The 124,052-nt window shown below is 40.5% G+C and overlaps 1 protein-coding gene and 1 pseudogene across 2 annotated transcripts; one reads left to right on the top strand and one right to left on the bottom strand.

Moving 5' to 3' along the window:
• Window positions 1-8,972: 8,972 nt before the first annotated feature.
• LOC108712405 lies at window positions 8,973-43,197 on the bottom strand (annotated as a pseudogene).
• A 59-nt stretch (window positions 43,198-43,256) lies between these two features.
• rbm27.S (RNA binding motif protein 27 S homeolog) lies at window positions 43,257-100,471 on the top strand. Of its 2 annotated transcripts, none has more exons than XM_018256167.2 (21): window positions 43,257-43,577; window positions 53,615-53,733; window positions 56,475-56,626; window positions 59,312-59,394; window positions 60,387-60,604; window positions 66,280-66,558; window positions 67,354-67,581; window positions 69,302-69,439; window positions 70,608-70,757; window positions 73,907-74,048; window positions 78,754-78,907; window positions 80,423-80,653; window positions 83,912-83,995; window positions 85,755-85,877; window positions 91,080-91,154; window positions 91,974-92,129; window positions 94,084-94,188; window positions 94,685-94,876; window positions 96,010-96,096; window positions 98,082-98,192; window positions 99,655-100,471. In XM_018256167.2, the coding sequence occupies exons 1-21, from the start codon at window positions 43,519-43,521 to the stop codon at window positions 99,739-99,741; spliced, it is 2,973 nt and encodes a 990-aa protein (XP_018111656.1). In that variant the 5' UTR covers window positions 43,257-43,518; the 3' UTR covers window positions 99,742-100,471. The 2 variants fall into 2 exon arrangements, with proteins under 2 accessions (XP_018111656.1, XP_018111657.1); XM_018256168.2 differs by having other exon boundaries at window positions 43,259-43,577; window positions 66,295-66,558.
• Window positions 100,472-124,052: the final 23,581 nt, after the last annotated feature.

Raw genomic sequence — 124,052 nt, 5'->3', positions numbered from 1 at the left:
CGGCAATTCCGGCAAAAAAGTGACTGGCAATACCGAATAAAAAGGACGCAATTCCGAACAAAAAGATGATGTCACTTTATGGCGCGGACTTCCGGTTTGGCGCCCGCAAGAGTGGAGGCGCAGAGTTAGGGCTCCCGCTAGCCAAGTGTACAGAATCTGCATATCAATTTCTGTTCCCTCCCCAATTTGTCCCTACCGGATCGTTGGACTGGCTGAGTTGATCTGGTGTAGAGACTGTCTTGCTGCCTGCGCTGACACGGCACGGAGTAAAGCTGCGGCTTTCTATAATTCACCTCAAGCACCTGCCATTTTAGAACCCTGGCCGCGGGACATATTTCGCGTCTCAGCTACTGGGGAGCAGTTCGGCTAAAAGAAACAAGCCTCTCGGATTGTGATTTCTGTGATGGCTGTCACAGAGGGTGTTCTTACTGAACTCCGAAGTGGGTAGTAAATTTGCCCGGCCCCACATAGACTCTGCTGTGGTACCTGAAATATTTACCTCAGCACCTGCCATTTTAGTAACCAAGCATTCATATTCATTATAGCTCAAAGAGCAGCTTGACTCCCTTTATCTGGCTGTCAGGGAACTGGGAGTTCCCTCTGGGGAGGTTGTCTGGATCTAGGAGGAAGCCCCTCAGGAGGGATCAGGAACGTGGTATCCAGGGATTAAGCAGAAGGGGTAGTCAAGTTCGGGCAACTGGTCAAAAGGCAGGCAGAATACAAACAGAGTCCAAAGTCCAGGCAGGTAGTCAACAACAAGAGATCAATCAAGAATATCCTCAGGGGATAACAGGAATAGCAACAGGGAACCCAGGAATCTACTCAGGAACAAGATCCTATTTTCGGGCGCCATCTTGGCGCCTCAGGCGTCCTTTTAAAGGGGTTTTTTGGCGCCCTTGCGTCGGCGTCAGCACGTCTGCGACCGACGCGCTGCGCCTGCGTCCGTCGCGCCGTTGTGACGTCTTCGCGCCTGCGCACTTGCGCGCAGGCGTCTCTGCGCCGGCGCCGCTACCCCACGTGGCGGCCATGGGCGCCGCCATTTTGGGAGCGGCGTCGGAAGAGGTAGTTGCGCCGCCCGGAGCTCCTGGTCCTGCTCCGGGCGGCGATCGTGACAGTCCCCCCCCCCTCACGGGGGGCCTCAGGACCACCGGGACAAGGCTTCTGGGGAAACTTGGCGTGAAAATCCCTCACCAGACGAGGAGCGTGAACATCACGGTGTCCTTCCCAGGAGCATTCTTCAGGGCCAAAGCCCCTCCACTGAATGAGGTACTGAAGGGACCCTCTGGAGATCCTGGAGTCTAGGATTTTCTTCACCTCGTACTCGAGTTGACCCTCCACAGAGATGGCAGGAGGAGGAGACTGACCGCCAGAGAACCGGTTGGTGATGGCGGGTTTCACCAGAGACACGTGGAACACGTTGGGGATTCTCATCTCTGGTGGAAGCTGGAGTCTGACAGCCACAGGGTTGATTATCTCCAAGATGGGAAATGGACCCACGAATTTTGGACCCAACTTGGGAGATGGTATCTTCAACCGGATATTCCTGGAAGAGAGTCAGACATTATCACCCACCTTGTAGGGAGGAGAGGATCTTCGACGACGATCCGCGAAAGTCTTATGAACAAGAGCCCTCTTCTCTAGGTTCAACTTGGTAGCAGCCCAAATAGCAGACATATGGGCTGCAGAATCGTCAGCAGCCGGGACGTCAGATAACACAAAGTCTTGGGGAAAAGCTTGAGGATGCTGACCATACACCGACATGAACGGAGACCTTCCTGTAGAGGAATGACAAGCATTATTATGAGCGAATTCCGCCCATGGGAGGAGATCAGACCAGTCATCCTGGCAGAGGGATACGTGGTTCCTCAGGAACTGTTCCAGGGCTTGGTTGACACGTTCAGCTGCCCCATTCGTCTGCGGATGGTATGCAGAAGAAAACTGAAGAACAATTCCCAAGTCTTTGCATAGTGAACGCCAGAATTTGGCAGTAAACTGGGTGCCTCTATCGGGAGACGATCTCCACCGGGAAACCATGCAGGCGGAAGATGTACTGGATAAATAGCTGGGACAACTCCACCGCAGAGGGCAACTTCTTCAAAGGGATGAAATGGGCCATTTTGGAGAATCGATCAATGACAACCCAGATCACAGTGTTCCCACAAGAGGGAGGAAGTTCGACAATGAAGTCCATGGACAGGTGGGTCCAGGGACGGGAAGGAACCGGCAAAGGCTGTAGTAACCCACTGGGGCGAGAGTGGCTTGACTTAGATGTGGCACAAACATTACAAGCAGCAACAAAGTCCTTCACATCTTTGCGGATATCAGGCCACCAAACCAGGCGTCGTAAGAGTTCAAGAGTCTTAGCTGGGCCTGGGTGTCCGGCTTGCCTGGAGCAATGGGTCTGTTGCAGGATAGGCAGACGCAGCTCAGGAGGAACAAATGCCATTCCAATGGGTGTATCTGAAGGAGCAGAAGACTGACCAGCCAGGATTTGGTCAGCAAACTGTGGATACAGGGAGGCAATAATCTTGATTGGAAGGATGATTGGCTCTTGTCTCTCAGGAGAGCGGTCCACCGGAGTGAAGCTACGAGACAAGGCATCGGCCTTCTGATTCTTGGAGCCTGGGCGATAAGACAAGATAAATTAAATCGAGAGAAGAAGAGAGCCCACCTTGCTTGTCTGGGGTTTAGCCTCTTGAGGGACTGGATGAACTCGAGATTCTTATGATCGGTGTAAAATCTGAACAGGAATCAGAGAACCCTCCAGGAGGTGACGCCACTCTTCAAGGGCAAGTTTAACAGCCAAGAGTTCTCGGTTCCCGACATCGTAGTTCTGCTCCGCGGACGAGAACTTCTTGGAGAAATAAGCACAGGGATGCAACTTCCCATCAGTGGGGTGTCTCTGAGACAGGATGGCTCCGGCTCCGACTTCAGAAGCATCAACTTCGATGCAGAGGGGTAGTTCGGGATTGGGGTGTCGGAGGACAGAAGCGGACTTGAAGGCCTCTTTCAAGGACTGAAAAGCTTCAATGGCAGATGGAGGCCACAAGCTGGGTTTACCCCCTTTCCGGATGAGGGCCAGGATAGGTGCAATGCGGGAAGAGAACCCCCGGATGAACTGCTGATAGTAGTTAGCAAATCCGATAAATCTCTGGATTGCCTTGGTACTCAGCGGGAGAGGCCACTCCTGGATGGCAGACACTTTCACGGGATCCATCTCAAATCCCTCAGGAGAGATAATGTATCCTAGGAAGGGGATCTTGGACACCTCGAAGACGCACTTCTCCAACTTGGCGAAGAGAGAGTTCATTCTCAGACGAGAGAGTACCTCCTTCACCTGGGAGCGATGGCTTTCTAGGTCTTTAGAAAAGATCAGGATGTCGTCCAGGTACACGACTACGAACCTTCCTAGGAGATCCCGGAACACATCGTTAACAAACTCCTGGAAGACGGCAGGGGCATTGCAGAGGCCGAAGGGCATAACGAGATATTCATAGTGCCCGTCACGAGTGTTGAAAGCCGTCTTCCATTCATCACCCTCACGGATGCGAATGAGGTTGTACGCCCCCCGGAGATCCAACTTAGAGAATATCTTCGCTCCCTTCAGCTGGTCGAAGAGCTCTACGATCAAGGGCAGAGGGTACCTGTTCTTTACAGTGATTTTATTCAGGCCCCGGTAGTCTATGCATGGCCGAAGGCCTCCGTCCTTCTTCTCCACGAAGAAGAACCCAGCCCCTGCAGGAGAGGTGGAAGGGCGGATAAACCCCCGCTGGAGATTTTCTTGGATGTATTCCTTCATTGCGGTAGTCTCAGCAGGAGAGAGAGGGTAAGTGCGGCCTCTGGGGGGCATGGCTCCTGGCAGGAGTTCGACAGGACAGTCGTAGGAGCGATGTGGAGGAAGGAATTCCGCAGACTTCTTACAGAACACATCGGAGAATTCTTTATAAAAGGAGGGAAGAGACTTTAACTCGGTTGAGGAGATAGTTACATTCTTGAGGGCTTTAGCAGGAAGGCAATGCTGTAGGCAGAATGGGCTCCAATGAGAAACCTGCCCTGTGGACCAGTCTATGGTGGGATTGTGCAGGCGCAGCCAGGGGAGACCCAAAACAACTGGAACAGCGGGACAAGGAATAATAAGAAACGAAAGTCTCTCTTTATGCAGGGTCCCAACCTGCACAAGTAGTTCGCCAGTGGTCATCGTGATTACAGACTCCAGGGGTTTATCATCTATGGCGACGATCCTCATGGGAGAAGGCAAAGGAAATAAGGGAATTCCCATGTACTTAGCAAAGAGAGCGTCCATGAAGTTACCCCCGGCTCCGGAATCGATGAAAGCATTCCCGAAGATGGTCTTTTCAGTCAGACGAATCTGGAAGGGAAGGAGAAACCTGTGTGAGTTTCCTTGAGTCTTCCCCTGAGACCTATCTCGAGACTTTTGAGTAGTGCCCCCTACATGAGTTACCATAGACATACCTCGGGGTACAAAACTCTTAGCCTTTGCAGGACAGGCATTGGCGAAGTGGGAATGTCCGCCACAATACAGACACAGGCCTGACATCCGTCTGCGGAGTCTCTCTTGTTCAGTGAGGCGAGTTCTTCCCACTTGCATGGGTTCCTCCTGGAGAGAAATGGATGCTTGAGCAGGTGGGGTGACAGGAGCCTGCAGGAAAGGCCTTTTGAAGCGGGGTGCCAACATGGGTTGAAACCTCCTGACACGATCTCTCAGGGTTTGATGCTCTCTCAGAAGAGTGTCCACCTTGACAGCCAAGGCGATGAGGTCTTCAACTTGCGTGGGTAATTCACGGGAGACCAGGTCATCTTTGATGCGGAGAGAGAGACCATTATAAAATGCAGTATGGTATGCGTCGTTGTTCCAACGAGTCTCAGCAGCAAGTGTACGGAATTCGATAGCATACTCCGCTACGCTGCGACTCCCTTGGAGGATTTGGAACAAACGGGAAGCAGCGGATGTCACCCGGCCGGGAGCATCGAAGACGACCCGGAATTCTTTGAGAAATGCTTCTGCGTCATCCATCAGTGGGGACTGCTTCTCCCAGTGTGGAGATGCCCACTCGAGAGCTTTCCCTGCCAGACGAGTAATCACGAACCCCACCTTGGCACGTTCAGAGTCAAATTCAGTGGGGTGTAGGGCAAATCGAATCTGGCACTGATTCACGAATCCTCGACAGGCTTGAGGATCGCCATCGTAGAGAGGCGGAGCAGGAGTATGTGCACCAGAAGTGGAGGACTGGGTAGCCTTGGCAGCAGCCGCTTGCGGAGGAGGTGCCGGCAGGGGGGTCGCTGGTGTCAACAAGGAGAGCTTTTCCAGGATCGCCTCCAGCGTGTGTCCCACGTAATTCTGCCGGGCTTCATACGCCTCCATGCGGGAATGCAGGCCCCGAAAGGCCCTGCCGAAATCAGGCTGAGCTTCCTCAGTGGGATCCATGGCCCGAAAATAATGTCAGGGAACTGGGAGTTCCCTCTGGGGAGGTTGTCTGGATCTAGGAGGAAGCCCCTCAGGAGGGATCAGGAACGTGGTATCCAGGGATTAAGCAGAAGGGGTAGTCAAGTTCGGGCAACTGGTCAAAAGGCAGGCAGAATACAAACAGAGTCCAAAGTCCAGGCAGGTAGTCAACAACAAGAGATCAATCAAGAATATCCTCAGGGATAACAGGTATAGCAACAGGGAACCCAGGAATCTACTCAGGAACAAGATCCTATTTTCGGGCGCCATCTTGGCGCCCTTTTAAAGGGGTTTTTTGGCGCCCTTGCGTCGGCACGTCTGCGACCGACGCGCCTGCGTCCGTCGCGACGTCTTCGCACAGGCATCTCTGCGCCGCTACCCACGTGGCGGCCATGGGCGCGGCGTCGGAAGAGGTAGTTGCGCCGCCCGGAGCTCCTGGTCCTGCTCCGGGCGGCGATCGTGACACTGGCCATATCATCTAAGTGTGACGGTTCATTTTCCAAAGGGGCTGATATATGCAAGGTGCTTCTGTCATTGTAGAATCCCTCACAAATCTGCTTCATTTAAATCATCTTTATCTGATGACTACTCTCTTATTGCGGCTGAAGTAGCCAGACTCATTAATCCAGTCATTGAGTCTACAATTGGCAAAGCCATCGACAAACTACTGTCAGGATAAGCCCAGGATCGATCCCTGGTTTCCTGGGTTCTGGACACGGCACCTTGCCAGATGAGCCACCAGGGGCTCTTGGGGCTCATCATGAACTCTTGTTGTTACTTATGCTATCTGCCTGTTCACAGTTTGTTCTTCTGTTCCTCCCTATTCTCCACCCACCTCGTTTACCCTCATGTGTTCCCCATTCCCAATTACCTGCCCTTTATTAACCCCGCCCTGAGCTTTGCTCAGGGCTGAGTCATAAATGTTTCTGTGCTGTTGTATCCTGGATCCTGTGCCCTAAACGCTTTGGACTTTGATTACCTTGTTCCTGAAATCCTTGTTTCCTGTGTGAGTACCCCATTACCTCGTATCCCGTGAACCCGTTTTGACTTTGGCCTGACCCTATCTTCACCTTGCCCTTCTTGCCTTTGTTTACCCTTTTGTTGCTATTAAATCATCGTTTCAACCCTGCCCATGCCTCCTACCATCTTTGGCTACACCCCAGGGCTTCCCCCATATCCGCTCCCCAGGGAGTGGCTCTCCTCGATCACCCTGGTTCCCAGCGGTGATCATTACAGTATGACTCAGCCAAACAGGAAGACCTTGGAAAAGCCCTCCATGCTTTCCTTTACCGGTGTGGAACTACAACTCCCTTGGGGTGGGGAGAATGAGGCAAAAGTCAGCTCCCATTTCTCTGATGATGTTTGGCAGGATTTTGTATCTGATGATGACTGGGAGGATTCTGTCTTTGATGAGGATTGGGAGGATTTAGACTTGGATGTAGCTGAACTTCAAACTGCTATCAGGCCTGTGTCTGTTAAATCGCTTCCAGTCCTTTGGCCCTTGTCTCCTCCACAACCTTCTATTCCCGGGCCTGCTACCCCTCAGCAACTGCTTCCCCAGCAGCGTCGGCTGCCCACTGTACCTGAGGGGGTTTCCCAGCAGCCTCAGCTGCCCGAGGCTCCAACTAAGCTTCCCCATCGACTGGCTCCCCAGAGTCTGCCTCCTGTACTTGTGCCGGCTTATGTGACCCTAGAAGAGGGGCTTCTGCCTTGTCCTGTGCCTCCAGACGTGGGGCTTCTGTCTTGTTCTGTGCCTCCAAAAATGGGGCTTCTGCCATGCCTTGTACCCCCAAGAGAGGAGGCTTCGCAGCAGCATCGGCTGCCCACGGCTCCTGAGGTTTCCCAGCAGCCTCGGCTACCCAAGTGTCCAGCTAGACCTTCCCGACGACTGGCTCCCAACTGGCTGTCTGCTGTGCCGGCTTCCCAGCCTGTCCTGTCTGCTGTGCCGGCTTCCCAGCCTGTCCTGTCTGCTGTGCCGGCTTCCCAGCCTGTCCTGTCTGCTGTGCCGGCTTCCCAGCCTGTCCTGTCTGCTGTGCCGGCTTCCCAGCCTGTCCTGTCTGCTGTGCCGGCTTCCCAGCCTGTCCTGTCTGCTGTGCCGGCTTCCCAGCCTGTCCTGTCTGCTGTGCCGGCTTCCCAGCCTGTCCTGTCTGCTGTGCCGGCTTCCCAGCCTGTCCTGTCTGCTGTGCCGGCTTCCCAGCCTGTCCTGTCTGCTGTGCGGCTTCCCAGCCTGTCCTGTCTGCTGTGCCGGCTTCCCAGCCTGTCCTGTCTGCTGTGCCGGCTTCCCAGCCTGTCCTGTCTGCTGTGCCGGCTTCCCAGCCTGTCCTGTCTGCTGTGCCGGCTTCCCAGCCTGTCCTGTCTGCTGTGCCGACTTCTCAGCAGCTGCCTCTTGTTCCAGTGCCGGTCCTCCAGCAGCTGCCTCCTGTTCCAGTGTTGGTCCTCCAGCAGCTGCCTCCTGCTCCAGTGCCGGCTCCCCGAAAGCAGTCTCTTGCTCCAGTGCCGGTCCCCCGAAAGCAGTCTCTTGCTCCAGTGCCGGTCCCCCAGCAGCTGCCTCTTGTTCCAGTGCCAGGCCCCCAGCAGCTGCCTCCTGTGCCGGCTCCCCGAAAGCTGCCTCCTGCTCCAGTGCCGGTTCCCGAGCAGCTGCCTCCTGTTCCAGTGCCGGTCCCTCAGCAGCTGCCTCCTGTTCCAGTGCCGGTTCCCCAGCAGCTGCCTCCTGTTCCAGTGCCGGTCCCCCAGCCGCTTCCAGCCTGTGTGCCAGCAGCCCAGCCGCTTCCAGCCTGTGTGCCAGCAGCCCAGCCGCTTCCAGCCTGTGTGCCAGTGGTCCCGTCTGCAGTTCCTGTGCCAGTGGTCCCGTCTGCAGTTCCTGTGCCAGTGGTCCCGTCTGCAGTTCCTGTGCCAGTGGTCCCGTCTGCAGTTCCTGTGCCAGTGGTCCCGTCTGCAGTTCCTGTGCCAGTGGTCCCGTCTGCAGTTCCTGTGCCAGTGGTCCCGTCTGCAGTTCCTGTGCCAGTGGTCCCGTCTGCAGTTCCTGTCCCGTCTGCAGTTCCTGTCCCAGTGGTCCCGTCTGCAGTTCCTGTCCCAGTGGTCTCGTCTGCATCTCCTGTGCCAGTGGTCCTGTCTGCATCTCCTGTGCCAGCAGCCTTCCCGGTCCCAGACGTGGCTCCAGGTGGTCCTCCGGTCCCAGACGTGGCTCCAGGTGGTCCTCCAGTCCCAGACGTGGCTCCAGGTGGTCCTCCGGTCCCAGACGTGGCTCCAGGTGGTCCTCCGGTCCCAGACGTCCAGGTGGTCCTCCGGTCCCAGACGTGGCTCCAGGTGGTCCTCCGGTCCCAGACGTGGCTCCAGGTGGTCCTCCGGTCCCAGACGTGGCTCCAGGTGGTCCTCCGGTCCCAGGCGGCTCTCCAGCCTTTGACCCTGGCGGCTCTCCAGCCTTGGACCCTGGCGGCTCTCCAGCCTTGGACCCTGGCGGCTCTCCAGCCTTGGACCCTGGCGGCTCTCCAGCCTTGGACCCTGGCGGCTCTCCAGCCTTGGACCCTGGCGGCTCTCCAGCCTTGGATCCTGATGGTCCTTCTGCCTCTGATCCTAGCAAGACTTTTTGTCCCCCATCTCCAGTCATTGGACTAAAAAGGATGGGGGTCTTTCGTTTGGGTCGCCCAGAGGTCGACCATTAAGGGGGGGTACTGTCAGGATAAGCCCAGGATCGATCCCTGGTTTCCTGGGTTCTGGACACGGCACCTTGCCAGATGAGCCACCAGGGGCTCTTGGGGCTCATCATGAACTCTTGTTGTTACTTATGCTATCTGCCTGTTCACAGTTTGTTCTTCTGTTCCTCCCTATTCTCCACCCACCTCGTTTACCCTCATGTGTTCCCCATTCCCAATTACCTGCCCTTTATTAACCCCGCCCTGAGCTTTGCTCAGGGCTGAGTCATAAATGTTTCTGTGCTGTTGTATCCTGGATCCTGTGCCCTAAACGCTTTGGACTTTGATTACCTTGTTCCTGAAATCCTTGTTTCCTGTGTGAGTACCCCATTACCTCGTATCCCGTGAACCCGGTTTGACTTTGGCCTGACCCTATCTTCACCTTGCCCTTCTTGCCTTTGTTTACCCTTTTGTTGCTATTAAATCATCGTTTCAACCCTGCCCATGCCTCCTACCATCTTTGGCTACACCCCAGGGCTTCCCCCATATCCGCTCCCCAGGGAGTGGCTCTCCTCGATCACCCTGGTTCCCAGCGGTGATCATTACAACTACAGATCAAAATAAATAACATCTCAGAGAAACTCTCTACACATGATAAACGATTTGGAGACATCGAGGAGGTGGTTTCTCAAATACAAGACGATATGATTGATTCTTCATCCAGGTTGGACTCTTTAGAGAAACAAACTCAAGAACTTAAGATGAAAGTGGTTGACCTGGAAAATAGATCTAGGAGAAACAATCTCAGATTCATAAACATACCTGAATCTTTTCAAAATGACTCATTAAACACCTTGATTTCTAAAACAAATCCCCTCAAACGTGGTCTCCCTCAAGAATGCCAAAGCTTCAAAATAGAGAGAAACCACCAGATTGGACCCCTTAAGGATTTCCAACCCATGAGACCAAGAGCTGTAATTGTCAAATACCTGGACTATTCAGACAAAAATAGACTATTTCAAGCCTACAAAAAATTGAGAGCACTTGATGTGGAAGGGAATAAAATCTTGATATTTCAGGACTACTCACTGCTTTTGTCCCAAAAATGAAAGGAATTTTCTAAATCTTGCCAATCTCTGGCTAACCTACATATCAATTTTCCTTGTTGTATCCTGCTAAACTAAAGATCTTTTTGCCTTCTGGAGTAAGAGTTTTCAATGATCCTGGTGAGGCACATACATTTACTTCACATCTAGAAAAGAATAAGAGTGGAAATCTTGCTTCAGTTGCAACATCCAAATCGAAACTTGGCTCTCCCCCAAAGGATCAAAGATGGAAAAGATATGATACATCTCGACAATCTAGACTTATAATCGATGCAAAACTTCTCAAGTGCAGGCCAAATCTAGGTCTAGATCTCCGCTTCCTCCCAGGTTGGGAAGCCTTCCACACTCCAGTGAAGATGACATGATTCCTGACACTTGACTCTTAAAGGGATTCAACTTTTTATTTTAAAAAAACCCTGTAGCGGGCGTTATCCTCTCTGTTTAACTCATCTCATAGAGAGAGAGTTTTTAGTTTTTCCATCCTTAGGGAAAAAAGGAAGTGTCCTATTACTCGATATTTCTGTTTTGTTATTCAGTTAAAAAGTTATTGACTTTAGTTCCTTATGCTATTACTGATTACTACTGTACTCATTAATGATGTTGTGTGGCACTTGTGTTCCGTGTATGCTCCAAATAGTTCTAAATCTGATTATTTTAATTGGCTTAAAAAACAAATTTCTTTGCTTCCTGCTAATAATATAATTCTGGCAGGGGACTTGAATGAGCCCTTTCTTAGTTCTTTAGATAGATCTGATTGGAAATTAAATAATCCTGATAAGAAATTGAATCTCCTACATAACTATTGCAGAGACACCAACCTTAATGATATTTGGAGGCTTTTTCACCCCGCTGAAAACAATTTGACCTTTTTCTCATCTGTTCATCATATAGGTACAAGAATTTATTATTTTCTAATTTCCAATAATCTGATACATAGAACTATTGAAGCAACTATAGGAAATATTAATATCTCAGACCATGCACCAATTTCATTTTTGGTCTCCATTTCACCTGCTCCTAGAAACTATGTCTCTTGTTCCTTTCCTGATTCGCTAAAAGATAATCCAGACTTTTTAAAGATGCTTCATAGTAGATGGGATTTATTTATTAATGAAAAAAAATACACTCGAATGACCCATCCTTATTATGGGAAACTTGGAAGGCGGTGGCTTGAGGGGAAATATCTTCTTTTAAATCTCACTTCTTTAGAAAAGTTCACAAAAATTTTCTTGAATTGAGTAAAAGACAAACTTTTACCTTCGATTTAAACAGCATCCCTTGTTTGAAAATGCTCAAAAATATAAGAATATTTTAGAAGAACTTAAGATCTGGATCAAATTGAGGCAAATTTTTTTTACATCTTTTTCGCAGGCTAGGATTAATAATTTAAGTAACAAAGCAAACAATTTGCTTTTTAATCTTACTAGAAATAAGAAGGCTAATCTTATTAGGATTAAAGATACTCAGAACCAGTTAACAAATGATCCAAATAAAATTGTCAGCATTTTCAAAGATTATTATAAAGATTTGTACTCTAATCCAAATATAAATTCTGAGAAAATGGAAATATTCTTTGAAAATTGTAAAATTCCTCAGATTCAGTTCAGTTCAGTTGGAAAAACTAAATAGTCCAATTTCTACAGAGGAAGTGTTCAATGTTTTTAATAATTTGAAAACTGCAAAAGCAGGTGGCCCTGATGGATTAACTCCTTCCTTTTACAAAATGATGAAAGATAAAATCTCACCTTTTTTAACAAACCTATTTAATGAAATTTTATTTTTGGGGAAAAGTCTACCTTCTAATGAAATATATCAAGATATTATCCAAGGTCCTTGCTGATTTCTTTAATTCTTCCCTTTATAATCTCCGAGGCCCAAAATGGTTTTATTAAGAAAAGATCAGGAGTTAAGAATATTAGGGCTTTGATCCATACTTTATATTTTGCCAAAAAACATAAAATCCCTAGTTCTATTCTTAATATTGATGCTGAGAAGGCATTTGATAATATTACTTGGGAACATCTATTTATTTGCCTTAAAAAAATTGGTATCACGGGCCCTTTTTTTCAATATATCAAATATCTTTATAAGAATAAGAGAAACTTATTTGTTTTAGTAAAAGACATTTTTGACCCACTTACAAAAACCCTAATGTCTTGGTCAAAGCTCAAGGAAGAGTATAAGCTTCATGATTATGATAGATACTATTATTTAGCTTGTCAATGTGGTCTTTCTCTGCTCCATAACAACAAAAATCTGGTTTTAGCTGACCACAAACTAGCAGATGAATTGGCAGAATTTATGGAACTCCCCTGTTCAATTTCTATTGGCTCTTTATCTAAAAAATGTTGGAATATTTATAGTACAGACTCACACCCATTATCAAATTCTTCCATCAAATGGTCTGAGTTCTTGGTGAAATCTATTTATAATCATAATAAATTAATTCTAGCAGAGAGTTGGAGAGTTCAGCATTTTAAAGCTTATCCATTTAGGCTATGGGGAAATGTTTTCTAAAAGTATTTCTAATACTCCCCTATCATTTTGCCCTAAATGCGATGAGACTAATGTTTCACTTTTCCATTACTTATGGTCCTGCCCAAAGATTTATTTATTTTGGAAGGAAGTCACTAGTTTTTTGAATTCAAGATTGAAGATAAAAATTAAATTGTCTCTGGGTTTTACATTACTGCATCTAGATAATACTATGCTTTCTTTAATTTCTAAGTTAATGTTTATCTCCCATGAAAGTGAATTACTTACTACTTATTTTCTAGCTGCTTCCAGGAAAGCTTTACTTAATTTTTGGCTACAAAAGGAACCCCCCTCGTTATCGGACACTATTTCTTATATGAATCAGCTTAGCTGGCAAGAAGCCTTAATTATTAAATCTCAAGAAAGTGATTCTAAAGATTTTTTTAGGCAGATTTGGTGTCCTTATTTTGAAATATGCAACTCTAAAACTGGTGATCATATAATGCGGTTTCTTCAACTGTAAAAGATCTATCTGACATTCCAGATTATTAATGAGCTTTTTCTTTTTTTCTTTTATTTTATTTGCATCCACTGGCTTAGTTCATTTTTGTTAGTTCTTGTTAATTTTCTAGTATGGTATACTTTTTGACAATAACATACTATTTAGTCGACTGTACCGTTTTTTTTCTTTCTCTTCTTCTGCATAATGTTTGCTGTCTATTGATTTTATTTGTTTAATGTGAAAATCAAATAAAATATTTAAACATAAAGTGACGGCGCTTCCGGCTAATACGTAACGGCGCTTCCGGCTAAACGTGACGAGAATGCCGGATAAAAAGTGACGGCAATTCCGGCAAAAAGAGGATGGCAATTATAACTAAGAGGTGATGGCACTTCCGGCTAAAAAGTGACGGCACGTCCAGCTAAAAGTTGACGCCAATTCCAGCTAAAAGTGACACCAATTCTCGCAAACAAAAGTGGCGGCACTTCCGGCTAAAAAGTGGCGGCACTTCCGGCTAAAAAGTGACGGCACTTCTGGCTAAAAAGTGCTGCCACTTCCGAATAAAAAGTGACGCCACTTCCAGATAAAAAATAATGGCAATTTAGACAAAAAATATGACGGCAATTCCGGCTAAAAGGTGACGGCACTTCTGGCTAAAAAGTGACAGCAATTCTGGATAAAAAGTGATGGCAATACCGGCTAAAAAGTGATGGCGCTTCCCGCTAAAAAGTAACGGTAATTCCAGCTAAAAAGTGACGGCAATTATGGCTAAAAAGTGACGGCAATTCCGGCAAAAAGTGCCGCCAATTCCAGGGAAAAAGTGACGGCAATACCCGTTAAAAAGTGAGCATTTCTGGCAAAAAAGTGGCAGCACTTACGGTTAAAAAGTGACGGCAATTCCGGGCAAAAATTGACGGCAATACCGGATAAAAAGTGACAGCAATTACGGCAAAAATATGACGGCAAATAGGGCTAATAAAGTGATGGCAATTCCGGCAAAAAGATGACGGCAATTCCGGCTAAAGGTGATGGCATGTCCGGCTAAAAAGTGACGGCACTTCCAGGAAAAAAGTGAAACTACTTCCGGCTAAAAAATGGTTGCACTACCGGCAAAAAAGTAACGGCACTTCCGGCTAAAAAGTGGCGGCACTTCTGGCTAAAAAGTGATGCCAATTCCGGCTAAAAAGTGACAGCAATTCTGGCTAAAAAGTGATGGCAATTCCGGCTAAAAAGTGACGGCATTTCTGGCAAAAAAGTGACGGCAATTCCGTCTAAAAAGTTACGGCAATTCCGGCTAAAAAGTGATGGCACCTTTGGGTAAAAAGTGAAGGCGCTTCCAGCAAAAAAGTGAAGGCAATTCTGGGTAAAAAGTGACGGCAATTCCGGCAAAAAAAGTGACGACACTTCTGGCTAAAATGTGGCAGCAATTCCGGGGAAAAGTGACGGCATTTCCGGCAAAAAAGTGGCGTCACTTTCCGCTAAAAAGTGACGCCACTTCCGGATAAAAAGTGACAGGACATACGGCTAAAAAGTGACGGCAATTCCGGCTAAAAAGTGACGGCAATACCGGATAAAAAGTGCCGTCAATTTTGGCAAAAAGATGAAGCCAATTCTGGCTAAAAAGTGACGGCAATTCATGCAAAAAAAGTAAGAACACTTCTGGAAAAAAGTGACGGCATTTCCGGCAAAAAAGTGGCGGTACTTCCTGCTATAAAGTGGCGGCACTTCTGGGTAAAAAGTGACAGCAAACACGGCTAAAAAGTGACAGCAATTCCGGCTAAAAAGTGACGGCAATACAGGATAAAAAGTAAAGCCAATTTAGGTAAAAAGTGACGGCAATACCGGATAAAATGTGGCAGCAATTCCGGGGAAAACCTGACGGCACTTCAGGCAAAAAAAGTGACACCATTTCCGGCTAAAAAGTGACGGCAATACCAGATAAAATGTGACGGAAAGCCCAGCAAATAGTGACGGCAATTTTGGCTAAAAGGTGACAGCATTTCTGGCTAAAAAAGTGGCGGCACTACTGGCAAAAACAGTGATGCCACTTCCGGCTAAAAAGTGAATGCAATTCCGGCAAAAAGGTGACACCACTTCCGGCTAAAAAAGTGACGCCACTTCCGGCTTAAAAGTGATGGCAATTCCGCCAAAAAAAAAAAGTGACGGCAATACCGGATAAAAAGTGACGGCAATTCTGGCAAAAAAATGGTGGCTGCAATAACGGATAAAAAGTGACAGCAATTCCGGCAAAAAGATGACGGAAATTCCGGCAAAAATGCGACAGCACTAAAGGCTAAAAAGTGACGGCAATTATGGCTAAAAAGTGATGGTGCTTCCCGTTAAAAAGTGATGGTAATTCTGCCTAAAAAGTGACGGCAATCCCGGCAAAAAAGTGACGGCAATTCCGGATAAAAAGTGACGACAATTCCAGCAAAAAAAATTACGCCAATACCGGATAAAAAGTGATGGCATTTCTGGCAAAAAGGCAACACCACTTCCGGCTAAAAAGTGACGGCGATACCGGCTAAAAAGTGATGCCATTCCGGCAAAAAGTGACGGCAATACCGGATAAAAAGTGATGGCATTTCTGGCAAAAAGGTGACACCACTTCCAGCTAAAAAGTGACGGCAATACCGGATAAAAAGTGACGGCAATACTGGCTAAAAAGTGGCGGCAATTCCTGCTAAAAAGTGGCGGCAACTCCGGCAAAAAATATTGTGGTGGCAATACCGGCTAAAAAGTGATGCCAATTCCGGGTAAAAAGTGACGGCAATTTAGGCAAAAAGGTGACAGCAATACCGGCTAAAAAGATGACGGCAATTCCGGCAAAAAAAAGTGCCGGCAATACCGGATAAAAAGATGACGGCAATTCCGGCAAAAAGGTGACGGCATTTCAGGCTACTAAGTGATAGCAATATTGGATAAAACGTGACGGCGACAAGTGACAGCGCTAACGGCTAAAAAGTGATGGCAATTCCGGCTTAAAAGTGATGGCGCTTCCCGCTAAAAAGTGACGGCAATTATGGCTAAAAAGTGATGGCAATTCCGAAAAAAGTGACGCCAATTCCGGCAAAAAAACTTGCCGGCAATACCGGATAAAAAGTGACGGCAATACAGGATAAAAAGTGGCTGCAATTCCGGCTAAAAGGTGACGGCAATTCTGGCAAAAAGTGACAGCACTTCCAGGGAAAAAGTGACGGCAATTCCTGCTAAAAAGTGGTGGCAATTCCGGCTAAAAAGTGATGCCAATTCCGGCTAAAAAGTGACGGCAATTTAGGCAAAAAGGTGACAGCAATACCGGCTAAAAAGATGACGGCAATTCCGGCAAAAAAAGTGCCGGCAATACTGGATAAAAAGATGACGGCAATTCCGGCAAAAAGGTGACGGCATTTCAGGCTACTAAGTGACAGCAATATCGGATAAAACGTGATGGCGACAAGTGACAGCGCTAACGGCTAAAAAGTGATGGCAATTCCGGCTTAAAAGAGATGGCGCTTCCCGCTAAAAAGTGACGGCAATTATGGCTAAAAAGTGATGGCAATTCCGAAAAAAGTGACGCCAATTCCGGCAAAAAAATTGCCGGCAATACCGGATAAAAAGTGACGGCAATACAGGATAAAAAGTGGCTGCAATTCCGGCTAAAAGGTGACGGCAATTCTGGCAAAAAGTGACAGCACTTCCAGGGAAAAAGTGACGGCAATTTCTGCTAAAAAGTGGTGGCAATTCCGGCAAAAGAATTTGTGGCGGCAATACTGGAAAAAAAAGTGACGGCAATTCCGGCTAAAAAGTGATGGCAATTTTGAAAAAAGTGACGCCAATTCCTCCAAAAAAAATTTACGGCAATACTGGATAAAAAGTGACGGCATTTCTGGCAAAAAGGCGACACCACTTCCGGCTAAAAAGTGGCGGCAATACCGGCTAAAAAGTGGCGGCAATTCCGGCTAAAAAGTGACAGCGATTCCGGCAAAAAGTGACAGCACTTCCGGGGGAAAAAGTGACGTCAACTCTGGCAAAAAAAATTATTATGGCAATACCGGATAAAAAGTGACGTCAATTCCGGCAAAAAGTTATGGCACTACTGGATAATAAGTGACGGCATTTCTGGCAAAAAGGTGACGACACTTCCGGCTAAAAAGTGACACCACTTCCGGCTAAAAAGTGATGGCAATTCCGGCATAAAACTTGACGGCAATACCGGATAAAAACGCGATGGCACTTGCGGCTATAAAAAGTGACACCACTTCCAGCTAAAAAGTGACGGCAATACCGGATAAAAAGTGGCGGCAATGCCGGCTAAAAAGTGGCAGCAATTTCGGCTAAAAAGTGACTGCAATTCCGGCAAAAAGTGACAGCACTTCCGGATAAAAAGTGACGGCAATTCCGGCACAAAGTGATGGCAATACCGGATAATAAGTGACGGCATTTCTGGCAAAAAGGTGACACCACTTCCGGCTAAAAAAGGGACACCACTTCCGGCTAAAAAGTGACGGCAATTCCGGCAAAAACCGTGACGGCAATTATGGCTAGACGGTGACGGCACTTATGGCTAGACGGTGACGGCACTTCTGGCTAAAAAGTGATGGCAATACCAGATAAAAAGTGACGGGAATTCCGTCTAAAAAGTGACAACAATTCCGGCAAAAGTGACAGCAATACTGGATAAAAAGTGACGGCATTTCTGCCAAAAAGGTGACACCACTTCCGGCTAAAAAGTGACACCACTTCCGGCTAAAACGTGACACCACTTCCGGCTAAAAAGTGACGGCAATTCCGGCAAAAAAATTACGGCAATACCGGATAAAAATGTGACGGCACTTGCGGCTAAAAAAGTGATGGCAATACCGGATAAAAAGTGACTACATTTCTGGCAAAAAAGTGACGGCACTTACGGTTAAAAAGTTACGGCAATTCCACTCAAAAAGTGACGGCGATTCCGGCAAAACAAGTGACGGCAATACCGGTTAAAAAGTGACGGCAATTCCGGCAAAAAGATGATGGCATTTACGGCTAAAAATTTACAGTGCGGACTTCCGGTTTGGCGCCCGCAAGGATGGAGGCGCAGAGTTAGGGCTCCCGCTAGCCAGGGTACAGAATCTGCATATCATTTCTGTTTCTCTCCCCAAATTTGTCATTACCGGATCGTGGACTGGCTGATTGATCTGGGTAGAGACTGTCTTGCTGGTGCGCTGACACGCACGGAGTAAGCTGTGGCTTTCTATAAATTCACCTCAGCAAAAAAAGAGATGCCATTTCCGGCTAAAAAGTGACACCACTTCCGGCTAAAAAGTGACACCACTTTGTCTAAAAAGTGACGGCAATACAGGATAAAAAGTGGCGGCAATTCCGGCAAAAAGTGACAGCACTTCCGGGGAAAAAGTGACCGCAATTCCTGCTAAAAAGTGGCGGCAATTCCGGCAAAACAATTTGTGGCGGCAATACTGGATAAAAAGTGACGGCAATTCCGGCTAAAAAGTGACGGCATTTCTGGCAAAAAGGCGACACCACTTCCAGCTAAAAAGTGACGGCAATACCGGCTAAAAAGTGGCGGCAATACTGGCTAATAAGTGATAATTTCTGGCAAAAAGGTGACAGTGCGGACTTCCGGTTTGGCGCCCGCAAGGATGGAGGCGCAGAGTTAGGGCTCCCACTAGCCAGGGTACAGAATCTGCATATCATTTCTGTTTCCCTCCCCAAATTTGTCATTACCGGATTGTGGACTGGCTGATTGATCTGGGTAGAGACTGTCTTGCTGGTGCGCTGACACGCACGGAGTAAGCTGTGGCTAAAAAGTGACGGCAATTCCGGCTAAAAAGTGACGGCATTTCTGGAAAAAAGGCGACACCACTTCCGGCTAAAAAGTGACACCACTTCCAGCTAAAAAGTGACGGCAATACCGGATAAAACGTGGCGGCAATACCGGCTAAAAAGTGGCAGCAATTCCGGCTAAAAAGTGACGGCAATTTCGAAAAAAGTGACACCAATTCCTCCAAAAAAATTGACGGCAATACTGGATAAAAAGTGACGGCATTTCTGGCAAAAAGGCGACACCACTTCCGGCTAAAAAGTGACACCACTTCCAGCTAAAAAGTGACGGCAATACCGGCTAAAAAGTGGCGGCATTACCGGCTAAAAAGTGGCGGCAATTCCGGCTAAAAAGTGACGGCAATTCTGGCAAAAGGTGACAACTTCCGGGGGAAAAGTGACGGCAACTCCGGCAAAAAAAAAATTATGGCAATACCGGATAAAAAGTGACGTCAATTCCGGCAAAAAGTGACGGCAATACTGGATAATAAGTGACGGCATTTCTGGCAAAAAGGTGACAGCACTTCCGGCTAAACAGTGACACCACTTCCGGCTAAAAAGTGATGGCAATTCCGGCAAAAAACTTGACGGCAATACCGGATAAAAACGAGATGGCACTTGCGGCTAAAAAAGTGACGGCAATTCCGGCTAAAAAGTGACAGCAATTCCGGCTAAAAAGTGATGGCAATACCGGATAAAAAGTGACGGCAAATCCGGCTAAAAAGTGACGGCATTTCTGGCAAAAAGGTGACGGCACTTCCAGCTAAAAAGTGACACCACTTCCGGCTAAAACGTGATGGCAATTCCGGCAAAAACCGTGACGGCAATTATGGCTAGACGTGACGGCACTTCTGGCTAAAAAGTGATAGCAATACCAGATAAAAAGTGACGGGAATTCCGTCTAAAAAGTGGCGGCAATTCCGGCAAAAAGTGATGGCAATACTGGATAAAAAGTGACGGCATTTCTGGCAAAAAGTTGACACCACTTCCAGCTAAAAAGTGACACCACTTCCGGCTAAAAAGTGACAGCGATTCCGGCAAAAAATGTTACGGCAATACCGGATAAAAATGTGACGGCACTTGCGGCTAAAAAAGTGACGGCAATTCCGGGGGAAAAGTGACGGCAATTCCGGCAAAAAGTGACGCCAATTCTGGCAAAAAAAGTGACGGCAATACTGGATAAAAAGTGACGTCATTTCTGGCAAAAAAGTGACGGCACTTACGGTTAAAAAGTGACGCAATTCCACCAAAAAGTAACGGCAATTTGAGCATAAAAGTGACGGCAATACCAGATAAAAAGTGACGCCAATTCCGGCAAAAAGATGACGGCAATTCCGGCTAAAAAGTGATGGCGCTTCCGGCTAAAACGTGATGGCAATGCTGGATAAAAAGTGACGGCAATTCCGGCAAAAAGATGACGGCAATTACGACTAAAAGGTGACGGCACTTCCGGCTAAAAGGTGGCAGCACTTCCAGCTAAAAATTACGGCAATTCCAGCTAAAAAGTGACAGCAATTGCGGCTAAAAAGTGACGGCACCTTCGGGTAAAAAGTGACAGCACTTCCAGGAAAAAAGTGACAGCAATTCCGGCTAAAAAGTGATGGCAATTCCGGGAAAAAAGTGATGGCACTTCCGGCTAAAAAGTGGTGGCACTTCCGGCTAAAAAGTGCGGCATTTCTCGTAAAAAGGTGATGGCACTTCCCCGGCTAAAAAGTGGTGGCACTTCTGGCTAAAAGGTGACGGCACTTCCGGGTAAAAAGTGATGGCATTTCTGGGTAAAAAGTGATGGCACTTCCGGTTTGCAGGCTGGGTCGGGAAGTGGGTCTTGGTGGCGGGGCATAGTGGGTTGCGGGTCGGCTTGATGGTCTGCTAGTCCGGGTCTGCCCGATTGGACCAACGCACGACACTATCTCTGGGTTCTCTGGTTTAATCCCACAATGCATAAACCTATTGGCAGGTTATCTGGCGTGTGAAAGAATTGGCTAGTGTGTTTATGAATGTAATAGGGTCTTAATGGTGTTGTGTACTAAAAGGCATTATGTTTAGCCAGGTGCAGTAATCCACAGAAACCAATAATTAGTTACCATTTCCTAATAAAAGCAAACATCTTGTTGGCTGCTATGAGTTAGTGCTCCTACCGATGCATTTGTGTAAGCAACTCAGACTATTATCTGCTGCAGTTGAAAACCTACCAGGCACAACTAGATCATTATCTAATGCAAGATAAGAAATGGACTGTGCTTCACAGCTACATTTACTTACCTGTCACTGGTTGCTTTTAAATAAAATAATCGAAATGTTTAATAATTTGGCTGTATGACTGACTTCTGTCAGTGGGTGAGACAGACTACAATGGAAGTTTCATTTGGGCATTGGGTTCGCATTTGATAGTAAGTTTGATAATCCTAGTTATTTGCTGTTCTAGCTCGTTCCTCCCACGCCACCAAGGTTCTGAGTGACATAAAGCAGCAGGTTACAAAGGCAATTAACAGATCCAAACAGTCAGTTTGCTGTAAGAATAAAAACAAATATTAAAGGCATTGTTCCATTTCTTTTTCAACCAGTCACTAGTAGGCGGTGCTGTACCAACTTATTATTCTTGACAGGCCATTCTCAGAAGTCAGTCTAATATTTTCTATATATGTATGAGCTGTTGCCGGCAATTGACTTTTAACTACCTTGCAAAAACACGATCGTTAAAAGTGTGGGATGTTCCGCTTCTCAGACTGTCACAATTTGCAAGCATTTCTTTAACCCACTCCACCCAGGTGTGTAGTCTCAAAATCCCTGCATCAGCCATGTCTTCCAAAAAGTTTGAATCTTCCACTGTGTCACCAGCATCAGCTAAAGCCAGACGCATACCTAGAGCCAAAACAATAATTATTCTGGGTGTCAGTATAAGATCTGGGTTACACCAGGTTGTACAAATCAGGATAAAGAATGTAATAGGAACTAAACAAGCAGTTAGATTTTTTTTTTCCCATGCCCTAAGGGAAGTCATTTTATATACTAAAAATAAATGCTAACAGTAGAATCCATGCATGAATCATAACTCAGTTCCTGCGTATGATTTTGAATGAAAATCTTACCATCGGCTGAAAACTTTTCAACTGCCTGATTTAAAGTGAGGAAGTTTCCTGTAGACTTGGACATCTGAGCAACAAAAATAAAATTAGATTTTAGGCCTAGAGCAATCGTTTTCTCTAATAGCTGGAATTAAAGGGAAGTTCAAGTTTTATTATAGGTTGGCCTATTAGTCATTTTTAACTGGTCTTTAATTTTTCTTTTTAATTATTTGCCTTCTTATTCTGCCTTTACAACTTGCAGTTCAAAAAGGCTGTTTGTCCCCGGTGATTCTGTAAGGCTACAATTTGCACATTTTATGCTTATCTCTCCAAACTACACAATGGTTGCAAGATATGAAAACCCTTGAAACCATACAGCCACTATAATTCCAAAAGGAGCAGCGACAGAAGTTACAATAAGTTCAGATATATATGGATTTTATAAAATAAAGACCGTTTGCAAACTGCCTTTAAATCCACGACCTACATCATACTAAATTGAATGTTTAAAGGGGAACTATCATGAAAATGATAATTTAATATAAGATTCATCTCACTGAAATTAAAAAAAAACAAAAAAACCTTCCTGAGTATAGTCAATTAAACCTTCCTTGCTAATTTTTTGGAACAATCAAGTAATGCTTCACTGTCTCCCACTCATCAATCAGTCTCTCGTTATCATTTATAATTAGGGCTAATAAATATTTGTGGGTGCCCTTTGCCAAGAAAATGTTTTCAAGATTAACTTGATTACTAAAGAAAAGGTACAGAAGTTTATGAGATGAAGCTAGAATTAGATTTTAATTTTACATACAATAGTTCCCCTTTAAGGTAAATAGCTAATTTAATCTATTTTGTAAGTGAATGTCCACACAGGGAACTAACAATTAATTAGTTTTCAGTTTACAGAATCAGTGCAAGCATAAATTCCCAGCTGGAACTTTATAAGTTAACTTATAGTGCCAGAGGCTGCCAGAGAAATTCGAAAAAATATGGACTCCTTGGCTGGATTCATCCTCATCAACGGTCCAATAATTATATATGAGAAAGTCCAATATATCTTCCCCATGTCTTTCTTTCTTCCTTCTCACTATACTTCCTTCTATCTTGTTTATTAATGAAAACGTACTATTAAAAAAGATATATATATTGTACAACTACTCAAAAAAACTATTAACACAGGATATACCGTATATACTCGTGTATAAGCCGACCCGTGTATAAGCCAAGGTACCTAATTTACCTAAGAAAACTGGAAAAATGTATTGACTCGTGTATAAGCCTAGGGGCCCCATGTCAGATTTCAAAATGTGAATGTGACCCGGCCGCAACAATTGGGGGACACTGGGCAGGTACCTGTTAAAGGGTCCTCTGTCTACCCCTATTTCATGTTTGCTTCCCTCTGCCACTTCCCCCCCCTGCCCTCCCCATCTGTCGCTCTCCCCACCCCGGCCCTCACGTCTGCTGCTCTTCCCTCTGTCACAGTAAAACGTGACCCGGCCCCAGCAGGACTGTCTGTGACTGACTGTGTCGCCGCCCGGAGCAGGTCCAGGAGCTCCGGGCGGCGCGTCCTTCCCTGCCGGCGTTCGCTCCCAAAATGGCGGCGCCCATACCCACGTGGCGGCCATGGGCGCCGCCATTTTGGGAGCGAACGCCGGCAGGGAAGGACGCGCCGCCCGGAGCTCCTGGACCTGCTCCGGGCGGCGACACAGTCAGTCACAGACAGTCCTGCTGGGGCCGCGGAAGGAGGTATGACCCGCGTATAAGCCGAGTTTGAGTTTTTCAGCACATTTTGGGTGCTGAAAAACTCGGCTTATACGCGAGTATATACGGTACACATTCCGATGTATAATTTATGATAAAGTTTTATAATGAAATTCCTTTTCAGAATTTAGTAGCAGGTGTCCATTTGCTCTAACTGCAACTGGCCATTTCCAACTTACATAAAGGAAAGAAGAAAAAAATCACAAATACAGACCTAAATAAGTGATGCAACATTAACAAAGAATCAATTAGAGGTTTGTTAAAGCAATTAAACAATGAAATGGCTCAAAACAATATAAAAACTGTGTTCAGCAGCACAGTACACACCTGTCTTCAGGCCACATGGTTGTAGAGGAAGTAGGACAGGTGATTAGGAACAAGGTCTTTGCCAGATACCTGCAAGTCAACGGGGTACCAGAACTCAAACTCTTGCTTCAGCTCATGCAGCTTCTCCTTCTGGATGGTGGTCTTTGGGAAGAGGGCTTTCTTAAAGAAGATGTAATCCCACACCTCTTTAGTCATTAGCTCTGGCCTAGTATAAAACACCAAACAAATACACAAATTAAGTCTAAGACACGGTCATTTGGTCAGACAAGAAAACTATCCATGCGCATACCGTATATACTTGAGTATAAGCCGACCCGAGTATAAGCCAAGGTACCTTATTTAACTAAGAAAACTGGGAAAATTTATTGACTCGAGTATAAGTCTAGGGGTGAGAAGTTAATTTTAGGACATGGCCAATTTAAAGCTTTAAAGTTGCTGCTTACTGATCTGAAGCATGCAGTGACACCTCCGTGCTGCTGCCCATACTTCTCCCCCCTCCTCGCTTGATTCTGCTTTCTTAGCCCTCAGCCCCTCCCCTCTCAACTCTCTTCAATCAGTCCTCCCTCTTCAGCCCTTCCCCTCCATGCTCAAAGCTCAAATGACAATGGTAGCTCACTACTTACATGGAGGGTTAAAGGAGAAGTAAATGTTTAAAATAAAAACCTTTTTTTTGTAATCATAGCAAGCCATAGGACACGATACATTGACCCACGCTTCGCCTCTCTTCTTTCTGACAGACGCTATACCGTATTTAAAAAGTATAACTCCAGAGCTGCAGCCCCTCCCACAATTGAAATCAGGCAACAGGGAAGCGCAGGATACGAACCGAAGAAACAAAAGCCAAGGGATGTGAGGCCGCGCCCCCTTAGCTCTCAAGCTGCCGCCTCCTTTCCCCCTATTACGAGGCTGCAGTGTCCCAGGGCACGTCACAAAGGGAGAAGACGCTCGCCTCCGCTCCCTGTACAGGTGCGCGCTCGTATAACAGAGTGAACGCGCACCTTGTCCAATTGTCATCTCAAGAGCTCCTCTTCCAAACTCTTGCGCGCTCCTATTAAAAATACGGTAACCGCACACATGACCACTGAGGGCTAAGGAAGCCACGAGGGGTGAGAAGTATGGGCAGCACGGAGGAGTCACTGCACGCTTCAATCAGTGAGTAAGCAGCAACTTTTTAGCTGACTCGAGTATAAGCCGAGGTAGACTTTTTCAGCACATTTTGGGTGCTGAAAAACTCGGCTTATCCTCGAGTATATACGGTATTGTTTCAGATACATGAATATTTAAAGAAATACTGCCAACTAGTAGAGTAAAGCAAGGGATTTAATGAGACTCCTGTGGCTGTGTCTCCTGTCTTTTTGACAGCTAGAATCTCAACCATAAAGTATGACAGGACTGCTGCTTAGAAAGCATCAGATATCCCATTTCAAATTCCCTGTATACACGGTTGCAAGTTTAAATACATACACTGCATATTGCAGCAGATGAGAATCACTGACTGCATGGCTCAAGATGGAAAATCATGTGCTATTGATCCATGTAATGCAATGTTCAGAAAAACCATGCAATTCAATGTTCAGAAAAACCATGCAAAGCAATGTTCAGAAAAACCATGCAATTCAATGTTCACCTTATACCAAGCGCAGATTCCCCTTGACCACTAAGCTCTTTCCCCTGCAGCAGATGGCAGACAGTGTAATAGGCCATGTATATTGTTGAATCAGAAAGGGATTCAATCAACCACTGCTCATCCCAAGGCAAGCGAGAACCTGAATTTAAAAAAAAAAAACAAAGAACATGCAGTAACACTTTACTCCAAATCCCTCAAAATTATGTCCAATATGATGGCGCTCTATGAATAATAATAATAATGTCTTATGATTTGATAGGGAAAAAGAGCACATACCTAAGCCGTATGTCCTTGAGCAGGCAAGTTCCTGCTGCCAGCCTAGAGTCGCTTCCAAGTTTCTCCTGGTCTCTTCACAGAATCTTGGAAAAATGAGAGTTCAATCATTGTCCACATTATACACCGACAGTAAAGACCCACACATTACCATCGCTTGTGGACTTACGTTGCCAAGTTTTTTAAGCATTCTGTAGTTTGTGTCCTCCAGTTTGCTTCACCATAGTCTATGTACCTGTCAATGGCATTTGAAGTTAAATCAATGAAAAGTAGCAAACAATAAGCACTGATTTATAGGAGGATGAGGCCAATCTCATGATTAATTTAGAAGAAATTCAATATCTGTAAATGATAGTAATAGTAATAGTAAATGCTGAAAGAAAATGAGAACAGAAGATCTATATTTGGCACTGGGTAGCAGGCATTTAGAAAGGTGACCCTTGTAAAGACAGTTGCATTTTGGGTACCAATTCATTTCAAAGGAAAAGTATACCGTATACTATTTCCCAAAAATGTGTCACAGAGTTCTAGAATGGTACTTCTAGATTTGTCACAACAGTTTTCTATAGGCTCCAATAAAATAGTGCCATAGGAAATACAGATAAAAAAAATAATGAAAAGCAACAAGTCACATTCCACTATTCCTGCCACCCAGACACAAAAATCTGTATAATAAAAGTCCTTTTCAAATTAACATGAAATCCAATTTCTATTTTTATTAAAGCATTCATAGCTGTTGTAAACTCATTTAAAAATCTCGGCTGTCAATCAAATATCTGCCTTAGGCATAGAGGCGGGGCAGACAATTACTTTCACTTTCCATTTAGCACTTCCTAGATGTCACTGCTCTCCCCACGTTCCCCCATTCTCTTTACCATTTAATTGTGTAGCCAGTGCATGGGGATGGACATCAGGTCCCCCATTCTGGTGCACAAACAAGATTCTGAGATTATACAAGGCTTGCCTTAATAACAGTGTCAACAAAATGGCTGCTCCCTGCTTGCTATAATTATGAATTCCCAGACTGATGGAAACAAGATTCAAATAATTTATATAGTGTAATTAAAGTTCATTGTGCTTGACTAATGTAGTAAAATAGGATTTTAAATATTTTTTTGGGGTGATGGGTCCCCTTTAATCAGTCAGAATCTCTACAGCATGTCTCTTTGATGGAAGGGAATTTTTATAGCATTGAAGAATGACTATATATTAAGTCTGATATTTGGGCAACAAGTAATGCTCTTGGTGCAGGATAAACATTAGTTCCCTAATTTATTAGTTCTCTCTTTTCTCTCCAGTCAATATCCCAGGGAAAAAATGCTCAGAATTAGATATTGGCAATCTGTGAGAGAGGTAGAATTGCTTTAAAATGAAGCTCTCTCGGTTTCCAGGGCAATTTCCGTAGAAACTTGGCAAGACAGTACAAGTAAATTACAAGAAAACGACTTTGCTAATGAACACACTTAAAGGCAATTTCAATCATTTACTAATTTCAGTGAGTACAATAAACAAAAAAATTGAACAGCTTGAGCTGTGGGCAGGAATAAAAAACTGACAAAAGAAATATACAGTATCCCAATATGAAATAAAGGGAATAATGCTAAATCAAGGTGCTGATTTTACAGGGGGAGGGGGCAGAAGAAGCATAATACAATAGAACTTGTTTCCTAATATCCATTTTAATTAGGAAGCAACTGGGATAAAAGTGAAACTTAAAACAACACTGACATTGCATATTTGTTTTTGTTATGGAGACCCAAGGACCCAAATGACCTGGTTATGGCTCTATGATTGAAAATCTTTCTAAGATACAGCTCTGGCTCCTCAGTGAGCAGCAGTAGTCAGGTTGCTTCCCATAAGTCACAGTGCTGTTTTTTTTTTCAACTTGAAATTGGGGTCTTTTGGTGCAGAGAGTGAAGCTATGTTTTTTGTACTTGCAATGCGGGCCCCATTTTACCTTTTGCAGAACAAATATGTTTATGCACCAGCATACAGTGGGTTGCCGGCAAATTCAAAATGAAAAGATGCCAAAAACCCAGGTTCAACGCTAGATTGTAGGACTTAGTTCTCCAAGTTCCTGAGTGCACAAAACTTTTTCTGATTATATGGTTTTCCTGACTATTCTGGCTGCTGCCTGCCCTGACTATCAGCTGTATTCTCACTACAAGACTTTGGATATGTTACTACTGCACTTCAGCCTGTTCATCAGTGTCAAACTTCTTCCCAAGTCCCAACTGCAGCGATGTGGCTTCTTCCTCGGATATGCTCCTAATTATTTTCTATGGGGCAACGTGAACATGGTGCTCTGTAAAGAGTCTGGGCTGTATTTCCAGGTGCTGTAGCTGTAAAAGCACACCTTTCTTGACAAAGTTAGTAAGAAATTATCACACATTACAGCACCTACATTTCTTATTATTTCTTATTATCTGCTTGGGAGAGATGGTGCCTATAATAGCAGTGGGATAATAGTCTCTGGGACTGTGGGATAGCAGGTATAGTAGGGAGAGATGATGCCTAAAGTAACAGTGCGATAATTGTCTCTGGAAAGGGACTCTGGCTGTGGGATAGCAGGTATAGTAGGGAGAGATGGTGCTTATAGTAACAGTGGGATAATAGTCTCTGGGAAGGGACTGTGACTGTGGGATTGCAGGTATAGTAGGGAGAGATAGTGCCTATAGAAACAGTGGATAATAGTCTCTGGGAAGGGAGTGTGACTGTGGGATAGCAGGTATAGTAGGGAGAGATGGTGCCTATAGTAACAGTGGGATAATAGTCTCTGGGAAGGGAGTGTGACTGTGGGATAGCAGGTATAGTAGGGAGAGATGGTGCCTATAGTAGCAGTGGAATAATAGTCTTTGGGAAGGGACTGTGACTGTGGGATAGCAGGTATAGTAGGGAGAGATGGTACTATCCAATGACAACAAAGGCATGGGTAATAAATATAATAAAAAGTAAAAAGCTTCCACTACTAAAATATGTGTTTTTTCAAAAAAGTTAGTCACCCACTTCACTGGGTTACAGTGAACATCCACTTCCCTTCATGTCAAACAGTAAGCTAGCTATCCAGATTTTCTTTCAATGATTTGCTGACCAGAAAATCCCAAGCAGCTGACAAACTACGGATTGTGAAGGGCATAGCTATTTTTTTTTCCAGAATTAGGAAGTGTTTTTACGTCACATTAATGATTTATGATTTTTTAAAAAAAAAAAAAAAATTGCAAGATAAATAGCAGAGCAGTCTAAATCCAGACGTTTTGAGATGCTCACCACTGGTCACATAGTGCCACCACACACTCATCAGCAGAACGAGACATAACTTGCTTTTCGGGTTCCATGTAAATCATAGCCTCTCCCTGAAAGAGAATACAAGAGGCATTACATCTTGGACATCAAAACACATGGCACTGTGCAGATATAAATAACAGAATTACTAAACTGTAGCACAAGCTTGCTGTTCAGCTACTACATTCCACTTCTGAAGGTGTTACGGAGTATTCTACTATTAGGAACAAAACTTAAAAACATATGCAATCCATAAGTATGGCATGATTGCCTAAATGCTTTGTACACACTGATGTAACACAATGTTTTAAATGTATTTACCGTGACGTTTATAAGCATTCTAATGCATGACAACGCATGGGTTAACAGACTTGATATTTCCTGATAGGTCTGTACCAAAGTGTATCAAAGTGAAACATCTCACTTTCAATACTTCTCAAGTCAGTGCAAAAAATTTTTATTTTGTAGGATCAACATTTCAGTCTCCAACATTTTTATTATTTCACCAGCTCCCAGGTACACAAGAGTGTGCACTGCCATGTTCTGAGACTGTGGAAACAGCTTCTCCTCTTTAAATATTGAGGATGCGGCAGAGCTGTATGTCTTGATACAAATGTGATATGAGCTTTTACTCTTTCTGTACAGTATCTCTCTACTCTGTACTGGTAGAGAAGAGAGATATCTCTTGCTGCTGCACCAGGCAATTGCATTTTTCATATATTATTAGAAGAAACTATGCAGCTGAAACAGTAAATTCTTCTGTCCTTCTTTTAGTTTTTTTCAACCCCTTCAAGAGGAAATAAGACGCAGAGAAAAGTTTGCTTTATTTCTATATACTACATCTTAGTCTGTAGGAGAAGAGTAGTCAGCACATCGATTCTCACTTTTCTTTGGAGATGGTGCACGTTCTACAATGGGTACTTACCATTGGCAAAACTGTGTAGTAGAAGATTGAACAGCACCAGCAAATCTTCAAATGGTTAAAAAGCCTTTATTTATGTTTTTGTGGGCATCACCGCAACGTTTCAGGCCATGCGGCCTTTTATCAAGCGTGATGCCCACAAAAGCATAAATAAAGGCTTTAACCATTTGAAGAGTTGGTGGTGCTGTTCAATCTTCTATTATATACTACATCTTAACTATACAGTGAAGTGCAAGTCCACATCTTAAATCAATCCTCTCTGTTAAATATGAATGGCAGCGGTTCTCATAATATTTGCATTCAGCCCATTACTGAATACCAACAAATAAACTAACCAACTCAACAGCAACAATTTTTTTATGTATGTGTATGGCATTAAAAATATTTTTTGGAAGGCATCTTTTAGATGTTATTCATTAGTCGTGGTAGCAATGCTGCTTCCAACTTACATTGTCGACCATCTTTTTCTGAATGGGTTTTTTTCACATCCTGGACCTTTTGACCTTTGTATCCAGAAAAGTTCATGACCTGGAGAAAAATGAAGATACCACAATTTCAATACATTCATTTATAACTCCCACTTCAACTTCTCAGTGGAATGAAAAAAACAAATGTTCAAATTAAAATGGCAGTGGGTTCCATTTCTGCTCAGCCAAGTCTTTAATACTGGGGAAGAAAACAAAGATTGTGGAAATATTGTTTATATAGTCCCCTGCTCATTCTGATTTTCAGCTATATTTTGACAATTAGTGTGATGTGCTTTTTCCTAAAGCTAACACAGCCACCGGGTCTTCCATCAGCATTTGTCACTTATAAACTATGGTCATCAACAGTGGTGTTGTGTCAGAGGCAAAATCTTTCATGTAGAGATTATAAAGAACTTAAAAATGGCTGTGCCAGTCAGTAGTAAAAATACTTACACCTTCATAGAAACCTTTTACGGTAGACTTTCTCCTTTGCCTTGGATAGCTTTTCACGATCATTCTGGCTCTGAATTTTTAGTTAATCACAGACCATTAGAGCAGAGAGGTTACTATAGCCTGGTATATCAATGATTGGTACCTGGAAATAGTTAAAGTAAAAAGGATAGTCAACTGGTCAGTTAGTTAGACTTCTCCAATGGTACATGCAGCTTGACCTCAACCTCAAATATTAAACCCACTTGCAGTTTCATCGACTTTGCTCTCAGTACAGTCAATATACAGGTTCAAAAGGCAGCACCATCTCATCTTTTATCCCATACTTCTGTCTCAGTGCCTACAATTAAAAAGCACAATTACTCCAAATTACTCAGGTATTGCACCATTCAGATTGCCTGTTGTTTTTTCCTATTAGAATAAAATAAAGTGTGAAGACAAAAAACGATTCTGTAGTAACATACAGTAATAACATTCATAGAGGAAAAAAAGCAGTTTTTAGGAACATCGGGACAAAATTGTGATGTAAAATCCAGGAAAACAATTACTTAAAATCAGGGAAATGCACCCATTGAAATGCATTATAATTTGGTGGGACCACAAATAAAAAATGTAAAATGCCGGAAAACTTAAAATCAGGGGACTTAAAATCGAGGTTTCAGTGTAGTTTAAATGTGTTAGTAAACTGTTATTTCTCTTGAAGGTTAGATCAACTAATGTAGGATTTTTAAATTCCTTTAATCTGGAATCATGGAGATATAATCTCTTGGGCAGACATTGCAGGCTTGCTACAGACCATTCCCCACTTACTTGGATGAGCCCGAACTAGCGTAAAATATACCTGTATTAAAAGCGCAGTTAACATACATTTTTTTGTTAAAGACCAAAATATGATGGCATTGCTTCAGACAACATTTTTTTTCTGCATCACTGTATTCATTCAATTCTGAGCGAGAGTGGAAATATTTCTTGACATGGCAAAAAGCCCCTAAGGCCATACAAACCTGAAAGTCTCAGGTACAGTAGTTCATATTTAAAACAATGAATACAAATTTACATAGAATCAACCCCATAAATCCAAGCTTTAATCTTATAAACATTGAGTTGATATTGTTAGGTGGGTGGGGAGGAGCACAGCAAAGAAAGCCTGACCAGTTGACCTGGTGTTGAGGTCCAGTTAAAAGTTCAACTGCAAAAAGTTTAAAATTACCTAAATTAAAGGAGCACTAAACATTACTTTTAATTCTTGTTCCAAATAACTACCATGCCCTTTGGGCAGAAGAACAGACTCCATGCTAGCTTATTATAACACTAGCTTTGATAGACCTGATGTAAAGATACTTTATTTAGCTTTAACCTCAGGGGTTTCGTCTGAAAGACAATGCCACCATGCTAATTTTGATTTCTAGTGATTCGGTTAAGGATACTCACTTGCTTCTTCTTCAGGTCACTCAGGGCTGCTATATCATCTGGTGCATTAGACGCTAGTTACCACACCAGTGCCTTTGCAAATATAAGGAAAGGGAAGGGGAACAAACAATTAAGGCACAAAGCACAAGCAGATTTTTTTTTTAATATAACAAAAGAGCAAATAAATCAGCAAATGTAATGCATGGAAACATTTCATAAAGAGGAATATCCATTGTATATACACACAAGCAACATGGCCAATATCTTGACTAATTTTTTTTTTTTTTTTTTTGCTTACATGCAGGATTTTGTGGTCCTGCTGTGCATTCACAACATAATCAGAAGCCTTAGTTTGGCCGGTGTTTTTCCATGGACTAGAAATCAGTGTTTTTCCATGGACTAGAAATCAGAATTGTAACCTTACCTTTATCTTCCTTAATGGTTAACATTGGAAGAGCATAGATCACTTAATAAGATGTCAGTGGGGCAGACAGAGCAGCACCAAGAATATCCTAGCAGGTAAGGAGAAAGCAAGTTAAGAAGAAGTAGGACAGAAAATGAAATCAAGGTTATTTCTAATATGCACAAACATTATTTCAGGGACATCAGGTATATGAGGGTCAGAGCCATAGACTCTGCAGGTAAGAGGTTTAATGTCTGCATATCTTCAATATATATCATGCCGCTTTTGAAAACTAAAATATTTATTGATGAGTGCTATAAAAGTGTGTACCTCTCCCACAAGCTCCTTGACAACAGGAACAACGCCATTGTCTTTGGTGATGCCTTGTTATGACATATGCCTGGCTGCCCTTTGAGTGCAAATGAATATATCACCATTGAGTGTTTCAAAAGCAATGTATGGCATATCAGGTCTCAGCCAGTTAGTCTATCTCAGGGCGCAGGGTAGCTGCAACAGCTTCAACGATAATTTGTAAATTTTATAGAGGACAACGTGAAATGTTTAAATGTTTCCGGGAGCCAAATAAATAAGTGTTTAGATGAATAAAGCAAGCAAAAAGTTATTCTAAAACTAAATGCACACTGCTGTGGCTATCCAAGACTGCAGATAACATATTTTGGTTCAAATGTAGAATTAGCAAGTAACAAAGCTTGGATTATTATCTACAAATACGCTGAAGCTAGGTTGAGGAAGGGGTATGATATACACCATTTGGGACTAAACCACTTGCCTAATGTATATATTTCTAACCCATTAAATTTAACTGAAAGATTTGACATATTCTCAAGTATCAAAAAAAAAATCCTTATACTCCTAAATGACACAAAAAAAAAAACATGCCTCCCTAAGGAATATTTTATCAGTTTTTACCTTAATTTTGTTGGGAAGGGCTCAAGAACTTTCATCTTGATTAGCGTGTATTCCTGGGGTCCAACACTCTAATTAAAAAAAGGATACATTAAAAAGAGTACTTGCATTTAAATACAGTTAGATGTGGCAATTTATTTTGTCAGGTCATAAAGAGTATGTGTATAAACCAATTCAGTATATATAGTATAAAAAAATTGTTTCAAAACCCAGAATAAATATGAATGGAAGCAAAAGCCAACCTCTCCGGTTTGTCTGTCGTGGTCCATGCAGGGCTGCTCATCTCTTGGGGAATGGATAGTGTACCTTTAAATAAAAAAGAAGCACAAGATTTTATTTGAAACGGAAAGTGATAATTTGGGAAAACTCCCAGAACCATCCAATAAGATTCCTGAGAACTCAGGGTGTCCATACATTCTTTCCTTTGGCTTTGTCCTTGATTACCACCACCTCATCCTCTTTCTCTGCAGGCTTTTCTTCCTCCTCCTCATCTTCCTCTGGGAACTGAGGCTGACAGCTATACAACTCTATTTCTCTTTTTAATTTATCTGCACAAGCCTGAAGGGACAGGTATTAATAGGATAAGTCACATAAGTAATCCTCATTTCCCAATATATAAAAAACAAATTTTACAAGACCTTCATTTTGCAGTAGATGTCTCTTTAAAAGACACTACCAAACAGTAACCTCTTCTAAATATTTGCTTTGTGTTACATTCATGTGCTTGATCCTTATTTTACTGAATAAATATTAAGCATGTAAGCAGCTGTCTAACGTAATTCTTATTTTCGACAACAGAACAAGATAGCAACGTCTTCATCTTCAAAATCTTCCAAGTAATCATAAGACAATGCATGACCGTTTGACTTGCTTTTTAAGGTAGTGTCATTCATCGACTAGTGAAAGGCCTCCTCTCCACTTGATTATTGCTGTGTTGTTCTTTTAGACCCTCCTACAGCTATTTCACTGCTTACAGGCTTTGCTTCACAGAAATATAGACAGCTGAATGTATATATTTTATTTCCCTAAATTCCCAGCAAATTCCTGGGAGGGTAATACTGTATGGCCTCAATTGATAAACTTCAACAGTGCACTAATTCCACAGGCAGATAGCGTAAAGGAGATAAAGTTGACCATACACGGGTCGATATAAGTTGCCAATTTGATTTGATGGAGCCAAGTTGGCAGCATAAAATGAGTTATCTTTACACTTATTGGCCCATGTATGAAGGTGTTCCAGTGGGCTTCCCTATTCATACCTAGCCAAAAATTGTCACATTGGGCCTACAATAAGATCAGCCCAATTTGGCCCAAATCATGGGGAGGGGGCAAATATCAAAAGTCTGAGCAGATCTCAAGGTGTATGGCAAGCTTATGCCTATGCCAGCAAAGTTTTTACACTGTACTAAGTATAATTCTGCAGAAATTCTCACCACCTTTAATCAGTCCCTTGTCAGTATTTGTGGTCGGTAACATATATTGGTAGATGAGTTTTCAAAAGAAATGAGAATATAATGCCAACTAAGAAGACAAACAAAAAAAGTATTGGTATAACCAGAATGTTACAGATTTCAAGGGAAGACATAATAATAGGGAGTACAAATGAATAACTGGAAAGCAAGGATAAACTACTATACAATGTAGTCTTACCTTGATTGACATGCCAGTACAATGCAGGCCAAATGGGAAGAGGCATATTTTGCCTTTCAGTCTCTGATAACCAACCGAAAACTATAAAATAAAAGGTAAAAGTTTATTTTAGATTAGTCAATGATCATTAGGTCAAAACAAATAATTTTTTTCTTTAGAAAGTGTTATTTTCTTACTTTTCAATCTTGAGTTGTAGCTATTCAAGTCAATAACAGCAAGTGCAATCTGGGCTTATGTAGTGTAATACATTTGTATATGTATATGTGTGTAATATATATATACTATGTATATAGTATGATATTCATTATATGTATGGTGACTGGACACTAAGCCTATAGCTATGAATATTTGTTGGTTTATCAATCTGAGGGTTTGAAAATGTAATTTGTCAGTGCACAGTGCTTCAACTAATGAGGAAGAACTTCCTAAAGTACTCAGGTTCCCATAAACACTTAACAGAAAGCAATATGGTGTACATGCAGACAACCCTTCATACCCAATCACTTTTATCAGGGACCATTTAGACTTTTAAGACTGCCACAGAGGGACTGAATAAATGCCAACCCCTCCCCACACACACACACCACCACCTTCTGAATTATTTGACCAGCCAAATTCAAAGGACCATAGTTTGCCTGTTTCATGTCACTGGTTCCAGACAAATGTTGGTTCTCCTCTACTTTCTATTCCATGACCCAGTATAATGAAATATATCGGCATTTACCTCACATTTAGACAGCGAGAATGTGTGCCCCAAGTGAAGAAAGGTTACAAGGTATTTATTTGCCTTTGCTAAGGAAGTTAAAAAAAACAACATGACAAAACAAACTGACATAACAAACTGACATTTCTACAAAGGCAAGTAATACATTTAGGGGGTTATTTATCAAAATCTGAAAAGATCCCACTATTTTTTACCTCAACCAAATCCACACTGACTTTTTCCCCCTATTCCCACAAATTCTTCTTGTGCGGAAAAAGTCACAATAAAACCGTAAACAAATCAGAATCCTATGATTTTGCACTCGAAACTTATTTTTTTGTAAAATCACCAAAAAGCTATGATTCTTTCGGAAACCCAGCGCAACTCAGAAAATCTGCCAATTGATAATGGGACATCTGCCATTGACTTTTACATGTTATTGGTAGGTCTGAGTTGGGGTGCTTTTAACATCGGACTTTTAACACCATCAGACTTAAATTTGTACCATCTGAGAAGATTGTGAATTGAGAGTATGCGTATTCATGTATTTCACCTTTACACTTTTTAATATGATTTAGACCAGTAATCCCCAACCAGTAGCTCGAGAGCAACATGTTGCTCCCCAACCCCTTCGATGTTGCTCACAATGGCCTCAAAACAGGTGCTTATATTTGAATTCCTGGCTTAAAGGCAAGTTTTGGTTGCCTAAAAACCAGATGTACAGCCAAATAGAGCCTATTGTAGCTGCGAGTCCACATAGGGACTACCAATATCCAATCATAACCCTTATTTGGCACCCCACATTTTTCCTGCTTGTGTTGCTCCTCAACTCTGTTTATAATTGAATGTGGCTCACGGGGGGAAAGGGTTGGGGACCCCTCATTTAGACAGTGGTGTTCTAAGACAATTTTTATTGGTTTCCTTTCTCTATTCTGTATTTGTTTTTTAATTATTTAGCTTTATGTTAAGTAGTTTTCCAGTTCCAGGCTGTATAGAAAGATCAGTAATAAAATGTACAATCCCAATCATTCTGCAGACTCACAGAGCACCAGTTTTCTACTGCCAATGACCCCCATCTGAAAGCTGAGAAAAGCATAAAAATAAATAAATAAAAGAGGAGATCAACTGAAAAGTTCCTAAGAATAGGATATTCTATAATGGCCCCTTTAATATGGAAAACTGCCTATCATTTTTCCATAGGATGATAGGCTATCTAAATTATTTGGAGGTGCACACATTAAAATTATAGCCCATAGTACAAGACCTGCAAGCAGACTGTACTGTTTAAGAAAAAAAAATAACACTACATTCTGCAGAGCTTTAAATAAACAGTATTTTGTGTTAAAATATCAACTAAATCATACAGCATATTTGTCCCATTACAAACAAATAGGCATAAGAAATATCTTATAAGATCTTAACACACTTGATTATTAAATTACAAAAAGACACTTTAAACAAACTAAGAATGATATTCTAGTTAATTAAGCAAATACATCTATATACAGGCCCGTTGAGTTTAGTGCTGGGTTACACACTAGAAGAATAAATCATCATAAATTAGTCCGCATACTATTAAAGTTATTGGGTAGGAAGTCCCACGGCCTTTCTCTACCGGGTTCTCAATATGACATAATCCTGGATATCACTGAAACTTGTTTCAAATCAGAAGGCCTTTATTGAGGTTAAGGCACAGACGACAATAGATAAGGACCCTTGACCTCAAACTCTTTTTCATTTAGAATGAGTCTGGAGTGCTGGCCAGGTGTATGTAATGCTAAGATAAGTCACCAATGAATAGTAAAGGCATGATTCACTAGGTCATGTGCAAGGATTGTTTATGCACACTCCCTTACAAATATCTCATTTGTTTCTGAAATATACTCCGACTAAATCCGCACAAGTAATTTCTCCCTATTGATCAATACATTTTCCCTGAAAATTCCCAGTTCAGGAAAAAACTCGAAAAAAACGTGAAATTAATCCGAAAATTTGAATCATACAAATTTTTCAGTTTTTCCCGCCTGAAAAATCGGATTTTTTTTTTCAGATTTTTGCCTGAAAATCACAAAATCTTTGAAGTTTTGCACGAAAGCCAGCGCAGATCAGGATATCTTCCTGACTTCTCCTATTGACTTTTATAAAGTTTTTTTTTTTTCACTAAAAATTCAGATTTAATTTTTGGCATTCAGACTTTACCTTTCTTCACTTGGGGCACACATTCTCACTGTCTAAATGTGAGGTAAATGCCGATATATTTCATTATACTGGGTCATGGAATGGAAAGTAGATAATTCAGAAGGTGGTGGTGTGTGTGTGTGGAGGGGTCGGCATTTATTCAGTCCCTCTGTGGCAATCTTAAAAGTCTAAATGGTCCCTGATAAAAGTGATTGGGTATGAAGGGTTGTCTGCATGTACACCATATTGCTTTCTGTTTTATTTGATATTACACACCAATATTATTGCACTGGAAACCTTTATTTCCGCTTTGGCTGGCTGACACTTCAGGAAATTTGAACCCTAAAGCTTCCACTAATATTATATAATATGATTTTATGATCTTTACAGAAACTATACAATCCCCTTCCAAAGAGATGCAGCTTGCATAGCTAGAAGATGTTTAAAAAGAGGTGTTTATTGGTAATATGGAAAATTGTATTCATGCAGTTAAGGCCATTCAGTGTTTATGTGTCTCAGAATAGCACTCTGTATTTTTCATTACCCAAAGGAGAGTGAGAACTGGGAATATGAAGGGGATGGAGGATAAGTACTGACTTTACTCTGAGTTGTGTAATGGGTGCTTCATATGTACTATATGTCTGCTTGTATTTGTATAATTGATTACTGTCAGTGGCAGAGAGAGCATTCACATTAATCAGGGAACTAGCAAGCTAAAGGGATCTTCTCATTATATGAAAGACACGTTTTGTGGACTTGACCAACTGCCTACAATTCAAGACATTTAAACCAAGTCGTATTCCAGCCTTTTAAAATGACTATAATGTCTATCAGGTACACCTATATTCAGTTCAATTATAACAGTATATCTAAACTCCAAACAACTACATAATGCTGTTTAGGCACTGGGCATTCCAAAGCGCTAGCTCATGATGGGATCAGTATTTTAGACCAAGGCTGTCAATGACAAATGCATTTGCTAAACAACCTGCTATAAAAAAAATAGCTTTACACTGTAACTAAAGAACGAATCCCTTGCATGTGATCCTCTTGTCTATCCAACAGTTACAAGTAATAAAATGAACTCTTACATTACTTGATCTTAGTAAACTACAACTTTGGTCAGTAATAAAAAGACTTTCGAGCACAAAAACAGTTGCCCATTCCTATTGAAAGACAATTCATATAAATGCCAGCTTTCACTAAGTTCAGGGAATATTCGCTGAAAGTAATGTAAGTAAATCACTGCTGTCCAACTGATTCCAGTTATTCACTATATTACATGTTGGCTAGATTATAATTAAATGATGTCATCCAAAGTGGTAATTGGAGCTTTTGAGCAGGCTGGGGGCCATCAAATATTTTCAAGGGCCATCAACATCTTGCCTATGGGTCTCCAGCTTGACAGCCCTGATGTAAATAAATTTGCTGAGGCTGCAAAGTGCTCCAGATATGGTTTATTGGAATATTTTACTTCTTTTGTAAGTTCACGTTGAACAGTTCAATCTGATGTCCAGGAATATACAAAAAAGCAGAAAATAAAATGAATGAAAATGCTATTCCATGGTATTACTGTTATGCACACACAGGGCTGCCATTAGGGACGCACAGGGGGTACGAGTGTACCGGGTCTGAAGGAGGGCCCAACAGTGCTGAACTTTTGAAAGAGCCGAGTCCCCCTTGACAGAGCCAAAGTCCGAAGCCGTGTCACCTCCTTCCGAAGTCCTGAATGCAGAAGTGCTGAAAAGCCGAAGTCTCAAATGTGGAACTGCCGAAATGCTGAACAGCCGAAGTCTCGAAGCGGCGAAAAGACCCGAAGCCACGAAAACAGCCGAAGCCACAAAAACAGCCAAAGCGAAGTCCCAAAGTGCCGAAAAGACCCGAAGTCCTGAAAACAGGCGAAATTGAAGTCCTGAAGCAGCGACAAGACCCAAAGTCCTCTAAACACCAATGTGTGTTTTTTTTAATCCCTTGTCCATCAGTGTTTTATTTCAATACTCTATAGGCCCCTGCCACCAATTTTTTTTTTAAAAAAAACATTCTTTGGGGCCCCAATTTTTTTTTAACTTGTAAGGGAGGCCCTGGCGCCAATGCTTTTTTTAAAAAATGTTCTTAGGGGCCCCAATTTTTTTTTAAATTGTAAGGGGGCCCTGGCGCCAACGTTTTTTAAAAACATATATTCTTCGGGGCACCATTTTTTTCCTAACTTGTAAGGGGGGCCCTGGCACCAATGTTTTTTTAAAAAATATTTTTTGGGGCACCAATTTTTTTTTAACTTATAGGGGGGCCCTGGTCATCAATAGCTTTTTATAAGTTGTGTGTGTGTGGGGTGGGGGGTACCTTTTTTAGTGCTGATGTCTGTGTGATCTTTTAACTGGCGAAAAGAACCGAAGCCACGAAAACAGCCGAAATTGAAGTCCTGAAGTGGCGAAAAGACCCAAAGTCCTCTGAACACCAATGTGTGTTTTTTTTACTCCTCTGTCCATCAGTGTATAATTTCAATACTCTATAGGCCCCTGCCACCAATGTTCTTTAAAAAAAATATTCTTTGGGGCCCCAATTTTTTTTTACTTTTAAGGGAGGCCCTGGTCACCAATAGCTTTTTATAAGTTGTGTGTGTGTGTGGGGTGGGGGGTACCTTTTTTAGTGCTGATGTCTGTGTGATCTTTTAACTGGCGAAAAGACCCGAAGCCACGAAAACAGCCGAAATTGAAGTCCTGAAGTGGCGAAAAGACCCAAAGTCCTCTGAACACCAATGTGTGTTTTTTTTACTCCTCTGTCCATCAGTGTATAATTTCAATACTCTATAGGCCCCTGCCACCAATGTTCTTTAAAAAAAATATTCTTTGGGGCCCCAATTTTTTTTTACTTTTAAGGGAGGCCCTGGTCACCAATAGCTTTTTATAAGTTGTGTGTGTGTGTGTGGGGGGGGGGGGTACCTTTTTTAGTGCTGATGTCTGTGTGCTCTTTTAACTGTGTTGTGGAGTGGGAGGGTTCTGGGGTGGACGGGGCCCAGGGGGCCCTGAAAATTTTGCTGTATGGGGCCCCCTGATTTCTAATGGCGGCCCTGTGCACACAGGTCTGGACTTCAGGTCTGGAATCAAAATAGGCCCTGGCATTTAAAGTACACAGAGGCCCAAACGACCCAGACACAGGCCCAAAACACCCCCCCACCAGCCCAATAAATAGTGACTGTATATGGCAACTTGCAGCAGCCCCTCTGGCATTTGCCAGAACCCACAACTTGCCAGTCTAGGCATGTATGCACATTGCCTTGCTACCAACACAACCAAACCAAAATGGAAACCAAGATAACCCAGTTCAATAAAACTTCAAGCCCCTCTCCTTCAGCATAGTAAGGGGATTTATTAACCCATCAGATTACTTCAATTGGGTTCTACACATGTTTGTCGAACCCAACTGACTGACTGAGCTGCGGACTACTCTGACAATACTTGCAAAGGTCATCTTATGTGTGGACAGAATTATAGTATAAACCGTATGTCTACCCTAATTCCCCTTTATGGTGAACAATGGCTTCCACGTATCTCTGACATGCGCATTACCGCATATATAGATAAGCAATACCTAGTCCATTGGCACCTTTGAACTGAAAAGTATATTTCTTTTACACTGAGACATGGGGCCTTATACACAGGCATTTCAATGCACATTGACTGAAATGCATTTTTGAATAATTTACTACGAAAAATAAACCCTAATTTCATACCTCCCAACATTTTGGAAATAAAAAGAGGGACAAATAAGTTGCTGCATACTGCCGCACCCCCTAATTGCCATGTTCATATTACCAATTTTGGTTATGGAACATATTTCTGTGTTTTTTTTCCGTTATTACATTTTTGCTAATGAAGGTGAATTGCCCAAGGAGTTTAACTTCTCCCAAGGGACTTGTTATCTTATATTGTTACAATTACTTATTTGCTTATCTCAAAATTGTTACAAAAGTATCTTATCTGCAGCTGTGGCTGTTCTGGGTTCTCTGCCAAAAGCCAATTGAGTTAGAAACATTGTTTCTTTTTCTGGCTGTTCAGTGCAGAGAAAATTGGGACTTTCCAGTACAAACGAGGAACTGCGGGGTGAGCTGTCAAAAGAGGGACTGTCCCTCTGAAGCGGGACAGTTGGGAGGTATGTAATTTTTGTAGGCAATTATAAGTAATATATGGTGTTGCTTTTACATGGTGCTAAAAAATTTATACTATCTTTAAAAATAGCCCCTTTATTAGAGCTCCCTATAGATGTTCTCTGGTCCCTGTCTGTTTTCCAAATGAGGGGTGGGCGTATCCTATCGGTCCCTGCCAGAAGCACAGTACGAGAGGGACAGCCAATCACAGCCCTGCAGTCACTCAGCACATGCTTCAGTTCCCTATCAGGTCCTGCTAGCTGCTGATTGGTTCCTGTCCTACCGTGACGTGAGCTGCTCCCCTGCACAGCCTGGGAATTGAGGGAGCAGGAAGTGAAAGGAGGGACTAGTAGGGTTTTTGCAGAGATATTGAATAAATCAGCCTGAAACACTACTTTATAAAGCACAATTCTTCTGTATCTAAATGAGTATAACGCACTGGTATATTCTTCTTATTTTACAAAAAATGTCTCCTTTAAAAAAAACGGATCTGGTTACCAGTCTAAGGCACAGTAGATGCAGAATAGAATCCTCACACTTTTCTCCATGCGGCAGCGAATACTGCTCCCCACGCGTGGTCCGCCTACTACTCGCTGAGCTCCGCCCACACAACGCACCAATTGGTGGCCTCTCGCCGTATGCCGCCAGATGATTGGCTGGCTCAAGCTGTCCGTCTTCCGGCTCACCGTAGGGCCTTCTGCTGGCTTCTAAGTTGTACGGCCCTTGGTTAGGGGACTTGATCCGGTGTTGCAGCGAGGCCCCCTCGGGCGGGATATCCCGGTGTCCATCGCTCTCCCCCATATCCTTCGCAGTCACCGGGACCTGCTAGAGAAGCGACACAGAGGACAGCAGCAGTCCAGAGAATGAGGAGCATTTGTATCGCGATATCGGTGCGATAGTGGCGCCTCCACGCCCCCCAAATCCGGGCCCTTGCTAGCCGCCGACATGCTGATAGAGAATGTGGATGCCTTCAAGACGTGGCTGGCCAAGTTACTGGAGCCCATGTGAGTAGCTGCTACAGGCCTTGCTGGGGGGAGGGGGCAGTGGCTGCAGGGCAACAAGTCACTTGGGGCGACTGGAATCAACACTGACTTTGCACATTAACGCTTGCCACATGGCTCAGACACAAACCTGTCACCATAAACTACATCTCCCAGCAGCCTTAAGGGACCTCGAGTATTCTGAGGGGTTGTAGTTCGAATATCAAGTTTAAATTGTCCTCCTAGTGGCTTGCAACCCAGCCTGGGCATTGTGCAAGAGAATATACCCCTAATAAGACTATGGAATGTCGAGTGGTGTGGTTTTAGCTTAGCCTGGTTGAACTACAACTCCCAGAATCCTATGCATGCCAGACATTGTAGCATAGCAACAACTAGAGGGCCTCCTATAGCCATACCTGGGCTGGAGTACAGTAAGTACTAGGTTGGGTTATCTGAATTACAGACACTAGTGATTCCATTGTAACATGGAGCCAGAGATCATGGCTATCACTTGCAGTCATTTTAGATATGTCTGACCTCACGGGAATTTTGGTTTATCCATACCCGAAGGGCACATAGTTTACACATCACTGTATTAACTGTTGCATGTCCCATCCCTTGGACAGCTGAGTCTCTGTATTTAATTCACAGGTGGGGGGTTGCCTGTGACCCTCATGATTTTGTTTAATTTGGGCAGGTGCTGCAAGTTGCCAAAATTCAGTTTTTCTTTATTCTGTACAGATTTTCAGTACAGCATACCAACATTTGAAGCAAGTTGTATTTTCTTAAAGGAGAAACAAACCCTTGCTACTAAAATCCCATACCTACCCTACATAGACCCCCTCCCTGCTGCCCCCCAGCCTAGCTGCTACCTTTGCTAAATGCCCCTAACTCTTTACTTAAAGCCCCCATACAGGGGCCAATAAAAGCTGCCAACAGACCGAGTTGGCAGCTTATTGGCCCGAGTGTGGGGCCATTCAATGGGCTTCCCCGATCGATATCTGGCCCTCGATCGGGTAGGTTTAAAAATCTGGTTGGATGGCGGCTGCATCTATTCGTGTATGTGTTCCAGCCCCTGTCGGATCCATTATGATCTGATCATTGGGCCCTAGGGCCCAAAATCGGATCAGCCCGATATCGCCCACTTCAGTGTGGGCATATCAGGGAGAGATCCGCTCATTTGGCGACATCGCCTATTGCCACCTTTACCCCTCGGTGCCGATTCTGTCCAGCGGAGTTCACGGGCGCCATCTTCAGCCGATTCGGTAATCTTCGGGTCTTCCGGCGCTTCGCCAATTTCCGTGACTATTGACGCGAAACAGAAGAATAGCTCCAACTGCATATGCACCCATACGGCACTTCACGAAGATTACCGAAGAGGAGAAGATGGCGCCCATGAATTCCGATGCCCTGAATCTGCACCAAGGGGTAAGTAAAGAGTTAGGGGCATTCAGCAAAGGTACCACCTAGGATGGGGGGGAGCAGGGAGGGAGGTCTATGTAGGGTTGAGGGGTAGGGGATTTTACGAGCAAGGGTTTACTTCTCCTTTAACCCCCTTTTAATATGTTTATACGTTTCCCCAAAAGCATTTTCGCTGCTTGTAGACTTTTCCTTCCATTACAGAGAGCAGAGCTAGTCTAGCACAGCTGTGCATTTGGGATTCTCTTACAGTAAATCCCATGGGGTCCCACACTATAAGAAGCACTCAGTACTTATAAGTCACGTGGCCGTGCAAAGCCTCCGTTCCTCCAGCATCTCAGATGTTGGTACTTTGCAATACCAGATCTTTTTGTTTGTATCTGATAATCATGTTTGTGGCATCCCCCTTGAAAATCAAAATGAGTCTTTGGACACTTTAAAAAGGGGGGGGAAAAAAAAATCTGAAATTTAATTACTTTGTATCTGAGAAGTTGGCAAGGCACAGAATGTAAACATATTTCTGTCAAAAAAGTTGGCAGCTAATTAAGTTAATTTTGACGGTATGTAGCACTGGAGCTTTGTGCCCTCCATGAGTTATAGTTACTTTTTCTTCTTAAATGAGTCTTGAAATATCGGAAACTGTGGTTGATCACTTCTTATTCAAGAGAGAATTGCATCAGGTAGAAAATAGAGGCACAAATCTATAAACACAGGGGTTCACCTTTCAGTTAAAGGGATACTGTCATGGGAAAAACATTTTTTTTTTTTAAATTGAATCAGTTAATAGTGCTGCTCCAGCAGAGTTCTGCACTGAAATACATTTCTCAAAAGAGCAAACAGATTTTTTTATATTCAATTTTGAAATCTGACATCATATCCTGACGAAGGGAGGTTGTACCCCCCGAAACGTTGATATTGGTGGTGAATAAAAATTAAAGAAAACTGCAGAAAATTGGTGTGTGCGGATCCATAATTGAAATTGCTACTATTGGAGGGCCTCGTCAGGCCGGAGGATAACCAGCACCACTAAAGCAGAAGAAGTGAGTAAAGTTCCAGGAGTGCGGTGTAACCACTTCAATACAATTTCCCAGCTGCCCCAAGTCATGTGACTTGTGCTCTGATAAACTTCAATCACTCTTTACTGCTGTACTGCAAGTTGGAGTTATATCACCCACTTCCCTTTTCCCCTCGAGAAGCCAAACAAAAGAACAATGGGTAGGTAACCAGATAACAGCTCCCTAACACAAGATAACAGCTGCCTGGTAGATCTAAGAACAACACTCAATAGTAAAAACCCATGTCTCACTGAGACACATTCAGTTACATTGAGAAGGAAAAACAGCAGCCTGCCAGAAAGCATTACTCTCCTAAAGTGCAGGCACAAGTCACATGACCAGGGGCAGCTGGGAAATTGACAAAATATCTAGCCCCATGTCAGATTTCATTATTTGCCCTTTTGTTCTGATTCTTTACAATTTTCAAATGGGGGTCACTGACCCCATCTAAAAACAAATGCTCCCTAAATCTACAAATGTTCTTTTATTAATATATATATATCTTCTTTCTATTCAGGTCCTCCCCTATTCATATTTCAGCTTTATTGAAATCAGTCCATGGTTTCTAGGGTAATTTGGACCCTAGCAACCAGTTGCCTAAATAGTAATCTGGAGAGCTGCTGAATAAAAAGCTAAGTAACTCGAAAACCACAAATAATGAAAAATGAAAACCAATTGCAAATATCCCTCTCTACATCATACTAAAACGTAACTCCTTTTACTGTGCTGAGTTTCATAGTATTACATTTCCATGATATATAAGTTTTGGCATCAAAATATCACATGTGACCTAGGGGTTGAGTACTTGGCACAAGTATGACAAATGTAACCGGACTAATGTGCCCATTATAGGTACACTCCTCAGCCAAGAGTGTTGGTACACCTGCCTATCCAACACATACTTCCAGTGCAAACTTAGTCCTCCCTTTGCTGCTATGGCAGCGTGTTTACTTCTGGGAAGATTTTCCACTAGATGTTGAAATTCAAATTTCAATGGAGGAACACGTATCTGCACTACAAATGCCTAGAAAACCTTCAAATCTGCAAATAAAATTTTTTATTATGCCCTACACATGTGCCCACTCTCTAGGTAAGTTGCCATGAGTCAGGAAAAGTAGGGGGGAGGAAGGGGAGCCCCAAAATTTTTTCGATCTTTTTCAGCCTATCAACCATCATGTAGAAAACACGCCAGCGTTTTTTGGGACTTAGAAAATTTTTTGACTTTTTTTGAAAAAATCCCTATCTACTCTATTGCGCTTCGCCAGGTCTGAGGTGGCGAAGGAAGTCTAGCGTAAAAGGTAGCGTTCGCTACACTGCGCAAGTTAGTGAATTTGCGTAGTTTCGTCGCTAGCGAAGATTCGCCTGGCATAAGGTTGCGAAGTAACACTAGCGAAACTACGCCAGCGTTCGTTAGTGAATTTGCGCAGTAGCGAAAATGCCAAACGCTAGCGAATTAACGCTAGCGTTCGGCGATTCGCTCCTTAGTGAATTTGCCCCTTGGTTTCCAATTGTTGGTTACCAGGCAGCAACCAATCAGTGACTTAACAGGGGGCCACATGGGTCATAACTGAATGCTAAGGATCAATTGCAAGCTTCAATATATCCCACGTGCCCCCCTTCTAGTTGCTGACTAACAGCCTTTATACATTAGATTTTTGACTAACTATATTAAAAACATATTTTATTTTCCACAGCCTATCTATTTACCCAGTTTTTAAATTTACACTGAACGCTTCCTTTAAAGCTTCTAAAATACAGTTCAAGCTACTCTGTCACTACATATGGGCTACAGCAGCTCAAAAATACAACCACAAAACTCATTGTGATGAGGCCTTAGTCTCTATGGGGGGAATTTCCAAAAGTGGAGATAGCCCATTTTTGGAGTAAAAGCGGTGGTAAACTGGTGTAAAATACTTTCTCCATATTCACAAACAAAAAAAAAATCGAAAGGAAAAGTAAAGCTTTCAAGCAATTTTTTTTAGTTTTAGCTAGGAATGCACCGAATCCAGGATTCGGCCTTTTTCAGCAGGATTCGGCTGAATCTGAATTTGCATATGCAAATTAGGGGTGGGGAGGTAAATTGCGTGACTTTTTGTCAACACAAGGAAGTAAAAAATTTTCTCATTCTCACCCCTAATTTGCATATGCAAATTCGGGTTCGGTATTCGGCCGAATCTTTCACAAACGATTCAGGGGTTCGGCCAAATCCAAAATAGTGGATTCGGTGCATCCCTAGTTTTAGCAGCACCGAGACACTTGATTTAACACAATAAAACATATTGCTGATACAAATCCCTATATTATGCAAAAAAACATTCTTTGTATTTAGACCCTTATATCTTGTTACAGAAGTGGAATTACACAAACATATAGGCAAGTTCAGAAATCCCAGGTTATACTGAAAAAAAGGATGGATAATTTTGCTATGTAAAATAAACCCCTCTTTGGAAATTCCAATTTGATGGATGACTGACAGGTGTAGTAAGAGCTAAAGACAAATTCAGAAAAAAATTTGTTAAAATGCTGTGAGAGACAAAATCTGAAAACCGACGAATTCACAGATTCAAAATCTGTTTAAAAGACAAATTCACAAAAGTGGAGAAAGAGGTTCATGAATTTGGAGTGAAATACTACATTTTTATCTCGACTTTTATTTTGTCTCAATATCAGCACCTTTGTGAATCCCCCCCTATGTGTTATACCTGTGTTTTCGTGCTGATGTAGCTGTGAAAATGCAGCTGTTTCTTCAAAATAAAGGACAACCCCGGGGACATTGGCTTCGGAATGGCAATTTTGCTAAGCTTTCAGCATTACAAAATTCGACTGGATTTTTTATCAGCATGGATGTATGTTAGTTGAGTTACATGAAGTCCATATAAAGAATGTTCTCTCTGGATTACTGATGTATTTACATCTTAAATGGTTACTAATATAGATTATTAGTTATTGATATGATATTAGGGAAAACTCTCCATATTAAGATTTAATGTCTTGCCTAAAGTTTATTTCTCCGCTAACAATGTGATTTATTGTAGTGTAAACATACTTTTATACTAACTCCAGCTGTGGGAAGTTTGTTAGTTGCACTCATCTTGTTGCCACCTGTAGTCTGTTAAAGGAGCACTCTACTGCAGTGCTTGTGGCTAGGCAACGCGCAAACAATGATAATTAACACAAAAGTGAAACTGTATGCAGAGACCGCAGCTTTCGAAGACAGTAGTTGAAAAGAAAAGAAAAATAATCCTACATTTGCTTCTGTTATCCAGAATGCTTTGGACCTAGGGTTTTCTGGATAAGGGATCTTTATGTAATTTGGATCTCCATACTTTGTCTGCAATAAAAATCATTTGAACATTAAATGAATCCAGTACTAGAAAAAGGAAATCATTTTCCAAAACTTGAATTGCTAGTTTTAGAATTTAAAGGAGTAGTAAACCCCCTTTCTAACAAAAACCCTTACCCCCTGCCCTCCATAACCCCACCCCTGCACAGGAGTTACCAGAGGTAAATACTCCATAGCCAGTAATTACCTCTTGCTGCAGAGTCAGCACAGAGGAGCTCATGGGCGCCATCTTCAGCCACTTCGGTAATCTTCGGGTCTTCTCCCGCCGATTTGGTAATTGTCGTCAGTTTCAGCACATTCGCCGTTGTAGCGAACCGGGAAATGCTCCAACTGCGCATGCGGCACTTCTTTACTGAGATTACTGAAGTGGTAACTTCTGTGCAGGGGGAGCAGGAAGGGGGGCTATAGGGGGTAGGGGTTTTTATTAGAAAGAGGGTTTCCTTCTCCTTTAAGTCTCAGAGACAGCCTCTCCGTAATTCGGAGCTTACTGTATAACTGGTTTCTGAACAGACTTAACTGTGAAAAGCCTATCTCTGAGCACTATCTTAGGCAGCTTTTCTGGCATTTCTTGTGAATTGCAAAATGTATTTTCCCTCTCTCTGTTAGCACAAGTGTGGAATTCATTACATTGGTCATTGTTGGACTTACTTGCATCAGAGACTGTTGGATCAGTTTTGTTTCATTATTTTGCATGTTGCGGGGCAAAAGTGCTGTTTAAAGGGACGGTAACATGAATAAAATGAAAGTGTTTTAAAGTAATAAAAATATAATGCAGTGTCTGTGTTTGCTTCAGAAACATGACTATTGTTTATGTAAATAAGCTGCTGTGTAGCAATGGGGGCAGCCATTCAAAGGAGCAACGGATCAGGTTACACAACAAATAGCAGATAAGCTCTGTAGAACATAATGGTGTTATCTGTTATCCACTATTTAACCTGTGTCTTATAGCCTTTTTTCAATTTCCACCATTGCTACACAGCAGCTTGTTAATATGAACTATAGTAGTGTTTGAAGCAAACACATAAGTTTTACCAGTGCAGGGCAACAGGAAAATGTATATTTTCATTGGTTTTAAAAGACTTACGTTTTTTGGCGTTATTGTTCCTTTAAAAAGCAGTTGGTGTTTTTACATTTGGCTGCCTGTGTATTGTCTGTACTTGAAATAAATGACTTCGCAGCAGCTCAAAGTCAGCAGGGTTTTCATCCTTGCTGAGATAATCTTGTTTTCGTAGACTGCCCTTCCAGCTGCTGCCCACATGTGTACATCTCTCTCTTTCTCCAATGCATGCACATTGGCTGCCTACCCAGGATCTCGCCACTCTCTGCATGTGTTCACCTCTAAATAGCAGACATGACTGCTGGAATAAATTGGTGAATTAAAGGGGTAGAAAGAGATATTTAGGAGGCAGTTTTCAATTTGTTTTCCATTTAATATTTTTTTGGGGGGTTTTGAAATTACTTAGATTTTTGTTCAGCATCTTGAGATTAGGGATGCACCGAATCCACTATTTTGGATTCGGCCGAACCCCCGAATCCTTCTCAAAAAATGTGCCCGAATCCTAATTTGCATATGTAAATTAGGGGTGGTAAGGGGAAAACACTTTTTACTTCCTTGATTTGTGACAAAATTTCCCTCCCCAGCCCTAATTTTCCCCTTCCCACCCCTAATTTGCATATGCAAATTAGGATTCAGTTCGGCATCCAAAATAGTGGATTCGGTGCTTGCCTAATAGTAATAGTAATCCCTAATAATAACCTTTAAAGGTTAATTAAACCTTAAAATAGGGATGAAATTTAGCTGTCATAAACGTGCTCCAAGTGCAGGCTTTATAAGGGAATACAGTGGCTGGCAATTTAAGAAATTCCAGATAATATGTATTCTGCCTTCATTTAAAAACACATTAGCACTGACAACTACTGCCAAAACAGTACAGGGATTCATTCTCTGGAAACCCAGTATCCAGAAAGCACCGAATTACGGAAAGGCGGTCTCCCATAGACTCCATTATAATCAAATAATCTAGATTTTTAAAAATTATATTTTTCTCTCTAATGATAAAAGTACCTTTTACTTGATCCAAACTAAACTATAATTAATCCTTATTAGATGCAAAACCAGCCTATTGGGTTTATTTAATGGTTACATGATTTGACTATAGAGCTCTGGACAACTAAATGCAACACATTTTTGTTCATGGTAGGTGCAATTGTTTTCCCCTTAAAATTTAAATATGTGAATTCGCATTTGCTTTACTATGTTAAGGATTGACAGCATCCCTCATTTTCGCCACTTGGTTGTGCTAGAGTGGTTCTTTCCTTTGTCCTTGTTGCTTTAATTTCTAAATATTTCCACAGTAAGGAGAAAGTGAGAGAATAGAGCTTTGTTTTTATATGCACCAATATTGTCCACACCTGTCAAAAAGATTTTGATTTATTTGCTTTTTAAACTGTCAGCTCTGTTACATCATATGACCAAGCAGCCCTATATTTTTAACTTTATTACTTGTAAAAAGCCAGAGACTCACAGTTTAAGTAAAGAACATCTGATTATTTGCACCCTGATACTCCAACCTAGAGATTTGCTTTTATTGGGTGCAGAATAACTTTCTCTGTAAATGTGCATGCAAAAAATTGGAGCTATGTTGCGTGCCTCTCTTATTTATAGAAGAATAGTGGTCATATATAGTATTTGTATAGCAGGAACAAGGTGAGGCAAATGGTGGCAAAATGGATGATAATCTACTTTTAATAATAGAGTATTTTTCCATTTTAATGGGTTGCATCAGTAATGCTCTTAATTTAGTTTAGTTGGGCTGACTTTGAATAATGGAGGTTAAGCTCCCCTCCCCCGGCATGTCCCATTTATCCTGCATAGTCCTGGCATGATTTTTATGGTGTATCTATATTTCTAGGTTACACTGTTTGCACTGCGAATAATTCACTCTACCATATAAAACTTCTCCTATCTCAACAAGTGTATTGTTTTCTTTTAGTTGTAATATTGATGTGTAGGCAGCCATGTTAGGTCATTTTGTCTGGACATGTGCTTTGAAAAAGAGCCAGTGCTGCGGTGGGGGTGGGGTAGAAGGAAGTGGGTGATATCACAACTTGCATTGCAACAGTAAAGAGTGACTGAAGTTTATCAGAGCACAAGTCACATGACTGGGGGCACCTGGGAAACTGACAATCTGTCTAGCCCCATGTCAGATTTCAAAATTAAATATTAAAAAAATCTGTCTTTTGACTAATGGATTTCAGTGCAGAAGTTTGCTGGAGCAGCATGATTAACTGATGAGTTTTGAAAAAAACATGTTTTCCCATCATAGTAGGTTGTTCATTTTAGAGATAACTTTTAGAATGATGTAGAGAGTGATATTCTGAGACAATTTGCAATTGGTTTAAATTTTTTATTATTTGTGGTTTTTGAGTTATTTAGCTTTTTATATTCAGCAGCTCTTCAATTTGCATTTTAAGCAATCTGGTGGCTAGGGTCCAAATTACCCTAGCAACCTTGCATTGATTTGAATAAAAGACTGGAATATGAATAGGAGAGGCCTGAATAGAAGGATCAGTAATAAAAAGTAACCATACATTTGTAGCCTTACAGAGCAAGGGGACAGCAACGCCCATTTGAAAGCTGCAAAGAGTCAGAAGAAAAAAACAAATAACTTTAAAAAATAAATAATGAAAACCAGTTGAAAAATTGCTTAGAATTGGTTGTTCTAGAACAGGGATCCCCAACCTTTAGAACCTGTGAGCAACATTCAGAAGTAAAAGGATTTGGGGAGCAACACACAGCATGAAAACTGTTCCTGGGTGCCAAATAAGGGCTGTGATTGGCCATTTAGTAGCCTCTATGTTGATTGTCAAACTACATTGAGTCTATGTTTGGCAGTGCACCTGGTTTTTATGCAACCAAAACTTGCCTCCAAGGCTGTAATTCAAAAATAAGCTCCTGCTTTGAGGCCACTGGGAGCAACATCCAAGTGGTTGGAGAGCAACATGTTGCTCACGAGCTACTGGTTGGGGATCACTGTTCTAGAACATAATAAAAGTTACTTTAAAGGTGAACCACCCCTTTAAAGCAGGGCTGTGGGTCTGAATGGTACGTATCTTTACCCTGTGCCATATGCAGTGTTGTAGGCAGGTGCTGTAAATTACATTTATGCAGATATATTTAAATAAGGTAGCTATGAATATCTTATCATTATCCTTGTAAATAATCTGTTTTCTTTGTTTCACAGATGTGATGCAGACCCTGGTGCACTAGCGAACTACGTTATTGCTCTGGTCAAAAAAGATAAATCTGAGATGGAACTAAAAGCAGTCTGTGCTGACCAGCTGGATGTTTTCCTGCAAAAAGGTAATTATCTTATTTAGCACTGTTCTATTTCAGTGTCTAGTCCAATTTAAAAACAGATCTCTCTTAGCAGGTACAGACACTGCAAAACTCCTATAAAGTGACAGTTTCTTTATAGAATCAGGGCATTCTGTCTTATGTTTTAATCTGTCCTTGTGTAATGGCAGTTTTAGGAAAGGAACCGCTCTCTCTGTATGACCTGGCACTATAAAGTAGGGATGCACCGAATTCACTATTTTGGATTCAGCTGAACTTCCGAATCCTTTGCGAAAGATTCGGCCATATACCGAACAGAATCCGAATCCTAATTTGCAAATAGCAAATTAGGGTTGGGAAGGGGGAAACATTTTTTCCTTCTTTGTTTTGTGACCAATAAGCCGCTCGATTTCCCTCCCCACCCCTAATTTGCATATGCAAATTAGGATTCGGTTCGGCCAGGCTAAAGGATTCGGCCGAATCCTGAACCAAATCCTGGATTCGGTGCATCCCTACTATAAAGAACACAAAAAGTTGTTGGACTATTTATAAAGCAATGAAGTAGTACCTTTATGTATATCCATTAAATGAAGCAGAATACTTTGAAATTACAAATTAATTTTTATAAAGCATTAAGGGCTATGTAACAGGATCATGTGCCTATATCAGCCAGCCATTTTTAAATAACCTGTGATTTGTCATACCTTCCCACAAACTTTTGAACTAATTCATGTTTCCCCACCACAATGCAAAGTTTGTTGTGGTATTGCTGCGCAAAATAATGTCGTGCAATAATGACGAACTGTTATTATGAGTTTATACTGTATTTGAGCACTGTATGATGAAATCCGTAATGACTCGTATAATAACTCACACCAAGGTGCAACCATATAGAAGAGGTCCCAAAGTAAATGCACATAACTCACCAAAGTCTCTAAGAGGTCCAAGTGCACCACCCTGAGCCTGAACCTCTGGGAGCGGATCAAACCGTAATGGTGTAGAACAGGCACTCAAAGAGCAGCCTTTCCAACAGATGTGTAAAATTCAAAAAAGTTTATTAAGGTACGCATGGAGGTAGCCTTACATGTTTCACAAACACTGATTAAGTGTTTGTGAAACACAAAATGTGTAATGCTACCTCCATGTTTATCTGAGTAAGCGTTAACAAGAGGTAGCCTTACGCGTTTCATGCTTCACAAACACTAAGTGTTTGTTTGTGAAACACAAAATTTGTGAGGCTACCTCCATGTGTGGTCTTCCCCGATCAATTCTGGCCAAAAGTCGGGCAGATGTCGATCGGGCAGGACTAAAAATCCCGTCGGATTGTGACCGCATCTATTCGTTGATGCGGTCCCTCAATCCGACCACCCGTATTGGCTGCATTATGATCCGATCATTGGGCCCTAGGGCCCACAATTGGATCAGTCCGATATCACCCACCTCGAGGTGGGCATATCGGGGCGAGATCAACTCGTTTGGCAAAATCAACAAACGAGCGGATCTCTACGTGTATGGCCGCCTTAAGGCTAATGGCATATATGCCAGTGGATTAAAGTCGATCCCTTTCACTTCATGAGTGTTAATAGTGCAGATTTCTGTGCAAAAGTACATACGTCACAGAGAAAAAAAGTTGCATTTTGTACTACTTACCCCGTCCAAAAATGTTGCATGCACCCGTGAGCCTTTCCGTTGGCTGCTGGCTGCTATCCCAAGTTGTGCATTTTGCACTGTAGGATTCCAGAGAATCAGCAGCTATACAGACATGGCTGGGAACCATATTTCTTCCTGTGAGGGCAGAGGTATGCTTAGTTACACAGACAGGTTTCCGAGAGAATTTATGGGCAGCTCCAATAACTTGTGTAATTATTTAAGGTAACAATCCTTTTTATCCCAGACTGTAATCAGGCACTATGTTTTATTCATCTATAACCAGCATGGTTTGTTTTCAACCAGGTGGCTTTCATAAAGCCCTAATACTCCTTCCTACTTGCACTCTTATTTTACAAGATCTCATGCAGACTTACAGTACATACATGCTCTTTCATACATTAGCAGTGACTTTGAGAAAAGCGCATATATCCATACTCACTTGCTCAATCCTCAACACTCTACACATTTTGATGCTTGCTCTTCTTACACAGTGGATGACACAGGGTGAAGTGCTCTTTCTGGTGCTTTGTATCTGTACGAGCTGCCCACGTAACTTTAGTGCGTATATTAATCAAAATCTCTCCTTAAAGGAACCGTTCAGTGTAAATATTAAAAGTGGTAAATAGGCTGGGCAAAATAAAAAATGTTTCTAATATAGATAGCCAAAAATGTAATGTATAAAGACTGGAGTGACTGGATGTCTAACATAATAGCCAGAACACTACTTCCTGCTTTGCAGCTCTCTAACTCTGAGTTAGTCAGTGGCTATAAGGGGACCCACATGGGACATAACTGTCCATTGAGTTTGCAATTGATCCTTAGCATGCAGTTAGATTCAAAAGCAACCCATGTGCCCCCCTGTCAAATCACTGATTGGTTACTGCCTGGAAACCAAGAGAACTGCAAACCAGGAACTGGTGTCCTGGCTATTATGTTAGACATCTAGTCACTCCAGCCTTTATACATTACATTTTTGGCTAACTAACTATATCAGAAACATTTTTTATTTTGCACAGTCTATCTATTTACCCTGTTTTTATTTTTATACTGCACAATTCCTTTAAAAATAGTACCATTTACATTTAATCAGTTAATAAATAAATGTATTTTTCTTGCAGAAACAAATGATTTTGTGAATAAAATGTTTGACAGCCTACAGACCAAAGTTTATCTTCCTCCTGAAGAAACAATAAGTACAGATCTAAAACAAGAGAAAGAAGAAATTAAAGAGGAAATTCCAGAAAAGCCCCCAGTGCCAATGCCTGTAATGGTGAGCTTTCCTTGTAATTCCTTGCAGGGCGTCTCTAGACAAATAGTAGTAAGTAACCATTTGTTTTATTTGTGCTTAAAGGGATACTGTCATGGGGAAAAAAAAAATTCAAAATGAATCAATTAATAGTGCTGCTCCAGCAGAATTTTGCGCTGAAATCCATTTCTCAAAAGAGCAAACAGATTTTTTTTATATTCAGTTTTGAAATCTGACATGGGGCTAGACATATTCTCAATTTCCCAGCTGCCCCAAGTCATGTGACTTGTGCTCTGATAAACTTCAATCACTCTTTAGGGCTAGTCCACACGAGGAGATTCGGGGAGATTTTGTCGCCTGGCGACTAATCTCCTCGTCTTTTGCGCGACTATCTCCCCGAACTGCCTCGGCGTTTTTCCCCGTAGGCTGCAACGCAAAGTCGCCTGTGCTAATGCACACGCGGCGATGCGTTTTCAGTAGTCGCCCAAAGTTGCCTCAGTGAGGCAACTTCGGGCGATTATAGAAAACGCATCGCCGCGTGTGCATTAGCGCAGGCGACTTTGCGTTGTAGCCTATGGGGAAAAACGCCGCAGTTCGGGGAGATAGTCGCGAAAAAGACGAGGCGATTAGTCGCCAGGCGACAAAATCTCCCCGAATCTCCTCGTGTGGCCTTACCCTTACTGCTATACTGCAAGTTGGAGTGATATCACCCCCCCATTCCCCCCCAGCAGCCAAACAAAAGAACAATGGGAAGGTAACCAGGTAACATGTCCCTAATACAAAATAACAGCTGCCTGGTAGATCTAAGAACAACACTCAATATTAAAAACCCATGTCCCTCTGAGACACATTCAGTTACATTGAGAAGGAAAACAGCAGCCTGCCAGAAAGCATTTCTCTTCTAAAGTGCAGGCACAAGTCACATGACCAAGGGCAACTGGGAAATTGACAAAATGTCTAGCCCCATGTCAGATTTCAAAATTGAATATAACAAAATCTGTTTGCTCTTTTGAGAAATGGATTTCAGTGCAGAATTCTGCTGGAGTAGCACTATTAACTGATGCGTTTTGAAAAAAAACATGACCAGACCCCTTTAAGAGCAAAACATCCAAAAAAAGCTACACATTCATCTGCAGTGACATACAAGTAATCTTTTAAAATACTTGTAAATATGTTTTCTCTCTGTTGTGATAGATAAGCCTCATATTTATCAATATGTATAAACCTGGCAAATATTTATCACAGGGGGTGACTAAAATGTGTGTATTCTGGTCAACAGTACATGTGTGGGAGACCCTTTTCATCAAAGGTCGAATTTCGAATTCATGTGAATTTTTTTTATTTATTTTTTTTACTCAAATTCAGATATACTCAAAATTCTAACGGGAAGATATTTAAAGGAAAACTATATCCCCAAAATGAATACTTAAGCAAAACATAGTTTATATCAAATTGAATGACATATTAAAGAATCTTACCAAACTGGAATATATATTTACATAAATATTGCCCTTTTACATCTCTTGCCTTGAACCACCATTTCGTGACTCTATCTGTGCTGCCTCAGAGATCACCTGACCAGAAATACTACAACACTAACTGTAACAGGAAGAAGAGATGAAGCAAAAGGCAGAACTCTGTCTGTTAATTGGCTCATGTGACCTTACATGTGGTTTGTATGTGTGCACAGTGAATCTTACGATCTCAGGGGGCGGCCCTTATTTTTTAAAATGGCAATTTTCTATTTATGATTACCCAATGGCACATACTACTAGAAAAGTATATTATTATGATAATGGTTCATTTACATGAAGCAGGGTTTTACACATGAGCTGTTTTACTCAGTATCTTCTAATAGAGACCTACATTGTTTGGGGGGTATAGTTTTCCTTTAAGGAAAAATGTGAATGTCTAAAACTCGAACGAATATTACCTACGCTAATTGAATCTGAATTAAATTCGACTAAACTCGAATGTCAGGAAGGCAATTAACATCTTCATATGGGTCACTGGACCTCTGCCATTGATTTCTACATGAACTCGGCAGGTTTTAGGTGGCGAATAGTCTAATTTTAAATTATTCCCAGGGTCAAGGTTTGATAAATCTCGAATCTCTAATTCGAATCGAGTTTGGATTATTCCCAATTCGAACTTGTGTGTTTTTTGACCAAAAACACAATTCGAAAATTCTGATTTACTATTCAACCCTTTATAAATCTGCCCCCTATAGTCCAGCTAGCAAAATACTAGATACAAGTATTTTTTAGTCAATCTGACACTTAGCTGTAGCCATAAGGCATGGGAATCTAAATCGCTTGCAATCTGAACTATAGATCACATGAATTTACAAAAACTTAGCCTCCAACCAGGAGATATCATAATATATACTTTTAAGGCTTTTTTTTGTTTTGTTTTTTTGAAAAATTGAAAGTGATTTTATTCTGAACTGGATCCATGAAGTAGTTGTGACACCCTGCAAAAATAATAGTTTTGGAGCAACCCTAACCTTCATCTTGTGACCCCTAAAGTTACACTGCTATAATAAATGGCATACTAATGTATCCACCGCAAAGGCACAGTAACACTTATATCTGTCTGTAATTATTCACCCCTGATTTCAACATGGCTAATGCTATAGTTTCTTCTAAATAGGCTGAACTTTATGGTCAGCCTGCACCAAATGAACTCTTTGTAACTTCTATCTTATAGGAAACATTTGAGGAAGAGAGGGACAACAGGAAAAAGAAGCACCCGAGTCCTCCAAGAAATCGTTCTGATTCAAGTGAAAGAAGGTGAGGCATATTTTTATTGGAGTCAATTCTATATCTTAACTTCTGCCCCACAATATAGTTTTAAAGTCGAACTAAAGCTTAACTGAAGCAGTAGGCTAGAAATCTTGTACATTATGTTCTGGGCTTCTTTACCAGCCCAAGGCAACCACAGCCAAGGAAGATCTGTTCCAAAGATGCCCCAGTAGCTCCCCATCTTCTTTTCTGCTGATTTACTGCACATACTCTGTGCTGCTGTCACTTACTGAGCTTAGGGACCCACTCACAATATACAGTACATATAGAATATAATTGTCAAAATATAAGGCTGATTAGTAATTAATACAGATACTACATGGCAGCACAGAAACCAGTGCAATTAGCTTCTCAACAGCTGCTCGAGTCCACTGAGCATGTGAGTGTCACAGATACTTTCCAAGATGGTGACCCCCTGTGACAAGTTTGAAGTCCTGGTTCATTGCTGCTATTGACAAGCTGAAACTTTAGGCTGGTGCAATAAGTTCAGTATATAAAATATGGCATTTTTGGGCATATTTTTACGGTTTAGTTCTCTGTAAAAACACAGGTTTATTACGGTGTTCACAGAACATGTACAAAAGGTCCTAAAATAAATAAATGTGTATTACTCCTCTTTTATCAGTTATTCTGTTTTGCTGCCTTTTCCTTGAAATGCTGAGTAGAACATTTATATGTGTCATTTTGTACACTAACTATATAATTGGGATTTATTTTTGTGTAGGGGCTACAATATTACATTTGTGTAGACACAAATTGAAATAATGTGCTCCAGTGATTTCATTATAACCATCCTGAAGTATTGTACAAACCTCTGGACATGGAAATCTAAAAAATAAATTAAATATGAGTAACCATATTGCCATCATATTGCAAAATAACTGGCTGTTAAAATTCCCATTTGTTAGTTTCCTGGTGTGATTGTGACGTAGAGAGTGCATTCTTATATAATGTTTATCCTGAATTGTCCATGCTTCTAGAACACGAGAAAAGAAAAGAGAAGATGGTAAATGGAGAGATTATGATCGACACAGAGACAAGTATGACTGGCGAAGAGGCAGAAGTAAAAGTCCAGTGAAATCCAAGTCTACAAATCGGAGCCGGAGCCGCAGCAGAGGAAGGAGCAGGGAACGTGAATCCACCCGTAACCGGGGAAATGCCAAAGGAAATTCTGTACAGCAGCCTACATCTGTCTCCCGTAAGGATAGTTATGTTTTTATTTTATGCATTTTATTTTAATACTGCTGCACTGCTGATTACCCATGGTTAGTTGGAGTAAGTATACCCTGTGTTCTGACTGCATATGTCTTGGCCCTAAACTTTCACTGCAGAGCTTCTTGGCTATGGGAATTTCTGAAACTGAATAATCAGGCTCAACTATTCTGATAAAATGTCAAATTAAAAGTGTTTCAGCTAAGTTGTATAAGGGGAAGACTAAGCAGAAAGATTTATATTATTTTGTTACCCAGTAGGTTCACCGAATCCACTATTTTGGGATTCGGCCAAATCCTTCATGAAAGGTTTGAGCCAAATCCTGAACTGAATCAGATTTATGACTTTGCATATTCAAATTAGGGTTAAAAAAGGTCAAATCCCAAACCAATCCAAATCCCTACTACTTGTAACAGATTTGACTTCTCAGTTGCTAGTGACTATGGCACATTGGGCATTTTGATGGGTGCTCCTCCATCACATGCTCCAAAGTTTGTTGTTAAAATAACTTAAACATAAATTAGATGATATAAAATAATGCAGCTGCTGATTCAGTTCAGTGTACACAAATAATAAAATTGAACAGTAAACATATATACATATGGACTATAATTTGTGTGTTGTGTAAATATATGCTGGGACAAAAAACATTTTGTGTGTGTGTTTCAGGCACCTTACAGCCTGTAGAATGTCACAGACTATTGTGAATTGTGTGAAAACACAACATTTTGTCTTCGTTCTGGCCTGAGGACACCATTTTTAAAGACTGTGCTCACAAGTTTAAAATGTGCACACAAAATAATTTTTGTGTGCAACATACCATGGAACTGGAGTACTTAGAAGCAGTGGAAATGTTTTGCCATACAGAGTGCATTTTTATTAAAAAAAACAAAATATATCATATGAAAGATGTAACATCAGATTTCCCAGCCAACAATGTATGGTTTGATTTTGGCCATTTTGGGTTATAAGCCATGTCCAGCTTGGTCATTTTATTAAGATGTAGATACCAGAGCTGTGTAGTCGGAGACACAATTTTGGGTATCTAGAGTTGCCAAAAATGTACCAATTCTGACTCCTAATAACTTTAAATACAAACACTGATTTGAGCTTCTGTGAAGGAGGATATGGCAGAAGCAATTGTTTAGTTAATTTTAGATTATATTTAACAGCTGTTCTACAGCTATACACCAGGTTCTATTAATCTATACGTTGTTTTTGGTTTGTGTAGTTTAACTTTGATTCGGTTTAGATACCAAAGGTTGTTGTTTATATTTTTGAAATTTGGCGATAAAATTCCTTGTATGTTATGTACTTAACATCGACATGGAAAATACATTAGAGTAGTCTGAAGAGGAGGTACCATAAACTGAGGAATCGAAGTTGATTCGAGTCCGCTTCTGCTATGTTACTATTCCAATAAATTGTATGTTCAATACTCATATATGTGACTATTACTAATGTAATTGTTCTGTGTATAAAGGTGTTGGCAAACCAGGGCATGGGCATTTGTTGTGCAACACTTACCCTCCATATTTATAAATGTTTGTTCCCATGTACACAAACTAGCTGTCATTCCAGCAGAACTGGGTATGGGACCTGTTATCTAGAATGCTCTGGACTGGGGTTTTAAAATGATTTCCTTTTTCTCTGTAATAATAAAAGAGTAGCTTGTACTTGATCCAAACTAATATATAATTTAATCCTTATTGGAAGCAAAACCAGCCTATTGAGTTTAATGTTTACATGATTTTCTACTAGACTAAAAGGAAAACTATACCCCCCAAACAATGTATGTCTCTATAAAAATATATTGCATTAAACATCTCGTGTAAAACCCTGCTTCATGTAAATAAACCATTTTAATAATAATATATACTTTTTTAGTAGTAGTATGTGCTATTGGGCAATCATGAATAGAAAATTGCCATTTTTAAAAAAATAAGGGCCGCCCCCTGAGATCGTAGGATTCACGGTGCACACAAACACACCATACATGCTAGGTCACATGAGCCAATTAACAGATCGAGTTCTGTCTTTTGCTTCCACACTTCTTCCTGTTACAGTTAGAGCTGCAGTATTTCTGGTCAGGTGATCTCTGAGGCAGCACACAGACCATAACGAAATGGTGGCTCAAGGCAAGAGATGTAAAAGGGCAATATTTACTTAAATATATATTCCAGTTTGGTAAGATTCTTTAATATGCCACTTAATTTGATATAAACTATCTGTTGCTTTAGTATTAATTTCGGGGGTATAGTTTTCCTTTAAGAGATACTCACACCAGAAAATAACCTTTTTTATCTCTATCATACCATTGTCTTTGGATGCTATTTATAATTTTGCGTAAAAGTATTTGCCTGATGCTTTTACATTACTTTCCTTACCCCTGTGTTCCTTTATGAGGGGGCTGCCATATTTGTGCAGAAGGCGTCTGTTTGCATTAGAAACTCTAACTTAAAGGGTAAGAAGGGACAGTCAGGTTGGCAAAAGTCAGGTATTAGGAACTTCAAGTAGTAATGACTTACAAAAGTAGAAGTATCAGCGTAAAACGGTCAGCATGACCTATAGGTAACTTTTAATGCCAGTATCACTTTTATGGAAAGCCCCGTTATCTGGAAAGCCCCAGGTCCTGAGCATTCTGGATAATAGGTCCCATACCAGAACTAGCAACATCCCTTGCCTCAGGAATCCCTTAATGCTATGTGTAGAGAATCATTTTTTTTATAACTGACTCACACCTGCTGCTGTATCAGTGTGGCCCAAGCCGCTTCCCCTCAAAAATAAACATGTTTATAAACGCAATTTCTGTCACACCTTTTTAAAATTTTAATTCAAGTTCAGCTTTTTGTGTCTGTTTCTGACATTGGAATTGCAGATGATGGTGAAACATTAAGGAGAAAAATCGTCTTCTCTCCGTAAACATCGTTTGCCTGTATGTGTTGGTTTGGAGGGCTTGTCGTTATAGAGAAATTAACCACAGAGAATCAGCTCAGGGAGTTTGGCCAAATATAACCCTGTTTGTCTAATTGATTCACTTGTGTATTCCAGTCAATGTGTGCATATTCTTAGGTGTGTTTTTTATTTCATATTCTCAGTGGCTGATATTAAGCAGCATGCAGTGCCGGCAGATAAATACCTAAAGTGGCGTTTGCTCACTCGGTTGCTGTTTAGTAGCCCCCGTCTGTATTCAGATGCCAAATGGAAGACTGGAATTACAGCTGCGGGTTGACATATGTGCAGATGAATCAAGTCACCCAAGTGGTTGCATGGAGAAGTAACGTATTTTACTTTTGGGAACAATAATGAGTATTGTGTTACTGCTACAACAGTTGGAGTTTAGGGATCTTTTATGTCGTGTTTAGGCCTGAATTCAGCATGCCGTGGGAATTATATATATATTATATGCATATTGGAAAAATATGTTTGTAATAAGCCTATTATTTATGAAGCTATTTGGCAAGAGGGGAAGCTACTTTTAAAACATATCTGCTTTGGTGGTTGTGTGTTAGAGTCCTGCAGCGGGTCGGGTACCTGTGGGTTTAAGACGCGGGCCAGCGGTTCTGCGAGTCGCAGGTCGGGCAGCGGGTCTTCGCAATATCGATTTTTACTCCTTTTTTTTGGATCACGTCTACTTCTGATGATGTCACTTCCGGTTTACTCTGACAGCACTTCCTGATTCTTGATTGTTAGCGGGTCCATGTTGCGGATAAGGTACTTGTGGGTCAGGTAGCAGGTCCAAGTGGGTAAGAATACGGGTTGTGGGTCCAAGTTGCAGATTGCAGGTTGTGGGTAGGGGTCGGGTATGGGTTCCAAAAAATGGACTCTATTGTGTGTTACTCTTCCAGCTATTCCCTTCCAACATCCGAGAAACTTCATGGTTGGGGTTTCCTTTCGCTTTCTGTTATGAACATTTTACAAAACTGCAAATCTTAAATGGGTTATGTATATTTTCACTGTGGTTGGCCTAGTAAAAGAGAATCTAATACTTGCATGTTAATTTAAGACTGTAGTCCACTTGAAAATGAAAGGGGTTGTTCACCTTTAAATGAACTTTTAGTTTATTTAGAGAGTGATATTCTGAGACAATTGGCACTTGGTTTTCATTTTTTATTATTTGTGGTTTTTGATTTATTTAGTGTTTTATTCAGCAGCTCTCCTGTTTGCAATTTCAGCAATCTTGTTGCTAGGGTCCAAATTACCCTAGCAACCATGCATTGATATGAACAAGAGACTGCAATATAATTTAGAGGACCTGAATAGCAACGTGAGTAATAAGTCAAAATAACAATACATCTGTAGCCTCTGAGAGCGTTTGCTTTTTAGATGGGGTCAGTGACCCTCATTTGAAAATAGTCAGAAGAAGAAGGCAAATCATTAAAAAAAAAAAACTATAAAATAATAAAAACCAATTGCAAATTTGCTTAGAATTGGTCATACTATAACATACTAAAAATAAACTTAGAGGTCAACCACCCCCTTAACTTTTATTTAGTAGAAAAATGTTAACTAGAGAGAGGGTAATCCATTAAACAGGTCTTGGGCATGACATTGAGTAGTTGAATCATTTCAGAATCCCTTACAGCTATGTTTTAAACTATCCTGCACAGGCCCTACACAAGCAGTTTTGCTAATAATGGCCATATTCCTTTGTACATTGAGTAGCCAAATCTGACCATACTTTATTCTGGTGCTTAAAGGGGTTGTTCAACTTTGAGTAACTGTGTTAGTATGATGTAGAGCGTGATATTCTGAGACAATTTGCAATTGCATTTTTCATTTTTTTTTTTTTTTTTTTGGCTTTATATTCGGCAGCCCTCCAGTTTGCAATGTATAGTCTGGTTGCTACGGTCCAAATTTCCCTAGTAACCATGCATTGATTTAAAGGGGCTGTTCACCTTTACGATAACTTTTAGTGTGATTTAGAGAGGGAAATTTCGAAACCTTTGCAGTTGGTTTTTATTATTTAAGGATTTTGAGTTATTTAGCCTTTTATTCAGCAGCTCTTCAATTTGCATTTTAAGCAGTCTGGTAGCTAAGGTCACAATTAACCTAGCAACCATGCATTGATTTGAATAAGAATAGGAGAGGGCCTGAATAGAGAGAGGAGTAATAAAAAGTAACAATACATTTGTAGCCTTACAGAGCATTTGCTTTTTATAAGGGTTCAGCGACACCCATTTGAAAGCTGCAAAGAGTCTGAAGAAAAAGGCAAATAATGATAAAACTATAAAAAATCATGAAAACCAATCGAAAAGTTGTTTAGAATTGGTCATTTTATAACGTTCTAAAAGTTACCTTAAAGGTGAACCACCCCTCAAAATAAAGATACTGGAATATGAAGAAGGCTTGAATAGAAAGACGAGTAATACAAAGTAGCAATAACAGTAGCTTTACAGAACATTTGTATTTAGTTGGGGTCAATGACCCCCTTTTGAAAACTGCAAAGAGTCAGAAGAAAAGGGCAAATAATTAAAAAACTATCAATAATGAAGACCAATTGAAAAGTTGCTTAGATTTGGGCATTCTATAACATACTAAAAGTTATCCTAAAGATGAAACTCCCCTTTAAACTTCCATTCTGAGATTTGCAAAGTATGAAAAATACATTTTGTTGTTTGTTTTTTTTCTTTAACATGTTCAAAATTCTTGTTGATTCAGTTTGTCTTTCCACAGAGCACCGAGAGAGGCAGAAGTTTGAATCTGAAAGATCGGAGCTAGAGACTGCATATACCCCATGCTCCCAGTTAGGCAGCAGCTCAGTGGAGCAGCAGTATTCCTCTGGTGGGCAGGCTATCCCCAGCACTGTAACTGTCATTGCACCTGCTCCCCACCCTGAGAGCACCACGGAGATCTGGTCTAATTACTATAACAACCATAACCCTCCTAACTCCTTTAACAGGAACCCACCCCCTAAACGGCGCTGCCGGGATTACGATGGTAAGAGATTCTACTTAACCTCTTACACACTGTATTTTCAAGTGCCTGGATAGCATTCGCCTTCAGTGCCATAGTTCTGTTTTAGTTTTATATCCGTAATTACTCTTTGCTGTGTAAGTGAAGCAAGTGCAGCTATGGACATGACTTTGCAGTTCTGAAACCTATATGTAATACAAGATTTACTTGTTAAAGGAAAACTATACCTCCTGAACAATGTAGGTCTCTATAAAAAGATATTGCATCAAACAGCTCATATGTAAAACCTTGCTTCATGTAAACAAACCATTTTCATAATAATATACTTTTTTAGTAGTATGTGCCATTGGGTAATCATAAATAGAAAATTGCTATTTTAAAAAATAATGGCCACCCCCTGGAATCATACCACTCACTGTGCACACAAACAAACCAAACAAACTATACTTGTTAAGTCACATGAGCCAATTAACAGACAGCGTTGTGTCTTTTGCTTCAACACTTCTTCCTGTTACAGTTAGAGCTGCAGAATTTCTGGTCAGGTGATCTCTGAGGCAGCACACAGACCATCACAAAATGGTGGTTCAAGGCAAGAGATGTAAAAGGGCAATATTTACTTAAATATATATTCCAGTTTGGTAAGATTTTTTAATATGCCACTTAATATGATATCTGTTGCTTAAGTGTTCATTTTGGGGGTATAGTTTTCCTTTAAGCGCTAGGTAATGAATGTGTATTTACCTTTATACGTGGAACGATTTGCATTTAAATCTGCAGCTCTGAATGTTTAATTTTGCAATATTTGTTTTCTTTCAACAGAGAGAGGATTTTGTGTCCTTGGGGATTTATGCCAGTTTGACCATGGCAATGACCCTTTGGTCGTTGATGAAGTGTCTTTGCCCACTATGATCCCTTTTCCTCCGCCACCTGGACTCCCACCGCCTGGAATCCTGCTGCCCCCTATCCCTGGCCCTGTTCACAACATGAGAATGCCAGTCCTACGGCCGCACAGCCAGCCTCCTCCTTCAGCTGTTCTGCCTGCACCAAGTAAATGGCCTCTACTAATCATAATCATAACAAACCCTTTCTCATGGGTAGCCATATTTGAATGAACATTAAATAGGAAATGAGAGCCTAAATTAAGCCATATACAACAGGCAGTCCCAGGGTTATGTATGAGATAGGGCCTGTAGGTTTGTTCTTAAGTTGAATTTGTATGTAAGTTGAAACATAAACATTTACTTATTAAATGCAACTTAGACAGATGTCTGTCTTAACATAGTATTTATTTTTACCTTTCTGTGTTCTGCAGTGGACAACACACACCTGAGGGGATTGGAGCAGGCGGTTTATAAGAGCTAAATGCTAATAAAGGCCAATCAAACCAATAGTATGTTACTGTAATAGCCTCTATTTATAAGTGTGAGTTGTGTGTAAGTTGGGTGTATGTTACTCAAGGACTCCCTGTACAATTAATCCTTTAAAATCTCTTTAACAGCAGCCTAGTGAATGTCTACTACAGATTATACCTTGTCTGCTATGCTTTGATGTTTTACCATCAAAATCCATTATTGAGCAAGCACCAACAGTGTGCTTTATAGGACATTGTCTTAATTCTTCCCTCTCATTGTCAACCCATATTTTGGTTGGTGCTGTTAATGAAATGCTACATGTCCAGGCCTGTCTGCAAATATATATCTTCAATTGTAACTATTGGTAATAAAATTATTTAATATATTTTTGTGTGTATATATGTATGCCAGCACTACTCGTAGGTATATCGTGCCTGGGTGCAATAGCCAGAAAATACAGTACAATGTAGACAGAGGATTGCACTCACAGGACTTAATGCAACAATTCCTCTTTAAACCTCTTTAAAGGGATACTGTCATGGGAAAAAAAAAATTTCAAAATGAATCCGTTAATAGTGCTGCTCCAGCAGAATTCTGCACTGAAATCCATTTATCAAAAGAGCAAACAGATTTTTTTATATTCAATTTTGAAATCTGACATGGGGCTAGACATATTGTCAGTTTCCCAGCTGCCCCACGTCATGTGACTTGTGCTCTGATAAACTTCAATCACTCTTTAATGCTGTACTGCAAGTTGGAGTGATATCACCCCATTCCCCCCCAGCAGCCAAACAAAAGAACAATGGGAAGGTAACAGGTCCCTAATACAACATAACAGCTGCCTGGTAGATCTAAGAACAACACTAAATAGTAAAAACCCATGTCCCACTGAGACACATTCAGTTACATTGAGAAGGAAAACAGCAGCCTGCCAGAAAGCATTTCTCTCCTAAAGTGCAGGCACAAGTCACATGACCAGGGGCAGCTGGGAAATTGACAAAATGTCTAGCCCCATGTCAGATTTCAAAATTGAATATAAAAAAATCTGTTTGCTCTTTTGAGAAATGGGTTTCAGTGCAGAATTCTGCTGGAGTAGCACTATTAACTGATGCGTTTTGAAAAAAAACATGTTTTCCGATGACAGGATCCCTTTAATATAAACTATAGGAGCAGTTCTGAAGCAACAATGAAAAATGTTACTAGCACGCGATAACCATACATTTTATTTAAATGCATTCAAAATACCTAAATTTTTAGTATTTATGTAAAGGAGTTAATTTGACCGCTTGAAATAAAGCAAAGAGAGCTGCATCAAAACCACAGTTGCCTTCACTTAAGCCATCTTTTTGTATTTGTTGGTATCTCGTGAAGATGTTTTGCTGTAATGCAATCTCTTTCTGTTTTTACATTTTCAGGTCTGCCATTACCACATTCAGGCCTTCTAAATAACCGGGATCGACCAGTGACAAGTACGGTACCCAGCCTTGCACCAATAGTAGGAGGGCTGCCTCCACCGATCCCTCCTCCAAATCTACTGTACTCTGTTTCAGAACGTAAGCTCCATTATCCCATCTCTCTTCTGCATTCATTTAAAATCTGGAGTATTTTATATTTTTGCAAGCTCTTCAGGTAAAGGCAGAAGCTGACGTCTCTTAGTTAATCTTGATCTAAATACTGATGGTTAGAGACCCTAAAACCATACATTTATAGAATTTAATTTCTTTACCATAAACTTTTTATTTTTCTGATGTGTTGGGACACAGTTTAATTTAAACATTGTTTAGCAGGTATTTTAATTAATACCAACCTGAGATTCCTAGTATCTTTTTTTATTATCCTTCTCTATTATATGCAGCATATTTGATCGTATAATGATGCCTGCACTGGAAAGGTATCTTTGTATAATGTAAACTATTCTGGTGTCCTACCATGATCAGGCAGCTGAATAGGGTATTTTTTTTTTACTAATACATTTTTAATTGTGGTAGTACAGCCGCTGAACAGTAAAGGCTGCACCATACTTTGGAACCCGTGGAAGTCGGGCTGTTGGCTAAATATACAGGGGACATGACCAGAAGCATGAATTCCACCACATCTACAGGGTGCAGTGGTGTGATGTGTAAATTGATAGGGGAAATGTCCATATTTGCCAGCAATGTATTGCTGTCTCTTTAATAAGCTAATGCTTTTCAGCTGTGTTCCCCTTATCTTATAGATCTGTGTTGCTTACCAACACAATTCTTGTTGTTCATAGGGTTCTTGGGTTCATAGTCCGAACTGACATCAACTCCTGTGACGGGAGGGGATTACAATTGACTCAGATCTGTAATGTGAGTTTCTGTAAAGGCAGGAGAAAACAGTGAAAAGTAAAATTGGAGTCTGCTAGCTACAGAATAGTCTGGATAAATCTGGAATCTGTTACTGTTGCTTTAAAAGTCAGTATGGCTGTAAGCAAAGTGCTAATTTATACAAGCATGTGAGGTTTGAGTTAAAATAATGCTTCTTAATTAGGCTACAACCTGGCCTAGTATCTTGGAAACAACACCATTTCTAATCCTAATGAACACCTATGATTTAGAGTTTGGTTATAATTCTTTGGCACCCTGCATTTGGTACAATATATTTCACGTCCTGCCTTAAATAGAAAAATGTATTTTGTTTTTAGTGATCACAAAACACTAGTGCAGAAAAGTGGCTGATCTATTCTTATATTTTCTGCAGACACATATGAGCCAGACGGCTACAATCCTGAGGCTCCTAGTCTTACAAATACTGGTAGACCAGGGTACAGGACATTCTTACAGAGACAACCAACACAAAGATCAAATTTAATTGGTTTAACATCTTGTGATATGGATACAGCACCAAGAGGTAAGTGGCTTCTCATGTATTATCCAAAGGTCAGGAGTCTCGGGCAGGGAACAAAATCCATTTTACTGTGTGTGACTAGCAGTAGAGATGAGCCTCTATCAAAAAGAAATCAGTCTTGGAAAGAAGAGCAGAGATGGGTTGTTGCAAGTTCAAGGAAACAGCAGTCTAGAAAGCTGCTCAAGATCCAACAAACAATGCTCCCATAGGAACAAACAAACTTTGGCAAACAAGCCTTTGCATTTAGCTGATTTCTATTAGCCCAGCTACTTATTAGGTTGTTCTAAACTTGCATGTTTAATCAACGCTGTTTGCAAATGAAAATTTCTTAAAGTAAAAAAAATAAGTGCTTCAGAACCTCGTCACAGAGTTTACAGTATAACAAAAGACTTTGGGTCTAGGCCAGTGATTCCCAAGCAGTGACTCGGGCAACATTTTGCTCTTCATTCCCATTGATGTTGCTCCCAATGGCCCCATAGTATGTGCCCATCTTGAAATTGCTAGCTTACATTCAAATTTTGGAGGCATTAAAGGGGTGGTTCACCTTAAGTTAAAGGGATACTGTCATGGGAAAACGTGTTTTTTTTCCAAATGCATCAGTTAATAGTGCTACTCCAGCAGAATTCTGCACTGAAATCCATTTTTCAAAAGAGCAAACAGATTCTGTTATATTCAATTTTGAAATCTGACATGGGGCTAGACATATTGTCAATTTCCCAGCTGCCCCAGTCATGTGACTTGTGCTCTGATAAACTTAAAGGACCAGTAACATCATTTTTTTTTATTAAACAAATAAAAATTACAGCCTGCATATAATACCCCTGACCTAATAGATATTCCATATTCACCCTCCTTTTACCTGAAAAGTCCCCAGTAAAAACTCCCCTCCATGGTCTGACCTGACTTTAGAAAAACGGCGATTTGGCGACCAATCTTCACTCATTGCAGTACGTGCGCGTCCCAGGCAGTGCTCCTCCCCCCAGGACTTCCGGCAGGAACCCGGAAGTCAGAGGAGCTTCAGAGCAAAGCCGGCAACCAGCGCAGACATTCTCCCTTTTCTGGCCGTGTATTTTTTTTTTTCTTTTACTTTGTTTTACGAGTTGGTGAGGGGAGTGAACGCTACAGTGACAGCAGCGATGGTGAGAAGAAAGGTGACGGCAGTGAGAGAGGAACATGGAAGGGGGAGGAAAGTTGAAGGCTGGGTAAGGGGAACGGCAGTGAGAGGCACACAGAGGGGGGAGAAAGCTGCATTGACATGGGACGCTAAGAAAAGGAGCCGGCAGTAAGAGGAACATGGAGAGGGAGGAAATGAGAAAGCGGCAGTGACAGGAACACAGAGGAGGGGAGAAGGCTGTATGAGGGAACGGCAGTGAGAGGAAGGGGGGGGGAGAATGCTGCATTGAAAGTGGATGCTCAGGAAAAGAAAAGGCTGGGTGAGGGAATGTCAGTTAGAGGAACACGGAGGGGTAAGGCTACATGAAAGGAGGCAACGGCTGTGTGACGGGGAAAGCTGCATAGACAGACGCTGAGGGAACAGTAGTGAGAGAGGAAGTGACGTCATGAAGACCAGGAAGAGGCACACAGCTGCGCGCACGTAGAGGAGAAGAAGAAAGATGAAGCTAGAAGATGGCGGAGACCCTTTGGACGCCGTGGGACAGCGTCGGTTTGATTTTTTTCGGATGTCTTACTGAAACAGCAGGAAAGAGCAGCATATTGGGGGTAAGTAATGTATATTAATTATTTTTTTTTGTGAATAAAAAATGATGTTACTGGTCCTTTAAGTCACTCTTTACTGCTGTACTGCAAGTTGGAGTGATATCACCCAGGAGCCTAACAACAGAACAATGGGATTGTAATGAGATAGCAGCTCCCTAACAAGATAACAGCTCCCTGGAAGATCTAAGAACAGCACTCAATAGTAAAAGCCAAGTCCCATTGAGATTCAGTTACATTAAGGGTCAGGCCATACTGGGCATTTTGGGGAGATTTGGTTGCCTGGGGACTAATCACCTCGTTTTTGAGGCGACCAATCTCCCCAAACGCCTTCCCTGACTCTGCGCTGGCTTAAAATGAAAAAACGCCGGTGCTAATCACACGCGGCGATTTGTCTTCCGAAGTCGGGGCAACTTCGGAAAACGAACTGCCGCGTGTGATTAGCGCCGGCTTTTTTTCCTTTTAAGCTGGCTCAGAGTCGGGGAAGGCGTTTGGGGAGATTGGTTGTCGCAAAGATGAGGTGATTAGTCGCCACGTGGCCAAATCTCCCCAAAACACCCAGTGTGGACTTACCCTAAGTAGTAGAAATAACAGCCTGCCAGAAAGTAGTTCCATCCTAAAGTGCAGGCACAAGTCACATGACTGGTGCAGCAGGGAAACTGACAAAATGTCTAGCCCCATGTCAGATTTCAAAATTGAATATAAAAAAAAATTTGTTTGCTCTTTTGAGAAATGGATTTCAGTGCAGAATTCTACTGGAGCATCACTATTAACTGATGTGTTTTGGAAAAAAAACATGTTTTTCCATGACAGTATCCCTTTAACTTTTTCGTTATTTATTCTTTAAAGTTTTTTATTTGCTTTCTTATTCTGACTCTTTCCAGCTTTCAAATGGGGGTCACTGACTCCATCTAAAAAAAAACATGCTCTATAAGTCTACACTTTTATTATTATTGCTTCTTGTTATTAATCATCTTTCTATTCAGGCCTCTTCTAATCATATTCCAGTTTCTTATGCAAATAAGTGCATGGTTGCTAGGGAAATTTGGACCCTAGCAACCAGATTGTCGAGGCTGCAAATGGTAGAGCTCCTGAATAAAAAGCTAAACAACTCCACAAATAATAAATGAAATCCAATTGCAAATTCTAAAGCAGCTCTAGGAAGGGGAGTCGCTGACTGTTTAACTTGATACATTTAATATCTTTGTCCCTGCTGAGCAGAATCCCATAGTTAGAATTGATACAATAGCAGTGGTTAGAATTAATACAATAGTTGCTAATATTCCTAAGGCACTGCTGATAAGTGTATCAACTCGTGTAGCCACTAAATGTATTGATATGTAACAATCAAGAATCTGTTCCTGGATTACTGAGCTGCCAGACTGAGACACCAGAGCTGAAATCCTTTTAGTAACTACTCCCCTCTTCTTTCTGTTTAGCTGCTAATATTGTTATCCAGACAGAACCACCTGCTTCAAATGCAGGCCCAGTAAATAACAACAGAGTAGTTGTAGAACCTGATCGAAAACGAACTTCAAGCAACATGGATGGGCCGTTTGCAAAGAAACCGTGGATGGACAGGTAAGCTGTTGCTATGCCTATTGGAATTTCAGGTTTATTCTGAAACATATGTTTTGTTGCTAGTCTAGAGTTAAATACGTAGGTGTTATCATAATCTTCAAACCAGACTTTTTAAGAGACATTGGAAATGATAGTTATCATTTTTGTACGTATGGTTGTATACATAAAAAAATCATATTCCTTTAACTTCCAAAACTAAATACAAATACTAATACTAAATTCCCAAAGGCAACCAGATGGGAAACAATGCATTACTGCACAGAGTCAAGGCCGTTTGGGGTTGCAAGTATAGGTCTGTTTTTTTTTTGTTTTGTTTTAAAGGAAAAGTAACACCAAAAAGGGAAAGTATCTTAAACTAATGCAAATATAATGTATTGCTGTGCTGCACTGGTAAAACAGGTGCATTTGCTTCAAGAACACAACTATTGTTTATGTAAACAAGCTGCTGTGTAGCCATGGGGGCAGCCATTTAAAGCTGAAAAAGGAGAAAAGGCGCAGGATACACAGAAGATAACAGATAAGCTCTGTAGTATACAATGGGATTCCTCAGAACGTATCTGTTGTCTATTGTGTATCCTGTGATTGAATGGCTGCCCCTATGACTACAAAGCAGCTTGCTTCTATCAACTGTAGTTGTGTTCCAGAAGCAATCTTTTACCAGTGCAGAACAACCGTACATAATATTGTCACAATATTCACAACACTTTCATTTTATGGTGTTACTGTTTCTTTAAGGGACTGTAAAAAAAATTGAAATGAAAAATCAAATGAATCCAAAAAAAAATTTCATAAATGTACTTGATTTTTTTCGTAAGCACTTTTGCAATTTGCTTGTGTTTTCTATTTTTAGCAGTTTCCAAGATATTTGCTTTTAGCTCAAAAGAGAGTCCGCAACCCTAGAATTAACTGAATATGGGAAGTGCATAGACAGTTAGGATTACCAAGATTCTGCACTAGGCTTACCAGATCTCTTAAAAATTCAGGGAATCATCTAATAAATGCATGCTGCATTGTTTTGCATTTAAATAAAATTGTCATCATCATCATCATTTATTTATATAGCGCTGTCAAGATACGCAGTGCTTTACTGCAGTTATAGCAAACAGGGAATAAATGGTGGATAACAAACAAGGATTACAGAGTACAATAGGGTTAGAAGGACCTAGAGATTAGAGTTTACAAACTTAAAAGGTTAGGGTACAATTGAGACATTAGGATTATATAAACATTTTGTCATTTTTGATACAGCAATGATTAATTAAGGTACATTGAATAAGCCTCTTTAAACAGATGGGTCTTTAAGGAGCGCTTGAAAGTTTGGAAGGAAGGAGAAAGTCTGACAGCTTGTGGCAGAGAGTTCCAGAGAAAATCAGAAGCCCGAGAGAAGTCTTGTAGACGAGAATGGGCAGAAGTGACCAGAGAAGAAGTGAGGTGAAGATCAGAAGCAGAGCGTAGGTTTCGTGAAGGAGAGTATTTGGAGATTAGAGATGAAATATAGGGAGGGGCTTCATTATTAAGGGCCTTGAATGTGAGTGTAAGTAATTTGAATTTGATTCTAGAAGAGATTGGGAGCCAGTGAAGGGACATGCATATGGGAGCAGCTGATGTTGAGCGGCGAGCTAGATGAATGAGTCTAGCGGCCGCATGTAGAACAGATTGGAGTTGTGAAAGGTGACTTGTTGGAATACCTGTGAGGAGTAAGTTGCAGTAATCAAGGCAGGAGATGATGAGAGACTGAATCAGTGTTTTAGTTGATTCTGAACTGAGATAGGGTCGTATTCGAGCAATGTTGCGCAGTTGAATACGGCAAGATTTTGCAAGTGTTTGAATGTGTGGTGAAAAAGACAGATGAGTCTAAGATAACTCCTAGGCAGCGTGCCTGTGTGGTGGAATGAAAGGTGGTGTTGTTTACGGTGAGTGATATCTGAGGGACAGGGGAAGATCTTGGAGGAAATATAATGAGTTCTGTTTTACAAAGGTTCAGTTTCAGGTGGCGCTGTGACATCCAGGAGGAGAAGGCGAGAGGGTATGGGGTCAAGGGAGCAGGTTGTGGGTTTTGAGCAGGCTAGAAGTTTGCTAACTTCATCTAGAGTTGCAGGGGTGAAGGAATGCAAAGTAGATGTGAGTGGACTGCACGTTGGTCTGAGATTGTTGTCGGACGGTATGCTCAGCCTAATGAGATCGATTTTTTCATTAAAGAAATGAGCAAGGTCTTGGGCGGTAACATTAATAGGTGGAGGAGGTGGAGGGGGGCATAGGAGTGAGTTAAATGTGGCAAACAGCTGCTGTGGTTTGGAGGACATAGTAGATATTAGATAAGAGAAGTATTGTTCTTTGGCTAATGATAGAGCTCGGTTATAGCAGGAGAGCATGAATTTGAAGTGGATGAAGTCAGGATCAGTTCGTGACTTTCTCCACCGTCGCTCTGCTGATCTACTACATCTTCTGAGGTACCGAGTTACACTAGTGTGCCAGGGTTGGGGTTTAGCTGGCCGGCTGTGACGGGTGGTGCAATCCGCACACCTCTAATTGCGCTACACAAGAATAGCAGTGTATAGAGTCTAGTGTTCAGTTGCAAAACAGTTTAGCTCTGTGCACATTTGTGCATTGCCCTTTATACCAGGATTTTCACTAAGCCTGCTTTTATGGAAGTCCTAGGTAAACCTGTTTTGAGACCTAACTCCAAACTTACAATATATGACTTTTACATTGGGTGCTTTTAAGTAACTCTGTGCTATATTTACATAGTACGTTTGGTTGAAAAATGACACACATCCATTAAATTCAACCTTTTATGTCTGTATAAAACCTGCCTAACTGCTAGTTGGTCCAGAGGAAGGCAAAAAAACCCATCTGAAGCCTCTCTTATTTGCAGCAAAGGGGGAAAAAATCCTTTCTGACTCTGAAATGGCAATTGGACTAGTCCCTGGATCAACTTGTACTATGAGCTATCTCCCATAACCCTGTATTCCCTCACTTCCTAAAAAGCCATCCAACCCCTTCTTAAAGCTATCTAATGTATCAGCCAGTACAACTGATTCAGGCAGAGAATTCTACAACTTCACAGCTCTCACTGTAAAAAAAAAACAAAACAAAAAAAAAACCCTTTTCAAATATTTAGACAGAACCTTCTTTCTTCTATTCCAAATGGATGCCGCCCTGTCTGCTAGAAGAACCTACTGGTAAATAAAGCATAGTACCCCTTATTTCTGTTCAGTTATGATGTTGGAATTAATAAAGCTGTGTTAATTCACTGCTACTTCTCTAAGCTTGCAGAAAAAAAACATCAAAGGTTGTAGCAATTGATTGACTGTACAAGAGGTTTAATTGAAATCTTACATTTTTTAAAAAAGTCCTTTTTAAAACCTAGTTTAAAAAAAAAAAAAAATGGTCAAATATAAAGAAATCGGAAAAGATCATTTTATGGGGTGTTTTGTTTGAAAACATGTATGCCTCAAGACAATTTACCTTCCCAAAACCTGTTTTAGGCTTTGAATTAAGGTAAACTCACTTTTACAGGGCAAATACATGTGTGTGATGTGTGCTCCCTTTTCCTAGATCGTGTTTTAGAGCTAACTGTACTTAAAAATAACCAACTGCAACACAAATCTGTAGAGAGCCAGAATAACTTAAAAAAAAACTTAAAAAAAAATGTAACTAATTATATATTTAAAAATTTTTCTCATTTGCATTAGATTAATGTATATTTTATATTCATTTTCAACATCGTTTTAGGGTTTATAATATACACGTTTGTCTGCCATTCTGAGGTGTTAAGGAACACGTAGGTGATGACGTCAATGATCTTGCTGCAACTTTTCTTGTATCATTGATAGCCACAGTGGGTGTTGCATTCCAATTGCAATTTTGTGCATCAGTTTTGTTTGGACAGAGCATTGCATTACCTGCATAAACTGACAGGCTGGCTTGGACTCAAAATTGCAAAAAGATCTACTTGTTTAAAGAGGTTGGTCTTTGCTGATCCATCCACCTATGTACAGAGCCAGATTGGCTTTTCCAATCATTTGGCCCCCACATCAATGATCACATTATAACAGAGGACCACATCAATGCCCAAATGTGGTCCTCACAATGGGATTTTAAAACCTGCCTGATGGATATCTGGCTGATTTTCATTCAAATATCTGTCACAGAGTAAGTCGAAGAGGGCCCAATTACAGACTGCAGTCTTTGCATTATTTCAGGTCAGGTGGTCTCTGAGGGATCACACAGACATCGAAAAAATTGTGGCTAAATAATAAAATGTAAAAGGTAAATTTTTAAGGATTCTTTAATGCCACGATAGTAAGATTCTTTAATAGGTCACTTATTATATAAATTATCTGTTGGTTAAGTATTCATTCTGAAGGTCTAGTTTTCCTTTAACTCTATCTTGGGAAACGGGAATGCCCTATAAGTGTGCAATAAAGGCATTTTTATTATAACAAGACATTGTGGTGCTGTTCATATCATGCGGTAATGCCCTATAAGTGTGCAATAAAGGCATTTTTATTAAAACAAGACATTGTGGTGCTTTTCATATCGAATCTCTGCTGCATATGCTGGTGGGAAGTGGCCACTGGAGAACCTGCACCCATACAAAGTAAGAAGATTTAAAAAAAGTTGTGCTGGCTATTTTGCTTACACACGGGAAACTTAACCATATGCCAACTTCATAATGTAATTTATACCTTCGCATTTTCAGGCAAGGTAACCACAACCATAATAAAACTGGATTTGTGAAAAAGATCCAATACACTAATACAAAACTTGAAGTCCGGAAAATTCCTCAGGACCTGAATAATATAACCAAACTGAATGAGCACTTCAGCAAATTTGGTACAATAGTTAATATTCAGGTGAGTAGTAAATTATACATAACTGTTTTTTTTTTCCAATAAATAAATGTTCCCTTTCATTAAAGTGAGAAGTGCCTCTCAGACCTTGAATAAAAGACATTTAAACTTCTTCAGGATCGTTGTACCTGTTCACTTGATCTTTTTATGATACCACTCAGTGGAGTTAAGCCAGGACAATCCAGGGCTCACGTGTATCGGGTGGAGAGAATTGGATCCAATGTATTTAGCAGCTTCCTGTAGCTGTACGGACACCAGAGCCGGACTTGGAGAAAAAAGCAGCCCGGGGCAAAAAAAATCAAAGCAGCCCACATTTAAACACACAATGCCTGCTGTTACTATAGACACCATCTCTCCCTACTATACCTGCTATCCCACAGCCACACTCCCTTCAGAGACTATTATCCCACTGTTACTATAGGCACCATCTCTCCCTACTACACCTGCTATGCCACAGTCACACTCCCTTCCCAGAGACTAGTATCCCACTGTTACTATAGACACCATCTCTCCCTACTATACCTGCTATGCCACAGTCACACTCCCTTCCCAGAGACTAGTATCCCACTGTTACTATAGGCACCGTCTCTCCCTACTATACCTGCTATCCCGCAGTCACACTCCCTTCCCAGAGACTATTATCCCACTGTTACTATAGGCACCATCTCTCCCTACTATACCTGCTATCCCACAGCCCACTCCCTTTCCAGAGACTATTATCCCACTGTTACTATAGGCACCATCTCTCTCTTGGGGTACACAGGCACGATGGGGATGAAGATCCTGTAGCTTGGAGAAAGGACACTAAAGAGTTAAGGAAACTCCTGCTCTGGGCTTCATCCCCGCCTACCTCTTGTACATCCAGGTTTTTTTGTGTATTCAGACAGAGAATGGACATTATATGGCTGAGAGCAGTGGTATAGATTTTGGTCAGGTACCATGCCAATGATTGGGTCAGCGGCGTTTTTCTTCCAGAACCCTTCTAAGCAGAAGAGATCTCTCCCTTCCGTGCCCTAGTAGCCTTTCTGATACACGGAGGTCTGCAGGCTGAGGCTCCCCACCACCCCGGGCAACTGGTTTCCACTCTCCAGAGGCTGCACCAGCCGAATTTCTTTGACTTTAGATTCAATTAAACTTGTTAATTATGTACTTAGAAGCCTGTAGGGAGAGGCCATCTTTACTGAGCCTTCTCCATATAAAAAAACTACCACTACCCCTCCCAATTATGGCCAGAGATCACCCAGTTGAGCACTTTTCTGTGTCACCCAAGAGAAAAGAGTTTAACTGTAGGACACAATCTCTCTTTCAACATATTTGCCTTCATTGTAGTAGTGTATAAAAGGAAAGGTTTCTTTATAGAACAAATTACCTTTCTTAAATCCCCTTTGCTTAATGTGTTTGTTTGCATGAGTACAGGTGCGTACACTTCTCTGGCAATGAAAGCATATATTAAATAGAAATTTGTGATTGCCATGCCTCATATTTGTGTTTGTAAGCTATGCATTGTTTTCACATCAGGTTGCATTTCAAGGAGATCCAGAAGGAGCTCTGATCCAGTACCTGACCAATGATGAAGCCAGGAGGGCTATCTCTAGCACAGAAGCTGTCTTAAACAACAGGTTTATTCGGGTTCTATGGCACAGAGAGAACAATGAGCAGCAACATACTCAGCCTCAGCATCTAACTCCACACGCTGCATCGACAACCCAGGCACCTATTGTACCTGCTGGACAAGGACACATGCAGAAGGTAGCTCTTTTATATTTCTTGCTAGCACAGTCAATGGTTTATCTTTAGGAATTAAGTTGAAGGTTGTGGCCACTGTCGACTCTCCATCTTCTACTTTTTTTACAGTATTATTTGTTGGTTCCCAGACAGAATTGGGTGCATACACATATTTACTACAAAGGCTAGCACCACCCTCCATGATCCTCACATTTTTCCTTTAGTCATTTTTTATTCAGTGGTTTGTTTAAATGAGTAACCAGCTATAGTCATGTCTTGGTTGCTGTTATTCTAGCTGTAAATCCAGGTGGGATTTATTGAGAGAGAGAGAAACCCCCTCAGGAGCACACAGACTCTGCTCCCCCAGCATGACGATCTCCCTGTCAGTGCAAATATATCTTCTCCTTTAGCTAACGAAGAACAAAAGTATAAAATAATTCAATGTGAATAGATGAACACTCACTTAACTATTCTGACCGTTTACAATGTAGAAAATCAGATGGCACACACTCCAGCAATCGTGCTAAATATCTGCAGTTTGAGAGTCACTATATATCCAAATTACATAAACACATCACTATCTCAGAAAAAGCATGAATAATTCAAATGTTCATTAAGTCCCATCGGGGCCATGGTATTCAGCATATCAATCCACATTATTTATTTCTGAAGTAATATACGATTGTAGACACCTCCTCTGGGAGGGGGTATGTTCACCACCTGTATAACTAACCACCTTAATTGATTACTGTTATGGCCCAGTAGCCGAAAGTGTCTACTTACTGGGGTAACGTAATTTTGTTTCTCTAAATCACAACTGGTAATTGTCCTTTTGTGTTTCCCCATCCTCGTTCTAACCTCTTGCTTTCCCACAGGGGCATTTTAACAAATAAATACCCCCCCCCTGCGAAGGCAGCGACTAATAAGTTGGACAAGCAGGGTGGGCTAGGGTGTTCCGGATTCCCATATTCTCTTCTCCCCCTTCAAATCCCAATTCCCCCATTCCCACAGAGCAGTAAAACAGTGCAGCAGCAATGTCTTTCAATAGTTAAACATGGTGTCATGGAACATTAGAGGCCTTAATGACAAGATCAAGAGGGCCCTCCTATTCAATGCACTCAAGCAATGGTCCCCTGCTATTGTATGTCTCCAAGAGACCCATCTAACGGGCCAAAAAGTTATGGCGCTAAAGAGAGCCTGGGTAGCTCAGGCCTACCATGCCACCTTCTCCACCCACGCGAGAGGGGTATCCATACTAGTCAAAAAAGCCTCCAATTTGCTTTACATCAAATACATACTGACCACTATGGTAGAGGTATTGTCATGCACTGTACTCTGTACTCCTTTGAGTTTATATTAATTAATATGTATATGCCCCCTCCATTTACAACTGAACTACTGGGCACTATAATGCAAAAAGTGGCTGCACTGCCCGCGGTGCCGCAATGCTGGGTGGGTGATTTTAACAGCGGAATGACTCCCGTACTTTACAGTCTCAGATCGACTGACCACAAACCCACTAAATTCAAATTATGGGCCGAATCAATGGGACTCCAGGATGTGTGGTGAGCTAGATACCCGGGTGCACAAGTTTACTCCTGTCATACCAGCACACATCAGACACTATCTAGAATAGATCTGGCTCTAGTATCCCCAGAAATGGCCACTAAGATTACTCACATCCAATATGGAGCAAGATCAATATCCGACCATTCACCACTAATTCTTACTGTACAGCCCTATGATTGTACTGGCATCAGAAGATGGAGGCTCAGCCCCTTGTGACTAAGCCAAAAAGAAGTAGCAGAGAAGGTTGAAACAACAACCGAACACTACTGGGAGTTAAACCAGGGCACTACCTTCCCTGTTATGGTATGGGATGCCTTTAAGGCAGTGTCTAGAGGAGCTTTAATTCAGTCAATAAGCAGGGTGAGAGGGTTAAAAGTGAGGTTAAATACTCCATATCTAACATGGAAGAGGCCGAAAAGGCGCATATAGAAGCTCCCTCCCCCTAAACCCATCAAAAACTAAGGCAGGCCCAGACCAAATTGAATTGTAAAATGACAGAAATTACCCAAAATAAATTACTGTGTGGCTCTCAGAGAGGTTTTGAACAGGGCGACAAATCAGGAAGAATTCTAGCCTACTTATCAAAACTCACCACCCCTCAGACAGTTATACACAGGGTAATAACTGACACTGGAGAGCAAGTCACAGACCCCAAAAAAATAGCAGATGTATTTGCTGAATACTATGCCAACCTATACCGGTCACAGGCGAACTACACCATCCCCCAGCTAACCGACTTTCTGCAAACTATCCCACTGCTGAGGCTACACCCCTCACATGCAATTGGCTATAGGGTAGGCCCTTCTTAGTGTTGTCAGGGTGGAAGCTACTGTACAATAATAAATTGTTTTTATCAGTGGGTTTCCTGTACAGATCAGATTTTAATGTACCCTCGTGCTTTGTAACGCCACGTCCAAAAAAATGTATCACACAGGGATGGTATTGTAAGGTAAATTTCAATGTAGAATGCAATGTATTTATCTCAATAAACTGCAGATATGTAGCACGATTGCTGGAGTGTGTGCCATCTGATTTCTACATTCCATGGATGATTGGAACCAAGGTTTGCAGCAAGGTTTCCAGATTGAGCACCACAGTAATATATACACAGAATTTTGGACTGCTATGTATTGGCCATTACCCGTTCACAACATGCTACTTAACCCCTTGTTTGCTTCCTAAACCTGGAATCATCAGTTTTCGTAGTTACAGATTAAAAAAAAGCAAGTTATCTCTACCACCGCAAAAAGGGTAAAACGTAAAAATGTGGTTTCTAGCTTCTGAGAGAGAGAGAGAGAGAGAGAGAGAGAGAGAGAGAGAGTGAGTGTGTGTGTTTTATATATACACATCTATTTAAGAGAAGCTCCCAGTCCAGAATTAATTTTCAGTTTCTACCAAATCCCTCCACCAGCAGGATTTGGATTGGCCAGATTCTTTGTCAGATTCAAATTCCCTAAATAGGATACCCTTAATATGTACTAACAGTGTTTCCTCCTCTGTGAGAGTGTTATCGCACCAGAATATGCAAGCCATTGTAGAATATGTAGGAAATATATGTAATCAGTACTTTGGGCAGCGCCCCCCCCCCCCCCATGCTTACTTAAGTTTATAAAAAAAAAAAGTGTGCAGAGATTTGTTTTTTTCACCTTCCATTCAGTTGAGAGATAACATTAAGCTGTTTAACTTACTTTATTTCTTTATTTTAATCTTTAGGTGATGCCAAAAGCAATCAACCCGGGTTCCTACGTTCTCAACAAATTACCTGCAAAACAGCCAAGCTCAGGGGAGGAAAACCAGGTCTGTATATGTAGTGAAAATAAAGTCCCAAATGTTTGTGTCTATCTTCAGATCATGTTATGGGAATGTACATCTCTTTTTAACGTGTATAAACGTCCAGTGCAGTGACCTTATAACAATTGGTCACTAAACACACACACTTTTTGTTTATACAGTTGAGCACCTGTGCTTAATTGGTTTTATAGTGTCTCTCTATTCAAGCAGTACAAACATTTCAATTGAAGCTTTGCCTCTTCTCTTACTTGCTTATACGTGTGTATTAGGCAGCAAATATGAGAACTTGCACGTATTGGAGGTAGGCAGCAGTGATGCAGAACAGAGGAGGAACATAGCGTTGAAGTTTATGGGGGATACAGTATCTGTACTAGAGCATCAGAAGCAGGTGGCCAAACGGAATATTGAGCAAGCATGGAGCAAAAAAAAACCATGGGTGTAAGTAAGGCATGAAGAGCAGAGAAGATCAGAAAATGTGTATGACTAAAGGGAAGTTAAAGGGGAACTATTGCGAAAATGAAAATATAATATAACCTTCAGCATACTGAAATAAGAAACTTTCTAAATACAATCAATTAAATATTCTGCATCATTTATGAAATAATCAAGTTCATGGTCACTATCCCTCTCTCAGCATCTGTTTCTCTTCATTCTGTCTTCATGCAGCAGTTGGGTGTCAGATTTTCATTGACTGTTAGATCCAATACTGTATATCTTATAGAAGGGGCTTCCTTTCCTAGCAGATGAATTAGAGCTCATTTAAATAACTTATTCCAGTACAAACAAAAAACAAAATCTAACAAAACAATTGTCTTTTGCACAAATCTGGCATGTAGAGAGACATGATTTCTGGTGATTTTAATAGAGTGAGCTCTAATACATCTTCTAGGTAAAAGTAGCCCCCCTATAAGATATATTGGATCATTTATCTGACACCCAACTGCTGCATGAAGACAGAATGAAGAGAAACAGATACTGAGAGAGGGATAGTGAATATAAGCTTGATTATTTCAGAAAAGGTCCAGAATTTTTAATTGATTTTGTTTCAGTATGATGAAGCTTGTATTAAATTTTCATTTTCGCGATAGTTCCCCTTTAAGGAAGGACAGAGTAGCAAACAAGGACATAGGCCAATCATGTACAGAATCTTGGACTAGTTCGTACAAAGTAGGGATGCACTGAATCCACTATTTTGGATTCGGCCGAACCCCCTAATACTTCTCTAAGGATTCATTCGAATCCTAATTTGCATATTCAAGGGTGGGAAGGGGAAAAAAGTTTTTACTTCCTTTATTTTGTGACAAAAAGTAACGCAATACCCCTCCCTGGCCCTAATTTGCATATGCAATTTAGTATTCGGGTTGGCCGAATCCTGCTGAAAAAGGCCAAATCCCGAACCGAATCCTGGATTCGGTGCATCCCTAGTACAAAAAGGTGGAAAAATGTGGCAGGACTTCAAGGTTCTGAGATTAGTCTTGGTGTGAGTACAGCAGTACGGACAAGGAGGCATGTTATGATTGATGGCCGATTTGTGAATAGGGAGATGTTTCATGACTGTAACCTATATAGATTGCTGCTGGTCCATTTTAAATGCCTTGACTATCTTGGGAATAAACCATCAAATAGGTAAGACAGCAATATTGTACTAAAATTAACAAAAGGTTTTAAATACAGATGCCTTTAAATTAGCTGTTACAAAGGGAGTTTAGCCTAGCTAAAAGATTGAGTATAATTGTGCCTCATGCATGTTTTATTTACATTACAGACTTTACCACCTTCCACCAGTCTTTCAAAAATGGTTTACAGTTCTGCAAGCTTAAAGACTTCAAATAAGCCTGCAGTAGGGTCGAAAACTGTCGATATGCAGGATGCTCTTAAGAAGAAGCAGGTAAGTTCACTTACAAGTATTGGTTGGCACCATAACACAAAAAGACTTGTCAGTAATCTGGTATTTGCAGTTGTGCTCTGGCCTTAAAGGGATACTGTCATGGGAAAAAAAAATTTTTCAAATTGAATCAGTTAATAGTGCTGCTCCAGCAGAATTCTGCACTGAAATCCATTTCTCAAAAGAGCAAACAGATTTTTTTATATTCAATTTTAAAATCTGACATGGGGCTAGACATTTTGTCAATTTCCCAGCTGCCCCTGGTCATGTGACTTGTGCCTGCACGTTAGGAGAGAAATGCTTTCTGGCAGGCTGCTGTTTTTCCTTCTCAATGTAACTGAATGTGTCTCAGTGGGACATGGGTTTTTACTATTGAGTGTTGTTCTTAGATTTACCAGGCAGCTGTTATCTTGTGTTAGGGAGCTGCTATCTGGTTACCTTCCCATTGTTCTTTTGTTTGGCTGCTGGGGGAGAAAAGGGAGGGGGGTGATATCACTCCAACTTGCAGTAAAGAGTGAAGTTTATCAGAGCACTAGTCACATGACTTGGGGCAGCTGGGAAATTGACAATATGTCTAGCCCCATATCAGATTTCAAAATTGAATATAAAAAAATCTGTTTGCTCTTTTGAGAAATGGATTTCAGTGCAGAATTCTGCTGGAGCAACACTATTAACTGATTCATTTTGAAAAAAATGTTTTTTCCCATGACAGTATCCCTTTAACCCTTTAAGTGCCACAGAACGTAGAATCTACGTTCTGTGGAAAAGTATCTTGAAATGCCACAGAACGTAGATTCTACGTTCTGCAGCATATGCGTGCGGGGGAGCTCAGGAGCGGCTTTAAATGCTGCTCGCTCCTTCCCCGCTCGCTCAGAACCCCCTAGGCAACGAGCGGAGCGGGTGGGAAAGGGGCTCCTGGGGCGCGATCATCCAGGGGCCCCATAAACGCAACAGACGCACGTCTATGCGCGCTGCTGCCTGCACTTCCGGGTCCCTCCAGCGACGCCCACGCATCGGATCAACGGATCTGGCGACTCCCTCCTGCTTCTCCACTCCTCCTGCCATCATGGACACAGATCTGCAGCTACACACCCCAGGTTAGTGTAACACACACACACAAAATACACTTACACACACTTTATACACTAATACATGGTTAGATTTACACTTACACACACTCACATACATTTTTTGGGGGATCAGGGGGGTCACACACACTTGGGGAGGTACATACACTTGCACACACAAACACATGCACATAACATGCAATTTACTAATTGTACACATGCACACACACATACACTGTTGTGTAGCTTTTTTTTTTTTTTTTCCATATTGCATCGTTGTGTTTTTGGCTGAAAAAAATGTTTTATTGCCTTTGCGAATAGCGTATTCGCTAACCGTACTGTGCAATACCTTTTGTATGTTATTTTGGTGATTATTTTGAAATTTTGGGGATTTTGGTGCATTGTTAGCCATTTTATTGCATTTTCAGCGCTGCATAACTGTTGCTTGCTTTATTCTGTCCGTAAAACCTATTTTGCCAAGCTAAAATATTCAAACTGTAATTCTGATGTCTGATTACACTAGTCTGAAAAAAAAGCATAGATTTTTGTGGTTTTATTGGATTTTAGTTATTTATTTGAATTTCACACTTTCTGTATTATTTTGTTATGTCTTGTAAATTTTATCTACTATATATCCAATTGGGCGTCTCTGTGCGCCACATAGTTTGGTAAATCTGTGAATATTGGGCATGAAAGTGTTCAGTAGACACCTGTCGTTCATATTTAGGATGGTTTATGCGGATACTTTACGAAATGTGGGGCATATAATGGGGTAAAATTCAAGCTTTGTGACGATTTTCAGAAATTTGATAAAAACCGTTACGTTCAGCATTGCTTTGCAGTTTGGCAGTTTGCAGTAGAAACACATATTTACCCATATTGGATTTATCAGAATGTGTACTTTCTGAAAATATATGGTTTTCTGGGGTCTCTGTACTGTTGGGGGGTCTAATGTCGCATAATACACACAGCAGGTGCTTATATTGCAGCAGCCAGAGTGTCAGCCGTGAAAATTTATATACACTATTGTCATTTGGGGGTCTCTGTGGGCCACATAGTTTGGTATATCTATACATATTGGGCATCAAAGTGTTCAGTAGACCCCTGGCGTTCATATTTCGGATGTTTTATGCTGATACACTACGAAATGTGGGGCATATAATGGGGTAAAATTCAAGCTTCGTGACGATTTTCAGAAATTTGATAAAAACCGTTACGTTCAGCAGTACTTTGCAGTTTGCAGTAGAAACACATATTTACCCATATTGGATTCTTCAGAATGTGTGCTTTCTGAAAATATATGGTTTTCTGGGGTCTCTGTAATGTTAGGGGGGTCTAATGTCGCATAATACACACACCAGGTGCTTATATTGCAGCAGCCAGCGCGTCAGCCGTGAAAATGTATATACACTATTGTCATTTGGGGTTCTCTGTGCACCACATAGTTTGATGCCCAATATGCATAGATATACCAAAGTGTTCAGTAGACCCCTGGCCTTCATATTTAGGATGTTTTATGCTCATATGTTACAAACTGTGGGGCATATAATGGGGTAAAATTCAAGCTTCGTGACGATTTTCATAAATTTGATAAAAACGGTTACGTTCAGCATTGCTTTGCAGTTTGGCAGTTTGCAGTAGAAACACATATTTTCCCATATTGGATTTGTCAGAATGTGTACTTTCTGAAAATACGTGGTTTTATGGGGTCCCTGTACTGTTAGAGGGGTCTAATGTCGCATAATACACACACCAGGTGCTTATATTGCAGCAGCCAGCGCGTCGGCTCTGAAAATGTATATACACTATTGTCATTTGGGGGTCTCTGTGCGCCACATAGTTTGGTATATCTATGCATATTGGGCATCAAAGTGTTCAGTAGACCCCTGACGTTCATATTTAGGATGTTTTATGCTGGTAATGATACATGGACAATATGATGCTGGAAAGTTGAAGCTTTGAAGCAATTTTCAGATATTTCACCAAAACCGCCAAATTTGGCAAAGCCTCGCGACTTAGTAGTTTGGAGCAGAAAGGCATGGGTACCCATTTTAGATTCTGTAGAATGTGTACTTTCCAAAAATATATGGGTTTGGGGGGTAAACATATATTTCTGTGTTTTTACCCCACAAAAATTGCAGTCAATGTGTTGATTTTTCAGTAGCTGAAGTAAAGACCTGAACAATTTGGATGCGCTAACTTCATATTGGTGTCTCTAAATGCCAAATACTCTGGTAAACCTATGCATAATGGGTATCAAACTGTTCAGTGGACCCCTGGCAATCATATTTCAGGTGCTTTTTCTTGGTACCTAATATAGTTTGGGACATGCGGAGCAGCAAAATAAAACCTTTGAAGTGATTTTTCAGAATTTTGAAATTTTTCTAGAAAAACCGCTATGTTCAGACAAGCTTTTATGTTTGGTAGTTGGGAGTAGAGAGGCATAGTTACCCATTTTGGAATCAGCAGAATGTGTACTTTTCAAAAATGTATGGTTTTCTGGGGTAAACCTACGGTTTCAGGATTTTTTGCCTTGGAATCTAAAGCATGCCGTTTTCTGCCTTAGTGCTTTCAAAACTCGGTAATATACTGCAGGGAGTTTTTGCTGTACAGAAGTCCTAAATCTCCCTAAAACTATACATATCTGGTATTGGCACGTTCGAGAGACATAAGGCTTTCCAAATCAGTTGGATTTTCATCCGTAAAATGAAATATTTTTCTGGTATAAATTGATATACTATGAAAAATGGTAATTTTTCATTTTTTTTTGGTATTTAGCACTATAAATTTTTTTGCACAGGTGGAAATACATAAAAACTCAGGCAGATTTAGAAAGCTCAATTTCTACCGAAAAAAACAATGTATAGTTTTCCTAGGTAAACTATAGGTTTCCCCTCAGAAAATGCCCCTAAAGTGAGAGAGCACAAAATGTTTAAAAAACGGCTGGCATTTCGCGTAACCAAAATGTGAAATTCTGCTGGCACTTAGAGTTAACACTGTCTGTCTAATCTCTTGCCCTTTGTTGTTTTTTTGCTAGTTTAACATGTGGCCACATAATGTATGTTGGGATGTAACATTTTGCATAGTAACTACATGTACCATTCCCACATGTATTCAGAACCTGCAGTTGAGGGAATAACAAAGGATGAACAAGTACTTTCAATAGTAGTTACATTTGAAAATAACTTTAAACTTATTAAAATGCTTAATGTTTATTGTAATGTTCTACGGTTAATTTAACTTTTAAAGGGGACCCGTTGCCCAGAAAAAATTATTCCAAATTCTATTTTATCATGTTAGTCAAGTAAAATGAACTTTTATTACACTGTATAAATTATTTGAATCTTGTTTCCATCAGTCAAGCAGACAGGAGCCATTTTGTGGACACTGTTATTAAAGGAATTGTACAGTGTAAAAATAAAAACTGGGTAAATAGGCTGTGCAAAATAAAAAATGTTTCTAATATAGTTAGTTAGCCAAATATGTAATGTATAAAGGCTGGAGTGATTTGATGTATAACATGTCATTCTGAACACTACTTCCTGCTTTTCAGCTCTCTTGGTTTACACTGACTGGTTACCCTGGTTACCAGGCAGTAACCAATCAGAGACTTGAGGGGGGGCCACATGGGTCATTTCTGTTGCTTTCTGAGCTGAATGCTGAGGATCAATTACAAACTCACTGAACAGAAATGTACCATGAACTATTCCTTTAAGATAAGCCTTGCATCATCTCAGAATCTTGTTTGTGCACCAGAATGGGGGACCCGATGTCCATCCCCATGCCCTGGTTACACAATTAAATGGTGGAGAGAACTGGGGGAATGTTGGGAGAGCAGTGACATCTAGGAAGTGCTGAATGGAAGTGAAAGTAATCGTTTGCCCCGCCTTTATGCCTAAGGCATAGAGGAGGGGCAGGCAATATTTGATTGACAGCTGAGTTATTTAAACGAGGTTTCAACAGTTATGAATGCTTTAATTTGAAAAGGACTTTTATTATACAGCTTTTTATGTCTGGGTGACAGGTCTACTTTAACTGTATACAAAAAACAGAATGCATTAAACGTAAGATTATAGCCATTTAATTGGATGATTGTCAGGTTGTATTCTTTGACCTCTTCATTTCACTTCATTGCCAGGATGCATTGAAACTGCAGCAAGACATGAGGAAAAAAAAGCAGGAGATGTTAGAAAAGCAAATTGAATGTCAGAAGGTAAGTCTACATTACGAAGGACTGCTGTATTGTATTGTTGGGATATCTGCTAAAGCCCAACTTTGATGATCTCTAACTTTTTTTTTAAAATCTTCATGTAGGCTCTTTATCCAGAAAGCTCTGCATTTTAATCAAAATAATTCAAAAGATTTCTTTGTAATAATAAAGCAGTACCTTATTCTTGATCCCAGATAAGATCTAGATAATCCTGGAAGCGAAACAATCCTGTTGGGTTTATTTAATGTTTAAATGATTTGTTATCAGGCTGATGGTATGGAGATCCAAATTACAGAAAGATCGCTTATCCAGAAAACCCAGGTCCTGAACATTCTGAATAACAGGTTCCATACCTGTATTCCATACTGCTACACAGTCATAATTTAACTAGTTTGATCATCAGTGTGGCTAAGATAAACACAAAGACATTTAGCGTTTTCCCATTCATCTGAATATGACATCACTGCAGCTAAAAATGCTCAGTTTGTGGCATCAGGTACTTGCTGGTGGAGAATTCTGTTTGTTGCAGCTCTATAAGGTACATTTCAACATAACAAATGAGCTGTTGAATTCCACCAGTTCCCAGCTGTTGTCACGTGTTTTGTATGAGCTTGCTGCACATAGACCGGTATTATTATAATTATAAAGCCACTTTTTGTTCATTGTAGTTGCCACTAGATGGAGATACTGTACCACCACAGAGGCTTCATTGACTAAAGCTGCTCCTCTGAGAACTTTTCATGTGTTCAATAAACAGTTGTTTATGCTTTATGTTTTACCAGTGTTCTTCTTACATGTAAAACGATTGGTCTTTTTTTATAGATGTTAATTTCCCGCCTTGAAAAAAACAAGTCAATGAAAGCAGAGGAGAGGACAGAGATCATGAAAACACTGAAGGGACTTGATGAAAAAATATCTCGGGTTAAAGATGAATTGAAAACACTGTCGGGTCCATCAAAAGTGAAGTCCAAGACAGAGGTGTGTATTAGTTGTGGTAGTCAAGCTAAATGTCCAGTCTAAGAAATATTGCCATAGAATGTTTCTTGCAGCTTCTGGAGGCTCTAAAAACTCTCTTTTGTTATCCAGAAGGCTGTCTGCTTTTGCTTTAACAATGGTGAGCTTGTGGTACTCCTACAATTGATCGGTTTCAGTTTGGTATTTGTTTAAGCTGTGGGTGCCATATGTTGCCATAAGTAAGCAATTGATCGTTTCATGGAGAGCAAGTATTTTTTTAAGGGGATTCTGTCATGATTTTTATGATGTCGTTTTTATTTCTAAATGACACTGTTTACACTGCAAATAATTCACTCTACAATATAAAATTTCATTCCTGAACCAGCAAGTGTATTTGTTTTTAGTTGTAATATTGGTGTGTAGGCTCCATCTCGGGTCATTTTGCCTGGTCATGTGATTTCAGAAAGAGCCAGCACTTTAGGATGGAACTACTTTCTGGCAGGCTGTTGTTTGTCCTACTTAATGTAACTGTGTTGCAGTGGGGCCTGGGTTTTACCATTGAGTGCTGTTCTTAGATCTATCAGGCAGCTGTTATCTTGTGTTAAGCTGGCCATAGACGCAACGATCTGATCGTACGAATCGTGGATTCGTACGATTTTCGGGCCGTGTGTGGAGAGCCCCGACATTTTTCGTCCGGAGGAGATCGGTCGAAAATTTCTGTCGGCTGCCGGTAATATCTCTGTGTGTATTACCGATCATACTATTTTCAGTGGGAGACTGTCACTAGCTTTGTCTATCGTACGATTGCTGTCAGGGGCAGAACATCGGCTGATCTGTTCTTTTAACTACTTTACTCGATCGGAATTGTAAGACTTTGATCCGAATGGTTAGTGGCATGTCGGGAGATGGGAAAGTCCGATCGTACAATGATTCGTACGATCGGATCTTTGCGTCTATGGCCAGTTTAGGGAGCTGCTATCTGGTTACTTTCCCATTGTTCTGTTGTTGGGAGGTAAAGTAGAGAGTGACTAAAGTTTATCAAGTCACATGACTTGGGCAGCTGGGAAACTGACAATATGTCTCCATGTCAGATTTCAAAATGAAATATGAGAAAATCTGCTCTTTTGAAAAACTGATTTCAGTGCAGAATTCTGCTGGAGCAACACTATTAAAGGAGAAGGAAACCCCACGTAGACCCCCTCCCTCCTCCCCCACTCGGGGAAATGCCCCATACTTTACCCTCCGTCGCAGATTCTGCCATCAGACTTCACGGCATCCATCTTCCAGGTCCTCCGTAAGATGACTGGGAGATCGGTATGTCGGGGCATGCGCAGTTGGAGCAGTTTGCCGGTTCTCGACAACTGCGCATGCTCCGAAATTGACGGAGATTGACTATCTCCCAGTCAGCTTACCGAGGACCCGGAAGATGTATGCCGTGATGTCTGCTGCCAGAATCTTTGTGTCCTTCCGGAAGGAGGCGACTGAGGCAGTTTAGCCCTCAGTACTGGACGAGCTAATATAATGGATAGTGGAAATGCTCAGTTTCACTCCTCTCTGTCCCCCCACATCACACTGTGTTGGAGAGCTCTACTCTGCACCACTTTCTCCCACAGAGACTCATTGGCACAGTGAGCTTCTGAAGGCAATCTCAACCCCTGTGAATGTTCTGTAGTACAGCTGAACTAAACATTTTTGCTTGAGAAATTTATAAGATCCCTCTGACCCCCAGGTTGCATTTTCTACTCAGTGGGGCTCATTTATAAACAGTGGGCAAATTTGCACCTGGGCAGTAACCCATAGCAACCAATCAGTGATAAGCTTTTTCAGCCAGCTGCAGGTTGAGCACTGAAAGCAATCATCTGATTGGTTGCTGCCCAGGAGCAAATTTGCCCACTGTTTATAAATGAGCCCCTGTGTCTAATCCAGTTTTAAAGTCCTCTTCATAACTTTTTTTCTTTTGCCTCTCCTTTAAATTTAGGCACAGAAAGAATTATTAGATGCAGAAATGGACTTCCACAAGCGATTGTCCTCTGGAGAAGATACAACAGAGTTAAGGAAAAAGCTCAGTCAGTTACAAGTGGAGGTATGCAGCCATAAAAAATCAAGAAAACATAGCAATTATTTAGTGAGCAGTAATTGTATTGGGACCACCTCTTTTGTGCAGAGGAGAAACCTATTTATCCAGATCTCTTATGATAGTCCTATCATATCATCTGTTCCTGTATGTGGCTTTCAATTAGGGATGCACCGAATCCACTATTTTGGATTTGGCCGAATCCTTCGCGAGAGAGTCAGCCAAATACCGAATCGAATCCAAATTAATATATGCAAATTAGGGGTTGGAAGGGGAAAACATTTTTTACTTACTTTTTTTGTGACAAAAAGACACGCGATTTCCCTACCCTAATTTGCATATGTAAATTCGGATTTGGTTCGGCCGGGCAAAAGGATTCGGCTGAATCCTGCTGAAAAAGGCCCAATCCTGTATTCGGTGCATCCCTACTTTGAATAGTGTCAGTTATAGACTTTTATCAAGCTTGTTGACGTATTGTTCCTTTTTCCCTACATTTTTGATGTAGGCTGCTCGTCTAGGAATCCTCCCTCCCAGCAGAGGGAAGACATTGCCTGGCCAAAGTAGAGGCAGAGGAAGGGGCCATGGAACAAGGGGAAGAGGGTCCTTAAGTCACATGGTTGTGGATCATCGGCCAAAGACAATTGCTGTTGCTGGATTCTATGATAACGAGAAAGAGGAGTTACTCCAGCATTTTGCTGTAAGTTCAAACATAGCTTTCCTCTCATTGATATCACAAAGTAGTAATGTAATTTCATGTGTTACATATTATTTAATTTGCATGTACAGGTATGGGATCTGTTACTCGGGACCTGGGATTTTCTTGATAAGGCATCTTTCCGTTATTTGGATCTTCATACTTTAAAGGAGAAGTAAAACCCTCCCCCCCCCTACTCTACATAGACACCCCTCCCTCCTACCCCCAGCATAGCTGTTACCCCAGGCAAATGCCCCTTACTCTTTACTTACCCCTCGGTTCAGATTCAGGCATCGGAGTTAGGCTAGGGGGGATGAGGGAGGGGCGTCTGTGTAGGGTAGGGGGGTAGGGTTTTTTTTTATCAGGGGTTTGCATCTTTTTTAAGTCTACTAAAAAATTATTTAAACCTTAAATAAACCTAATACGATCGTTTTGTGTCCAATAAGGTTTCATTATATCTTAGTTTGGACCAAGTACAAGTACTGTTATGGGATCCGTTATCGTAAACCCGTTATCCAGAAAGCTCCGAATTATGCAAAGACCATCTCCCATAGACTCCATTTTATCCAAATAATCCAAATTTAAAAAAAAAAAAATGATTTCCTTTTCTCTGTAATAACCAAGTAGTACCTTGTACTTGATCCCAACTAAGATATAATTAATCCTTATTGGAAGCAAAACCAGCCTATTGGGTTTATTTAATGTTTATATGACTTTCTAGTAGACTTAAGGTATGAAGATCCAAATCACAGAAAGATCCATTATCTGGAAAGACTCTGGTCTTGAGCATTCTGGATAACGGATCCCATACCTTTTTTTTTTATTACAAAGTAAAAGGATATGATATGAAATTTTGAGTTATTTGATTAAAATGTAGGGTTTGGAACATGAACTTCTTGTGATTTGGAGCTTTCTGGATAACAAGTTTCCGGATAACGGATCCCATACCTGTAGTGTTTGTTTTTTTATATAGATTTTTCATAGATTTGATGGTGGCTGTTCTAATTTCACCTGCCCCTTCATAAAGAAGTGGCTAATTATTATGCTGGTGATAAAATGCACAGTTTATCTTTGCATTTTCAGAATCCAGCCTTAAAAAAAATTTAACACATTTGCTTTTTCTTTTTGAACTGTAGAAATTTGGGGATGTTGAAGACTTAAAAGAAGAAGAATTTCCACCAAGTGTTATTTTAACGTTCAGGACAAGGCAAGAAGCTGAAACTGTAAGTGCTTGGTTGGAGTTTAGCTAAATAATGATACTGTACAGTATATGATACAAATCAACCACTTGAACATGCTGAGTAAAATGTAAAATATAAGTTTGTCTAATTTCTGATCAAAGCAAATCAGACTTCCAATCTAAATGGTCAAGGAAAGTCTTCAGAACCTGGTAATTTCTTGAACAACATATACCACCACACCATACATGTTTTCTTTTCTTTTGTTTTTTTTGTTCCCATTTATTTAAATTTATTCTTTAAGAATCAAATAAACCTACCTACAAGCAAATATTTCCACTTTAATAGCATGCCATACATACTCACGAAACAATAACTTATTTTATATAAGAGGGAGCTTGGCACAACCCATTTTAAAGGGCAAGTCAACTTAAAAATGACATTTTGCCTAATAAAAGTAAACCTAATTCCAAGCAATTTTCAAGTATACATTTATTATAATTTTCAGTTCTTTTAAAATAAAATTCAGCCCCGCCCCATGTAGACCCCCCCCCCCAGACTAGCTGCCCCTGGCGAAATGCACTTTATACTCACCCCTCGGCACTAATTGAAGCGTCGGAGTTCCACGCGGCCATCTTCCGGGTCTTCATGTCTTCTTCCGGCAATTCAACAATTTCTGTCCATTTCGGCGAATGTGCAGTTGTCGCAAACCGGCAAATTGCACCAACTGCGCATGCAGTAGAAAGTTAGGGGCATTTCCCTGGGGGGCAGCTATGCTGGGGGTGAAGAGGGAGAGTGGGGTGAGGGGTGGTTTTTTTTTTTTAAATTCTCCTTTAAAGGAACAGTAACATCAAAAAAAAAAAGTAAAAAAATTTGTTCGAATACAACGAAAAAAAAACACCAAGACAAATTAAAATTAGAAATAACATACCAAAACTCCAGTTCCGCTCCTCTTTAGAAAAGGCGATATGGCGACCATCCATAGTTGGCAGCGAGAGGATTTGGGCGGTTCAATGCTTCACCGACTTCCAGGCTGTGGGAGCAGGGTAGGATAATGGGCTCCCTGCAGAAGGAGCCGCATACCGGGCACTTCAGCTCTTCATCCAGCCAGGCCACTTTTCCTTCTTAATAAAGGCTTGCAATTTTAAAAATCTTTTGATGTTACTGTTCCTTTAAAGGTATTTGTAAAAAGCAATTGTTATTGAAATCAGCATTTGCTTAAAGCTGGCCATAGATTTTTAAAAGATCAGATCCTCATCGTGAGACCACGATTTTCTCGGAACGATTGTACGAATTGACCATCAACTAAAAAGACCAATTTGCCAGGAAAACAAAGGGGAGCTGCCTGCTTGGCCCTGCAAACATAGATAGATTGCACTGGGACCGACAAAAGATTTTTTGACCTGGCCAATCAATTACCTGACAGATGTTGGCCGAAAAATCGTAAGATGTACGATCGTTCGAATCCCACTAACCGCACGATAATTTCGAAGGATTGGTCGGACTTCCCTAAAATCGGTCGTTCGGCAAGAAGAATCGTCGCGTCTATGGGGAGCTTTACTCCTGTTTTTTAAACAATGTCTTGGTTCCCAGTAGTGATGTGCAGGTCGAGAATTTCTCCCTTAACCCGCCCCCTCCCAATCGGCCGCTGCCTCTCTATTTATAGACCCGCGCCTGCCCCACAGTGACATCACAGAACGGGTGGGCGAAAGTCTATAAATTTAGGCGCCGGAAGTGCTAGGCCCGTGACCCGAAGATTTTGTGCAGTAGTCTGCCCGACCCGCAGGTCCCACTGGGCAGGCCCACACATCACTATTCCCCAGCAAGGACATATCTGCTTTTCAGCTGCCTTGTCTTACATTGTATCAACAGTCTAAGAATAGACTGGGACAGACAAACCCTGCTTTCATTAGCCGTACATATAGAAATAACAGAAATCATAGAAAATTTGTAATGGATGTATATCGCAAAGTATTTACAAGGGAAATCTTACATGGCCGTTAATGTCTTGTGCTGTTTTTCCACTTCAGGCTGCTAACCAAGGCTCAAAGTTTAAAGGGCAAAAGTTACAAGTATCTTGGCATAAACCGAAAACTCCCTCAATTTCAACAGAGATTGAAGAGGAAGAGACTAAGGAGGAGGTAAACCTTTCTGTATGGCTGTTGACTATATACTGTATACACTGCTAAATTAAAAGAAAAAAAAATAGTTCAGAAGAGCATTCTTTGCAATTAAAACAAAAAATTAGTTTACAGCATATTTAAAACATTCCTTTTTTTTTGAAAACATGTAAAGGGTTTGTAAAGGAGGATAATCCCTTTTAATCATGTTGTGTAAATGTGAAGAAAATGTAATTCCAATATCTACCAATTAAGCATTTTGACTAGAGTTATAATATATGCCTGTGCATTCTCTGCACTCCTGGCAAATTCACGCCTGGCGAATAAATTCGGCCATCACCAGGTAATACAATTAACACTAGTGCAAGAATCTGTGAAACATTAGCAACTATTGTATCAATTCTAACAGCTGCCTTTAATGAAACTCAGGGATTCTGCTCAGCAGGGACAAAGATAACGAAATGTATCAATTTAGAACAGAACAGAATCGGCGACCTCCCCCACAGCTGGTTTAGAAAGTGAAAAATGAAACTTTACACTTTAATATTAGAAAAAAGTCACATAGAGAAAATAGAAAGTAATTGGGAAAAGTCTTTATTTATGGTGAATAATCTGAAACTGACTAAACTGAGAAAAGTTTTGAAGGTGAGCAACCCCTTTAAAGGACAAGGAAAGTTAAATAAAGAAGTAGCTAGAAATGTTGTACATTATGTTTTGGGCTTCAGTACCAGCCCAAGGCAACCACAACCCTTTAGCAGTAAAGATCTGTGTCTCCAAAGATGCCCCAGTAGCTCCCCATGTTCTTTTCTGCTGATTCACTGCACATGCTCTGTGCTGCTGTCACTTACTGAGCTTAGGGACCCACTCACAATATACAGTACATATAGAATAGAAATGTCACAATATAAGGCTGATTAGGAATTAATACAAATAATTACTACATGGCAGCACAGAAAGCAGTACAATTAGCATCAGCATTTAATAATCAGCCCTGTAGCATCAGTTTATATTACAGATAAACCTCATTTTCTGCTTGATAATTAGTGACGACCCCTAAGCTTAGCTTCTCAACAGCTGCTCAGAGCCCACTGAGCATGTGAGTGTCACAGACACTTTCCAAGATGGTGACCCCCTGTGACAAGTTTGAAGTCCTGGATCATTGCTGCTATTTACAAGCTGAAACTTTACACTGGTGCAATAAGTTTAGTATATAAAACATTGCAGTTTTAGCCATATTCATTTTTAGGGTTTAGTTCTCTTTTAAGAGTCAGACCTAGAGAATAGAAGAGAGAAACTCTGATTTCACCTGGAGATATATTTACCAATGACTATAAAATGTATGTTTATTGGAAACTTGCTTAGAATGGCATTTTCGTTCATTATGTAAAATGAATATGAAAAATAAGTTGTGTCAGATACTCAATTACCACATTACGATGGACTTTGTGAAGATTATCCTCTAAATACAACGTTTCATTATTAGGAAGCGGAGACTTCAGACCCTTTTCTTCACGATGATGAAGATGAAGACGAAGAAGAAGACGACGAATCCCGCTCATGGAGGAGATGAAAGTTCCGATAGGACTGTGTATATATTTATATATAGGAATTACATTTTAGAGTGTTGACTTTTTACCGCAATGGAAAAAGGAAAAATAAGCAAAGGGCGGTCCAAATGAGCCAGATTTCTGTTCCTTTAGTTTGCTTTTGTTTGGCCCCCGCCATAGCACAAGAAGAATATACAGGAAACTGTTCTAAACCGTATTGTTTGGATTGTGACCATTTTCTATGAATGCCAAAGGCAAAAGACTTTCCTTTTTTTTTTTTAACATGGTTAAGAATGTAGACTAAGAATATTTTTTGAAGGTATTTAAAATGCATACGGGAATTTCTTAAAAAAAAAATCTAATTATGCTCTGCTTCACCTTAACTAACCCACACCCAGTAGCTAAAGAGTGTTTGAAATGAGTGCCCTTTAGTCACTGCGGTGCTGTCTCATACTTGTTTGATCTAACAGTGTTTCTAAAGTATTTTTGAGTTTCTAGATTGTTTTATGTAGTCCTTTATATTGAGTTTCCCATAGAAATCTCTGAGCGAGCTGCTTAGGCCCTGTTGGAAATATTTTGGGGTTTCAGTTGAACTGCTAAAGGGGCATCAATGATCAGGAGTGGCAGACGTTTAACACGTTATATTTTTAATTTATCCTTCCCTTGGCAGCTAAAATGATTTAAAGCAGAATGGTGCAATGTTGTTGTTCCTTATATTCATTTTCAGTTGTAGTATAAAAGGCCATGTCTTTATCCAAGCTTTGTGCTTCTATTGCAGAATCTGCTGAATTATTTTTCCCGGTCAGAAGCTTTCCATTCTTCCTACTCTCAGGCCAGATAAAAGTAACTGTATTTAAGCAATTTAATGCCTTGTTATAAACTGCTTTATGGCAAAGATGTTTAGGCAGAACAGTTCCACAAATATTGGGGTTTACAGCTTAAATTTTGATAGGTATTCCTAAAGGTGGCCATAGATGCACAGATAATATCTTACCAAACTAATTTTTGTACGATATTCGGTTCGTGTATGGTAGGAAAAGAGCCGGCCGATATCGGCAGAAGACTTGCATATCGGTCGGGTCGTCGATCGTCGAAAATTTTGATCGGGTGCCTTTGAAGGAACCAAACATCGCCCATTGTTAGTGCTGAATCATCAGATACAGGTAGAATTCTATTGTTTCTATCTGACGATTCAGCTCTACATGTGTGTATTGAAACGAACGATCTTTCTTGGAAACCTCTTTTCCAAGAACGATTGTAATTGTTACGTCTATGGCCACCTTTAGAGTTCCACACTACATGTATTTAGTAGCTGCCAAAAGTACTTCCTGACGTCATTCTCACACATCTTGCAATGGTTACCAAACAACAGCAGGCCCATCCTCAATGGTAATGAGGGTGAAATATGGGGAGGATTTAAATATATATTTTTTTTCTAAAAACTTTTTCCTGCTGGAAAATTGTAGAATCGCTGATACTTTTACAAAAGTGCTGTAGAGTCTAAGCTTTTGGGGTTTGTTGGCAAAATGTGGAGCTGCAAGATCAAAAAGGTGCATGCAATGAGAATGAGGAAGGACCTCAGAGTACGTTGAAGGACCCTTACTTAAACTAGTGCCTTAAAGGGGTTGTTCACCTTCCAAACACTTTTTTCAATTTAGTTGTTTTTAGATTGTTCCCTAGAAATAATGACTTTTTCCAATTACTTTCCATTATTTATTTTTTAAGTTTTTTCCAAAATCTAAGTTTAAAGTTGAATGTTCCTGTCTCTGGTGTTTGAGTCTGACAGCTCAGTAATCCAGGTGCAGATTCTGAACTGTTACAATTTTGCAACATTTAGTTGATACATTTCTCAGCAGCATCTCTGGAGTATTAGCAACAATTGTATCAATTCTAACAGCTGCCTGTAATGAAACCCAGAGATTCTGCTCAGCAGGGACAAAGATAAGAAATGTATCAACTAAATGTATCAATTTAGAACAGTTTACAGGATCGGCGACCCCCCTCCCAGAGCTGCTTCAGAAGGAGAGAAATGACACTTTATACTTCAATATTAGAAAAACCGTGACACATAGAAAATAGAAAGTTATTGGAAAAAGTTGTTATTTCTGGTGATCTATCTGATAACAACTAGTTGTTTGAAGGTGAACAACCCCTTTAATAATCTAGCCGACAGGCACCAGGCAAAAAAATTTTTTCATGAAATTGCTGTTTAAAAAAAAAAAATGTGATTGAATATTTTATGTGCAGAACATTTAATCAAGAAATTCATTACAAATTCAGCGGCTCCTTTAAGCAGAAGGAAAGGCTTAATCATTGGGTGCAGGGTTGGCAATTTGTTAGGGATTTTAGATCACAGGGCAGCATTGAGTCTCGCAGGAACTAGAAGCTCTGCACCTTTGCAGTTTTCAGCAAAAAGGGCCCAGATCTGAGGTTAATGATTATAATTACTAGGGGGTTCCTAGCAAACCTGCATTCCCCCATGATTACGACTTTCTTTCTCGTTTAAATAAATTCATGGCACCATTAGTTCTTTCCATAAGTATCCTCATCTATCTAGGTGTATACATTAACTAACATGGCAAGTTGTCATTGTAATTCTGTCGTCTGATGAGGCAGAGATACTGGTGCAATATTTAAATTTCAGCTTATATCCAAAGTTGTTAATGTAGAAAAAACTGCTAAATGCCAGTCCAGTGGTCCATAGTGGCTGGTTATATATGACAGCCATTACTTAATCACATCTGTTCTTCATACCTTAATGTTTATTATTAAATTCCCCAGGGTGTCCCCCCTTCAACAGAACTGGAAAAAAAATGATTCCTAGCTCTTAATTTGATTCCTATATTAGCTAGGGATGCACCGAATCCACTATTTTGGATTCGGCTGAACCCCGAATCCTTCTCAAAAGATTCGACCGAATACCGAGCCGAATCCTAATTTGCATATGCAAATTAGAGGTAGTAAGGGGAAAACATTTTTTACTTCCTTGTTTTGCGACAAAGTCACAAGATTTCCCTCCCTGGCCCGAAATTGCATATGCAAATTCGGTTCGGCCTGGCGGAAGGATTTGGCCGAATCCAAATCCTGCTGAAAAAGGCCGAATCCTGGATTCGGTGCATCCCTAATATTCGGCTTAACCTAAACCAGCCTGCCATTTTACTTCAATGCCATATTTTTCCATACTAAGTGATCTCCATCCATCATCCAACCTATTTATGCCACAAGTTTTTGTTCATTTTAAAAGTCAGAGCTTTTCTCTAAAATCCCAGGTTCTAAGTATGAAGGCACTAGTTAGAGTAAGGTTCTTTTTAACCATTTCATGGTCACTAATAATATTTTGATTTTAGTACAGTGCAGATTCAGCAGGAAGGAGGTGCATACCTTAAATGTTGGCCTGCAAAACTGGAGTCTTTGAAAAAGTTTCCCAAAACACCTGTTTTGTTAAAAAACTTCCCATGAATTTCTCTTTGCCAGTGATACCAGTTTTCCTGCTACTTTAACTTACACCAGTTGGAAGATGCAGTATAAGATGCAGATGCCATTGCATGTCACCTTCCTGGCTATGTGAACATATAATCAAAAAGATGGTGGTGACACTTCTTGTTTATTACGTTCATTTAGAAAGTATTGGTAAATTCACCATGCATGATAAAATTCCCCTGTCGTGAAGCTCTCAAGGTAAATGCACAGTTTTTAGAATTGACGTCAACCAGGGTTTTGCAACGTTCAGAATGTCAGCTTCAATTCCCAGCACACATACACCCCCCTCTCCGTATGTATACCATCTTTGCTGGCTGTTGGTTCCTGGGAGCTTTAGCTCCATGACAGCTGGAATACCAAACATTGCCTACCCCTGTTCAAAACTTTTTGTTTATGAGTTTTGTTACAACCTCTCCATAGATACATTAAAGTGCTCACTTAAAATTCTTTCTATGTGGGGGTGGGGGAGGGGTAAAGAATTTATATATGCTGTACAGATTTTTTTCTTGAAATGTATAATTTTGTACAGAATTCTCTCCTTTTCTGTGTACTAAGACGACCATTATCTAGATGCCCTGAAATGTTTTATTTTTGTACCAAATGTGGGATGGGACTGAAAGATTTTTGTTGGTGTCAACAATTAATACCCCCAGTGGTGTTGGAGCCCAACACCACATAAGCGCAGCCTAACGTACATCGTTCCTCATAGAACTTTATGTCTAAGTTGCTTTGTTTTTATTTTAACATACAAAACTCACAAAATATTAATTCAACTGTTTGCTGAAATTGTCTTTTACAGCTACAGGGGATATTCATGGCCAACTGCAAAATGTTGATCAGTGCAGTTTGCAAGACTTTCCTTTTCAATTTACACATTTCTATATATGTTGGACTATTCATCTCCATACAGGTTTGGAACAACATACCTTTACGTTGTGTCTTTTTTTTAGAAATCTGTGATCTGTTTTTAACATTGATTTTCTAGATTATTTTGCAGCTGTAACACTAAACAATGTAGCTGCACCAAATCCAGAAAAAAAATTATTCAGCCAAACACCAAAGTATTCAAACTTAATCCAAGCTCTAATGTTTGCATGTTTAGTTTTGAGAAAAAATGAACTCTGAACAAAAAAGTTTGTCAATTTCAGAGGTCCAGAGTCTAAAAAAAAAAAAAAGTGTTAGGTTTTGGGTTTGGCTGAATCCTTCAAAAAGTGCTGAGAATCGTAGGTTTGGTGTGAGACATCATTTCCTCACTAGATTTGTAACCACCATCGGGTATAAGACCCATTAAAGGTAACACTGATCATAAAATACTTTGTGGCACTTGGGAAAATAAAGAGGCCATTGGTCTTGTATGGAACGTATTCGTAAATCTGGCCTGTAATACTGACTTTTTGTGGAGTGCCTTAGATATAAATGCACTGTTCCTTTTACTTAACCATTGTCTGTAACCAGATCATGCAAAGCACATGCCACTCTTGTATGGTTTCTACATGATAAAAACCATCAGCATTTCTTTGCTTTTCAAACAGTAATTCTTATAAATAATGGCAGCCACCAAATTAAAATAGAAGCATTTCTACCTGGAGTAGCCTTCATAATATCCCAATGTTTATTCTTAACAATTGCTTTACTATCAATAACATTTTCGACCGGTATTTTGCATAAACCTATAGGAACTCGAGTAACTTCATCTGCAGCCCTGCTGAAGCCAATGGAATTCCTGGAACCAGACATGTGGGTTGATGCATGTCCAACAGGGTTCATGCATTTAAATAACTATGGCCTATACTTTATTTATTGAAACTTCCCCCCCCCCCCAATCATAACCAGACGCACGCCATAGAGTCGCTAAAAGGGCAACATTGAGATTCCATACAGGCTCATTTGACTAGGGTTTTGTTCTCCTGTTGTACAGCACACGTGTATTATAGTTTTTACAATATGGTGAACTTGTGTTATAGAATGGTAGGCAATATTGTTGAATTTCTAACTGTTTATACATTTAAAATCATCCAATGTAATTTTTTTTTTTGTTTTAATGATTTACAAGCTGAATTTCTAAAGAGCATGCTCACCTTGCAATAAAGAAAGAGACATGGTTCAGTGGTTCACAAAAAAAAAAAAATCCAAAACAGGCAAATTTGAAAAAAATGAAAGTGTGAAAAACACAAACATTTCCAGCGATTTTCAATTTGGACTCTGAACCACTCTTGAAAATTTACAGATACAAATGTGTTGTTGATTTTACTTGTTTGTGTGGTTATGAGTAAACAATATGTACAGTATGTGTAGTCTGGCCGTGATACTCTGTATCAAGCATCCATTTCTTTTCCTGGTGGCATTTACTGCAAACTTGCTAGTTAAGATTATTTTCTTGAAAATATTTTTTTATTGAACCAAGAAGGATGATGCTGCTGGGACATAACAATGGCTCATTTAATGGCCCCTTGTCCTAAGACAAAGATAGAATAAAGCAGTCCTGTTTCCACTTGAGCCTGCAGGGATGCTAATAATGATATATTGGTTTATTAAGGTTGACCTTTACTTAAGACACCTTTTACTTATTTTCTATTTAGGAGCACCGCAGTTCCTCCACCTTAAAGGTCTCTCCAAGCTGCACTGCATGCTGGGCAGCAATCCCTCTGTAAAAGGCGTGAGTCAAGTGCAGCAAGGATTGCACATATTTCCACAAGTTCCCCATTGGTAAATACAGTGGAGACCTTCTGCAACTGACTAATGGAACTCGGCCAAGGGATTGACTCACATCATGCACGGGTTACATTTAGATTTTTTATTTTAATTATAGACTGTTGGCACTACAAAGTTTTTACAGGTCTAGCCTACCATTGTTATCCAGGGTTAAGGCTCCAAATAAAGTTTGGCCATAGACGTGCCAATTTACCTTCACATCGGACGAATAATCGATGCCATCTCCTGACCTGCCACTAACCATTCAGATCAAATAAAGTAGTAAAAGAAAAGATCAGTGAAGTTATGTCCGACAAAAGCTGATGACAGTCTCCCGCTGATATCGTCAGATCGGCAATACATACAGAGATATTATCGGTACCCAACAGCATTTTTCTAACCTGTCCGATCGTCTGAACGACCGATTGCCATGGCATGAAAAATGTCGGGACATTCCACACAGGGCCCGAAAATTGAACGAATCTAATATTCATACGATCAAATCTTTGCGTCTATGGCCAGCTTTAGTGTCTCATAGGGCTTCACTTGCAGGGCCCCCCTTACAAGTTAAAAAAAAATTGGGGCCCCAAACATGTAAAAAAAAAAAAAAAAAAACATTGGTGGCAGGGGCCTATAGAATATTAAAATAATACATTGGTGGCCAGGGGATTTAAAAAAAAAAAAAGCAAACCCCACATTGGTGTTCAATAGAATTGAACTCGTGGCTTCAGCACTTCAACTTCAACTCCTTTTGTGACTTTTCACAGCTTCAAGACTTCAATATCGGCTGTTTTCGTGACTTCGGGTCTTTTCGCCGGTTCGGGACTTCAGCTTCGGCTATTTTCGTGACTTTGGGTCTTTTCGCCGCTTCAGGAGTTTGGCTGTTTTCGTGGCTTCGGGGCCTTCGGTAGTTCCGCATTCCGGCTGTATGCGATGGGCGCACGCACTGCTTCGGCGCTCTCAGGGGGGGCTCTTTTCAAAACTGCAGCACTGCCGTGGTAAAAATTGGTAAAATGGGTCATTCCAGACATTGTTCAGAAGAACAGAGTACTTTGATCAAAAAGTTGATTGGAGAAGGGAAAACATATAAGAAGTACAGATAATGAGAGGCTGCTCAGCTAAAATGATCTCAAATGCTTTAAAATGGCAACCAAAACCTAAAAGACGTGGAAAAAAACAGAAAACTACCATTCGAATGGATAGAAGATTAGCCAAAATGGCAAGGGCTCTGCCAATGATCAGCTTCAGGAAGAACAAAGAAGATGTAAAGTTACCTGTTATACTGTTACAATTAGAAGACGACTATGTGAAGCCAAGCTATTGGCAAGAAGCCTCCGCAAAGTCCCATTGTTGAAGAAAAGACGTGCTGAAGCAGTTACAATTTGCCAAAGAACACATTGATTGGCCTAGAGCGAAATAGCACAACATTTTGTGGATTGAATGTGCTTTTTGGGTCTAGGGGCCGCAGACAGTTTGTCAGACGACCCCCAAAGACTGAAATCAAGTCACAGTACAGTAAAAAGACGGTGAAGCATGGTGGCACAAGCATCATGATATGGGGATGTTTCTCATACCATGGTTTTGGGCCTATTTATCACATACCAGGGATCATGGATCAGTTTCAATACATCAAAATACTTGGAAGAGGTCATGTTGCCTTATGCTGAAGAGGAAATGCCCTTGAAATGGTAGTTTCAAAAAGACACCACCCCAAAAACACCAGTAAACCAGCAACATTTTGGTTCCAGACCATTAAGATTGATGTTATGTAGTGTCCAGTCCAATCCCTGGACTTTAATCCAATAGAAAACTTGTGACATCAAAAATGCTTTTGAGGCAAAACCAAGAAATGCAGAATTGTGGAATGTAACAGGTGCCAGAAGTTGGTGGACTCCATGTAACACAGATGTGCAGCAGTTCTCAGAAACACTGATTATACAACTAAATATTAGTTCAGTCATTCAAAGGAAAGCAAAATCTTGAAACATTTATCAGTTCATACAGTGAATGTTTGAGTTTGTAAAGAAGAATGCAGACACTGCTATTTTTTTAACAGCCTAATATTCCCTTGTCTTCATTTACAATAACACAAATTAGATAACGTTTTGATTTGGAATAGAATGTGCAGTGTTCCCTATGCATTATTGTGTATGGAAATAAAAGCTATTATAAGGATTTAGAGCTTTATTTACTTTTTAAACACGCTGCTATTATTCTGATATATATAGAGAAAGCGATATAGTATATAGAGAGATAAATATGTATATTTAGGAATCCTTTGTGTGCCTCACTTTGAATAATTTAAATTCTGGTCAATGTAAGTGAATTTATATTGTGTTTAGACTTATTTTTCATGTACATTTCATTGCTTCTTTATTACATATTTTCTGGTATGGGGGATTATAATATCTCTGCTCTTTTCTCTCTTCCCAACAATTCCTTTCAATGTGTTTTGCTGCAGCAAATATGACTTTTTCCCTTCACTTTCATGTCACTATCCACTAAGTCATTTCATTTGTGTCTGTCAAACGTGGTGTTTCAGCTGGTCTCATCTCATAGTCTCTAGTGAATTACATCCCTGGGGATTCAGCGGAAAAAGGTTTGTGCTTTAAGAGACGATTTCTTCAGCACTTTATTTGTTAATTTACAGATAAACATATTTTCAGCAATATTCCCAGTGACCTAAGTAATGCACTTTCATAAGATTCAGGGGATTATGGAATATTGTAACTGTAGTGTATGTGTTGTACTGTTTTAAGCTCCAGTTTTGTAGCAAAGTTGGTGACCTTTATTGCTTAAAACAAATTCAATATTTTTAATATGGAAACTCGCATTGTTTAGAAACATTATGAAACACAGCCTTTATTTAAAGGAAAATTTTAAAATAAAAGTCACAATTAGGATTAAATTTAAAAAGGGGGTTCTAAGCCCAAAGATAAAATTCTGCTTAGTGAATAAAAGTCGGTAACGGGAAAAATATTCGCAATGCGAAAAGTTATACCTTTGCACGGACAAATTTTGCTTTGGGGGAATTTAATATAGCTTTTGCGAACCCAGAAACTGTTTAGTGACCACTTCCGACAGTGGAAGATCATTTGCAAATTAAAGGATCAGGGCACACAGGCAGATTCAGGGAGATCAGTCGCCCGCTGACAAATCTCCTCTTCTTCGGGGCAACTAATCTCCCCGAAATGCCTTCCCGTCGGCTAAATGTAAATCGCTGGCGTGATGGCACTCGGAGCACTGTTTTCCGAAGTCACCCAAAGTTGCCTCACAAGGAAACTTCGGGTGACTTAGAAAAACTAATCGCTTTGAGTGCCATCCCGCCGTTGATTTACATTTTAGCCGGCGGGGAGGCAGTTCGGGAGATTAGTCGCCCCGAAGAAGAGGAGATTTGTCGCTGGGTGAATAATCTCCCTGAATCTGTCTGTGTGACCTGACCCTTATAGTTTGGGCCAATGCGCATTAAATGTAATAAAACTTCTTACTGAAAAAGTCGTTATGTTTGCTCCAAAAGATTGACACCTTCAAGCACTTTTTAAGAGTGCGCAATTAAAATTCGCAATGCAATAACAGTTTAAGGAACAATATTACATTGTTTTTATTCTTATTGGTGCGAATTGTTTTGCCCTTTGCGACTTTTATTACATTCCCCCATTAATCTTTAAAATAAATGCAATTGAAAGCAGTATCTGTATGTTCTTTGCTGTACCCAGCACTGATCCTCATGACTACATTGAAACAACGTTGCAGTAGTCGGCACCCCAGTTTAAATAATAGCTATATCGTTGTTAATGCTTTTTTGGAAAGTTGCTTAGACTATTTTCTATCATTATGTGAGATGCTATGTTTAGGTTTACATCTCCTTTGAAGGGGTTGTTTTAACGCATGATGTAGGGAGTGATATTCTTAGAGAATTTGCAATTGGTTTTTATTATTTGTGGTTTTTGAGTTATTTAGCTTTTTATTCAGCAGCACTCCAGTTTGCAATTTCAGCTATCTAGTTGCTAGGGTCCAAAGTACCCTAGCAACCATGCATTGATATAAAAAAAGAGGCTGGAATATAAATAGGAGAGGGCCAGAATAGAAACATGAGTAATCAAAAGTAGCACTAACTAAATGTGTAGCTGGAAAGCGTCAGAAGAAGGCAGCAAATAATTAAAACAAAAATATAGAAAAGAAACAATGAAGGCCAATTGAGATGTTTCTTAGAATTATCCATTCTATAACCTACTAAAAGTTAATGGAAAGATGAACCACCGCTTTTGATTCTTCATCAGAGATGACATTTATTTACCTTTCTTCTGTGTCCCTTTATGGCTGATACCAATGATTTTAAGGCACTTGAACTAATCCTGGTACTTGCTACACATTTATTTACTCTACTTTTCTTCTCTACCTCTTATTTCCTTCTGTCCTGCTCATGATGTCCTGCGCTGGAATGTTCGGAACCTTCTGATTCCTTTATGTTTCAAGTCTAGTCTCATGTTTATCTCTGTGCCTGTAAGTAAAGTCAGAAATATAGGTTAAAGATCTTGAACTCTTGTGTATGAAATCTTGAGCTCTTGTGTGCCACAGAATCTAAAAGGTTTCATCCAAATGGTTAGCCCTTACAAATACAAGTATGAGACCTGTTATACAGAATGCTCGGGACCTGGGGTTTTCCGGATAAATCATCTTTCCAGTATTTACATCACTATACTCATAAACATTAAAGAAATGGAATAGGATTGTACAATGTTGACTGGACCCATCGGTCCTGTAGCCTCAGGGCCCCCCCTCCACACCATCCCTCGGGCCACCCAGCCACAAAGTCCTCTCTATGGCGCCACTCGATGGTGTAACTTTTTATGTTGCACCAAAGCTGCTGGTGTCTAGAAGGGGGATTAGAGAGTGCAGGGAGCGGGTCTGGGCCCACCAGGTTTATTCCCGTTATCCCGCTGGTCCAGTCCGACCCTGGGATTGTATTGCTATTCAGTCTTAGGGGCATATTCGCTAAAAGGCGAAAGTGGCAAACGCTAGTGACATTTCACCAGAAATTCCATCCGCATGGACATCGCCAATTTACGAACAGGCATTCGTCGCTAGCATTCGTTCGCACTCTATCGCCAGGCGACTTTTCACTCTAGCAAACAGGAAAAATTCCGCAAATTCACTAAGATGCAAATTTTACTGAACGTTACCTCTTTCATCGGTTTCCTTCGCCCCCCTTAGACCAGGCGACATTATAAGATAAATCTACATCCTCCTCAGTCTTATGTCGGTGACATCATATCCTGTATGCTGGAAATGACTTGTCCTTTTCTTAACAGAGATTGCCTGCAAAAGTCCTAAATATTGAACTTTTTTGGGTTAACATTTGTTTTAGGGTGGGTTTATGTGTAGGGCATTAGAGGATCTCTTTTGTCTTTATTCAGGTTCCTTGGACATTTTTGTAATAAAAAGTGGCCACTAAAAAGCATTTGCACCAAAATCTCTAATAAAGACGTCTATACGACATTAATATGCCCGCCCTATTCAAATTGACCTTAGCGTAAGAGGACTAACGACGTTTCCCTAGGCAAAAGCAATTGCTAGCGTCCTTTTGATTTGAAACGCTTGCACTGCTGAAGTAATACTAGTAAAGAGTCACCAGGGTTCTGTGCCCAGGACGCAACTTCGCATTTTAGTGAATTAGCGTAATGAATTTTCGCCTGAATTTTCGTGTGGCAAATCGTTCTGGCAACAATTAGCCGTTTAGTGAATTTGCCTCTTAGTTTGGATCAAGTACAATGTGCTGTTTTAATATTACAGAGAAAATGGAAATCGTTTTTAAAATTTTGAATTATTTAATTAAAGTGAAGTAAGGCCCTCCTTTTATTCGGATCTTTCTTGATAACTGCTTTACAAATAATTGATCCCATACCTGCAATTAAGCTAGTAGAAAAATATTAAGCATATTTCCTATGAGACATTTAAAGAACTCTAAATGGGCACAGAACTTCCCCATGCAGTTTACAGTGTTATTAGAAAGCTATTGATGTAGCCACAGGTGTTTCCGAAATCAGGGACCTTGGTACAAAATTTAGCCCAGTGACCTATGCATATCTCCCATGTGACTCCATACAACCATCAATATTCCATAACATCTACCCCTGGAGTTTTCTGGATAAGGAATCCTTCCGGGATTTGTATCTTAATCTGCTAAAAATCATGTCAACATTAAATAAACCCAGTAGGATTGTTTTGCTTCAAATAGGAATTTAGGCAACATAGTTACCATCAAGTACAAGGCTATTGTTTTATTATTACAGAGAAAAAGGAAATTAGATTTAAAAATTAGAATTATTTGCTTAAAACTGACTGTAGACGGCCTTCCTGTAATTTGGATAAGGGATCCCATACCTGTATCTGATTTCTGTTTTATTAAGTGTCTATGCTTTAGTTTTGCATAAAAACATCTGAACACATATATTGATATACAGGTATGGGATCCCTTATCAGGAAACCCATTATCTAGAAAGCTCTGACCTACAGAAAGGCCCATAGACTCCATTTTATACAGATAGTCAAATTTTTAAAAACAATTTACTTTTTCTCTGTGATAATAAAACGGTACTTTGTACTTGATCCCAACTAAGATATAATTAATCCTTATTGGAAGCAAAACTCAGCCTATTGGGTTTATTTAATGTTTAAATGATTTTTTAGTGGATTTAAGGTATGAAGATCCAAATTACGGAATTATCTATTATCCGGGAAACCTCAGTTCCCGAGCATTCTGGATAACAGGTCCCATACCTGTAATATTTTCATTTAGCATACTGATAAATGTTTATTTGCCGGACTCTGGCTACACCAATTGCCTGTTATTTTTTCTCTCTTTTTTTTTTTGTTTTTTCCCCTTTCTTTCATGTAATTTTTTGAAGAAAAGCATAGCAGCTCTTTATTCTTGTTAACCTTTGCCAAGTGAAGTAATGTTATTTTTATGGAATGGAATAGGATACATTTCATTCTTTATCCACATGCTAATGGGAGCATTTTTTTTAATTGAATCAAGTAGAAGGCTTCTACAATTCCCATGGGCCACATCCAACCCATAGAGATTCATTTAGTAGAATTCTGCCTCGAGGAAACTGATCAGTGATTCAGAAGGTGAAAACCAAAGACGGCTCCCTCAGTACATAGTCATGTCCGCAAGCTGTTCGCTCCCTCAGGAGATATCAGACTTGAGCTTCTTATTATACATATGTATAGACAATTTTAACTTTATTTCACCACTGTTCTTACAGTATGGATATGCCCAAATATTAAAAGTATCAGTGAAAGTTTGCCTTTTTTTTTTTTTTTAAATTAGCCAACTGTCTTGGGGCTCTCACTCATGTTGTCATTCTAGCGCTACTTGGTTTGTTGTCCGTTTTAAGTAATCGTCATTTAATATGCAGAGATCCTTATTCGAATAACCTCAGAATCCTGTCCCTGTGATTTATTTAAATTTCAATGAATTATAGATATGTGGCACTTTAGTAATTCATGTGAAAATTATTCGGAGACAGCTTAATATAATGCACCGCAGCATGGTCTCCTGTGGCTGCAAGTACATCACACAACAAATTTCCATCTTCTCTTTGTATCTGAGAGCACACTGTGTTATCTGTTGCTTGAAAATAACTCTGCACTTGCCATTCCTTTGTACTACTGCGGGCAATCAGCGGCCTGGGCCATATTTTTGTCTGCATATGATAGCCAGATCACACTGAAAGACTTGAATACAGTATACAGTATTTCATTTTCATGATCATTCTATTATTTGTCAGGATAGATGGATGGATGGATGGATGGATGGATGGATAGATAGATAGATAATAGATAGATATAGACAGATAGATGGATGGATAAATGGACAGATAGACAGACAGACTGATAGATGGATGGATACACAGACAGATGATAGATAGACAGACAGATGGATAAATGGACAGATCGATACACAGATAGATAATAGAAAGAAAAATGATAGATAGATATAGAAAGAAAGAAAGATTATAGACAGATAGATAGATAGATATAGACAGACAGATGATATATAGGCAGATAGATAGACAGATGGACGGACGGATAAATGGACAGATAAATAGACAGATGGATGGATAGATAGACAGATGGATAAATGGACAGATGGATATACAAGCAGATGGATAGATATAGACAGACAGATATATAGGCAGATAGCTAGATGGATGGATAAATGGACAGATGGATAGACAGACAGATATAGATAGATGATGGATGGATAGATAATAGAAAGAAAGAAGATAGATATAGACAGACAGATGGATGGATACACAGACAGATGGATACAAAGATATAGATAATGGAAAGAAAAATGATAGATAGATAAAGAAAGAAAGATTATAGCCAGATAGGTAGATATGGACAGACAAATAGATGATATATAGGCAGATAGATAGACGGACGGACGGATAAATGGACAGATGGATGGATAGACAAATGGATAGATAGATATAGACAGACCGATAGATATATAGGCAGATAGATGGATACACAGACCGATAGATAGACAAATAGATATATAGGCAGATAGATAGATATGGATAGATCGATAAATGCTTAGACAGATGGATACATAGACAGATAGATATAAAGATAGATCTCTAGTTGTGCTTCATTTCATTGGCGCTCTTACACATGGATTGTTTTTGTGAGCTTGCTGTTCATACTTACAGATGGGGCTATTACAGTAACATACTGTGGTTTGCTTGGCCTTTATTTGCATTTAGCTTTAATAAACCACCTGCCCCAATCCCTTCTGCTGTGTGTTGTACTGCAGAGCACAGAAAGGTAAAAATAAATACCAGAAACGGAACTAGAGGGGGGCTGGCCCTGGCGCAGGACGCGCAGCCCGGGCTCCCCCTCCGTACACCCGGAACTGGCCGTGAATATGCGCCACAAAGCGGCGCGCGGACTGCTGGGGGGCCCTGAGTGGGTGCGGGCCCTGGCCCACTCGCACCCCCTGCTCCCCCGCTAGTTCCGCCCCTGATAAATACTATGTTATAAGGCAAACATCTGTCTTGTTGCATTTAATAAGTAAATGTCTATGTTTCAACTTACATACAGTACAAATTCAACCTACAGACTTTATCTCGTACGTAACCCGGGGACTGTCTGTAAAGCTATTGTTAGAGAGGTCGTATATCATAAGTAATAGAATAATTAACAATAAAATGTAACTTTTAGTCTAAGAATATATTTTGCTCTAGTCAGAATAATACAATTAAAATAAGTTAAAGTGGACCTGTCACCCAGACGCAAAAATTTGTATAATAAAAATCCTTTTCAAATTAAACATGAGTTCCAATTTCTATTTTTTATTAAAGCATGCATAGCTGTTGTAAGCACATTTAAAAATCTCAGCTGTCAATCAAATATTGTCTGCCCCTCCTCTATGTCTTGGGCATAGAGGCGGGACAGACAATTACTTTCACTTTGCATTCAGCACTTCCTAGATGTCACTGCTCTCCCCGCATTCTCCCGTTCTTTTCACCGTTTAATTGTGTATCCAGGGCATGGGGATGGACATCAGGTCCCCCATTCTGGTGCAAAAACAAGATTCTGAGATGATGCTAGGCTTGTCTTAATAACAGTGTCCACAAAATGGCTGCTGCCTGCTTGTTATAATTATGAATTCCCAGACTGGAGGAAACAAGATTCAAATAATTTATATAGTGTAATTAAAGTTCATTTTGCTTGACTAATGTGATAAAATAGGATTTTGAATAATTTTTTTGGGTGACCGGTCCTCTTTAAAAATAATAAAAACTAAAAGAACAACAAAGCTCTGCTGTGACCTTTGAAGATAAGATTTCAAACTAACACTTGAATCTTAATTTGAGAAATGTTTTCCATGTTTTTTTGCCCAGAAATGTGATGCTCTCAAAGAAACATAACAATTAAAAACATCACATTTTTAGGGGCCAACGAACCTTCAGAGTTGCATTTTATTGCATTCATGTTTTATTGCGTTTTTTTTTTTGTTAGATGTAACATTCTGCCTTCTCTTGTACTTGGATTCTTGCATTTGTGGAAAACCACAAAATCGTTGGATTTTTTTGCATGAAACCCAGATCTCTCACAGATATATTTGGGACCTCTCCCATTGACTTATATACAACCTCGGCAGGTCTGAGATGCCAGATTTTCAGATTCTGACTTTTTCCATCCTCGGGGTATAATAAATCACAAATAATTTGTTTTTGTTTTTTTTTCACTTAAAATTCAGATTTTATAGTAAAAAAATAGATTTTTTTGAGTTATTGGCATTCAGTAATTATTCAATTATTAATTATATCTTAGTTGGGATCAAATACAAGGTGCTGTTTTATTATTATGGAGAAAAAAGAAACAACTAAACAATTATGAATTATTTTTATTAAAATGGAGTCTATGGGCGATTTCCATAATTTGGAGCTTCCTGGATAATAGGTTTTCAGATAACGTATCTCATATCTGCTATCCAGAATGTTCTGAACTTGGGCCTTTCCGTAATTTAAAATACTTAAATACTTTTAAATCATAGAAACATAACACCCAATTGAATGAAGTCGTTTGCACATGGATAGGAAACTGGCTACAGGATCGGGTACAGAGGGTGGTTGTTAATGGGACATTCTCTACTTGGAGTAAGGTTCTTAGTGGGGTACCTCAGGGCTCGGTATTGGGTCCACTTTTATTTAACTTGTTCGTTAATGAATTAGGGGAGGGTGTTGTAAGTAATGTATCAGTGTTCACAGATGATATAAAACCATTCAACCCAATTAATTCCATCCAGGATGTGGCATCCTTGTAACATGATCTTGACAAACTGGCAATCTGGGCAGCTAAGTGGCAAATGAGATTCAATGTTGATAAATGTAAAGTCATGCACCTGGGATGTAAAAATATCCAAGCCACTTATACCCTTAATGGGACTGCACTAGGCAAATCCATTATGGAAAAGGACCTTGGAGTCCTTGTAGATGATAAACTTGGCTGTAGCAAGCAATGCCAGTCAGCAGCATCAAGGGCAAATAAGGTCTTGAGCTGTATTAAAAGGGGCATAGAGTCAAGGGAGGAGGGGTCATTCTTCCAATGTATAGAGCACTTGTAAGGCCCCATCTAGAATATGCCGTACAGTTTTGGTCTCCATCACTCAAACAGGACATTATTGTATTAGAGAGGGTACAGAGAAGGGCAACTAAGCTGGTAAAATGTATGGAAAATCTTAGCTATGAGGAAAGACTGGCCAAATTGGGGATGTTCACGCTGGAGAAGAGGCGCTTAAGGGGAGATATGATGACTATGTATAAATATATAAGTGGATCATATAATAATCTCTCTAATGATTCATTTACCAGTAGGTCTTTCCAGCTGACACGAGGTCACCCATTCCGATTAGAAGAAAAGAGGTTCCGCCTAAATATTCGGAAGGGGTTTTTTACAGTGAGAGCTGTGAAGTTGTAGAATTCTCTCCCTGAATCAGTTGTACAGGCTGATACATTAGATAGCTTTAAGAAGGGGTTGGATGGTGTTTAGCAAGTGAGGGAATACAGGGTTATGGGAGATAGCTCATAGTACAAGTTGATCCAGGGACTAGTCCGATTGCCATTTTGGAGTCAGGAAGGAATTTTTCCCCTTCCTCTGGATCAACTAGCAGTTAGGCAGATTGAAAAAAAAAAAAAAAGTGTAAAAAAAGTATAAAGGTTGAACTTGATGGACGTGTATTTTTTAAACCTTACTTACTTACTATGTTACTATGATTGTTTTGCCTCTGGTAAATATTAATTATATCTTAGTTGGGATCAATGCTGTTTTATTATTATGGAGAAAAAATAATTAAACAATTATGAATTATTTGATTAAAATCATTACCGTGGGTAAATTGGTTTTATGGCAAAAAAATCTGTATAAATAATCCCAAAGAATTCAAGGCGACCGCTCCAAGTGCCCTCTCTGCTCGTATCCCTTGTATTAAGCAGCTCCAATCTTCTATGTTCCCAGGTGCTCAGCCATGGATCAATGGCAAAGAAATCATAAATCAGACGGCACTCCAGATAAAATGCAGGTTTATTATTGCAGACTTCTGATTATTTGATTAAAATGGAGTCTATGGGCCATTGCCATAACTTGGACCTTTGGTAATAGGTTTCCAGATAACGTATCTCATACCTGTATATATGATTTAATTACTTCTACAGTGGGTAATTTGGTTTTATATGGTAAAAACATCTCTATAAATAATCCCAAAGTCTGAATTAATTACAGATAAATCAGATTTTTTTTTTCAACTTGCCTACAATCAACATTTAAAAAAAAGGATGAATAAAAATGTTCCGATCAAGATTGTTTTTATGAAAACCTGTGTTTAACTGAAGGTTCAGTACAATAAATGGAATCCATCCAACGAATAAAAATGCCAAGTGTTTGTGTAGGCAGTGGTGCCAGGAACATAGCCCAATGGATAATAAATAAAACATAGTCATGCAGCAGAGGAAGACTAGTTTTTTTTTTTTGTTAGTTTTTTTAACACTTTACACCCTACCTGGGAATTGCAATGACAGTGACACTGGAATGACACAGAATGAGGCCAGGAAGATCTGGCTTCCCATGAATGTTTGCTATTCAGCAGAGGGACCAATCTTAGTGTGTTAATGTGTGACTTATGATGGTAATGATAGCGGACAGCATGTCTATGGTCAACTTTTTCTAGCATGCTATTTTTTCCTTTCCTGCGTTTAATGGATTCTTCAAAAGAGATATAAATGCTACCAAAAAAGAAAACCAAGAATTAGTGATGTTCGAATAAATTCACCTGCAACAAATTTGTCCGAATTTCCTCGTTTATAATAATAAATTCGCAAATCTCCCGTGAAAATTCGGCTGTGAAAATTCGCTGGTGTCAATTTACGATTTTCCCGGTTTTGCGTGACAATGTCCGATCTTCACAATTTTTCCGTGAAAATGTTCGAATTTCACGATTTTTCCATGAAAACGATTTTTCCACTAATTTTTCGCCATTTTGCGGGATATTCCCGAATTTTTCGGTGAAGCGAGACGGAAGAAATTTGCCCATCACTACCAAGAATGTGCAGGTCTGTAGAAAGCATCTGTATATTTGTCTTTCCTATTTCCTGCATTGTATTAAGCCAACATTTAATCACTCACAGCTATATAAGTGAGAAGACCCATCTTTTAGGTTCAACGTTTGATTAAAGGACAAATAAGAGGTTTCATTTGTTGGCTCCCCTGCAGTGATTAAAATGCTAACCTCGTGCCTTAGACCAGTGCACCTCTTTTAACGACCCCTTTGCTCCAAAAAGGAGGATACATAGTGATACAGACATCATAACAGCTACCAAATATAGATCCAGAAATGTCCAGAAAAGTAAATATACCTTAGCGCAAAACTTTAACTTAGTTGCCATTGAGGTTGCCCCATGAAATGCCTTGATGTACTCTATAAGCCATTACCCTACAATTTATAGCCTAAGGGTAGAACGCCACGGGCGATTTCGGCGCGATCCGACACGCTGTGCAAAAACGCAGGCGTTAGGTCGGAGGTGACAGAAAAAATGTAAGAGATGGAAATGTCAGATGAAGTCACAGCGTTCATGCGACACGACACACTGTGACACCATCCGACGTTATTTCCGTTGCATCTGACTTGACGCCTGCGTTTTTGCGCAGCACATCTGATCGCACTGAAATCGCCCGTGGAGTTCTACCCGTGAACATTTAAAAGGTTCAGATTATGTTTTACTGTTATATTGATTGCTGGTAACAGATGGTGACCCTTTTTTTTTTTTAATTTCAAAAACCTTACTGTGTTGTGGGGCTTGTTTTTTTTTAACAAGCTATACCAAATAATGATTCTGTAATGGCTAGCACTGAAAACAACTAAAATAATATTGTGTGTACTATGACACATAGGGGCAAATTCACTAAGCAGCGAAAATGCGCTAGCGACGCCTTCGCCGCACTTCGCCAGGCAAATTTTCGCCAGGGCGCCGCTAATTCACGAAAATACGAAGTTGCTCTCAGGGAGGCGAACGGTAGCGAATTTGTGCAAGCGTTAATTTGTCAAGCAAAGCGAAGTTACAATAGCGATGCCTAATTTGCATACGGTGCCAAGTTAAAGTACAATGGACGTATATGTAGCAGCAAATACATTACACTACACAAGCCTGGGAAAACTTCATAAAATAAAATCATGTATATTTTGCCCTACACATGTGCCCACTGTATAGTTTAGGTGCCATATGTTAGGAAATGTAGGGGGGAAGGAGGGTACCCCCAAAAAAATGTACGATCTTTTTCAGCCTAGCACCCTTAAAAAGGAAAAAACGCCAGCGTTTTTTGGGACTTAGAAAAAATGTCAACTATTTTTGAAGCAATCCCTATCTACTCTATTGCACTTCGCCTGGTCTGAGGTGGCGAAGGCAAGTCTGGCGCAAGAGGTAACGTTCAGTAAAATGCGCAAGTTAATCAATTAGCGTAGTTACATCCCATTCGCCATAGCGCAACTTCGCCTGGCATAAGGGTGCGAAGTAGCGCTAGAGTAGGTCCACTTCGCTAGCGAATTTATGCCAGCGCCCGTTAGTGAATTGGCAAAGTTATGAAAGACGTCACGCTGGCGAATTTGCGCCAGCGTTAGTCAATTTGCCCTTTAGTGAATCTGCCCCTTAGCCGGTTAAAACCTTAAATGTTCACGGTACGCAAAAATAAAAAAAGACCTGCAGATTTTTATAGGGTTAAGAAATACAGAAGTCAAAAAGTTTCAAGAATCCATGCTATAATTTCTTCATACTTATGTTTTGCAAAAAGAAAAAGTGTTTGGTTTTTTTTTTTTGCACCAGAAAAGAACGCAGAGAATGCAGATTATTATGTGCTTCTTTCCATCCATAGCAACCAATCTAATCACAACTCTAAGGGGCAGATTTATCAAGGGTTGAAGAGAATTTGAGGGAATTTTCAAAGTAAAAAAATTCGAAATTCCAAGTAATGTTTTGGATACTTCGACCATCGAATAGGATACTACGACTTCACTTTCAATTTAATTTCGAAGGAAAAATAGTTTGAATATTCGACCATTCGATAATCGATAAGTTTTTTAAAAAAAACTTTGACTTCAATACTTCGCCAAATTAAACCTGCCGAAGTGCTATCTTAGCCTATGGGGACCTTCTACAACCATTTTCTAAGTCTCTACACATAGAAGTAAAATTCGATCGTACGATAAAATCGTTAGAATCGTTCGATTTTACTTCGATCGCAGGATGTCCAAATTTGGTGAAAAATACTTCGACTTCGATATTCGAAGTATTTCAATTCGATAGTCGAATTTCGAAGTATTTTACACTTTAAAATTGGACCCTATAGGTCGCCATAGAAGTTACAATTACGATCTTTCAAGGAAAGTTCGTTCGTTTCTATACACATGTGGAACTGAATAGTCAGATATACAGGTAGAGACAATAAAATTGTACCTGTATCTGACTGTTTAGCACTAACAGATTGATGAGTTGCCTCTTCTTGCGAAGAAGAGGCGATTTGTCGCAGGGCGACTAAATCTCCCAGAATCTTCTCGTCTGTCTCTGCCCTAAATGCTGCCTATGCAGGCTTGAGCTTTGTTTTATAAGAGACAGTCTTTGGAGAAAGTCTTTGGTTCTTTATATAAAAGAAAGTTTTTGGTCCAGTCAAAACTAGACCAGATCTGCAGCCAAATAATCTTAATGTACTATAACAAGACCAAAATGCTCCCATGTAATGCATTACCTATAATATACATTTTGTCCTGCTGCAAACAATTCAGAAAGGCTGTTTGGCAAATAAACATTCCACAATGAAAATCTGTTTATCAAACATCCACTGTAGATTGGCGCAGTGTTTCTATTTACTTTCTTGGTTCAACCCCCAGACTAAGGTTCAACATCTATCACACCAAGGTACACAAAGATATTGCTATATTAGGTCCTAAACCACCTTTAAAAGAAAATATGTGGCAGCAAATATGTATTCATTTCAAATTCCCATTCCTGACCCTCAAGCTTGTGTTCCCAAAGTATCCAGGAGAGCGAGTAGGTATTGACCATAAATTGCATTCTTAAAGGGACATGTCACCTACACATAAAAAACTTTATAATGAAAGTCCTTTGCAAATTAAACATGGAAACCAAAATTCTTTTTTTATTTAAAACATCCATACTTGTTATAAATATGTTTAAATATCTGAGCTGTCAATCATATTTTACCTGCCCCGCCTCTATGCCTGAGGCATAGAGGTGGGACAGTTAATTACTTTCACTTTCCATTTAGCAATTCCTGAATGTCACTGCACTTCTCACATTCCCCCTTCCCCTCTCATACTCTGTAATTGTGTAGGGCACTGTGCATGGGGATTAGGTCCCCCATTCTGGCACATGCACATGATTTTGAGGTGATACACAATTTGTCTTAATAATAAATTGCCACAAAATGGCTCCTGCCTGCTTACTGTAATTGTGTAAATAAAAAATAAATATAGTGTAAGTAAAGTTTATTTTGCTCATCTAACATGATAGAAAATAATTTCAAATTGTTTCTTAAGGTGACCGGTCCCCTTTAATGGTCTTCAGAATGTGCACCCACAAAGTCATTGCTTTGGTTACACCCCCGCAGCTGTGGGACAATTGGTGCAGTGCACAGGTGTCTAAAAGATAGATCAGGATTTACCCATAGACCTTTAGCTGTTATTCAGTAGATCTCAAGAGACTGTCAGCAAATCTCTTGTCTTAATCGCCCTCCTGTTTCAAAGACAGCATCAGTTAATAGTGCTGCTCCAGCAGAATTCTGCACTGAAATCTGTTTCTCAAAAGAGCAAATAGATTTTTTTATATTTAACCAGCTGCCTTCAGTCATGTGCACTCTTTACTGCTGTACTGCAAGTTGGAGTGATATCACCCCCTCCCTTCCCCCCAGAAGCCTAACAACAGAACAATGGGAAGGTAACCAGATAGTAGCTCCCTAGCACAAGATAACAGCTGCCTGGTAGATCTAAGAACAGCACTCAGTAGTAAAATCCAGGTCCCACTGTGACACATTCAGTTACATTGAGTAGGAGAAAAAACAGCCTATCCTAAAGTGCTGGCTCTTTCTGAAAGCACATGACCAGGCAAAATGACCTGAGATGGAGCCTACACATCAACATTAAAACTAAAGAAATATAAAATAGACCTGTTGGTTCAGGAATGACATTTTATATTGTAGAGTAAATTATTTGCAGTGCCAACAGTGTAATTTAGAAATAAAAACAACATCGCATAACTCACAACAGAATCCCTTTAAAAATAGCAATATGCATTTCCTCAATATTTAAGTAACATAATCGATGGAACACAATGCAACAGTGCTTTTATGGATGTAGATCATAATGGGACAACATCACTAAAAGTAGATCTCGCATTAGTAAAGTATGGGCACTCCTGGTTCAGTGTTTTATTTTTATTCATTGACAGTTTTGCTTTGGAACAAAACAGTATCATAACCTGATTGGCTTTTCAGCTATTAGACATTAATTCATGAAGCATCACATGTTGCATATCTACATTTAGACCACTGAAGTCCTCTAAGGAAGAACCATGATGGTCAGAATGTCCAGACTTTCGAGCAGTCCCTCCTCGATTCATGTAGATAAGAAATTCACTACCCCTGTCAGGTGTTTGGGAAGGCTTACTGCTCCTACCAATGTGTACCAATGCTCCTACCAATGCTCCTTTACTTTCCAATGGATGAGAAAGGACTGTTGATGGGGCATTGTTCTCCATTAGCAGACCATGAAAGTTAAGACATACTGTTTTCCATTAGCATATAAATTGTAAAATAAATGTTTAGCACAAGCTTTTATGTAAGCATATCTTTCTAACTTCTTAAGACTTCCCATTCAGCACCAGGCAAGCCCTAGCTTATAGATAAATGTGCAAAGCTGCCTATGCCAATAAAGTATATTTCCCATTACATATTTTCTTTATACATTTATCATATGAGCAAAACAGTTCATATTGTTCCCTGCTGTGCACTAAATATGCCAATTTTGTAGGTTTCAATTGCCCAGATTGGCTTTTGTGCAACAGGTATTACTTCTGGTATCTTT

This window comes from Xenopus laevis, chromosome 3S, assembly GCF_017654675.1.
Source record: "Xenopus laevis strain J_2021 chromosome 3S, Xenopus_laevis_v10.1, whole genome shotgun sequence".
Classification (NCBI taxonomy): Eukaryota; Metazoa; Chordata; class Amphibia; order Anura; family Pipidae; genus Xenopus; species Xenopus laevis.
The sequence above is the reverse complement of the archived record's forward strand: the minus strand, read 5'-3'. Positions and strand labels throughout refer to the sequence as shown.

What these genes read in the sequence shown, in the direction of transcription:
- rbm27.S (XM_018256167.2), top strand. Translation starts at nt 43,519, where the DNA reads ATGCTGATAGAGAATGTGGATGCCTTCAAGACGTGGCTGGCCAAGTTA. An exon ending in AAGTGAAGTCCAAGACAGAG is followed by an intron (nt 92,130 to 94,083) that starts GTGTGTATTAGT and finishes CTTTAAATTTAG; the next exon opens with GCACAGAAAGAATTATTAGA. An exon ending in AGGAAGAGACTAAGGAGGAG is followed by an intron (nt 98,193 to 99,654) that starts GTAAACCTTTCT and finishes TTTCATTATTAG; the next exon opens with GAAGCGGAGACTTCAGACCC.